At 45.4% G+C, this 144,179-nt stretch overlaps 1 protein-coding gene across 1 annotated transcript; it reads left to right on the top strand.

Moving 5' to 3' along the window:
- The first annotated feature begins 52,631 nt into the window (after positions 1-52,631).
- ZPR1 (ZPR1 zinc finger) lies at positions 52,632-120,124 on the top strand. The gene is made up of 14 exons (XM_078681864.1): positions 52,632-53,229; positions 56,533-56,694; positions 72,759-72,849; positions 74,359-74,429; positions 77,631-77,717; positions 78,526-78,648; positions 79,672-79,737; positions 80,005-80,071; positions 80,944-81,014; positions 103,591-103,680; positions 115,293-115,403; positions 116,211-116,300; positions 117,334-117,399; positions 117,870-120,124. Exons 1-14 carry the CDS (start codon positions 53,125-53,127, stop codon positions 118,005-118,007), a joined length of 1,338 nt encoding a protein of 445 aa, XP_078537990.1. The 5' UTR covers positions 52,632-53,124; the 3' UTR covers positions 118,008-120,124.
- The last annotated feature ends 24,055 nt before the right edge of the window (positions 120,125-144,179 follow it).

The following is a 144,179-nucleotide window of genomic DNA, read 5'->3' as shown; positions in this document are numbered from 1 at the left end:
ATGTTTTCCACCACCTCCAGGGTGCGTCTTTGCGGAATACTGGTATAAAGTGCCTCTATGTCCATAGTGATAAAAAGATCATCTGAGGCATCAATCTCCAGGTCTCTTATTTATTTTATTTTGAAAGTTTTATATAGCGCGAACAAGATCTTAGAATCTTAGAAGGCACAAAACGTCCTTGGTGTCACGGAGATATGATCATGACTTTTGCACGATCGGTTTGAGAAACCAGTCGCAGAATTGCGATAATGGTTCCAAAATAGATCCGATTCCGGAAACTATTGGACGTCCAGGTGGGGGAATTTTCCCTTTATGAATTTTGGGCAGAGTATAGAATCTGGGGATCCTGGGCGATCCATTTACCAAAAACTCTGCTTCGTGTTTTGTAATCCAATCATTACTCAGTGCTTCGTTGACCATGCTCTGTATTTTATTAGTTAGACGTGTTGTCGGATCATTTTGGCATCTCTCATAGCTGATGACATCCGAAAGTAAGCGGTTACATTCCTCCCGGTACATGGCTTTGTTCATTAGAAAAATCGCGCCGCCCTTGTCTGCAGGCTTTATTGTGAGTTCAGAGTTGCTTTTTAGTTTATCCAGGGCTTTTCGTTCAAGGTTTGTCAGATTTTGGAATCCCTTTTCATCCTTGAAGTTGAGCCCTTCAATCTCTGTGAGCACTGCTTGTTCAAATGCTTGTATATGGCACGGAATTGTCTGAGTGGTCGGTGTAAATGTCAATTTCTTCCTGAGTCCTGTATTGATGTGTTCCCTCGAAACATCGTTATCTTCACTGAAATGGTTGCGAAGTTTTATCTTCCTGAAGAATTGTGCCAATTCAGTATATAATAGAAATGGGTCGTTGGCAGGTGTTGGAACAAACCCAAGGCCTTTTGTCAGGACCGATTCTTCATCAGATGAGAGAGTGTAGTCGCTGAGGTTCACAATATTGGTTAATCCCGGCTGGTCGACGGGCCGTCCCCTCTGCCCCGGCTTCTTGTTCCCTTCGCTACTGGTGTTTGATCCTCCCATTGTACCCTTGTGTTTCGTCTTTTTTGCCTTCCTCTTCCCCTGCCACGGCCTCGGAATAAAAAAGTTTGTGGGCCTTGGGGGAAGCCAAATGCTGGTGGGTAGAAGGGTTGCTGCCAGAACCCCATATGGGGCATCGATGGATGCATCATGTATTGGTTATAGTTTTGTTTACGTCCACCTTGGTAGCCGTCGGAGCTCTCATCACTACTACTACTACCACCTCTACTCCTTTCATCGCCAGAGCTAAAAGTCCAGTTTTGTGGTGTTTGTCGGAAGCGCTGTTGTTGTCTCCTCACTTGTTGTGGTTGAGCTGGTTTCTCATAGTATTCATCAGTGGTATACGGGTATGTTTTTTCTCTACTGAATTTTTGTACATCTTTCTTAAGTTTCGTAAGCTTAGATTGGGTGAGGTATTCTTGATATTCAGTATGGTCTTTATTGATTTCCTCCAGTTTCTTTTTAAAAACTGTAATCTGAACCATGGTCTTCAGTTTGCTTTCGCTTTGTTGAATTTCAATCAGTAGTGCATCCGCCAGTTCCCTGGCCGTATTGATAATGAGGACTAGCCAGTCCTTGGTGCACTTCCACGCTGTTCTTGACCAATTTACACGGAACTCATTATTGTTAAGGAATAGTCTTGGCTCATTGGTAACTATGAGGCCTCTTGGGGCACTGTTCTTCCGCAGATACTCTGTCATGAAGGCTCCGTGCAGAGCTGTTCGGATCTGTTCTTTTTTCTTATTGGACAAAGCTTCCCATTCATCGGTGTTCTGGACAGTATGGGCTACTACTGTTTCTGCTAGTAGTGATGGTGTTCTCAGGATCTCAGCATAATTCTCCTCATTAAACGCTAAGTCTGTGTCCATCTTTGCAATGTGACACTTGCCAGACCTTTAAAAATAGGTGTGTATTTCTTCTCTGAAAAAATGTATCAAAATGATACGTCTGGAAAGGACAGTCCAGAGTATTTCAGTGAGTCCTATACCAAGATGAGGTATAACCCCAAAAGTTGTTCCCACTGCAGAAAAGCTGTACTACAATGTATAACAACGGTAACCCAGAATATATCTGGGTATAGGGGAACTGGAGGCACGGGGTTCTAGGAGCTAGCGGCCTCCAACAAAACTGTTGAACCACAAAAGAGCTGCTCCCAGCGGAAGAAAGGGGGGCTAAGTGTAAATGTTTCTTAGTTTTAAAGTGTTGGCATCTTACAAAAAGTGTAAGACTGGTCTCACACACCACCTGGTGTCATGCTTCATCATTGACCAGTCCTCGCCCTCAAAAAACTCGGTTTGATGGAGGGCGGGCATGCACCTGACAACAGGGATGCACTTCTAAGCTAAGTGGGGGCCCAAAGAAAAAGTGAGTTAAAAATCCATTACAGGCGTCATATTATTTTTAATGTTACTGGTGCCTATATGGTATGCTAAAAACGTGGTCGGTGTATTGGGGTATTAATTGTCTCCACACCGATATCAAGAGGTCAACATGTTTCTGCCAAGTGGCCCATGTGGGTCCGCAGCATTCATCAGGACCTATGTGTGACTAAGGGGTGGGCTCCACCTTATCCAAACTGTGGTTGGAGGGTGTCCACTATGTGGGCAGGTGGTGAATGTGCTCCACTGCAAGGTGGCCTTGATTGTTACAGCCTGGAATGAGATAATAATTTACATTGTATAAAGAAACAGTTAGACAAAGCAACAGAAGTTTTGTGACGGTACACAAAGTGCAGCAGAGGATGTGTCTGCACACTCTCAATATTCTATAGTAATAATGCTTACCCTAAATAATGGAACTCTTGGCTCCATAGGAGGGTGAAGGATCTCGGACCCCTTTGATCCAAGGCTGTGTTTAAAATGAGGGAATCACAAAGACAAAAGTGCCTAGGGTTAATTTAAAAAAAGAAGAAGTAGAGGAAAGTCTCAAGTTCTTTTAATGTACAAGCCCCAACACCTAGAATAAATCACATGTTCTCACACATGCACACTCTTACTGTATTAGGGGGTATTCTCTGCTGCTCCACCTGTGCGTCCTCCTCCTCTCCTCGATGAGTGTAGAATGATGTGTGAGGGGAGGGGAGTATATATAGTGTGTCATACTCAATCAGATCGATTACAGCTGTCATTAATTGCTGTAAGATGTCCCAACACGAGTTATGTAAACCAATGCCTGACCAACCCTAAGCGTATAAAGGAAGGGGGGCGTGGCCAAGAGCCGAGCATAGCGGACGCACTTTGAGGTAGCTCCGTCCTCTGCCCGGAATATTAGCTGTTTATCCTAACTTCCCCGTATCCCACGGGACACCCACTCAAGCCCCGTGAATGCCGTGGGTGAGGAAAGCGAAAAACTACAAGCTGCGTGTCCCGGATCTCCCCCGGGAGTGAGCGAGACGGAAGGCGCCGGGAAGGCATAGGTCTGCGAGGCAAGCCGCGGCCTAAAGTGGCGGGGTGAACCGAGCCCGACGGGACCTGCCGGTGCCGAAGTGAGTGAAGACCGGTGGAACCGAGCGGTGTCCTGCTCTGGTGGTACGACTGGCAAAACTACACCTGATACCTCGCCTAGCTGCCCGGGATGCAAAAGTGAGGTGCAGCGCTGATGCGGTATCGAGCCGGCTCTGGGGACAACGCGGAGGCGCGACAACAAGCTACTCGGCGCTCCGGCACCGGGAGATACGGAGACCCTGCGGAACTAGCGGGAGAGCTGCGACAACTTTGTGTGCGGACCCCGGAGCCCCGCTAGGACACTGCCTGGTATGTGCGGGCCCCGAAAGGGAGCTGAAGGACCGGACTGGAGAGGGTGCGCGCCACTGCGACCGGGACTGTGCTGAAGGGCGCCATCTTGGGCATAGTGTGGCGTCCGCCATTACATGATTGGGGCCGGGGCGGCCTCGCTTCGGACGGCCGAGATTGCTGCTGAGACACTAGTGCACGATCGGAACACCGGCGAAGCGACGAGCGCTGCCGTAATGCAGTACGGTCCGTAGCAGAAACAGGTGGGCCCCGTCTTGAACCTCTGGGAGTTTCCCTGTGGCACCTTAACTGAAATTGGCGCCAGCGGTGGAGGACAGATCAATGGCCCCCTGTTTGCATGCGCCGCTGGTCCCTGGAGCGCTGAGCGACACAACCACCAGCTTTCCCGACTACTGTGATATGTCGGACTCCAGTGGGGAAAGCCACCATTGCACACTGCACCCCTAACGACGCACGACTGGGGGCCCCGCGCAACGACCAACAGGCACGGGACAGTGGTATTAACGGGGCCCGGAGGTTGGACCGGACGCGATTCTGGTGCTGAGACGCGCCTATCCCACTACAAGTACTGGTACCATTGGAGAGTGGCTACGGTTGGTGGGTGAGTGACGACTGAGAACACGCACTGCGTGCATTGACATTGGGAGCGCACAAGGCCCCACCACCGGCATTCTGACGACGAGAGCCATGGGGAGGAACAGAGCCAAGATGCCGGACCAGGGCACTAATGTGGACCTCCAGTCCACTGGTTCAGATGACCCACTAGCCTCCTCAAACGTTGAGATGATACCACCGACAGGCAAGTGCACACAGGACGCTAAGCTAGACCTCATACTGGCTGAAATAAGGGCGTCCAGGGAGGCACTAGAGGCACGTATGGACAACATGGCGACCGGCTTGTCGCTCCTGAGAGCAGACCATAACAAAGTAGCCGAAAAGGTCTCGGAGCATAAGATCGCGCTTCACGACCTGATACCTCAGCAGACGGAGCACTCCACAAAAATAGAGCATATGGAGAAACAGCTTAAGCTGCTCTGGGACAAGATGGACGATGCGGAAGGGCGGGCCCGCCACAATAATGTGCGAATTCTAGGAATTCCGGAGCGCAGCGAGGGGAGGAATCCCACGCAGTTCGTCGAGGATTGGCTAAAGAAGGTAGTGGGACCGCAAGATCTAACCCCCTTGTATAGCGTGGAGAGGGCCCACAGAATGCCGGCGAAGCCACCTAAGCCGGGCTCTCCACCGCGACCGCTGATAGCGCGCCTTCTGCACTACAAAGACAGAGACTCAATCCTGAGAGTGGCGAGAGAGAAGGCTCCACTGAGGTATGAGGATAAGACCATCTCGGTGTTCCCCGATTTCACCCCGGCAGTGCAGAAGGCCAGATCGACATTTTTGGGAGTGAAGCGCAAACTACGGGATAGGAACCTGAAATATGCACTACTATTCCCGGCCCGCCTCAAAATAATCCATGGGAAAAAATCTTATTTCTTTGACACACCTGAAGAGGCGGCGGAGTGGAAGGAGGTGGCTCTGTCACCATTACATACGCAGGACCCGTTTGAGGAGGAACAGTGCGGAGAGCCTTCGCACCAGGACAAGCAGCGGACTGACAAGAGTGCAGACCACACGGAGAGGTCCGCGGAGAGCGGGGGTACAACGCCGGATTGAGCTCGGAGGACGTCGAAAATAGCCCGGCTGACTGAAGCTGCACTAGCTGATCACGACGCGAGGGACAAATCAGACGTGGGCAGCAACTCGGACTCACACACGGAGGTGTCGGGCTCTGCCGACAGCCTGCAACTTTTTCCTAAAATCACCGCCCAAGTGGCGAATGACTTCTAATTATAATAGTAGAAGACACCGGCTGGTAATGTATGAGCTTTGAGAAGGGGCGAGAGTGGGCAGACAGGGAATGGGGGCACACTGGCTTAGGGCACACTGCAGTAACACCAACAGGTCCTGAGCGAGTGTACGTAGGTACCACCCCCCCAAAGCATAGACATGTTCTGGTTTACCTGTTGCCCATGTTGGACGACAATGTTTGGACCTCAAGTTTTTTCACTTGGGGACCTAGAAGTTCGGGGATTACAAGTTTTGTTGGCACTTGAGACATTACATAGATTACATACAACCTTCCTGGTACGGGCCTGTTGAAACCATCTGACACAGACTGCAATGGGGACTCTTAACACATACAAAATATGTACCTGGAACGTGAGAGGAATGGGGTCCGTTCATAAGAGACATAGACTTCTGGCACAACTTAATCGGAGGCACGTCATGGTCGCATGCCTGCAGGAAACTCATCTGAATAGTGTAGAAAGCGGGAAGCTACTTAAGAAATGGAAGGGACAATTGTTTGCTACCACTTATTCTGTGTTTTCGAGGGGGGGCGGCTATATGGTTGAGAAACTCTGTTCCCTTTAAACTGGTTGAAAAGAAGCTGGACACGGAGGGTAGATACGTGTTCATCCGTGGGTTGTTGGATGGCTCCCCTGTTGTGATTGGCAGTGTTTATACGCCGAACTCAGGCCAGTCAGACTTCCTAACTACCCTTAATGGAGTGTTGGCAGGCTGGGCAGATCATACTTGGCTAATAGGTGGAGAGTTCAATGCAGTTTTGGATATATCACTAGACAGGTCGCACCCACCACTGCAGGCCCCTGAGAGTAGGAGACAGGCTGACGCACTAGCGCAATGGGCGGAGGGATGGGACTTGGCTGACACGTGGAGGTCCACCCACTTATTGAACACAGAATATACCTTCTATTCCCCGCCCCATAAACTGCACACCAGGATAGATCGTGTCTTCTGTACTAAATCATTGTTGGGGACGGTGACTTTGGCGGAGCATATGGATAAGAATTTTTCTGACCATAACCCGGTGGAAGTCACATTGCAGTGGGGTAGGGTTCCAACGCCTATACCGATGTGGCGCCTCGCCCCGGAATTGTTGGAAGACACTGTTTTCCGAGCGTCAATTGCAGACGCAATAACACGTTATTTTAGCATTAACACTGGTACGGCAAGTACACGACAAGTAGAATGGGACGCCTTTAAGGTGTCCATAAGGGGGGAGGCTATGAGTACAAGGGTGGGCATGAGACATACAGTGCTAGAGAGACTCCGGGAGGTGGAGGGCCGCTTGGCTATGCTGGAGAGTGAGGCTGCAGGTACGAACTTACCCTTCACACCACTGCAGGAAGCGCACATACAACACGCAGAGCTCCTAGAGGAACTGCGTGTGCTGGATTACAGGGAGTACACATGCAGGCAGCACGCACAGGCAGAGCAATCAGGACCTTTACTGGCCTGTATAGTACGGAATGATCCAGTACATTTGCCCATACTAGAGGTCACCAACCAGAGAGGGACGCCAACCACGACACAAATAGACATCAACACTGCCTTTAGGAACTACTATGGGACGCTATATGGCTCACACCGACAGATGTCAGATGAAGCGTTTGAGGAGTTTATGGCGGAACTTGACTTGCCACGGCTGAGGGACAATCAGGTAAAGGCCCTGGCGAGCCCAATCCCGGTCGCGGAGATACGCCAGGCCATACGTGCGCTTCCGTGGACAAAAACCCCAGGGACGGACGGCCTCCCGGCCGAGTTCTATGGGGCCTATATTGATCTACTTGCCCCACGCTTACATGTGGTGTACCAGGAAGCACTGAAATCAGAGGGGCTGCCGCAGTCGTCCCTGCAGGCATTGATAGTATCACTCCCGAAGCCGGGAAGGGACGGCTTGCAACTGGCTAACTATAGGCCTTTGTCCTTACTAAACACAGACTATAAAATACTAAGTAAGGTCCTCGCGACGAGGCTGGCCCAGCACATCCCGCAACTGATACACCCTGACCAATGCGGCTTTGTACCTGGCAGGAGTACGGCCATGAACCTGCGGAGGCTCAGCCAACTCATGCTGCATGAGCGAGCACCTGTAGGGACGGAGGGCTGTGTTTCTCTGGACCTGAAGCAGACATTTGATTCCCTCAGTGGGATTTTATGTTTGCAACGTTCGCAAAGTTTGGGATACCTCCTGAGTATGCCGCCTGGGTCCGATTGTTATATACCCGCCCAACAGCCAGGGTACGCACAAATAGATGCATCTCGACACAACTTGATATAGCGAGGGAACCAGGCAAGGATGCCCGCTCTCCCCGCTATTGTTTATATTGGCGCTAGAGCCATTACTGTGTAAGCTTCGAGTTTCGGCATTCCATAGGGGCATAAGGAGAGCTGAGGCAGTTCTCGTGGTGTCGGCATACGCGGACGATATTATTTTATACTTGCGAGATCTGAGGGGCGGACTGGACCGTATTCCCAGTAACTTTGAGGGCTTCCGAGCATTGTCGGGCCTCACAATTAGTGAGTCTAAATCCTACGGATTCTGCTTCAATGCTTCCGGAGCGACTACCCGGTTGCCTTTCCCGCCGCACACTTTTCAGGTGGCGGAGACGACATTCCGGTACCTGGGGATACAAGTATACAGAGAAGCGCAGGATATGATCGATGGCAACCTGGGTAGGGCGATCACACAACTGAAGTCACAGGTGCACTTCTGGACTCCATTGCCATTATCGGTGTCAGGTCGGATGGCCATCTCTAAGATGGTAGTACTACCACGTCTTATTTATTACTTCACGAGCCTGTCTTTCATGGCCCCTGCTTCTATGTTTAAGATGTTGAACACTATGCTCATGGAACTGGTGTGGGAATCGGGAAGGCGACGCATCGGCCTGACTAAACTACAGCTCCCCACTGCGGCGGGCGGTATGGGGGGCTCAGACTTACAGGCATATAGCTATGCCTGCCAACTGCAGTGGCTGGCCTAATGGCTGGCCGGACGCAATTTGCATGAAATTGGCATAACGGAAGCGGACTGGGCGAGAGGGGCCATCCACACCCTGCTACTGCCAAAAGCGGACATCCCTAGGTTGACACCTCCCCTGCTCAAGCTTGCAATTACCCTCTGGAGGAGGGCGGTGAGGTACACGACCCCCACGTCCTCTTATGCCCCCACGATACCACTCTTGGGACTCCCGATAGGGACGGGCCAGCTGTCAAATCGGATGCTCTCTGCGTGGCAGGATGCAGGAGTGATGCAGGTGGGGGATCTGTTTGCGGATGGCCGCGTTATGTCTTTTGAGGGCTTTCGCGGCGCACACCATGCCCCGGGAGGATTATTCCTCATGCACGCAGGGGTGCGTCGTTATATTACAATGACCTGGGCGCCGAACGGGGACGAACCGCAGACGAACCCGCTGCTCACAATGCAGTACCTCATGGCATCGGGCAGTCACCTGATGAAATGGTTAGCGAGTGGTATAAGAATGGGGAGAGCAACCTCGTTACAACCTTTATATGACAAGTGGGAAGGTGATATAGGGAGAACAGTCAGGGACAAGGAATGGGAACAAATTCTCAAATTCCCGAAGACAGTGTCGAGGAACCCAAAATTTAAATTCATCCAACTTATGGTCCTACACAGGGCGTACCTAACACCCCATCGCTTACACGCAATGTTCCCTAACACGGCTGACACCTGCCCCCGATGCGGCGCGGATGACGCGCGGCTGCTACATTTGTTGTGGAACTGCCCAAAGCTGGGGTACTATTGGAAGAGGGTCCAGGATGTTTTGCTTAAGCTGGCTCCTTCCAAACCGTACGCTTCTTTGGATTATACCTTACTGGACTGGGACCTACTGAACGGAAAAAAAACGTAGCTACACGTTTTACCGACCTAGCCCTACTACTTGCTAAGCGCGCCATAACAATGAGATGGAACTCGGCTAGACCGCCGGACCCAGAGGTGTGGAGGACGGAGGTGGTGCGCTGGGGTAAGGCAGAGGGTCTGACACTACAGCGCGAAGAGCGTAGGGGCCTCAGGAAGACACTAACATCTTTAGATTGGAACGCCATGATAGAAGCCTTTGATGCGGGGGATGACGATGCATCTAGTGTGTCTGCTTCTGATGGTTGAGATGAGAGATGATATGCTCGGAATGTGTGAGACTTCCCCTATTACCAATGCCACCTAATGCTGTGGTGAATATGAGTGGTACCAGGTGCAATGCACACTGAACATATATGTATCATATTGTATATAGTCCTCTCTACGTTGGTGGCAGATAACTGATTGCGACCTAGATATGATTAATTGGGTCCCGTACCATGCATGTCTTACAATGTCTAAACGTAAGTGCCGGGGGTGGGAATGTTTGGGTGGGGGGGATTTGCAAGGGATAGTTGAGATAACACAAAATGAAAATGTAAAACAAATGCTTCGCTATTACTGATGAGTGGGAACTGCAAAATACTGAATTTATACTCACAATGTCGAGATGGTAAATGTTCTTGCTTAATGTGCCAATAAAAAAGATTTTTTTTTAAACGTATAAAGGAAAATCAAGGTGGTCGCCTGACTCGCCAAAAATGGGCCTTCCGGAGTTCGGTTTCCGATTTGAAACACCTGTGTGATTCCTGGCTGTGAACCACGAAGGTAGCGGTTTTCGGCATGCGCGGAGGCGCAGTGTCAGTAGCCGGAGCATGCACTACACTTGCCTGCCAGGACACAAGTCTGACTGCATGAGAGGCGGCTCCTGAAATGCGCATGCGCGCAAAGTCAGTAATCGGAGTACGTCTTAGGAATCACCTGACTGTACACCAGGACCAAAAACTCAAGTGCGCATGCGTGTAAAGCGCAATGGGGCTGGTCTTCGTGAAAAATCTATATTACATCATAAGGTGCATATATAAATAGCGGACGCTATGAGAGAAGTTAAGATAGACCAATTTGGTAATGTTTCACCATGGATAACAATTAAAAGCCAGGCCTACATAGAACAAGTGGCAAAGTAGACATGGGGCAAGACTGTTTAGTCTACTTGGGATGGATAGGACAGGCACAAGTATTACGGCAGCACTGAGGTATCCGGTCTACTTGTGATGGTATCAGAGTGTGAAAATGCATCATCATGTATAGTGTTTTTGATACTATAGATTCAGTTATATGTGGATCGTGATGCAAACAGGAGACATTCAGTTCATGTGGCCAGTTGTAGCCACGGTATATCATCATTAAGGCCATTGATCCATGTTCGCAGGCAGTAGACCCATCTCTGTTCTCTGATGTGTAATGGTTTAGTGAGATCACTCTTATGTTTCTTCATTACTTCTAGAACTACTCATTTGAGATCAATGTCTTTCTGATTATGTGCAACAAAGTGCTTTGTAAGTTTGGTGTTTGTTTTCTTACACCTTATAGTGCTCCGATGTTCATTGATCCTGGTCTTTATTTTGCGTGTGGTCATGCCCACGTATTGTAGATTGCATGGGCATGTCAGAAGGTACACCACATTCTCTGTGTTACAATTGGAGAAGGTGTTCAGTTTCCATGGGCGTGTGTTGCCAATGTTCACTTCTTTCGTGGTTATGGTGAAGGGGCATGCAACACAATTGCCACAGGCATAGTGTCCAGTTGGTCTAGGTGTTTTCCAAAGGGTGATTTGGTCAACCGATCTTGCCATTGGGTCTTTTGCGTGTACCAGTTCATTTCGTAGATTTCTGCTACATTTAAACGCAAACAGAGGCGGGTCCCACCGTTTTCCTGCGCTTTGTAGAATGTGCCAGTTCTTTCTCACAATTTTTTGAATAGTGTTGGATGCCGGGGTGTATGTGGTGACACATACAAGTCTGTTGGATTTTTCTTTTTCAATAGTTTCCAGTAAGGCATCTCGATTGTTATTTTTGGCTCTTTTCTTCGCTTGTTTGATCATTTTTCTCGGGTAATGACGTTCTAGAAGTTTTGTTTCCAGCGCATCAGCTTGTTCTAGGAAGGTTTCTTTCTCGGTACAATTTCTATGAACCAGTAGAAACTGCCCCACCGGGAGGTTGTTCCGTAGGGCTTTAGGATGGAAGCTTTCATAAAGCAATAAGCTGTTTCTGTCTGTTGGTTAATTATGTACTTGTGTACTGATACCCCCTGAGTTCATGTTAATGTCCAAATCTAAAAAGACGGCATGCTCCTTTTCAATAGAATGGGTGAATCTAAGATGTTAATCCTTTGAGTTGACCCATTCGACAAATGCTTTAGCTGTATCCTCAGTCCCATGCCACACGATGAAAACATCATCTATAAACCTTTTCAAGGTTTTTAATTGTGATATGAACGGGTTGCTGTCATGAAAGATATGGTCTTCCTCAAATTGGTACACGTATAGGCATGCTAGGCTTGGGGCAAATGTACTGCCCATTGAAGTACCAGTGATCTGATGGTATAGGATTTCTTCAAATTCAAAAAGGTTTTCTGTTAAAGCTACCTCTGCGCATTCCATAACAAAGTGTTGTGGAGTGAGGTAGTTCCATTCGGTGTTAAGAAGGATGTTTTCCACCACCTCCAGGGTGCGTCTTTGCGGAATACTGGTATAAAGTGCCTCTATGTCCATAGTGATAAAAAGATCATCTGAGGCATCAATCTCCAGGTCTCTTAGGAGGCACAAAACGTCCTTGGTGTCACGGAGATATGATCGTGACTTTTGCACGATCGGTTTGAGAAACCAGTCGCAGAATTGCGATAATGGTTCCAAAATAGATCCGATTCCGGAAACTATTCGACGTCCAGGTGGGGGAATTTTCCCTTTATGAATTTTGGGCAGAGTATAGAATCCGGGGATCCTGGGCGATTCATTTACCAAAAACTCTGCTTCGTGTTTTGTAATCCAATCATTACTCAGTGCTTCGTTGTCCATGCTCTGTATTTTATTAGTTAGACGTGTTGTCGGATCCTTTTGGCATCTCTCATAGCTGATGACATCCGAAAGTAAGCGGTTACATTCCTCCGGGCACATGGCTTTGTTCATTATAACAATCACGCCGCCCTTGTCTGCAGGCTTTATTGTGAGTTCAGAGTTGCTTTTTAGTTTATCCAGGGCTATTCGTTCAAGGTTTGTCAGATTTTGGAATCCCTTTTCTTCCTTGAAGTTGATCCCTTCAATCTCTGTAAGCACTGCTTGTTCAAATGCTTGTAAATGGCACGGAATTATCTGAGTGGGCGGTGTAAATGTCGATTTCTTCCTGAGTCCTGTATTGATGTGTTCCCTCAGAACATCGTTATCTTCACCGAAATGGTTGCGAAGTTTTATCTTCCTGAAGAATTGTGCCAATTCAGTATGTAATAGAAATGGGTCGTTGGCAGGTGTTGGAACAAACCCAAGGCCTTTTGTCAGGACCGATTCTTCATCAGATGAGAGAGTGTAGTCGCTGAGGTTCATAATGGGAAAATTCCCCCACCTGGACGTCCAATAGTTTCCAGAATCGAATCTATTTTGGAACCATTATCGCAATTCTGCGACTGGTTTCTCAAACCGATCGTGCAAAAGTCACGATCATATCTCTGTGACACCAAGGACGTTTTGTGCCTCCTAAGAGACCTGGAGATTGATGCCTCAGATGATCTTTTTATCACTATGGACATAGAGGCACTTTATACCAGTATTCCGCAAAGACGCACCCTGGAGGTGGTGGAAAACATCCTTCTTAACACCGAAAAGAACTACCTCACTCCACAACACTTTGTTATGGAATGCGCAGAGGTAGCTTTAACAGAAAACTTTTTTGAATTTGAAGAAATCCTATACCATCAGATCACTGGTACTTAAATGGGCAGTACATTTGCCCCAAGCCTAGCATGCCTATACGTGTACCAATTTGAGGAAGACTATATCTTTCATGACAGCAAACCGTTCACGTCACAATTAAAAACCAGGAAAAGGTTTATAGATGATGTTTTCATCGTGTGGCATGGGACTGAGGATACAGCTAAAGAATTCGTCGAATGGGTCAACTCAGAGGATCAACATCTTAGAATCACTCATTCTATTGAAAAGGAGCATGCCGTCATTTTAGATTTGGACATTTACATGAACTCAGGGGGTATTAGTACACAAGTACATAATAAACCAACAGACAGGAACAGCTTATTGCTTTATGAAAGCTTCCATCCTAAAGCCCTACGGAACAACCTCCGGGTGGGGCAATTTCTACGGGTTCGTAGAAATTGTACCGAGAAAGAAACCTTCCCAGAACAAGCAGATGCGCTGGAAACAAAACTTCTAGAACGTCATTACCCGAGAAAAATGATCAAACAAGCGAAGAAAAGAGCCAAAAATAACAATCGAGATGCCTTATTGGAAACTATTGAAAAAGAAAAATCCAACAGACTTGTATGTGTCACCACATACACCCCGGCATCCAACACTATTCACAAAATTGTGAGAAAGAACTGGCACATTCTACAAAGCGCAGGAAAACGGTGGGACCCGCCACTGTTTGCGTTTAAACGTAGCAGAAATCTACGAGATGAACTGGTACACGCAAAAGACCCAATGGCAAGATCGGTTGACCAAATCACCCTTTGGAACACACCTAGACCAACTGGACCCTATGCCTGTGGCAATTGTGTCGCATGCCCCTTCACCATAACCACGAAAGAGGTGAACATTGGCAACACACGCCCATGGAAACTGAACACCTTCTCCAATTGTAACACAGAGAATGTGGTGTACCTTCTGACATGCCCATGCAATCTACAATACGTGGGCATGACCACACGCAAAATAAAGACTAGGATCAATGAACATTGGAGCACTATAAGGTGTAAGACAACAAACACCAAACTCACAAAGAACTTTTTTGAACATAATCATAAAGACACTGATCTCAAATGGGTAGTTCTAGAAGTTATGAAGAAACATAGGAGTGATCTCACTGATCAATGGCCTTAATGATGATATACCGTGGCTACAACTGGCCACATGAACTGAATGTCTCCTGTCTGCATCACGATCCACGTATAACTGAATCTATAGTATCAAAAACACTATACATGATGATGCATTTTCACTCTCTGATACCATCACAAGTAGACCGGATACCTCAGTGCTGCCGTAATACTTGTGCCTGTCCTATCCATCCCAAGTAGACTAAACAGACTTGCCCCATGTCTACTTTGCCACTTGCTCTATGTAGGCCTGGCTTTTAATTGTTATCCATATTGAAACATTACCAAATTGGTCTATCTTAACTTCTCTCATAGGGACCGCTATTTATATATGCACCTTAGGATGTAATATAGATTTTTCACGAAGATCAGCCCCATTGCGCTTTACACGCATGTGCAATTGAGTTTTTGGTCCTGGTGTACAGTCAGCTGATTCCTAAGACGTACTCCGATTAATGACTTTGCGCGTATGCGCATTTCAGGAGCCGCCTCTCATGCAGTCAGACTTGTGTCCTGGCAGGCAAGTGTAGCACATGCTCCGGCTACTGACACTGCGCCTCCGCGAATGCCGAAAACCGCTACCTTTGCGGTTCACAGCCAGGAATCACACAGGTGTTTCAAATCGGAAACCGAACTCCGGAAGGGTCATTTTTGGCGAGTCAGGCAACCACCTTGATTTTCCTTTATACGTTTAGGGTTGGTCAGGCATTGGTTTACATAACTCGTGTTGGGACATCTTACGGCAATTAATGATAGCTGTAATCGATCTGATTGAGTATGACACACTATATATACTCCCCTCACACATCATTCTACACTTATCGAGGAGAGGAGGAGGACGCACAGGTGGAGCAGCGGAGAATACCCCCTAATACAATAAGAGTGTGCATGTGTGAGAACATGTGATTTATTCTAGGTATTGGGGCTTGTACATTGAAAGAACTTGAGACTTTCCTCTACTTCTTCTTTTTTTAAATTAACCCTAGGCACTTTTGTCTTTGTGTTTCCCCTCATTTTAAACAAAGCCTTGGATCAAAGGGGTCCGCGATCCTTCACCCTCCTATGGAGCCATGAATTCCATTATTTAGGGTAAGCATTATTACTATAGAATATTGAGAGTGTGCAGACACATCCTCTGCTGCACTTTGTGTACCGTCACAAAACTTCTGTTGCTTTGTGTAACTGTTTCTTTATACAATGTAAATTATTTTCTTCTTCCAGGCTGTAACAATCAAGGCCACCTTGCAGTGGAGCACATTCACCACCTGCCCACATAGTGGATACCCTCCAACCACAGTTTGGATAGGGTGGAGCCCACCCCTTAGTCACACATAGGTTCTGATGAATGTCGCGGACCCACATGGGCCACTTGGCAGAAACATGTTGACCTCTTGATATCGGTGTGGGGACAATTAATACCCCAATACACCGACCACGTTTTTAGCATACCATATAGGCGCCAGTAACATTAAAAATAATATGACGCCTGTAATGGATTTTTAACTCGCTTTTTCTTTGGGCCCCCACTTAGCTTAGAAGTGCATCCCTGTCGTCAGGTGCATGCCCGCCCTCCATCAAACCGAGGTTTAGGAGGGCGAGGACTGGTCAATGATGAAGCATGACACCAGGTGGTGTGTGAGACCAGTCTTACACTTTTTGTAAGATGCCAACACTTTAAAACTAGGAAACATTTACACTTAGCCCCCATTTCTTCCGCTGGGAGCAGCTCTTTTGTGGTTCAACAGTTTTGTTGGAGGCCGCTAGCTCCTAGAACCCCGTGCCGCCAGTTCACCTATACCCAGATATATTCTGGGTTACCGTGGTTATACATGTTTGGTATACTTGTCAGACCCTAGTCTAGTGCACTAAGTGTGCCCAGGGCGTGTAAATCCAAATGCTGCTGGTGGGCCTGCAGCACTGGTTATGCCACGCACAATAGCAGCCTTGTAAAATGTGTCTACGGCCTGCCATTGCAGAGCCTGGTTGCAGTCTAGTACTGTCACACTGACTGGGCAAGTGCACCCACTTGCCAGTCCCTAAACCTTCCCTTTTATTCATATCAGTCACCCCTGTGGTAGGCCCAAGGGCAGGGTGCATTGTAGATATAAGATAGGAAAAGCCCTGATGTGAGTGGCATGTCCTAATAGTGAATTACAGCCATTTTCATTTTTCACTATTGCAAGGCTACCTGTTTTCCATAGGCCAGAATGGGCTGTTAGATTATTACATGTTTTTAATCCTAACTGTCTCAGAGAACATGGTAGAAATTCGAGTTTAGTATGCCTGAACTCAGAATGATAAAATACATCTTTTAGTGAAGTTGGTTTTAGCATTCTGTGTTTGCAAATATCACTTTTAGAAAGTAGGTATTTGCTTGCCTAACCTTTCAAGCCTGCCTCTGCTAGGTTGTGTAGTCCTTTGTCTGGTTTTGTGAGTGACAGGGCTGGGGGATTCCAAGAGACAGGATGAGTCAGCCCAGTGGTGAATAGAGAGATCTGCATCTAGATGGGAGGAAAGAGTTGCAACTGAACCTTGAATAGGGCTGTGCCTGCCTTCCACAATGCTGGCTCCACCTCCTGGGAAGCGGCTGATGTCTCTGCCCTGCACACTGAAAGAAGAGAAGGAGTCCTGTAAACAAAGTGCTCCAGGACTGTACTTGCCTTTCACAATGCTGGCTCCACCTCCTGTGGGGAGTCTGATGGGTCTGCCCTGCACTGTGAAAGGAAAGGAGAAGTCTGGTTAACAGAGTGCTCAGAACTGGTTTGGACTGGGCAAAGGCCCCTTTCCCCTCAGAGGACAAAGGATTTTGGGGTATAAATATGGGGACCCTGATCCCTTGAAATTAGATCACTTTGGACTACAAGAAGAAACCTTTACTGAGGAGAGGAACCTGAAGAAACTGAGGAGAGACGATTCCCAAGCTGAAGTGCTGATTGGGGGATTGGCCTGCAGTGGTTGCCTTACTTGCCAAAGGAAGGCGAAAGGAACTTTGTGTACTTTGCTTTCAACTTGTGAAGGATCTCCAAGGGCTTGGAAAAGAGCTTGCCTCCTGCTGAAGTCTCAGGGACAACAGACCTTAACCCCCAGCTCCCCAGAGTTGTTTGGACGTGCCTGCTGCTGTTTTGGGCCTTCTGAGGAACTGCGTGTCGCAAGCAGCTGGAAGCCTGACTCATCGAGAAGAAGGGTGTCGCCGTTGCTGTGCCTGCCGTCGCAACTCCGAAGGAGGGTGTCGCCGCTGGAACTGTCGCACTACACCGCATCGGAGAGAAGCGTGCTGCAACGAAGAGGAAGCGTGTCGCCGTCGCTGCTGCTGCCGTCGCAACTCTGAAGGAGGGTGTCACCGCTGTAGCTGTCGCATTGCACTGCATCGAGAGAAGAGTCTCGCAATGAGGTCGGAGCGTGTCGCCGTCGCTGTGCCTGACGTCACAACTCCAAGGGAGGGTGTCGCCGCTGGAACTGTCGCACTGCACCGCATTGAAGAAAAAGCGCCTCGCATCCCCGAGAAGTGCGCCAGCGTTGGAGCTGCTGCCGTCGCATCGTGGATGTCGCCGCTGTAGTTGTCACATCGTGCGGAAGCTTCACGCATCGTGGGAGAAGAGTGTCGCAAGTGGATCTGCTGCTGTCGCATTGCAGAACAAGGGTGTCGCTGCTGCAGTCCACGCATCCAACCGAGAACTTCTCGCATTCCCGGAGAAGTGTGCCGCATCTGGAAGATCTTCATGTTATTATTTCTTTATACTTGAACTTTGCCGCATTTCCCTCGCTGCGACATTGATTGTCGTAGAAGCGCAACACAACCTAAGGTACATTGACGCAAAGTGTCGCATCTTAAGAACTGAACTAAACCAAGATAAATCTACCATCTTAAAGTAATAGTATTGTGTATTTTTGTCGTTTATGGTCTTGTGGTAACTCTATAAAAAGTATACTTATTTTTTATATAAAACCTGTGCGGTGTCCATTTGTAGTGTTGTCACTGGGTTACTGTATGTGGTCACAAATGCTTAACACACCGCCTAGGAGATAAGCCTGTCTGCTTGTGCCAAGCTACCAAGGGGGTGATCAGGGGTTATTTTAGGAATGTAATCCCCTTATCCTGACTAGAGGCAAGGGTCCCTATTTGCCACAAGTACTTACCTGTGCCAACTAGAGACCCCCAAATCTAACATTGGTGGTCAGCGATGAGGATTCTGGACTTGCATTTGTGACTCATGTACAGTGATTGGTGAACACTACTTAGTGAGTGCAGACCATAATGCAACCACATACTTTTTGGTAGATTCCTGTTTGGATTTTTGTTTTCTATTTTCGAAAGATGCCTGATTCAGTTATCATGAGAGATACAGAATCCATAGCCTCTATTGATTGTGAATGGGAAGAAGAGAAGCTAGAAGGCTACAAAGTAAAACCGCTGAAGTACTTCTGCAAAAAGTTAACCGCTTCCGTGCGGCGCCGATTCCCCCCCTGTGCTGGACATTCCAGAACAGGGTGCGGTCGTGACGGAACCATTACATCATCAGCACAGCTCAACCGTGACTGATGACGGAATGGTTCCGTCAAAAGCATCGAAGGGGTTAAATGTTTCCACTTCTGGATTCAGAGTGAAGGAAGAATTCTACAAGGCGCTGAGGGCCTGGGTGGAAGCAAGGAAAACTCCTGTGATTGTGGAGGATGACCTGGCAGTTGTGCAACAGGAAGGACCAGTGGGCTCAGGAGGAAGGAGAGTACCTTCCCCCGCAGGTAGCATTGGTTCTGGCAAAAGTCCGTCTCCAGAGGAGTTGGAGGACAGAGAGAGATCAAGAAGGCATGAAATGGAGATGACCAAGTTCAAGGTGAATAGGCAGCTGGAATAAGAAAATAGATTAGATATAGAGGAAAAGAAAATGCAGTTTGAGCATGAAAAAGTTTTGAGGGAGTTGGAGTTTAAAACCAAAAGTTTGGAAGTTACTCCCTCTGGTAGCAGCGTACCGTCATTACATCCAGAAATTAGAGTGCATATTCACAAAGATGTGGTGAAAGAGTTTTACAAAAATGATGATATTGGTCAGTGGTTCAGAGCCTATGAGGTAGCCATGTCTTCCCACCGGGTCCCTGAGAGAGATTGGGGAGCGGGGTTGTGGGGAAGGTTTAGTGAGGGGAGGGACACACTGTTAGACTTGCCTTCTGAAGTCCACAATTCATACAGCCACATGAAAGATGCATTGATGTCTAGATATGGTTTGACACCTGAACTCTATAGCAGAGGTTCAGGAAATGCAATAAGTTAGAAAACAGTACTTGGGTTGAATATGTCACTTTATTTTGCAGAGCATTGGATGGCTGGGTGAAGGGCAGCAAGGTTAATGATTTTCAAGATCTCTTTGATTTGATTGCATGGGAGCACTTGTCTGATAATTGTTTTCCAGAGCTGCGCCAGCATCTGATAGATAGCAAGCTGACTAACCCTAGGAAGCTTGCTGAGGAGGCGGACAGCTGGGTGAGCACCCGGGTCCACAAGGGTCACGTGGAAGACTCAGCCAAAGGTGGGCAGGGTCCCCAGCAGAAGAGTGGGGGGACAAGGGTAAACAGTAGGAGTTCCGCAAAGGGCCTCAAAGTAATTCCCAAGGGAACCAAGGGAAAGGTTCCCAGCCTCCCCCTGAGATGAAGCAAGGGTCCCCGACAGGTACTCCTGTACCCCAGGTACCCCTGAAGTGTTACAGGTGTGGCGACCTGGGTAATAAGGCCAATGATACCAGGTACCAGATACCAGTGATACCTGTTTGGTAAACCAGCACCCACTGGTGCTCCGCCCCGGCAGATGGCTAGTGTAGCCTTGGGGGAGGAGATTGATGTTCAAAGTGGGTGGGGTCCCGCACAGATGACCTTAGTCTATTTAGGAGACTGTGAGATGGTCTCAGAAGCTCAGCTGCCCAGGAACACTAAGAAATATGGGCAGCGAGTGACCATCAATGGCCAAAAGGTGGAGGCTTTTAGAGATACAGGAGCCAGTGTGACAGCTGTCAGGTGTCACCTGTTTTCTCAAGAGCAGATTATCCCGCATGCATTTTGCCGAGTTGTTGCCGCCGACAACACAGAGAGTCATTGGCCAATGGCTCAGTGTTGGAAACGGGATCTCTGGCTGGCCAAGGCTTGCGCCAACGTCAGTCAGAGACCACCACTTCCAAGTCAGGGCAAGGGAGTCACACACCAAGGCAACCCCTGCTCACCCTCTAGGTAACGTGGCGCGAGCAGCAAGGCTAAACTTGGAGGCGGTATGAGTTAAGTATTCGCGCACGCACCCCAGCGACAACACCCTAGGCCCACCATAAAGGAAACTCCACACCAGGTTATATAAAAATAGTCTTTGTATTATAGTAAAAACACATTAGATAACACACAACTTTACAATGTGCCAACAGGCACGGGCAGAATTTACAAGGGATTATGTACAGGACAGGGCCACCTGGACCACTGTCAGGGGTATGCACTTTTTAGAAATAATACTTGTAGGTATAACACTTAGCACATCAACATATAATGAATGTAGCACACAAAATAGTTACATATAGCACACAAAATAGTTACATGTAGCACACAACCAGGACTTCCTGGTAAAGGGTAAATACCTCCTACGCCACCCTAAACACTGTAGGGAAATCACGCAGGGAACTAGGACCTTATCATCAGGACCTATGGAAGGAAAACCTATCACCTAAGCAAGTCACATTTAGCACAGGGAAGGAAACCTAAAATAATCACCTAAGCAAGTCACATTTAGCAAAGGCAATAAAACATCAACATTCCTCTAAGCAGGTCACTTTTAGCAAAGGGGAATAAACCATAAACAATTACCTAAGCAGGTCACTTTTAGCAAAGGTAATATCAAACAATCCTCTAAGCAGGTCACTTTTAGCAAAGGGGATAAAACATAAACAAGTAACTAAGCAGGTCACTTTTAGCAAAGGTAAAAACAAACATTCCTCTAAGCAGGTCACTTTTAGCAAAGGGGAATAAAAACATAAAGAATCACCTAAGCAGGTCACTTTTAGCAAAGGTAATAACAAACAATTGCACATGAAACATTAAAACACATTCAGAGGTGCAGGTAGAACATTTGCGCAGAAATCACATAAGCAGTAAATCAAATTGCGCAGTGTGCACGTAGCACAACACTAGAACTGTCCCTCAGGCCAACTGGCCTCGCAAGGGCTGGAATGCCCTGAGTCTCAATGTTAGGGAAGGCTGCGCAGGCAGCCAGAACACAAAGCCTAAACGTAGCAACTGTCCACTAAGTGCTGGACAGTTGTAAATACAGATGGGCAACGTTGGAGCCACGTGGGCTCAAGAACACTGGTGGGGAGACACAGCGTGGGAGCCTCGGGGCTCTAACCAATTAGCTGGCTGTGTCCCCCTAGAGCCTCTCTGGCTCGCAAAACAAATGAGCGCTCTAAATCAATGAAATGCCCCCACAGCCTCGCTGGGCCCTAAATCAAATAGAACGCCTGAGCCTCGCAAGGCTCGCAAACTCGCTGGGGGCGTGGAGCCTCTCGGGGCTCGAAATGCACAGATTTGCCCGCAGGAACCTCGGGGCTCCTAATCACCGCTATGGGCGTCGTTGGAGTCCCTCACGGGGGACTCAGAATAACTCGTGCACGTAGGAGCGGCCCGCTGCCAACCGGGGCCGCCCTAAATAACAAACAGACCCTGTCTCCGCACTCACCGGGTCTCGCTGGGCCTGCGGGGCGGGGACGCACTCTCTCCCGGGAGAGTCTCGCCGAGGATCCGACGCTGGGCTCCTTCTCTTCTCTGCGGCGGCAGGGCGGGACTTCCGGGGTGCTGGTCTCGGGGCCGCGCTGCAATTGGTCAGCCGGCCCACTGCTTCCGGGTCGCCGTAGGCAGCGCGGCGGCCCGGCAGGGTCTCCCGGGCTGCGGCGGTGAAGTTGCGATTCACAATTCCTCGGGGGCAATGCCGGGTGGGCACCGGCCTCTAAATCAAAATATGAAGCGAGGTGGGCACTCGCTTGGCCTGGCAAAGCGCTCCAAAGCGCTATAATCAAAATAAAGCGCACCGAGCGCTTAGGGGACAAAGAGAAGCGCTCCCAGCGCCAGGGAGGAAAATAAAGCGCTGTTAGCGCTATAAGGCAAATGGAAGCGCTTCCAGGCGCTCTGGCAAAAGTATAGCTCCAGTAAGGTCTGGGGGCAGGCAGGGGGGGCAAGGCTGGGCCAGAGCCAGCACACTGGATCTCCAGGCAGGGAGACAGTCCAAGTGGCGGTCCTCCTGGCCCCAGCAGCAGCAACAGCCCCCTCTGGCAAGGATCCAAAAGTAGAACAACTTCTGTGGGGACACAGCCCCATTTTTATACTAAGAAATCCTTTGTTTGGAGGTGCAGGGTGGGGGGAAAACCAGTTGCAGCTGGCTTGGGAGTACCCTTGATGGCCCAACCACCTCTTTCATTCACTGGGGAGGCTTGGGTCGTTAGACAAACCACAGGGGGGCGGAGCCAGCATTGTGTGGGGAAAAACCCAGCCCATCCAGGACCCAGGTGCACTCCTCCCACACATCACTCATGCTGATCTCACACTCACCACCGGGCAAACCCATCCAGACTTCCTGGAGCCTGGCATGCCAGCCAGCTCCAGCCAATCACCCTCCAGCACCCTCACTGCACACATACATCAATGTCCAGAAGTAGCACTTCCCTTCTAGACACATACAAGCCGCACATACCATCGTGCAGCATTCATTCTCACGAGTTCATACATACCAAACTCGAGCCTGCACTCCCCACGCATCAGGAACTAACATGGACACACACATTCCCCATGCATTCCTATGGGAGGGCAGGCCAGCCATACTACACGCACGCACTTTCACTCTGGGACACAGGGAAAAAGTGCGCAGAGACCCAAAAATCACTACACAGGGTCACAAATAAAAGCAAAAAGATTAGGGGTGAACCTGCCCTAAGGGCCAAGTCCAACACGACCCCCTTCCAGCCAAAACGCAGGGCAGACCAATCACCACCGTGATGGACTTCCCTGCTTGGGGCGATAAAACACGGACGCGGGCCCACAACTGCAGGGACACCCTCCTGTTTTACGCCACGTGAACCCCTAGGGCTCCTTCTAAAACTACTGTAGGGACTAACTGGGGTACCCCACTGATACTCTCCAGCTGCCCTCGGCGAGGACCAGGCCCTAGGCCACCCAGGTACCACTGGTTCCTGCCTACTCACAAAGTGGGGGTAGTAACCCCTGGCACATAATAGCCATGCTCCACTCTTCCTGTCTGCAAGACAGGGCTAGACTGCCACTGGTTCTCCAGCCTAGGGTCTACAACCTTAGGTAGACCAGGAGTCTCAGGGAAGGCTCTCCTCCCCTTACCTCTTCTTCTAGGGTTCTTCCTCCTCCTGCGAGGGGTCCCCTCAAAACACTCTTCTCCCAACCTAGGGTTTAACCCCTCAGGTGGTACCGGGGTCAGAGGTGGGCTCTCCCACCCTCTGCACCCCCTTCCAGAGTCCTGCTCCCTCCCAACCGGGGCGGTACCTCTGGAAAAAGAACTGGTCAGCACACTGATTACAGTAGTCCCACCCTTCAGGTCAGGCGGATCCTGAGCCTGGCCTTCCAACCTCTGGTCTAGAACCTTTGGTGGAACCAATGCCTGGCACTCCAGGACTTCTGGGGACTCACATACTATCCCTCAATCACTCCTTTCGCTGGACTCCTGTACCCTCCCTACTGGAGCGGTACTGCCAGACTCTAGAACCATAGAAGCTCCGCTTACAGATGCTCCAGGTCCTCTACACACTAGGAGATCTCCCTCAAGTGAACTAACAGGCAAGCTTAGGTTCCCATCCTGGTGTTCCCTAAAGAAACCATCCAGGCTCTGTGACAGGGCTTCGGGCCTCTGGGGACTCTCGGTCACACACTCACTCCCGCTCCACTGAGACAGGCAGTCAGCCCCTACACCCTCCTCACTAACCTGGGACCTAGCTGGGCTACTCTCACCCTCCTCCACCACACTGGGCTGGAGGACACCTGACCCACTATTGTTGGAATCACTCACTAGTGACTCTAAAGAACCTCTCGCACTTTCCCATCGGTCGGCTTCCTCTGCCAGCTCATATGGTTCAGACAATCCACACCCTAACAGGTGTTGGCGCAATCCTGGATAAACAACACTGAGCAACTGCTCTTTGGCAATCACATCAAACAAGATGTCCCAATCACATTTTGTGGGACCCCGTAACCAATCACACTGTGCTACACAACAGTCATCCTGAAAATCTTCCCAAGACTGGTGAGGTGGTTTCCTAAGGTTCCTGAATTTCAACCTTAACTCCTCTTCTCGGGAAACAGGTACCAGACTCGGGGAACTGGGAGTGGGACTGTCTACACTAATATTTAAATAGCTGCCACCACTGGATTCAACCCTCCCTGGGGAATCCAGAAAACCACAACTGCACTCAGGGGATAACCTACCCTCTAGGGTTACCTTCTCCCTGAACAAGGCCCTTTCAGCCTCTAGCTTGGCGCGCTCCAACCTGAGCTGTTCCATCGCTAGCTGATGCTCCCGCTCTTCTCTCCTATCCAACCACTCCTCTGGGGACAGGACAAGGGATGGGGCGCTGGTACTGACACTGGACCCAGCAAGGGACTCCCTATCTATGGGGTCCTCACTATCTGCTGATATCCATCCACTGTCATCATCATACAACTCACATTCTTCAGGGCTCTCCACAGACTCACCACCCTCATGGCGTGCGGCCCGGGCCCTATCTCTCTCACTGTGCTCAAGATCCCACTGACCCTTTTGCCATTGGATCAGGCTGTCCCTAAGCTGGGACTGAGTATCCGACTCACTCACCTCCATGCCTCCCTCTTCACAGAATCTGACCAGCTCTGACCTACTGTACCTAAAAAGACAACAGAGATCAAAAACAGGCTCCATTTTGGCGGACGTTCTCAAGAAGAGTTTGACACAGGGAACCTGGGGGTCTGAGCTAAACAGGAGTATACAATTACAAAAATCAGCAAGATTCCTATCTCAGAGAACTTGCACTCCTCTGTCCAGTGTAACACACCACTCATTCACACACACCCTCCCCTCGGACCGGTGAGGCAGTTTATACCACCCCTGATTTTCTCAACCTGACCACAAGTGACACAGGTACCAAACTCTGGAAGCAGGGCGGGGAACAAATGAACTGGACACAAATACAAAATGACACCTTTCAGGAGAAGCAAAACTGAACTTCCCTAAAAAACAATAATCCCCAAAATGCGGTTATCTAAAACTGTAGAGCTTTGTAGTGTGGCCTGTCGCCAGTGTGGTACAGCGCAAACACAAATCCTTATCCTCACCGCTTGCCGCCAATGTTGGAAACGGGATCTCTGGCTGGCCAAGGCTTGCGCCAACGTCAGTCAGAGACCACCACTTCCAAGTCAGGGCAAGGGAGTCACACACCAAGGCAACCCCTGCTCACCCTCTAGGTAACGTGGCGCGAGCAGCAAGGCTAAACTTGGAGGCGGTATGAGTTAAGTATTCGCGCACGCACCCCAGCGACAACACCCTAGGCCCACCACAAAGGAAACTCCACACAAGGTTATATAAAAATAGCCTTTGTATTATAGTAAAAACACATTAGATAACACACAACTTTACAATGTGCCAACAGGCACGGGCAGAATTTACAAGGGATTATGTACAGGACAGGGCCACCTGGACCACTGTCAGGGGTATGCACTTTTTAGAAATAATACTTGTAGGTATAACACTTAGCACATCAACATATAATGAATGTAGCACACAAAATAGTTACATGTAGCACACAAAATAGTTACATGTAGCACACAACCAGGACTTCCTGGTAAAGGGTAAATACCTCCTACGCCACCCTAAACACTGTAGGGAAATCACGCAGGGAACTAGGACCTTATCAGCAGGACCTATGGAAGGAAAACCTATCACCTAAGCAAGTCACATTTAGCACAGGGAAGGAAACCTAAAAAAATCACCTAAGCAAGTCACATTTAGCAAAGGCAATAAAACATCAACATTCCTCTAAGCAGGTCACTTTTAGCAAAGGGGAATAAACCATAAACAATTACCTAAGCAGGTCACTTTTAGCAAAGGTAATATCAAACAATCCTCTAAGCAGGTCACTTTTAGCAAAGGGGATAAAACATAAACAATTACCTAAGCAGGTCACTTTTAGCAAAGGTAAAAACAAACATTCCTCTAAGCAGGTCACTTTTAGCAAAGGGGAATAAAAACATAAAGAATCACCTAAGCAGGTCACTTTTAGCAAAGGTAATAACAAACAATTGCACATGAAACATTAAAACACATTCAGAGGTGCAGGTAGAACATTTGCGCAGAAATCACCTAAGCAGTAAATCAAATTGCGCAGTGTGCACGTAGCACAACACTAGAACTGTCCCTCAGGCCAACTGGCCTCGCAAGGGCTGGAATGCCCTGAGTCTCAATGTCAGGGAAGGCTGCGCAGGCAGCCAGAACACAAAGCCTAAACGTAGCAACTGTCCACTAAGTGCTGGACAGTTGTAAATACAGATGGGCAACGTTGGAGCCACGTGGGCTTAAGAACACTGGTGGGGAGACACAGCGTGGGAGCCTCGGGGCTCTAACCAATTAGCTGGCTGTGTCCCCCTAGAGCCTCTCTGGCTCGCAAAACAAATGAGCGCTCTAAATCAATGAAATGCCCCCACAGCCTCACTGGGCCCTAAATCAAATAGGCCGCCTGAGCCTCGCAAGGCTCGCAAACTCGCTGGGGGCGTGGAGCCTCTCGGGGCTCGAAATGCACAGATTTGCTCGCAGGAACCTCGGGGCTCCTAATCACCGCTATGGGCGTCGTTGGAGTCCCTCACGGGGGACTCAGAATAACTTGTGCACGTAGGAGCGGCCCGCTGCCAACCGGGGCCGCCCTAAATAACAAACAGACCCTGTCTCCGCACTCACCGGGTCTCGCTGGGCCTGCGGGGTGGGGACGCACTCTCTCCCGGAGAGTCTCGCCGAGGATCCGACGCTGGGCTCCTTCTCGCTCTGCGGCGGCAGGGCGGGACTTCCAGGTTGCTGGTCTCGGGGCCGCGCTGCAATTGGTCAGCCGGCCCACTGCTTCCGGGTCGCCGTAGGCAGCGCGGCGGCCCGGCAGGGTCTCCCGGGCTGCGGCGGTGAAGTCGCGATTCACAATTCCTCGGGGGCAATGCCGGGTGGGCACCGGCCTCTAAATCAAAATATGAAGCGAGGTGGGCACTCGCTTGGCCTGGCAAAGCGCTCCAAAGCGCTATAATCAAAATAAAGCGCACCGAGCGCTTAGGGGACAAAGAGAAGCGCTCCCAGCGCCAGGGAGGAAAATAAAGCGCTGTTAGCGCTATAAGGCAAATGGAAGCGCTTCCAGGCGCTCTGGCAAAAGTATAGCTCCAGTAAGGTCTGGAGGCAGGCAGGGGGGGCAAGGCTGGGCCAGAGCCAGCACACTGGGTCTCCAGGCAGGGAGACAGTCCAAGTGGCGGTCCTCCTGGCCCCAGCAGCAGCAACAGCCCCCTCTGGCAAGGATCCAAAAGTAGAACAACTTCTGTGGGGACACAGCCCCATTTTTATACTAAGAAATCCTTTGTTTGGAGGTGCAGGGTGGGGGGAAAACCAGTTGCAGCTGGCTTGGGAGTACCCTTGATGGCCCAACCACCCCTTTCATTCACTGGGGAGGCTTGGGTCGTTAGACAAACCACAGGGGGGCGGAGCCAGCATTGTGTGGGGAAAAACCCAGCCCATCCAGGACCCAGGTGCACTCCTCCCACACATCACTCATGCTGATCTCACACTCACCACCGGGCAAACCCATCCAGACTTCCTGGAGCCTGGCATGCCAGCCAGCTCCAGCCAATCACCCTCCAGCACCCTCACTGCACACATACATCAATGTCCAGAAGTAGCACTTCCCTTCTAGACACATACAAGCCGCACTTACCATCGTGCAGCATTCATTCTCACGAGTTCATACATACCAAACTCGAGCCTGCACTCCCCACGCATCAGGAACTAACATGGACACACACATTCCCCATGCATTCCTATGGGAGGGCAGGCCAGCCATACTACACGCACGCACTTTCACTCTGGGACACAGGGAAAAAGTGCGCAGAGACCCAAAAATCACTACACAGGGTCACAAATAAAAGCAAAAAGATTAGGGGTGAACCTGCCCTAATGGCCAAGTCCAACACGCAGGTTCCCTCCTTTAAGTGGGGGGGGGGGGTATCTGGTACTCTTCAGGTAGCTGTGAGGCCCGCCATGCCTGTTGACTGTTTGTTGGGGAACGATTTGGAGAGCTCCCCTTGGGAAAAGGTGGTTGGACTGCCTGACTGGGCGTGCGTGACCACCAGGTCAATGTCAGCCAGTAGGGGTTCTCAAGAGGACCTGGAGCCTGAGAGGGAAGCCCAGGAACCTGCCTTAGAGAGAAGTGACAGGGCATGCGAAAATGGCCCCTGAAGTTCCCATGGCCCAGGAGGAGGTAGACCTTGTGGGGGATGCCCTGGAGCCTACCGGGGAGCAAGTCGCTGAACTGGGGGACCTGCCTGAACTGACCCATTGGCAGCAAGAAGGAGGCCCCTCCAGGGAAGAATTCTGCAAGGAGCAGAGAGAATTCCCTTCTCTTGAGGGCTTGCAACAACAGGCTGCAAGCTAGGCGGCAGGTGATCAGTCAGGATCACACTTGATTTACTGGGAGAATGGTCTCCTGTATAGTGAGCCTAAGGTTGCTGAACCTGGGTCAGCCCGTGTGCTGGTGGTACCCCAGAAGTTCAGAGCTTTCCTACTGGGGCTGGCTCATGATGTGCCATTAGCAGGACATTTGGGGCAAAACAAGACCTTTGAGAGGCTTGTTACCCACTTTCATTGGCCACAAATGCGCAAGAGTTCAGACACTCATTGCAGGACTTGTCAGACTTGCCAGGCAAGTGGAAAGAGTGGGAGGAAGCACAAGGCTCCTCTCCAGCCATTCTCTGTGGTCAGTACCCCCTTTGAGTTTGTGGGGATTGACATTGTGGGGTCACTGGACCCCAAGACAGCCATGGGCAACAGGTTCATCCTGGTCTTGGTGGACCATGCCACTCGGTACCTGGAAGCCATACCTCTGAGGACAGTGATGGCCCCCGTGGTGGGACGAGCACTGATGGAAATTTTCTCCCGAGTGGGATTCCCTCGAGAGGTAGTGTCTGACCAGGGGACCAACTTCATTTCCAAGTATATGAAGTCCCTGTGGCAGGAGTGCGGTGTAACTTACAAGTTCACCACTCCTTACCACCCCCAAGAAAACAGGTTGGTTGAAAGGTTCAACCGGACCCTAAAGGGCATGATAATGGGGCTTGAGGAACCCATGAGGCATAGGTAGGACGTCCTCTTACCGTGCCTACTCTTTACTTACCGGGAGGTGCCACAGAAATCTCTAGGGTTCAGTCCCTTTGAGCTTCTCTATGGACACCCGGTGAGAGGACCTCTGAGTCTGGTCAAAGAAGGCTGGGAGCAATCTCCCAGGAAACCTCCCCAGGGGGTATATAGCTATATGCTGGCCTTCAGGAACCAGACTAGGCGTATCAGGCAACTCGTTGAGGCGAATCTGGAAGCCAGCCAGGAGAAGATGAAGCGATGGTTTGACCAGAATGCCACTTTGCTAGAGCTTCAACCTGGACAAAAGGTGTGGGTCATGGCCCCAGTGGAGCCCTGTGCACTCCAAGATAAGTGGACCAGACCTTTTGAGGTTGTGGAGCGCAAGAGTCCAGTTACCTACTTGGTAGACTTGCGGTCTCCTAGGAACCCCCTTGAGGGTCCTACATGTCAACCGCCTTAAGCCCCACTTAGAGAGGTCTGAAGTGGGCATGCTCTTGGCAACAGATGCTGGGATGGAGGAGGAGACTGTGCCTCTTCCTGACCTCCTGTCAGCCTCAGAGCAAGATGGGTCAGTGGATGATGTTAACCTCTCTTCCACCCTGACCCATGAGCAACAGAATGACTGCCGCCAGTTGCTTGGACAGTTTTCTGATCTGTTCTCCCTGGTTCCTGGTGTCACAGATTGGTGCGTCCATGATGTGGACACAAGAGACAGCTTACCTGTGAAGCATAAAACTTACAGGGTAACTGACAGGATGAGGGCTTGCATCAAAGAGGAGGTCTCAAAGATGCTTACACTCGGAGTGATTGAATCCTCTAGCAGTCCGTGGACCAGCCCAGGGGTCTTTATCCCAAAGGCTGCAGCGCCGGGTGCCACACCCGAACTCCGGTTCTGTGTGGACTACAGAAGGCTCAATTCAGTCACGAAGTCTGGTGCGGAACCCATCCCCAGAGCTGATGAGCTCATTGATCGGCTAGGGGCTGCACGGTACCTCAGCACGATTGACTTAACGTCTGGGTACTGGCAGATCGCCTTGACTGATGGGGCAAATGAGAGTACAGCATTCTCCACACCAGATGGGCATTTCCAGTTCCGTGTTATGCCTTTTGGGATGAAGAATACCCCTGCCACCTTTCAGAGGTTGGTCAACCAGGTGTTGGTTGGACTGGATGAGTTCAGTGCCGCCTACCTGGACTACATCGCATCATTCAGTGCCAGTTGGGAGGAACATCTGCGCCACCTCTGGGAAGTGTTGATGGCGCTGCGGAAGGCAGGCCTCACGATCAAGGCGAGTAAGTGCCAGATCGAGGAACTGAGTGTCGCAAGGAGCTGGAAGAGCGACTCATCGAGAAGAAGCGTGTTGCTGTGCCTGCCGTCGCAACTCCGAAGGAGGGTGTCGCCGCTGGAACTGTCCCACTGCAACGCATCGGAGAGAAGCATGCTGCAATGAAGAGGAAGCGTGTCGCCATCGCTGCTGCTGCCGTCGCAACTCCGAAGGAGGGTGACGCCGCTGTAGCTGTCGCATTGCACCACCTCGAGAGAAGAGTCTCGCAACAAGGTCGGAGCGTGTCGCCGTCACCGTGCCTGCCGTCGCAATTCCAAGGGAGGGTGTCGCCGCTGGAACTGTCGCACTGCACCGCATCGAAGAAAAGTGCCTCGTTTCCCGAGAAGCACGCCGCCACCGGAACTGCTGCCGTCGCATCGTGGTTGTCGCCGCTGTAGTTGTTGCATCGTGCGGAAACTTCACGCATCGTGGGAGAAGAGTGCCGCAAGTGGATCTGCTGTCGTCGCATCGTGGAACAAGGGTCTCGCCACTGCAGTCCACGCATCAAACCGAGAACTTCTCGCATCCCCGGAGAAGCGTGCCGCATCTGGAAGATCTTCACGTCTTTATTTCTTTGTACTTGAACTTTGCCGCATTTCCCTCGCTGCGACATTGCTTGTCGTGGAAGCGCAACGCAACCTAAGGTACATTGACGCATCTTAAGAACTGAACTAAACCAAGCTAAATCTATCATCTTAAAGTAATAGTATTGTGTATTTTTGTTGTTTATGGTCTTGTGGTAACTCTATATAAAGTATACTTATTTTTGATATAAAACCTGTGTGGTGTCCATTTGTAGTGTTGTCACTGGGTTACTGTATGTGGTCACAAATGCTTAACACACTGCCTAGGAGATAAGTCGGTCTGCTTGTGCCAAGCTACCAAGGGGGTGAGCAGGGGTTATTTTAGGAGAGTAATCCCCTTATCCTGACTAGAGCCAAGGGTCCCTATTTGTCAAAAGTACCTACCTGTGCCAACTAGAGACCCCCAAATCTAACAGCGGGTAAAACAAAAACTATCCCATAGCACTGTTTATAAATGGGCCCAGTAAACTACATTACCTTTAGTCTTCTAATCAGTAACATACGCACCTCCCCCACCCCCACCCATGCCATTGCTTAACCTTACAAAATCAAACAACAAGCCCCAGCACTCCCTTTACCGCCACTATAGCCATACATAGACTTAGGGGCAGATTCCGATTTCGGCAGGAAGGGCTCCGAACCATGTTCGGAGCCCTTCCGACCGAATCGGTCAGTGCCGACCGAATTCATATCCAACCGAGCCATTCCGATGAGCTCGGTCGGAAAGGAATACGATTCGGATTTCCGGACTGTGGACAGGCTTTCGTCCACGAGTATCCCCCGGTCGCCTCTTTACGACCGAGGGAATACGATGGCAGCTTTCAGAAGCTGTCTCTGGGGGCCCCCAGCAGGGCCCCCATGGGTGCGAGGCTGCCGAATGGCAGCCTGGGGGCATCTATGGTGCCCCTCCGATGATCCCTGCACCCGGTGGCAGGAACCTTGGGGTGCCGGCCACAGTGTGCAGGGATGAACTGCACCCCTGCTTTCAGCAATGCCGGTATACATTCCGCTCGGAATGCATACTTGTATTGCAAAGTATACGAAAGTGACCGGCCCCTGTTCGGTCGCATCGTACTAGCAGGCTGTAACCGACGACAGCAGGTCGGTCGGTTGCAGCTCCTGGCCGATGTCGGACGGACTCAGCTCCGTCTGACATCAGAATCGGCCCCCTTATGTCAACAGGTGTCTGCCGGAACGCTCATCAGCAAAAGCTATTAAAACTTACAATTTTGCAACGCACACATACAACATACAATAAGACGGTTTATAAATAATCACAGTACGACTACACCACCTCAACACCCGCCCTTGCGTAACTTTACACAATAAAAGAAAGAGCCCCAGCAAACGTAGAAGCGCCACTATAGCCATACAGAGTCTTAATTTCAACAGATATCTCCCGAAAAGCTCATCAGCAAAACGTATTAAAACATGCAAATTTGCGGGTAAAACATATACCATGCCATAGGGCGCTTTATAAGTGCAACATAACTACCTCCCCCACACCCACCCCCGCCCTTGCTCAACAGTACGAAATCAAACAGAAACCCCCACATTTCTAGTAGAGCCACTATACTACCTATACACAGGCTTAATTTTAACAGGTGTCTGCCAGAACACTTATGAGCAAAAAGTATTCAAACATGCAAATTGGCGGGGAAAGCATAAACCATTCCATCGCACGGTTTATAAATGGGCCCAGTGAAACTATATTACGTTACTAGCTACATATATCCACGTTACAAAGAAACCGGGGAAGAAACCACCTCTCTCCAGTCCTCATCATCCAAAACTAGTCCATCTGCACCCCACTTCTCCCTAATAGTCACTAGAGGATCCCCCATGTGATTGATCAGTTTTTTGTATATCAGCGAGACCGTTTTTGTTGGAAGAAGGCCGTCCAATACCGGGTCCTCCAATGGGGAGGCTTCTGGAAGCTCAGTGTCTCTGGGAATATTTGCAAGTAGGCCGTGCCTGACCTGGAGGTATCGGTAACCTTCGCACTCCTGCATCTGATGTCTTTCCTGTAAGGCAGCAAAGGTAAGTATCCCATCCCTACCCCACATATCCTTAATTTGTGAGATCCCGATGAGGTCCCATCTATCAAAGCCCACACAGGCTTAATTTTAACAGATGTCTACCGGAACACTTATCAGCAAAAACTATTCAAACATGCAAATTGGCGGGTAAAACATAAACCATCCCATAGCACGGTTTATAAATGGGCCCAGTCGACCTACACCACCTTTACTAGCTAGACATCTATATGTTACGAAAGTCGTTTACACACTCTGTACAGTGTATAGCAGGGCATGGGGAGAGTAAACAAAGTTCTAATTCCCAAACGTTTGATATACCAACCCTTTACAGTATATATATTAAAGATATTAAATGGAATGAATAAATTGACGAGTGCCTCAAAAGGGATAGTGAAGCTCACCATCAGTAAAACATGGACCACTTCAACACCTACATATATCCACCACAGCGACACAGCCTGGCAAATAGTATCACTTATAATCACATGTAGTTCTCTAATGTCAACAAAGTCATACAGAAAATATACCGCACATTTAAATTTTTCTTATCTCTCACACATTTATAAAACATCCCTTCTAAACAGGCCCCCAACTACTTCTAGTCCATAAGAACAGACAATAATTAATACGCTTACTACCATATATTTTAGTGTATCTACCTTATTATTATTAACTAGTCGGAAACTACAAAAACTATTAACTATACCCAAATGCAAACCAGAAACCATATTCATATTATATCTCAACTTAAGACCACATGATACAAACTATGTGTACATATAATAGGAACGTATCACTTTTCCTCTCCTCTCCATGTAATCTCCAAACACTGTACACGGCCCCACTGTACAACAACCTACCCTGACTTAGAATCAAACAAACCTCTCAGTGTCAAAAATAAGGCCACAACCTGCCCACATAACATTTCTGCATTTCGTTTTATCGCTTTTAACTTAATAACACGTACGTCTCCTACCACCACCCCCACCCCACTATTTCCACAAAAAGTATCAGTTGCAAACGTGCAACATTTTCTTTATCTCCCCGAATACATTACAAACCCAAATTAACACTGTACCTCATTTTCAAAACCATACAGTCCTATAAAGATGACAAACTACACTTCTTCTGTGTGAAAAATTCCTAAACATATATAAAGTACTTATATAACAACAGCTCAAATTTTATGGATATTTCATAACCAATATCAAACACCACACTTTACTAACACTATATTACTTTGAAACACAAAATACTTTCAAAATTAAGAACATCACCTCAAATACTTAACCACTACTATAAAACACATAACACACCTTGCTCATTTCTTTGTAGTTGTTATCCAGATTTCAAATGACACAAGCATACAATTCTGTCTTTCTCACATAGTACATGTAAAACTCCGACTTCATCAAGAATGAAACCAGGAATGGCACAATTTCTCTGTTGCTCCACACATAAATACATGTAAAGAACAAATCGGAATACTTCATTCCTTCAATGACATTCCAAAACTTACCTCCATTGGTTAATTTTGAATTTTCCTTCCGAAAAGCTACTTAATATTCCGCGCCACATACAGGTCACAAGTTCAACCTTTTTCATCACCACACTTTCTGGAACCTTCTACGACACATGCAGTTTAAAAGTTCATCAATTTTTTTTTTTTACCCTAACGATATACTTATGCAACATTTTATCGAACATTTAACGGCACGTGCAGGTTAAAAGTTCACAATAAGGGTCAGTAGTTCATCAGCTTTATTGTCAAGACCAGCAGCACCTCACCTTACGCCCCCAGCGCCATCAGACCCGTAGGAGTCAGTGCTTTCCACTTTCCAAATACCAAGTTCATTTCATACACACAAATTTACCTTTGCACTCCCTATATAACACCCCCTAAGCACCATACACAAGTTACAATGTTCGAAACAAAAGTTCCTCCAAGTAGTTATAACTATATGCTGACACTACTTGGACAGATGTGGCACAGCGGCCAGAGTGTTGTAAATTAATCTAGGACTCTAGTGTAATTTTTCCCGATTCATGCCCTTATATAGGTATAGATTGTTCGATCCTTATATAGGCATAGAAATCATTACCATATTTAGACTGAGCCTTTGCAGCCCAAATACGGCATGGCTACTTCCACTAAATTCCAAGAATCAACAACGATTTCTTAGAGAAACCCGCCTTCAGCAGCTAGGGACTTCCCCTTGCTTGAATACTAATTTATCTAGGAAATCATGGAGTTTTCGAAGAACTGAGTCTTTGATGACGTTCTTAAGTCCAATCACACGTCAAACTCGGCACCTTCAAAGTATAAATATGCCTAGATTTGCCCAGACAAACACACAGTAGCTTGGAGCAGATCAACGAACTACTTGCCCGACGCCCTGCAGCCGCAAGTGCCGAAGGAAGCCGACCCTCCAGCTGACGCACTGAGAGACACTGTCTTTTCTCTTGCCGAGAAATCCAACTCCAGTGTTTCCAGGCTACCCTTGCGGGTTGCTGAGAAATCGAGTCCTGAGAGAGAGATACAAGACCTCCTTCATTCTAAACCAAGGTACGGAGCTGTTTAGACCCTTAGAGAATTCTTGGATAGATTCTTGGCAGAGAAAGGCTAAACTTAAACTACTACTCACCTACTTCTTCCCTTGTACTAGACTTAGGTTAGGTACACCGGGGTAGTCGTATTTTAGAAGCACCAGTTGAATACTTTTAGCCATTATTTTATCACTGTATGTATTTTATATGTTTTAGGCAATTTATGGCTTAGAAACCATATCATGCTTTTACAGTACTGCTTTATAATACTTTTCGTATTATATGCCCTGTACTTTATAACCGGTATTACGATTGTAGCAGTACATTTCTTATGCTTGAGAAAGAAGACTGCTCAATAAATACTTTTTATTGAAAACGCCCGTCTCTCTACTCTATTTTCTCGGCACCTCTGGTGAAACGAAGCATGTACGATTGACTGAGTAAAATAGTTATCTATTGTTTCTGTGACTCTAGAGATTGATTTCTTATTCTTGGGAAACAAAGTTGTTATGTTTATGCGGTTGTCAGAAACGAATCCCTTCTTGTGAATTCGAGAAAGTTTCTAGTGACCTCTGAGCTAGCTGGCACTCACAATTAAGTTTAATATATTCGGTAGAGACCTAGTCGACATCAGTCCTACGTCTAAACTACAGGATATATTATTCCAATGCGCAGAGCCTATTAGGAATATAGGAACTACACTACAAGAGCACATGACTTCACAGCATATGACACACAGTTTGGGCTCACGCTTTCATCCCCGAGTCCGGCAGCAGCTCATCTTAGCAGCATGAGACTCTACACACGGCCTCACATATTTCCGTACCCCAGAACTTTCAGACCAGTACGGGTCAGTAGTTTGTCCTAGTAGTTATAAACACATGCTGACACTATTTCCACAGCTGTACTGCAGCGGTCACGGCACATGACTTCACAGCTTGACACACAATTTGGGCTCAAGCTATAGTGCCGCACCACCTCACCTTAGCACCATCACACTCTAGGCAATACCTCAATTAATTTTCATAGCCTAGCACTTTCAACCCGGTAGGTATGATTAGTTCACTTCGCACCCCCTCTATAGCACACCCTAAACACCCCACAAAGGTTACAGTGCTCCTACCCACCTCTTTCCCACATTTTTCCCCCTTACTCGCTTCAACTGAATCACAAAATGGCAGCCAACACTTCCTAGTTGCAAACGCTCGCAGCCAATCAGCAGCAAGCTCGTGCTCATAACGCCTCAGCCAATCAGATGGCAGAATTCCCAAATATCGATATCTGTAAATTTCGATATTTTTCAAAAACTATTGAGCAGATTTACACCAAATAAACAAAAGCGTGTTTTCTAGACCAATACCCTTCTCCCAGCCAAATTTGGGGTAATTCCGTTCACCCGTTCAACCTGTTGCCTTGTCTAAAGTTTCCTATGGAAATTAACAATGAAAAAACACGTTTTGGGACCCCCTTTTTTCTCGGCCCCCCCTTGACGAATTACCCCCAAACTTTCAACATAGGAGCTGATCTCAACAAAGAATTTGTTTTGAAAATGTCACGAAGATTCATTAATCGGCACCAAAGTTATTGCGAATAGAATGTTGCCATTTTCCTATGGTAACTAGGTCCTAACTATAACCACCTACTGCGACCGCCAGTAGGATATATATATATATAAGGGTCGCCGAAATGCATCATGCCCTGTGTCCACAATAAAGGCTCCTGACAGGATTTCCCCCGTGTGGCCTCTTTACTTCTCGGTATTGGAGAGGTACTTCTGGGCATATTTTCGTGCTGGCCAGCAGCGTGATTAAGAGGCCACGTCCCGCTTTTGAGGCTGAAGCATTGCTGGCACATTCGCAGACTCTCCAAGGTATTGGTAGCTCCAGGCCCACCTCTGACTGTTGTTACTGGGACAGGGCTGTTGTCAGGAGCAGCTCGACACTGTGCGAGGAGGCGGGAATCACTGTATCCCGACTCGCGGCCCGCCTAGTGTACACAGGAGGGGCTGGGACGTCAGTGGGGGCCCGAGGGAGCCATGGGACACCCAACCTGCACGGGGTCAGATAACATCACAACAGCCATCGTTTCTCCCCGAGGATAATCATTCATTTCGATGCCCCGTGCATTGCCTTCCCATCCGGGTGAATTCTGGGATATGTAGTCATGATGTCAGACTACAGAAGGTGTGAACTTAATCAGCAGTGGGCCGAGCTCTGCGACCAATCAGAGAACTGGAGGAGACTTTTTTAACTGGAGATGGAGTACTGTTCCGTGTGGAGGCATTTGACGAGGCGAAGGGTCGCCGAAATGCATCATGCCCTGTGTCCACAAAAAAGGCTCCTGACAGGATTTCCCCCGTGTGGCCTCTTTAATTCTCGGTATTGGAGAGGTACTTCTGGGTATAAATTATTGAAGAAGGGAGATATGTTATATTCTCTCTCATTAGGTCATAATGGAATGTTGGCATAGTTGTCGGGAGCCTGGCTCCAGCCAAGTTCTGGGACACTGTCATCTTGGCAGTTGGCTGCCTGGTTCCCTCCTGGCCAGACGAATAAAACATATATGTTTGTAACTCACCTGTGGTCTGATCTTTTAACAGGTTGTATTCGGCCTTTCAACTACTAAGCTCTTGATGTTAATAAGGAATTTCCAGACCTGTCATTGAGGAATGGTTGGGACAGTGACATGCCCATAATTTAGCAGCACTAAGAGACACTGGCAGCGGAAACGTTCGCCCATTTCTGCCTTTCTAGCCAGGAACACTTGCATTTTGAGCTCTTTAACGGACACTTCAAAACTATCACATAACATACAAGTGGATAGCTTCTGATATTTACCTTATTACATGACCATACCTACTTCTTTCTACACACGATTACTAGCACTCACTAATATCACAATCAAGGCATTAAAATATCTCACATAAGGGCACCAAAACAACAGATATATCACAAATAGGAAAGATCAAAACTTGGCTACTGTGGAATCTCTTAATATCCTAGCGACAAAATAATACTGTAACTTAGTCGCAGTTTGTTGTAAACCACTGTCATGCCCACGGGCCAAGTTCATGCTATATAAAACTGTTTAAAAATGCAGCACTTTCAAATATTTTTACAAACAGCGAAGCGATGACAATAAGTCTACAGCCATCCAGTCCTAAGTGCTAATATATTAAAATTCTACATTTCCCTTCTAACATATCCTCTGCGATGTTATCCACCCTCCGCTGGCTTCCCATCGAGGCTAGAGCTATCTACAAGACTGCCTGTATAACCCACAAAGCCTTGCACTCCTCCTCTCCTCGCTACCTGGCGAATAAACTGACACTCTCTAGAGGCTCTAGACCTTCACGTAATGTGGAAAATCTACTGCTTGAACCTCTCACTTTCAAGAAGGAAAGATCGATGGCCCAATCCTTTTCAGGCAACGCGGTGAGAATCTGGAACTCACTTCCGCCTCAGCTCCGGACCACCACCTCCTCCCAGGTCTTCAAAACGGACCTCAAAGTTCTCCTCCTCCAAAGACACCTCCAAAAGTAATGCACGCCCTCTCTATTATCTGAAGGAAGACCTCCCATTACTGAAAACTCTATTCTCCATGACGATGGAAATGCCTTCCCAGTGTGTTCGTGTGGTTGGAGTGTATGCCATTTATTGCAGTATTATCCTTGTACCTGTGTTTGGTACTTGTAATGATGGCAACGGTCTAGTTGCCGTACGCACGCACGCATCCCTACATCCGCAGGCCAGGCGTGGCCTGCGGGGAGGAATAAAAGGAGGACGTGCGCACGTACACGTCACTTCCGACTAACACCAAGTGTCGGACTGAATTCCTGCGCTGAGCGCTACCAGCCCCCGCGCTACAGCGTTAGGCCATCCTGCGGCCTAAGGTGCACCACAACCCAGCACACAACATTGGCGACGAGGGGAGGGGGCCCAACCCTCGCCCGTGCACTGGTGGCTGGATCGGAGCTGCCTGCTCCCTACGCGGTGCCTACCGCGCTGTGTGTCTGCTGTGACACTGGCCCTCCCTGAGCCTGCCTGCTCACCCCTGCCTCCCCCACGTGTGGGCCCTGGAGGATCCTGTGGCCGCCGAGGAGACGCGGCGCTGCGGTGCGCTGCATCGGGCCGAAAACGCGACCGCTTGCCATTTCTCACGCATCTCGCGTGAGCCGCGGATCTGCGGAACGCCCTGCTTTTGCTCACGCATTGCGCGTGTGACGCGGGAAAAGGACCTGCCAATGCTCACGCATCTCGCGTGAGTCGTGGAAAACGGCTGAGGGTGCTTTTCTCTGCGTCCTGGAGGGAATGTATGCAGCTGGACAGCTCTAAGAGGGACCCCAACCAGAGCCCCAATGCCCCACACTGACGGAGGACGATAGGGCACCCGGCGGAGCTGAGGTGAGCCGCGCAGTTGCCACGTGGTGCCGCGCAGACCGGCGCAACCGGAAGGGACTGTCAGCCAGAGCGCGCAAAGCCCACTAACTCTGTGAGCAAGGGAGCAGAGAAGGAAAGCCGTCCCTACGAACCGCCACCATGGGGGACGAAGACGCGCCAGCTGCCACCATCAACATTCCATTTCAACATGCTGCCACTGGGGTGTTGCCACCCTTCAGCGAAACAGAAGACCCGTCCACAGCATCACCAAGGTGGAAGATATGGCTTGAACGACTAGAAAACTACTTTGTGGTCACAAGGGAGACAAACAAAGCAGTGAAGAGGTCTCTCTTACTACATTACGCAGGGGACGAGATATTCAGACTATTCAAACACTTGCCCTACACGGGGACGGCAGATAACTACGACGCGGCAGTTGCTGCACTCAATGGCCATTTCGACCCGTAGCTGAACTTAGACTTTGAGGTTTTCAAATTGGGTCAGGCCTGCCAGAGGGAAGGTGAGACGATGGACCAATTCTATGCCCGCGTCAGGGAGCTAGCCAGCTCCTGTACTGACGAGGACCAGCCAAAAGCCATAAGGAGACAAATTATTCAAGGGTGCCGAGACAAGGCATTAGGAGGATCAATTCTTCGTAAACCAGGTATCTCTTTGGAAGACATACTAATCCTGGCCAGATCTCACGACCTCTCAAATGTCAGGGCCACTGCCATGGAACAAGCATTACACAAACCTCAAATCAAGGCAGAAACCGTCAAGACCGAGCGGGCAGATGCGATACGGTCCCAACCACGTGGACCACCACAGAAGGAATCTCGGAGAGACCCACTCCGAGCACGGTGTGGATACTGTGGGCACGAGCCCCACGCAGCAAAAGACTGCCCAGCCCAGGGAAAAACCGGCACAAATTGTGGAATTCCAAACCATTTTGCAACAGTATGCCGCAGAAGGAACACGTCAAAGGCCTTCAAGAAGCCACGGACACCCACCAAAGCGATTCGACAACTATCGCTGGCTGAACCACCACCATCGAAGGGAGAGAGATACCTAACCACGGTGAATGACGACTCGGAGTCGGAGGATGAAGAGGCCTACATTGTCTCGTTCGCACGAGAGCTCAAGCAACGGCGGCGGCCGCAACCGACATGCATCGTACAGATGGCGGGAAACGAAGTTAAGGCCATAATTGACACAGGTGCCACGGTGAACGTGATGGGTCTCCAGCAGTTCAGAAAGCTACGCCCGCGCCCCCAGATATTGCCATCCAAAACGAGGATATTCGCCTACGGGGCAGACACACCATTACCCCTGAAAGGAAAAATCACGATACCCATCCAGGCCGACGAGTCAGAGGTGATGGCAACAATTCACATAATCAACCGGGAGGCTGACACTCTGCTGAGCAGCCACACGGGGGAAGACCTAAAACTAATAGCATTTGCCAATCGCATCAGAGCACACCAAGTGGATGAACTATTGGGACGATTCCCCGAACTATTCCGGGGCCTGGGCTGCATAAAATGTGAACCCATCAAGCTTCACATTGACAGATCGGTTGCTCCCACTGCACTGCGCCACAGTCGGATACCATTTCACCTACGCCCACTGGTGGAGAAAGAACTTGAAAAACTAGAAAACCTGGGTGTCATAGAAAAGATCACGGGGCCCACCCCGTGGGTATCGCCAATGGTCATAGTGGAGAAACCCAAGCAACCAGGCGAGATCCGCCTGTGCATCGACATGCGGCTACCGAATGCCGCGATCCGGAGGGAAAGACACCTGACCCCCACGATGGATGACATCGTTGCTGACCTGAACAAGTCGAAGTGGTTTTCGAAAATAGATTTAAACGCCGGCAACCACCAACTACCATTAGCGGAGGAAAGTTGCTTCATCACCACGTTCAGCACCCATCTTGGTCTCCGACGCTACAAGCGATTAAACTTCGGCATCTCATCAGCGGCGGAGGTGTTCCAGAACACCATCCGGGAACTCCTGTCCGGACTGCCAGGGGTAATAAATGTCAGCTACGACATTCTGATACACTCTGCCACCGCGTCAGAACACCATAAATATCTCCGGGATGTTCTAAAGAGACTGAGTACCTTCGGGGCGACACTCCACAAAGACAAGTGTCAGTTCTTTCAGCCATCTATCGAGTTCTTTGGATACATCTTTAACCAGGAGGGTATTTAGGTAGACCCGAGGAAGTCCAGGGCCATCAAGGATGCCCTAGCGCTGAAATCTCCAACGGAGATAAGAAGTTTTCTCGGCATGGCCACCTACTGTGGCCGATTCATACCGGGCCTAGCCACTCGGAGCGAACCGCTACGAGCACTGACCAAGACGGATGCCACATGGCAGTGGGGCCCGAAGGAGGATGAAGCTTTCCATGGAATCAAAGATGCCATCCTGGAAAAGGCCACTCTCTCATACTTTGACCCTACGAAATGCACAGAGGTGATCGTTGATGCCAGCCCGGTGGGTCTTGGAGCGGTTTTGACCCAGGAACATGAACCCGGCCAGTGGACGGCGCTAGCCTTTGCAAGCAAAGCCCTGACCCCGACTGAAACCAGGTACGCCCAGATCGAGAGGGAGGCTCTCGCTATTAAATGGGCCTGTGGCCATTTCCATCTGTATCTACGAGGACACTCGTTTGTCATGGTCACCGACCATCAACCTTTGGTGTCCCTCTTCAAGGAAACTGCTCCACACCCGCCACCTCGCATTGAACGATGGGTAATTCAATTACAACCGTACAAGAAGGAGGTGATATACCGCCCAGGAGCCAAGAACCCTGACGACTACCTGTCGCGCCACCCTTCCCGACCAGAACCAGAGTCAGGGGACGACAACTGCGAGGAATATGCCCAGTGGGTGGCACTCACGTCATGCCCTCAAAACATGACGGTAGAAGATATCAAAGAAGCAGCCGCTGCTGATAACATCTACATGAGGTCGCTGCAGGCCGTTCGAGAAGGCTCGTGGACCGACTATCTACGCCCACCCAATTCCTGGTCCGTGGAAGACAAGGAATCCCTCACGAAAATGTGGCGAGTCAGGCATGAGCTAAGTGCGACTGAAGAGGGAGTGCTATTGAGAGGGTCACGTCTGGTCATTCCCCAGAGCCTGAGGCATCGGGCAGTGAAACTCGCCCATGGGGGCCACCAAGGCACCACCAAGATGAAGGCGCGCATGAGGGAAAAGGTGTGGTTCCCGGAGCTGCAGAGCATGGTGGAGGAATACGTGAGGAGCTGCATGGCCTGTCAATTGACAAGTGATCCCGAGAGACCTGCACCGGTGATCACTGAGGAAGCTTGCACGTCTCCCTGGACCAAGGTCAGCGTGGATTTTGGGAGCTTCCCGGGAGAAGGACACACATTAGTGGCCATCGACACCTACTCGAAATACCCATTAGTGGAGAGGGTAGTTTCCACGGCATTCACGCACGTGGGGCCAGCATTGGAAAAAATATTCTCCATGTTTGGGTATCCGTCAGAGATAAGGAGTGACAACGGACCACCCTTCCAAGGGGCTGAGTTTGCCACGTTCCTTCGGCAAAGGGGGATCCAGCACCGTCGCATCACACCTCAATGGCCCCAGACCAATGGGGACGCGGAGAGGTTTATGCGGACTCTCAACAAGGTATTCCGAATAGCAATGGTGGAACAGGCTGACCCAGAGCAGAGACTGCATGAGTTCCTGAGGGAATACAGAGGCACCCCACACTGCACCACCCAAAGCAGCCCATGAGCCCTCATGTTCCAAGGACCATGGAGAGACTTCCTCCCCAATGCCCCTGGCTGGACACCCCCTTCGGCTGTCGCCGAAGAAACTCAGGAACGGTGACGACTAGGAAACCAACGGGTCAGCCGATGTAGGAGGGCCACCCCCAGGAGCCTAAGCCCGGGGACCAGAGTAATCATAAGGAATAGACGCCCCGGGGGAAAGTTCCAAACTCGATATGAGCAGGGCACTTGGACCGTAACGGCCACAAAGGGCACCATGGTCACCGCCCAAAAGGGGGAAGAGGAGGTATCAAGAAATGCCTCGTGGTTCAAGGCCATACCACCGGGATCCAGACAGTGTCCGGAGGCAGCGGAGAGAGACAACGAGTTACAGGGGGAGACGACTACTGAAAGAGAGGACACCACATCTCCGGAAGGCCAGGTGGAGGAGCCTGAACCCGCAACGGTGTCTCAGACCCCGCCGGCCACGATCAGAGACACTTACCAAGGTACTGACGGTGGTAGGGCCAACACCCGGCGGTACAACCTGAGACCCAGCCCACCACCGAGTCAGAAGCTAAAAGACTATGCCTGCCTGCTGAGAGCCTGAAGTTGTCATCAAGGGACACGCAAGTACCTGGGCATTTTGTTTGAACTGTTTTTGCAATACAGGACTGCCTTTATTCATTGTTGGAAAAAAATATAGTTGGATAGGGATGTAATGATGGCAACGGTCTAGTTGCCGTACGCACGCACGCATCCCTACATCCGCAGGCCAGGCGTGGCCTGCGGGGAGGAATAAAAGGAGGACGTGCGCACGTACACGTCACTTCCGACTAACACCAAGTGTCGGACTGAATTCCTGCGCTGAGCGCTACCAACCCCCGCGCTACAGCGTTAGGCCATCCTGCGGCCTAAGGTGCATCACAACCCAGCACACAACAGTACTCTTTTGTAACATGCACACACCACTTTTCTCTTGTAACACACTGTTTGCTACCTCTCACATTTTGTTTGCTTTTGATACTTGCACAAGTGCCACCATTGCCTACGTAACGTTTGTTCTTGTGCCTCAGTGTCTACCATATATTGCAGTATATTACCTCTAATTGTACTTTGTTTTCTCTTGTAACCTGCATACTTGTCACTCTTTCCTCCTGTAATGCACTGTTTGCTACCTCATTGTTGAACATGTTAATGTATTTACCAAATAAGTATTGTATGTTTTCTATTTCTACTGTTACGGTCGCACTATGTCATCTCCGAATGTTCGGAGAGTACAAATGTGACGTCACCACTGTCACTGGCCAGATGCCGTGTCTTCTATGACAGCGACACCGTCCCTCCCCCTGGCTCCCTGTGGGCCCTTTATACTTCATTAATTAAAGTAACTATTTGTCACTTACTTTTATCGACTATTCATTTCCTAAGCCCCCACAACAATTTGGCGACGAGGACGGGATGCGAATGGGGCCCACGGGTGATTATCGGTTCGTTACCGAATTGCGGTGCTGATTGAAGAGCCATCGCTGATCATTCGGTAATGGAATGAATACAGGGGATGCAGAGGATTGACATTTAATATTCTAAAGTAAGTGCAGCATGAACGTGTTTGATGAGGTAAAGGCTGTCGGCACAGCGCGCTAAGGAAATCCAGTCAGCTGTGACACATGAAGCATGCGGGAAAGGAAGGTGTCATCTATATAACCATTGGATGATAGCCTCCTACGTCAGCGAGCGTCAAACGCGTGCGGCCATTTTGAAAGAAAATTCACCTCAGAGTAAACACGGTGCATATTTTACTTGCATAGAGCGCTGCTGGAAAAATAAAAACTGCGATTTCAGCGCTACTGGTAAAATAAAAACGGCGATTTCAGCGCTATTGAACTAACCCGCTTGGCTTAATGGCTGAGAAGAATAAAGTGGGAATAATAAATACACCACAACATTGAGCAGAAAAAAAAATATTCATTGAGCAATGAAGCTAATGGAAATTTAAAGGAGTATACCAGAGAATTTTGACAAGTCATTAAACGATCCATTCAACTGGAAATTGTGATTACTTGTTAAATATTATTCAAAGGAATAAAATACATGCAAGGAAAACATATTCTAAAATAAATAAAATAAAGAAGACAAATATGGTACAAAGTAATAATGTATGTGTGCCACCACTCTTCCTGGATGAGCCTGGAAAACCAGCAATGAAATGGAAGAAATGGATTAGAGCATTTGAAAATTACATTGTGTCCATTGATGGTAAAGGATATGATGCCGAAAGAAAATGTTCTTTATTATTTGGTCTTCTAGGTAGAGCTGGGCAGGAAGTTTTCGATAGCTTGCCGGAGTATGAAAGTCCCCCAGGAGTCTTTATACCGTTAAATGAGTACCAGGAAGCTATCAAAAGACTTGAAGTGCAATTTGATGAAGAGAGTAATATAATGGTGGGAAGGCACAAATTTGCACTAAGAAAGCAGCAAGAGGGGGAAACAATTGATGAATATATTGCATGTCTACGTGTCCTCGCAAAAGAATGCGAATTTGAGGACATGACAGATACATATATCAGAGACCAAATTGTATTTTACTGTTACTCCAAAAAGGTGCAGGAAAGGTTGTTAGCATGTAAAAAACCTACGCTGCAAGAGGTTGTAGACATCGCTAAAGGAATAGAAAGATCAATGGTGTCTACAAAAGAGTTGTCAAGTGCATGTGGTAATACTAATGTATTTTATCTACAGGACAAAAGGAAAGGTGAGAACAGAAGTTATGAGAAAAACTGGAGTGAAAGAAAGGTAGGAGGTAAACAATTAAATTGTTTTAGATGCGGGTCAAAGGAGCACTTAGCTGACTGCAAAACGTGTCCTGCATTAGGCAAGAAATGTGTTAAATGTAAAAAATGTGGTCACTATTCTACGTTATGCAAAACAAAAAAAATGTGTGGTAATGTAAATGTAAATACTGTAATTGACTATGATGAAGAAATGTGTGCAAATATAATTTTGTATGTTGAAATGGTTGATGGGAAAATTAAAGGCCCTATAGGTGATGCAAAAATTGGTGAAGTTGAGTTGCAATTCACTGCAGACGCAGGATCACCAATTACAACCATATCTGATAAATTTTTTGAGGAGAAATGGAACAGTGTAATCTTAACGGAGTCTGATGTAAACCCAAAAGCTTTCGGTGAGCATGACATAAATATGATGGGATATTTTTGTGATACTGTTACATTCAGAGGGAGAATGATTAATACCAAAATTTATGTGGCGGAAAAAGGAAGGATTTTAATTGGGTGGAGAGACTTGGCAAAATTGGGAGTTTTGTTAAAACCTGGTGCAAAAGATCCTATAGTATTGAGTGGTGATTGGGTTAACAGTGTAAGTATAAATGATAACCAAAATGATGTGAAAGATGCTATTGAAAAATACAAGGAGGTTTTCAAAAACGAAATAGGGTGTGTAAAAGGTTTCACACACAAAATAAAATTGAAAGATGGTGCTGTACCTAGCAAACATAAAGTGAGAACCATTCCATTGTCAGTAAAAAATGAGTTGAAGGAAGTCCTAGATAAATTGATCAATGAGGGTGTGATCGAAGAAGCTGATGAATCAGAGTGGGTATCAGCTATAGTGGTTTCTAAAAAGAAAAAAAGTGGGGAAATAAGGTTGTGTGTAGACCTCAGAAGTCTAAATAAGAACATCATAGTTAACTGCCATCCGCTTCCAAAGATACAAGACATTTTACTATCTGTTTCAGGTTCGAAATATTTCACTATAATTGACTTGAAAGCTGCGTATCACCAGGTATGTTTGACTGAAAATTCAAAAAAGTTGACAACATTTATCACACCATTCGGTGCGTACAGGTACATACGCCTACCTTTTGGTTTAGCTTCCTCTTCAGGAGTCTTCCAAAAATTAATGGACATCTTGTTTGGTGGAGTAAAGGGTGTTGAAGCATTCCAAGATGACATTCTAATACATTCTGAGACAATGCATGAACACCTGAGAATTCTTGAAAATGTATTGAGCATTTTGAAAAAAAAAGGTATGACTGTTTCTAAAGACAAGTGCAAATTTATGACAAATAAAATAGAGTACTTAGGTCATGTACTATCTTCTGAAGGAATCACTCCAAAAGATGATCTGGTGAAAGCTATAAAAGAAGCACCAAACCCTAATGACAAGGAGAGTTTAAAATCTTTTTTAGGCCTCAGCGAATACTACGCTAAATTCATTCAAAATTATGCTGAGAAAGTAGAACCTTTAAGGAAATTACTAAAAAAGAATGTAACATACAAATGGTCAACTGAACAGGAGCAAGCTTTTGAAACAGTGAAAGAAGAAATAGCGGGTGCTCCTGCACTAAAACCTTACAATCCTGAGTTGGAGAATGTGGTTACGGTTGATGCAAGTGCCAAAGGAATTGGTGCTGTTTTCTGTCAGCTTCAAGGTACCAGAGAAAATACTATTGCGTTCATTTCTAGAAGTTTGAATGATACTGAAAAAAACTATAGTACCATTGAACGCGAAACATTGGCATGTGTCTGGGCCGTGCAGAAGTTAAAAGACTACTTGTGGGGTAAAAAGTTCACGTTGGTCACTGACCATAAACCATTAGTTTACATGATGGATGGTGAAGGGCGTGGTAATGGCAAGGCAAGTTCAAGACTGATAAGACTTCTTTCAAAACTTCAAGAGTATAATTTTGGAATAAGACACATAAAAGGTGGAAAAAATTGTAGAGCTGATTGTCTGTCCCGCCTACCAATAAATGGTCAAACAGAAGAAGCCCTCGATGACATAGAATGCGTAGTGGCATTAGTAGAAGCTACCGTCATGTGCAAAGGATCCATTACAGAAAAAGAGTGGTTGGATAACTTAGAAAAAGATACTGTTTTGTTAAAGGTGATGGGTCATGTGAAATCCAAGTGGCCCCCTGTCAGAAATGTGCACAGTGACTTGAAAAGTTATCTACAGGTAAATGATGAACTGACCATTGAATGTGGCTTCCTGAAAAGAGGAGAGTTGTTTGTACCGCCAGCAGGTCTAAGACAGAAAATAATTACTTTGGCACATAAAGGTCACCCAGGCAGCACTGCCACTAGGAATGTCCTTAGGATGCATTATTGGTGGCCGGGCATAGATAATGAAATTAAGGACTACATTGACAGTTGTGAACAATGCCTGAAATCCGACAAGCACTGGAAGGTTACCAAAAACGAATTACAATTGGTTGAAATACCAAATGGTCCATGGACCAAAGTAGCTATTGACTTTGCTGGACCATTTAACGTGTTGCAGGATGACTGTAAAAACCTAATTGTTCTAACGGATTACTACTCTAAATGGGTATACTATAAATTTGTGAATTCAGTTACTACTGATGTGGTGATAAAATTTTGGGAAAAAATATTTGCAAGCGAAGGGCAGCCTAAGATTTTAGTCTCTGATAATGGGGCTCAATTAATTTCGCATAAAATGACAGAATTTTTATCTAATGCTGGAATCAAACAGGAAAAGACTCCTTTGTATAGCCCTAAAAGTAATGGTCAGGTGGAGAGAGTAAATAAATTCATTAAAGAAGGCATTCAGTCTGCTGTTGCATCAAAAAAGGATGTGAAGGTGTTCATTAGAGAAAAAATAAATGCGTATAATAACACGCCAAATGAGACAACGAAACATACCCCTTTTTATCTTATGAGGGGTAGAAAATGTAACTCTGTACTCACACCAAAATTCAGCAGATGGTACAATGAAGAAGTTGCTTCAGAGGAAATAAATGATAATGACATCAGGGTCAAAGAGCGCATTGTGAACAAACAAGAGAAGACAAAGAGATATTCAGATATGGTGAATAAAGTCAGAGAGAAGAGTGTGAAGCCAGGTGATTGGGTTTTAATAAGGAAACCTACCATGGTATCAAAGGGTGAGACAAAATACAGCAAGCCTATGAAAGTTTATGAAACAACAGGAGGAGCTGTCCTGATTGAAGGAAAAGGATGGTGGAGCAAAGATGACATTGTGACATTGAAAAAAGGGCAAGAAAAGATCATTTTGAGAAATGTGGATGAAGAAGGAAAAGATCTAGACGAGAGTATACTTGAATGGGATAATGTTTCTGGAAATCAAAGTTATTCTGTTACAGATGATAACATTAATGATTCCATGAACATTGGAGCGAATGAAGGGGGTTTTTCGGTAAAGACAAATGCCAATATAACTGACAATGACAGTTCTGCGGCAGGACTGTCCAGTGAGCATGTTAAACCATCTTATGTTGCGAGGTCTGACAATGAGTGCCCTAGTACCTCTGGCGTTCAGTCTAGCAGCCCTGCCAAGTGTCACGCAATGGGCGTGATCCTAACGCATTTTTGAGGGGTGGTCCGCATTACCGCACTAAACCGTAAAGTCACGCATTTGTAGTGCTTCCTTGACACCACCGCCGGTGCAAGGAAGTAACGCCCTGGACAAACACATTCAGCAAGCAGCACCCCGGATGGATCGCATGCTTCTCTGGCAGACTTTGCGATTGCAGTAGTGTGCAAAGTGAGTCTATTGATTAATGGCAGCTCAGGAATATGCGCCGACCTGGTGGCTCATTGCTGCAGCATTCATTATTATCACAGCTGCTGCGTGCCGGTGTACTATCAATAGAGCCACCCCATCTGGCTTTACACCCCCCCCCCGCCCGCGTTTCCACACATGCGCATAAGGTCACGTGATTGCAAATAACAATGTATCATAACTGTCTCTGGGCGCGCAGCAGGGCAAGCAGTAGTTGCGTTTTATTAGTTTGCCAAAGCCCGGCCACGCAATAATTCTTTTTTAGTGCCTCCTCGATCATGGGCGCAAACACCGACTTTCAGTGGACGGACCGCACGCACAGTCTTAGCAGAGGCAGAGATACAGGATCGGAGGATTATTACAAAAGGTCCGGCTAAGCTGAGGTGAGGAGTACCCTGCCGCTCGGACGACCGCAGGCGTGCCTCAGCTTCTGTGAAGCTCACCCGGGCCTACCAGCGTTAGTGGCCTCGCCCGCCGTCCTGACCCAGGAGCTCGCCACTTTCGGCCTGCTAGGAGGTGCTCTATGCATAGTGTTATAATTATGGTCCCGTGGCCTAGGGGTTAACCGACTCGGGCCGGGCTGCTGCCTGTAGCTGTGACAGTGTGTAGCAGCCTGGGGGGAAGGCGCCTGTTGCAGGCGGACCGTCTCCGCTCGTCGCCTGGCTCAAGAAGTAAGTGTAAAATAAAACATAATTTATAACCTCTGACACCGTTAGACAATCGGTACTCTTAATAAAAGTGATGTTGCTTTTTAGATTTACAGCAGCCGAGTATCAAGAAAGATAATGCTTTTTTTTAGGTTTGTCAGAACGGAAGAAATTAAAGCGTTACACTTGCTCAAAATTTGTGACAGGCACACATCGCCGGTTTCTCAACAGATAACCTGACCTTACAACAATAACTGACTTTGTTGAAATCCACAGAAGCATTCTTTTGTTCGCAGTGGCGCGGTGCACACTCTCAATGAGAGTGGTGCAGATCACAGTGAGTCCTCGTTTTGTTTAACAATCAGCTTAGAAGGGCACTCGATGCGTCAGTTTCTGGTGTTCTCCAGCAGTTGTAACATCTTCTTAGAGCGCCTCGTTGCTCAAATTGATACAATTCTTGATATTTATATGTTTTTCTGGTCTTCATTGCTTGATTTTGCGTGCGAGAAAGTGTCACTCATAGTCATTGAAATGTCACTCATAATGACACTGAAATTATGAAAATGTCACACTTTGCAATCTGAAACCTTGGCAGCTATGGTCTAGATCAGGAAGAATTATCAGGATGCCTAAACAATTTGATGGCTATGTTATGGAATGATAATGTTTAGTTCATGCTTATATTTTCTTTTGCTGTTGGAAAAGAAGGGAGATGTTGAACATGTTAATGTATTTACCAAATAAGTATTGTATGTTTTCTATTTCTACTGTTACGGTCACACTATGTCATCTCCGAATGTTCGGAGAGTACAAATGTGACGTGACCACTGTCACTGGCCAGGTGCCGTGTCTTCTCTGACAGCGACACCGTCCCTCCCCCTGGCTCCCTGTGGGCCCTTTATACTTCATTAATTAAAGTAACTATTTGTCACTTACTTTTATCGACTATTCATTTCCTAAGCCCCCACAACACTCATGTATTTTTTGTTTGCTCACAATTGTCACTTTTACCTCATGTATCTTATCGTCTGCTTTTGTAATTTGTTCACTTGTAATGTTCTGTTCCTATTGTGAAGCGCTCTGACGCCTTCGGGTAAAGTCCGCGCTATAAACGCATAAATAGATAAATAAATAAAGCTGAGCGGGGTGGTGGCCATTTTGGATTGGTGCGGGTAGGAGGTCTAGTGGCTACGGCTCAACGAACAGCTGTGCAGCTGCAGCAGCACTTCCGGGTCAGCGTTGACAGCTGTGCATCACTAGTTCCGTGTTGCTGGTAGTCCTCGTGTAGTCTACATTTACATTCCCCGGAAGTGCTCAGTACCGGTGTGCAATATGTCTACCATAGAATCCACCGAGGCCCGTGGGGCGGCGTTTAAGGATATCGGCGAAGAGCAGCCTGACGAGATGGAGAGCCTGTGCATGCGGTGCTACCGTAACGTGAGTGGGGCAGAGCGTGCCTTGGATAGGGAAGAAGGGAGGAAAAGTAACTGGGGTGAGGTGAACGGAACCGAGCAGAGTGAGGCACTGGGGTGACAAGCGACTGGGGAGGCGAACGTTGGGTCTGAACCTGCATATGCGGCGGAAGGAAGAGTGGGGGTTTAGCGACCAATGGTGGAAAGAACAGGAATTAGTTCCCACGGAAGAGCTGGAGTAGACAACATGTGTATGCGGGACTACTCCCAAGATAGATTCAGCAGCTAGCATAGTGAGTGGCTGAGGGCCAAAAATTGCTACTCCGTAAGTGGCTTGGGCGTGAAAGTGAAGGGGCAGCTTGTATAGGTGAGAGAAGTGCAGCTGGGTGGGCTAAGCGGTGGATAATTGGTCCCCCGTTCATACTAGGAACGAGATGGGGGGGGGGGGGGGTGCAATAGTAAGAAGGCTGTGTTGACGTTTTAAATATGCCCCCGTACAATCACACATAAATGTCCTTAACCGTGCTGACAGAATGAGTAGTGAGTAACTTTATTCACAGTGCCACACAACTGAGATTGTAGCTTGAATCCAGTGGCACAGTGAGCCTCTGTCCCATGTCTGGGCATACCCGGCGCACTTAGGGCGAGAAAGCAAAAGACACACAAGTGATTGATGGATTACAGAACAAATCAAACCATTCTCCCCCCCAGTTAAAAGATTGGGTTAAATCCTTTGTTCTTTTGCTTACCATGCCACCCCAGTTTGGACCCGGCCCCGTATGCTTACTGGATTCAAGCTAACCTGACCGATGAGGGTTGATGCCCCGAATCCGGCCCCAGGATACTTATTTCCGGTCCAGGGAGGCCCTGGCTTGGCAGTTCGGGCTGGACTGTTCCCATGATGCACAGGTTCAAGACTGATATGCATATGGCTGGGTCTAAACGGGGGTGGCATGGTGAGCCAAAGAACAATGGATTTAACTCAGATCTTTTGACTGGGGTGATTGTGTGATTAGTTGTGCATTCCGTCCATCATCTGTGTGTCTTTTGCATTTGTTTTACAAGCCACAAACCTTTCCACTTTAAACCAATACTTTTGTAATTGGTGCTGTTTGACCCCTTTATCAGAACCATGTGGCAGTAATCAGACCCTCCAGTTTATCGCGATTTCGCGATTCACGAAAAAATCGCGAAATCGGCAGATTACCGCGATGGCCGCGATAAAAACCATATTGGCCGCGATATTAACAAGTGAGACAGCAAAACAAAGAATGCCTGGCTGTGCGCGCCGCCCCCCCCCACCCGTCGTGTGTGTCAGCAGCTTCCCGGGACACACACAGAGAGTCAGACTAAGCCTCATTAACAAGTGAAAGGTCTTTAAATGACCTGTGAAGTACTCGGGTGCGGCTGGCAGTTCAAAACTGCCAGCCGCACCCGAGTACTTCACAGGTCATTTAAAGACCTTTCACTTGTTAATGAGGCTTAGTTTTTCAGGCCCCCGCCTGTTATCCTCGGCTCTGGCAGGTGTCAGGGGATTGCGGTGGTGCAAGCTTTCATCAGACAGTCGGCTTCCTGCACGGAGGATCACAGACTGGAGGGAGAGAGAAAGAGGGGTTTGGAGGTACGTGTGCGGAGAAGAAAGGGGTGAAAGAAAGGAGGAGTGGCTGGGGGCACATGTGTGAGGAAAGGGGTGAAAGCAAGGGAGAGTGGGGCGTTTAGAAGGAAAGGGAAGGGGTAAAAGAAAATGGGAGGATAAAGGTGAAAGGTGGAGCGCAAAGGTAAAGAGGGGGGCAAGAATGAAAACTGAGGGTATGGGGCAGGTGAGACGAGAAAGAAGGGGTGAAAGAGAGGGGGAGTGAGTAAAAGAGGTCAGAGAGATGGAGAAAGAAGGAAAGGGTAGGGGTGAGAGAAACTGGGAGGATGAAGGTGAAAGGTGGAGCGCTAGGTAAAGAGGGTGAGCCAGAATGAAAACTGAGGGTATGGGGCAGGTGAGAAGAGAAAGAAGGGGTCCAAGGGGGAGTGAGTAAAAGAGGTCACAGAGATGGAGAAAGAAGGAAAGGGTAGGGGTGAGAGAAACTGGGAGGATGAAGGTGAAAGGTGGAGCGCAAAGGTAAAGAGGAGGAGCAAGAATGAAAACTGAGGGTATGGGGCAGGTGAGACGAGAAAGAAGGGGTGAAAGAGAGGGGGGGTGAGCAAAGAAGTCATAGAGGTGGGAAAGAAGGAAAGGGTAGTATGGGGTGAGAGAAACTGGGCGAATGAAACTGAAAGGTGGAGAAAAGTAGAGAGGAGTGAGCAGGAGAGAAAGAGGGAGGGTGAATGCGCGAGAAAGAGGGCGAGAGAGGAAGGGGAAGAAAGACAGTGTCTGGAAGAACGAAATTATGAGAGTTAGAGAGAGAAGAGAGGGCGAGGAAGGGAGAGAGGGAGACAAGAGAGAACTAGAGAGGCAGGGTGCTAGAGAGATCCGAAGATGGAAAGAGAGAGGGACAGGGGATAAGAGACTGGGCTGATGAGAGAGATATCGATAAGGAGAGAAAGATGTGTGTGTGTGAGAGAGGATGAGTGAATGAGGCACAGAAAGGAAGGGGCATGAGAAACAGAAAGCTGAATGGGACAGTGGAAAGAGTGTAACAGGAAGGAAGATAGAGGAGCTAAAAGCGGCAAAACGCAACTAAGAGAGGGAGAAATGGGAGGCAGAAAGAGTGTAAGGAAGGACGGGTGACAAATGGGGTCACTGGAGGCCGCTTTATCAAGGTCCAGGGCCAAATAAAATGCCGCAAAATTGCCGCTAAATTTCCATTTTTGTGCCGCTAAATTTCCATTTTTGTGCCGCTAAATTTGCTAATCCATGCCGCTATATCCTGGGGGGTCTGAGTAATACCATCGCCAAACATGTTTTGGTAGTGACTTTAGGAAACTAGACATTGGAGGTCACAGACCTGGGACCGCACATAACATTAACTAGGAGGGAAATTACAGATGAGTGGTACAAGGCACTATATATAAAACAGGTTATGATTATTTTTAACATCCTAAAATCAGACCTCAAAAGGCCCGTGCATAACGCACACTGCCCGAATTATTAGTTTGGAACTTGTTTTCACAAATTCTTAACTTTTTTTAAGTGGCTCACTTGAAGCTGCCCTGTAGATTTGTCATGCTAAAGTTGTATCTGTCACAGAGGAACTGAAAAAAATGGGTGTATTGCTTTATAAGAGGCATTAAATCATGTTTTGTTCCTGCTTGGGGAGAATGGCATCTTTTGCATCCAGTGTTCTGTTTTTTATTTTCTACCAAACACCTCACTAAAATCTTTGTCCTTTTTTTAAAGGGTATGACTAGGCTGCTCCTGACAAAAATCCCATTTTTTAAGGAAATCATTGTGAGCTCTTTCAAGTGTGATGAGTGCGGCTGGGCCAATACAGAAATACAATCTGCTGGTCGGATTCAAGACCAGGGAGTGCATTATGTCCTCTCCGTTCGTACCAAGCAGGTGACTAATTCATTCTTTAAAGTTATTTTCTAGCTTGTCTAATTGATATAACCACAATGTATATAAATGAGATCCTTGTGTGTACTACCATATTTGTTTCTGATGACCTGTTTTGCCAAGCTTGTGGCTAGTAGGATTCAGATCTCATAAATAAATCGGCCTTATGGATCCTTCTGAACCTCTGATTCAATTGGAATACCGGTCTTTATTTGATATGACACATAGAGGGGATGAATTTCAAAACTAAAAAACAATCCTTCTTATAATGAACTTGCTTTTGATGAAGCTGAACTATCTATTAAAAGCCTGTAAGTCTTTCTGCTGCTACAGGATTAGCTCTGTCCCTCATAGTAGTCATTACCTCATGAGGATCTCTATTTGTCAGACCACCTCGAACATTACCTGGAACCCGTGAAGTCACCTTGCAGAGACGATATGAACCAATTTTGAGGTCCCTTACCTCCCTTTTGCATGCGTGTATAAACTGAACAGGGCAAAAGGCTGGGTGACGGGAGAGGAAGTTCTAGATCTTTTGTAGGGTGTCTCCAAGGCTGTACCTTAAAATATATAGGACATGGTCGGTGTCTATGGAATATTTATGATAATCCTGTATACTCCAAACCACCCCCCTAATTCCTGATATCTACCTGAGGGGGAATGTAGTGTAGGATGACTGTTGGACACAGGTGGAGCGAAGAAGGTAATATATTCTTTGGATTGTCTGTAAAATGACGGATCCTGGCGTAACAAGGCAGTATTGGGGTATGAACAAATGCTATCTGCTGGCCACTCACACACCCATAGCAGGAAAAGAATGCAAGTATATTAAACTTGGCATGATGTAACTTCTCATAGTCCAGGAATACAAGTGAATACTCTGTTCAAAATCACTGAGTGCTTTTCTCGTAAACTGCACTCATCTTGGCTCTTGTAAATCAAATATAGAAAGGACAAATGACTTATATTGTGGTTCTGTAATGATGAACTAGCGCTTTTAGTACTGAGATGCCAAAGAAACGAGAAGTTTTCCAAGTGCGTACTGAAAAATGCCACAACCCGCGCTCCATAATCAGAAAACAACATGAAAACAAAAGCGCTTCCAAGCGCATGCTGAAATGTTACAATAAATGCTCTATGTGCTGCAATTACATATGAAAATAAAGCACTTCCAAGCAGGTGCTTGCCAACATCAGGGTTAAGCTCTCCATGCGTGTGCTTGCCAACATCAGGGTTAAGCTCTCCAAGCGCGTGCTTGCCAACATCGAGGTTAAGCTCTCCAAGTGCGTGCTTGCCAACATCGAGGTTAAGCTCTCCAAGTGTGTGCTTGCCAACATCAGGGATAAGCTCTCCAAGCGTGTGCTTGCTAACATCAGGGTTAAGCTCTGTAAGCGTGTGCTTGCTAACATCAGGGTTAAGCTCTCCAAGCGCAGGCTTGCCAATATCAGGGTTAAACTCTCCAAGCGCAGGCTTGCCAATATCAGGGTTAAGCTCGCCAAGCGCAGGCTTGCCAACATCAGGGATAAGCTCTCCAAGCGCGTGCTTGCCAACATCAGGGATAAGCTCTCCAAGCGCGTGCTTGCTAACATCAGGGTTAATCTCTCCAAGCACGTGCTTGCCAACATCAGGGTTTATCTATCCAAGCGTGGTTTTGCCAACATCCGTGTTAAGCTCTCCAAGCGTGTGCTTTACAACATCAGGGCTAAGCGCTCCAAGCGTGGTCTCGCCAACATCAGGGCTAATCACTCCAAGCGTGGTCTCGCCAACAACAGGGCTAAGCGCTCCAAGCGTGGTCTCGCCAACAACAGGGCTAAGCGCTCCAAGCGTGGTCTTGCCAACATCCGGGCTAAGCGCTCCAGGCATGGTCTTGCCAACATCAGGGCTAAGCGCGGTCTTGCCAACATCAGGGTTAAGCGCTCCAAGCATGTGCTTGCCAATATCAGGGTTAAGTGCCCCAAGCGCGTGCTAGCCAAAAATAATTGTTCAGTGCTTCTATCGCGTATTTTTCATTGTACAAAGTAAGTGCTCCTAGCGCAGTTACTCACTGTGAGCAAGAAATGCAGGGAAGTCTTGAAGATGTGTGCAGTGGCATGCTTGAGTAAAGCTACAGGAAGGCAAGGAATACAGCTTAGCAAGCGGCTGAGGAAATGTTCCAACAATAGTGGAGTAACCTGGATGAGGAGGAGTAATCCTATGCCTTCCTCGTAACTTGGCAAAATGCAAAGCAGCTTTGAGTACTTGGATGCGGGTTATACGCCATGCACCCTGGAAGTCCAACCTCCGCTGCTGACCTCAAAGGATGCGAGAGCTGCGCTGCTGACTTGAAAGCTGCTTTGCCCGTATATATTCTGCACACTGCCATGGAACAGATTGTGTAAATAACACTGGACTAGCCGGCAGAGGAGTCAAAACTGTAAGGTAACGACATTACTGTATCACACGTCATTCACACAAGTGGACTCGGAACCATGACACTATCGACTCTGAAACAGCGAACAAAATAAGAATTTAAGCCTTAATTAACCCACCCACGCTCAACGGGGTGTAATACAAAGCCCAGGATTCCACAACGCTTTTGCTTTGTTGGACAAATACAGAGTTGTGCTGAGCTATGGCTTCCATCACATCCTATGCATCAGAGTTTCCCTCCCTACTGGGCTTGGGAAGAACTGTGGTACCTTCATAGGTGGTACAGGCTAGGGAAGTCTTTGAATGGATTGCAAGTACTTCTTTGGCAAAGATAAGTGGTATTTATATGGACATACTTTATTTGGATCCCAGTGTAACCTGCCTGCGCTTCCGTTGCATATTGGGGGTATTTGATTTTGATTACATACGTCTTAGTGATTTTTGCGCATGGACGTTGAACTGTGTCTTCATAAATTCATGTTCAATGCGCATACTTTTATTTCTGGGCCATGCGTTAGCAGACCCTGCTGCTAAGGCATGCCCTTTTTAAAAAAAATATTTATCTATTTTTATTCTAGTGCTTTCTGAACCTGTTCTGTGTTGTTTTGCTGTGCCATGTGCATAATTTGGCTAATCATTCATGCTAATGGCCAACCAGTGAAAATGAGACTTGTTCTCTCCATTATCTTCCTTTGCTAGATCTTCTTCCCCTCCTCCAAAAAGAAGCAGAATTGTGTGTCGGATTTATCTGTCCCATAATGCTCAGTTGATTCCTGTTCTCCTCCTTGATAAATAAAAAGAATTGACAACCATACAATTATTAGACCCTTAATGTTCTGGATAAGAATATGGTCTATTCCAGAACTGATTGATTATAGGAAAGGTCTTCAGGAGATATTGGGTCTAGATTCTCTACATTCTGTTTTATGGCTCAAACACATTAAAAAATGGTTTTCAATCCTGGGCCTGCCTCAGCTATGGGAGAGTCCAGAAAGTCAACCACATTATGCGAAATCTATGGTGAAATGAGCCTTCTGGTCCTTCATAACTAATCAGTTAGTAAATGGAAATAGAATTGGGTCTCTAACCCAAAAATATTTAGGCTTCTAAGATGAACCCTTTTTTGAGGTATTTCTAGATGAGATAGAGCCTCCCCTTGCGAAGTCTTTATTTTTGAAGTTCAGGTATGGGAATCTTATGATAAACTCTAACCTGGAACGTTGGTCCAAGAGAAAATCGGAAGGGTCCAACGCTACACAGGGGAAGTGTATAATGTGCTCAGGTTTTCACACGGAGGATGAGGTCCATATACTGTTCTTTTGCCAAGCATATACTAAAGCAAGAAAAAGGTGGATCAAACCCTTGTGTAACCTTCTAGGAATAAGATCTTGTATTATGGCATATAGAATTATTAAAACAAACACTTCCCAATCTATTGTATTTAGCATTAGTAGATTTCTTTATTCTGTGTATGTTTCTCGCAGGAAGACTGGTCAATTACTTTGAGCCGTTAAACTTTTGTTGGCTTTTTAACGTTATAGTTGCTTTATATGATGATGGTGTATGATTTTCCCTCCAATTATGGTACATGTCTAGTCCTTAGATGTTAACTGTGATGAAGCTTTTGTGTTTCTAATGCATTTATGTATTTATTATTTTTGAGGATGCTTATAATGAATTCTGTAACCTATGGATAAGTTTTTAACTGTTTTTAGACTTGTATGTGTAAAACGATACGGCCTTGCGTTTTTATGTATGTATCTTTTATGGCTAAAGCAGCCGAAACAAAGATAATAAAAGAAAAAGAATTGAAACACATTTTTGAGGAACTGATGCTTAACCGCGGTGGTACAAAATTAAGGAGAATATGGGATTCTCGGTTGAGGAGGATGCTGGTTCTTCTAAAGATCCTATCTTAATACTGTTTAGGAAATCTCCTAATATTGGACTTCCAATATAAGATTATCTCATGCAGGTGATTCTTAATGAACCGAGAGACCCAGATAATATTAACCTACTCTGGTTAATGGCTAAGTTGTATATTTTGGATGGAATGTACTTAAATTTGCTTGACTCTGTGTTGATTGAGTGATCACCAGCCTTAAGGGAAAATCTTCCATGGCTGCAGATAATAATTGAAAGCATCTAGCTGAAAAGAAAGTTGATGTAGCCCTCAACAAGGTGTACTCTGCATCATTTGGCTTTGCGCACTGGAGTGTATGGAGCCTATACAACGTAATTCCTACTTTATTATTTCAACAGTCTTTTCAAAGCCATTCAGGAGAGAACCGTGTTGCAAGAAATTATTGACCAACAAGTAGATTTCCCCTCTGTTATCTCCTTTTGATACAGTTAGAGGATTCGCTCTAGTATTTGGAGTTTTAGTGACTGCTCATTACAATTTGTTCCACAACGACTTGAATACAGATGCAAGCCAGAGATCTCCTGCTCTTAGGATGCCATTTGAATGAACAAGACTTTTTCTCTCTGGGTTGGAAGATACGTTTCCTAAAATTTCTAAACCTTCATAAAGCATCAACCAAAGTCTTCGTATTCCTCTTTTAAACACACCCATTCTTTCAGACAACCATCTGGAAGACATTTCAAAGTTTCATTTAAAACCTTCCTCCCAAGTTACAAAGAAAGCAGAGGCAAGAAGGCAGTAAGGAGCAGTGACCTGACTATGCCAAATACCAGGAAGCAGACAGATGGTACATGTGGGCTGTAAGGATCCATCTCTTCTTGTAGGTTTAAGAGGAGTCCACCACTGACTTGCATCAGAGAGTACACATATCAGATGGAGTTCACCTCCAGTCCCGTGGACTCTAGGATTATTCCGATGCCATATCTAAGGATTCAGGAGAAAAGATTGGCTTGGAGGAAAGGATTGTTGTCTTAACTCCAAAAGAAAGCTATTGCCCCTGTTCCAGAAGATCTGAAGGGGAAATGAATCTGTTCTATCATGCCCCTAGTCCCCAATCTGTAGGGTTATTGCATGATGGTTATCACTCTGAACAAAAATCACAGGAAGAGCTTGTTTAAGATGGAGACTCTTCAAAGGACCATTCCTTTGATTGAAAAAGATGGCTACTTTGTTACTCTGGACTTAATGGACATATGCCTGCACGTTCCCATTGCGAGGATCATTAAATGTATCTGTGATTTTTGCATCGAGGGGTAACATTGGCAGTTCTGAGTTCTTTCTGTTGGGTGACATTCAGCCCCAAGAGTGTTCATAAAGGTGGTGGCTCCCCTCGTTGCTCAACTGCATTTAGAAGGAATCCTGATCTAACCCGGTCTATACTATTAATTTCCTCATTCTCGATAAAAAAAAAGCTATTGCAATAGCTTCATCTGACAATAACTGCTCGAAATTTCTATGGGTACCTGGTGAACCTCCCAAAGTGCCAACTGGCACCCATGAAACATATCCTCTTCATTGGAGGTAGGTTCAGAACTTAACTAGACATGGTTTTATTACCATCAGAAAGAGCAGTCCGCATCCAGAAATTATTGAACTCTATTCAAGCTTCAAAAAGCAACTGCCTAATGTTGGCGGAAAATCCAGGGTCACATGACCTCGTGTTTTCATGTAACTGGACAAGGCTTCACATTCGTACCCTGTTATGCCATTTAAACATGTATTGGGCGCCAGTGTCTCAAAATATGGTGAAGAGGATCCACGTCATTCCAGAAATCAAACTGCAATTCAGTGGTGGATGCCCATGGCGAACGTACTAGAGGGAGTTCCATTGCATCCAGAACCATAGAAGATTCTAACTACAGATGCCAGCACATGTTTTGGTCTCTCCTACAGACTGCTTTTAGTTTTCTATTTTGGAAAACCTATTGTTGAAATTACAAATACTTAGTAAGTTTGGGGTTTGCCCCTTGCTTACCATTGGTTTGATTTCTTGTCAGTCTGATTTGCATACTTATTATTTGTTGGCTTTCTTTCCTTTGCTTGGTCGTGTCCCTCTCCTTGTTTGAAATCCTTTAATTGCATAACTTCTATCCTTCAATTGCTCACTTTCAAGGAAATGCTTTTTCTTTTGAATGTATTGCTGTGTGGGTGTGCATGTCTGTTCCTGCTCTCTCCCTTCCGTGCTGCCGCCCCCTCTTCGTAACCCTACCCGTTCTTGTTTCTTCCTCTCCTAGTTCGTCTAATGCTTACCCAACCACCCAGTCTGCTTTAAAAAAAAAGTGAGGTATCGCAGGAGGACATGACTCCCAAGATCTGCATTGCTCGACACCTACTCTCTGCTTCAGCGCAGATTACCTCCCACGACTCCACCATTGCTCCTCTATCGCTCATTTTTTTAATTTGTTTTTGAGGACCTTGCACGTGAGACAGACTGCTAAGAAGTTTATTTCTTAAAAAGCTATTTTGTGCATCATAAATTAATTTTTTTTAAATTTACCACCTCAAGAATGGCATATGTCACACTGGGCCACTGTTGCATCATGACACTTACCGACGCATGCTTGATGATGCATGTGTGATATATATGATTTACCAATCCAATCCAAACTGATATAAGGAAGGCACTGACTCCATGAATTTAACTCAAGAAAGAGTGTTTATTCCAACATGCTGCACAGACGCGTTTCGGCGGAAGCCTCCGCCTTGCTCACTTACTCTGCTGTTAGTGACGCCTGTATATATACTCAATTACATTGTGACACCTCTAAGCCAAAGCTGTGACTTGACTGGTTGTTCGTTACCATCGTTACCATGAGTCATAGCATATACTATAGATAGACATAGAAGAGTTTTTTCCAGAACTTTGTGTTCTCCATATTTACAAACTCATTTACCATATTGTTACCACATTTTGTGTCAGTTAATTTGTAAAAATAGTAAACGAAAAGAAAGAAATGCATTAAATAAATGATTCAGCATTACATATGGATTCGGAAAGCATTTCATACTATTACCCATATCTCCTAATTTCTATGGACACAATCTTGTCTCGCAGATCACTACACAATTCAATTCATTGTGCAGGCTGCAGATATGAGTCACCTACCGTTATTTTAATACAACTATACATCGTCTCCCAGTGGAGTAGGTGAACTCATTTTTAGTAACAATCTCATAATTACTTGCTGTTGCTATGTCTATCACATATATTGTCTACATATTCTTGTTGGCTATGTATCAGAAAAAATTCCAAATAACATATATATAGTACAAATGTATATACAATAATTATTGGACAGAGTTATTCATGGAATGGAATTTGTAGAGTGGGAGAGGTTTTAACACTGGACTATAGATATACTGTTAGAGCTTCGTCTGAATTGAGGCCATTGGGAATCTTGGAATCTAACAAGATAATGTATCTCGATTCTAGGCGTCTTAAAGCCAGTCTCCGATTCCCACCTCTTTGATTTTTGGGGACACTATCTATTACATAATAGGAAATGTGTTTAATACTCACATCATGTAATGTATTTACATGCCTGGCCACAGGATATGTGGGGTCATTATTGGTGATAGCACGCAGATGTTGAAGAATCCTAATGTGGGCTTGATGGATTGTACTTCCCACATAGCGCTTTCCACAGCTGCACACCAAAACATATACGGCATACTCGGTCTTACATGAGTAGCCGCCCCTGATGGTATAGGGTTTGTTCCTAAATGGCACTGTGACCTCTTTCATATTAACACCTTGTTTGCAAGCTTTGCACTTTGTGCATTTCTTGAACCCTTTTTGGGCGGTGGCCACGTGGCAGCTTTGACCAATGTCTGAGCATTACATACTAATTGGCTGCGCATTGACTTTGCCTTCCTAAATGTTATGGAAGGTTTGTTGCCATTCAGGTGTCCTATCACCGGGTCATTTCTTATTAGTGGCCAGTGTTTTTGTAAAATTCCCCTCACATGATTATGATAAGTGTTGTATCCCGTTATCATCCTGGGGATGTTAGATGTGGACTTAGATTGTTTGTTTTCATTCTCCTCTGCCTTTGCAAATAGCAGATCCTTCCTGTTCTTAGTTTCACATTTTTGTTCTGCTACTGCTAATGTTCTTGATTTGTAACCCCTCTTATTCAATCTCTCAAACAGGTCAGCTTTGGCTTTTTCTACACCTACTGCAGTACTGCAATTACGGGTCATTCGTAGGCATTCTGCAAAAGGGATGGATTCTTTGAGTTTTACAGGATGAAAACTTTGTGCGTGAAGCACTGCGTTTCCTGCTGTCTCTTTTCTATAGGTCCTGGTCTGTATTTTATTGTGTTCCACATAGAGTTCTATATCTAAGAATTGTATCGTCTCTTTACTAGTGGAGCACGTTAATCTCAGATTTAGAGCATTTTCATTTAGTTCTTCCGCAAAGGCCTGAGCACTCCCTATTGACCCTCTCCATAAGATGAAAATGTCATCTATATAACGTTTATATAGCACGACATTTTTTGACAAAATCTCAGCATGGGTTGTCCCAAGTACTTGCTCCTCCCACCAGCCCATATGCAGGTTCGCATAGCTGGGGGAGAAGCAAGTACCCATGGCTGAACCTCGTAGTTGTTTATAATGCACTCTGTCAAAAAGGAATGTGTTATTATTCAAACACCATTCCACCATTTGTATTATCATCATTGAGTGTTGGTATAAAGCTATAGGTCTTTTATTTAGATAGTGTTCCAATGCTCTAAGGCCATCTTTATGTCGGATGCTCGTATACAGTGCTTGGACATCTAGTGTCATAAATACATACTCATCATCCCAATTAACATCATATATTTGTTTGAGAAAATCCCCACTGTCCTGTATGTGAGAGGGTAGATCTTTTACAAATGGCTGCAGAAAATAATCCACATAAATGCTTGTATTTTCAAACAAACTGCCAATAGCGGATATAATTGGTCTCCCTGGTGGTCTAGTTGAGTTTTTATGTATCTTTGGTATCAGATACAATTGGGGCGTGATGGGATAGTCATTTTTCAAAAAATTAAATTCCAATTTATTGATTAAACCCATATTTCTCCACCTGTATAATTCTGCATGGTACCGTTCTTGTATTCCCACAATCAGATTGGGGCTTATCCTGCAATAACATTCCTGATCATGCAATTGAGACATTGCTTCCTCATTATACATTTTAAGTGGCCACAACACTACATTTCCACCTTTATCAGACCAACGTACCACGATATCAGATCTAGCTTGTATTTTTGCAATCAAAGCATTGTATTCCAGTCTCTGGTTAGAATTGGTAGTGCAAAATTTTCTTGTGCTCACAAGTGACAATTCTTTTAAATCTTTTACCACATTTTCGGAAAAAAGGTCCAAACCGTCTTTCAACATAACTGGCATAAATACAGACTTGGGTTTGAAATGTGTTTGTATAGATTGATACGTGTTCAAATTCGCTTGGTTAGCGATCTCACCCGGTGTCAATTGGCTTAATGATTCCTCGTATTCTAGTGCATTGAGGTCTCCCAAAATAGCCATATCCGCAATACTTAAAATACTCCCAATATCCTGGTCAGATTCCAGAGTATTCGTTTTTTTGTTTGCACAGTTTATGAAATATTTCTGTAGTTTAAGTTTCCGTGTAAATTGAAACAGGTCTATTCTGGTTTGGGCATAGTCAAAATTAGTGGTTGTACAGTACGTTAATCCCAATGATAGTATTTTTGTCTCACTCGGTGTTAGTTCTAAGTCGGTTAGATTTATAACCGTGTTATCCAGATTATTTGTAGAATCGTATTCCATCATCGTTTCCTGTTCTTTCTGTATTTTGGCTTGCCTGCACGTTCCGATTGCGAGGATCATTAAATGTATCTGTGATTTTTGCATCGAGGGGTAACATTGGCAGTTCTGAGTTCTTTCTGTTGGGTGACATTCAGCCCCAAGAGTGTTCATAAAGGTGGTGGCTCCCCTCGTTGCTCAACTGCATTTAGAAGGAATCCTGATCTAACCCGGTCTATACTATTAATTTCCTCATTCTCGATAAAAAAAAAAAGCTATTGCAATAGCTTCATCTGACAATAACTGCTCGAAATTTCTATGGGTACCTGGTGAACCTCCCAAAGTGCCAACTGGCACCCATGAAACATATCCTCTTCATTGGAGGTAGGTTCAGAACTTAACTAGACATGGTTTTATTACCATCAGAAAGAGCAGTCCGCATCCAGAAATTATTGAACTCTATTCAAGCTTCAAAAAGCAACTGCCTAATGTTGGCGGAAAATCCAGGGTCACATGACCTCGTGTTTTCATGTAACTGGACAAGGCTTCACATTCGTACCCTGTTATGCCATTTAAACATGTATTGGGCGCCAGTGTCTCAAAATATGGTGAAGAGGATCCACGTCATTCCAGAAATCAAACTGCAATTCAGTGGTGGATGCCCATGGCGAACGTACTAGAGGGAGTTCCATTGCATCCAGAACCATAGAAGATTCTAACTACAGATGCCAGCACATGTTTTGGTCTCTCCTACAGACTGCTTTTAGTTTTCTATTTTGGAAAACCTATTGTTGAAATTACAAATACTTAGTAAGTTTGGGGTTAGCCCCTTGCTTACCATTGGTTTGATTTCTTGTCAGTCTGATTTGCATACTTATTATTTGTTGGCTTTCTTTCCTTTGCTTGGTCGTGTCCCTCTCCTTGTTTGAAATCCTTTAATTGCATAACTTCTATCCTTCAATTGCTCACTTTCAAGGAAATGCTTTTTCTTTTGAATGTATTGCTGTATGGGTGTGCATGTCTGTTCCTGCTCTCTCCCTTCCGTGCTGCCGCCCCCTCTTCGTAACCCTACCCGTTCTTGTTTCTTCCTCTCCTAGTTCGTCTAATGCTTACCCAACCACCCAGTCTGCTTTAAAAAAAAGTGAGGTATCGCGGGAGGACATGACTCCCAAGATCTGCATTGCTCGACACCTACTCTCTGCTTCAGCGCAGATTACCTCCCACGACTCCACCATTGCTCCTCTATCGCTCATTTTTTTATTTGTTTTTGAGGACCTTGCACGTGAGACAGACTGCTAAGAAGTTTATTTCTTAAAAAGCTATTTTGTGCATCATAAATTAATTTTTTTTAAATTTACCACCTCAAGAATGGCATATGTCACACTGGGCCACTGTTGCATCATGACACTTACCGACGCATGCTTGATGATGCATGTGTGATATATATATATATATATATATATATATTCGAGACACAAGCCAAACTGTAGCCCCAGGACAAACAGAAGACTAAACGACTCCGATATGAGGCAATTTAAGATTTAATGAGCAAACTGATCAGCAGAAGCGAAAACTGACGCGTTTCGGGTGGATGCCCTTGATCACAGTCAATTGTTTACCCATCATGCCTGAACTTTTAAAATGCTAGTGCACACCATGTGATTACAATAGTCATGGAGAAAGTACTACTACTTTTCAATTGCATATCCGAGAATACAGGTGGTTGTGAATTACTTACAATAGTTATGTCTCCCAAAAATCAATTATTAACTGAATAAATTCATGAGTAATAACAAGATTGTTTCTGCATAAATGCTTGAAATACGGTTGAATACAGTAATATACGATTAAAAAGGTATCAAATGACAATAATCAGAGTTTGTAAATATGGAATTTCATGCACATAAACAATTCGGTTAAAAAGTATATAATAAATGCTTAAAAACACTTTATATATCAAAAGGATTATTATTCTAAACACTTATCCTATGTAAATGTGCAATCCTATGCAATGTAAACAATATATCGTGTATAAAAGATGCCAAAAAAATACTGTATAGTAAAAACCATATATGTTATTTACATCTTGTGGGGACATCTAAAATAGATGGCAAACCCTACTGGTGATGATGCTAAGGGGACATCTAAAAATTATGGCAACCCCTCTGATCTCAGATATATAGCCTACGTCTGGTAATTGATCTCCATTCTTCTATATGTTCCCCCAACATCTATATTGATCAGTGAGAAGAGAATCTTTTTATATATTTGATGTAGACTAGTGATAAACTTTCTATCTACATTCACTTTAAGTCCAAAAATGAAAAATAATCAGGGTGAATGACAAAAAATATAAAGAATTAAACAGCAAAGGAAATAACCTCTGGACGAGGAAAACAGATGTAATGCACAAGGAGCGGTCTATATTCGAAGGTGTTGAAACGATTCATTTGGTCAGGGTAGGGTACAGAAAGTAATCATATACATTGGATAAGACAACCCTAAAGAAAATGATACAGGTCTTCTGTGGTGTTAAGACCATTTGGTACCTTGGTATCAAGTTCAAGTATCATTTTGGACTCGAGTTGACGCAGCATTTTGTCTCTATCCCCTCCCCTGCGGGGTTGGGGTACAGAAGTCAACACAAAGTAGCTGAGACACTCCAAATTGTTGTTATGCACACTTTTGAAGTGTCTCGCCACTGGGTAGGAGTTGTCATTATTTACAATTGCTCGAAGATGCTGCAATATCCTGGCGTGCACCGCAAGCCGAGTACTCCCAACGTACCTCAGGCCGCAAGTGCACGCCAGGACGTAAACAGCATATTCTGTCCTGCAACTGTAGTTACCCTTGATCTGTAGTGGCACTGGACTGAATGGGGTCATATAGGTGCTGGTGTTAACACCAAATTTGCACGCTCGGCAACTCGAGCATTTGAAAAATCCTCGACGTTGCGGGAACCAGGATTTTTGCTTGAGTAATTCAGGGAATGAATTGGTTACATGGTTGCGTGAAGAAGGTCCTCTCCTGAAAGTGATCTTAGGATTATCAGGGAGTTCAGCTGATAAAACGCCATCAGTTTGAAGAATTGGCCAACTTTTCGTAAGAATCGATCTTATCTTTCTATTTTGGCAACTGTATGGTGTTATAAATCTAATAGCTGAATTTTCAGGGTTTTCACTGGTTGTAGTGGTTACTCTTTTCTGCTCAAGGAGGCAGTCTCTAGATTTTTGTTTCATTTTATTAACTGCTCTTTTAAGAGTATCATCATGGTACCCTCTTGTTTTAAACCTACTAAGGGCTTCCATAGTACATTTTTCCAATTCATCCTCACTGCTGCAAATTCTTTTGAGGCGGAGCAGTTCCCCGTAAGGGATATTCTCAATTGTATGGTGCGGGTGAGCACTGCTAGCGTGCAGGGTGGAATTACCCGCAGTAGCCTTTCTGTGGAGGGTGGTTGCCAGATTTAGGAAATACCTTAACGTCTAGAAAATCAACTGATTTCCTACTAATGTGATGAGTAAACTTCAAGTTAAACTCATTGGTGTTAAGTCTTTCAATAAAAGCAAGTGCACTCCCCTCTCCAAATTAAAACACATCATCTATGAATCTTGCCCACATTTGCACATTTTCTGAAAAGATGTCATGATGTGTACCCATGAGGACCTGCTTTTTCCAATAGCCCACATGCAAGCACGCATAGCATGGGGAAAAGCAGGCCTCCATCGCCACTCCTCTCTTTTGTAAGTAAATGTCTTTGCCAAACATGAAGTAATTGTGATGCATGCTCCATGCCACCAACTCAACCAGCATTTTACTGTGGTTATAACAGTCTGCTGGTCTGGTACTCAGGAAATGTTCAAGAGCCCTAAGTCCAGTTGGGTGTTCTATGCTCGTATACAGAGCCTCGATGAAAATCGTTATCAAGAGAGAGTCTTCAGTCCAAGCAATATTTTTGATTTGATCCAAGAAATGTCCCGTATCTTTGATATAGGTGGGCAGGTTAATAACCAGGGGTTGCAGGAAATAGTCTATGTATTTAGCAAGATGTTCCCCCATACTATTGATGGCCGATATTATGGGCCGTCCTGGAACAGGAATTACTTCTTTATGGACTTTTGGTATAAGGTAAAAGCGTGCCATGACTGGTAATTCAACATGAAGAAATTTAAATTCCTGAATGGAAATCAAACCCTCCCTCTTATATTGAAAGAGCAGTTTCCTTAATTTCTCCCTGGCTAAGTCATATTGCTTCACACATGTTTTCATGTAGCATGTAGTTTCTGAAAGTTGTCTGGTAGCCTCAGCAATATACTGTTCTTGAGGCCAGATCACGATATTACCTCCCTTATCAGAACTGCACACCACATTCTGATGTTCATTTTTCAGTTTAGTTACCAAAGCCCAGTATTGTAATTCTTGATCTTGCTTAATTCTTCCTCGATGTTTCACCTGGTGATATAATTTCTTGAGGTCTGAAGTCACCACATCATGAAATGAGTCTATTGCATCTCTTGGCATAGTGGGCATGAAGCTGGTTGATGGTTTGAAAGGACTAGATCCTGCTCCAATTTGCTGAATTTCAGCATTCCTTAGTTCCTCTTGCGTGGACAAATCACTGTTCCTATCATTAGTGCCCTCACCCAGCTGACATAAGGTGAGTAAGCCTCTGATGTCACAAGCCTGGAGAGTTGTAGTGGTGGGTTCCACTAAGTTAGATTCCGCGATGTTGGAACTTTTTTTGATTTTGAAAAATTTGCACAGCCTCAGTTTCCGGATGTAGCGGAACACCTCTATTCTTGTAGCTGTGTAGTTGAAATCTGTACGAGGACAGTAGGTAAGGCCAAGCAATTGTTTTTCTGCTGCTGTTAAAGTTGCAAATGAAAGATTGACTATTGTTTTTTCATTAATTTCTTGTTCTTGTGCCAAACAAAATTCTTTTTGTTGTTGTTTTTTGTACTTGTTTTTTCGGCGACGTTCTTTTCTGCGACGGTTGATTCTGGCCCTTGTTTCTGCTGTTTTTGTTGTTGCTTCCGTGGGCGCAGAGTCTGCAATCGTGCGTGGACTAAAAAATCAACCTCTTCGCCCAAATCCAGTACCATTGGCGGCTCTTCGTCTTCGTCTCCTACTGTCGAACTATCATTCGAATATGTGCTGCAGTTGCTGCTCAGATTTGAATTGGAGTCGCTGGTGCTGGGTGCTTGTTCGTTCATGACTCCGCGTGGGTCTCTTTCCATTGCGATTGCCCCTGCGCCTGTTTGGACTGGACTGGTTAATTTTTAAACGTTTCGCATTATCAAATTTGCGCGCGAACGTGTCGATTTTACCATGTTCATAATTGTCCTTATCGCGCGCAAACATATATATATATATATATATATATATATATATATATATATATATATATATATATATATATATATATATATATATATATATATATATATATATATATATATTATTATTATTTTTGTTTTTTTCTTTTTTAGCCAAGGCTGGTCAGCATGCAAACAAATGTTTTTCCCAGTGCACCGCATCGGCAAAATGTTTTCGCAAAGCCAAGAATTCTGCATTGGAAAAGTCAAAATTCTGCATATTGGCTCTAACAGTGCTTGTTGTACAGTGGAATTGTACTTTAACAGTATCTTGAATTAAATTTTTTTCCCTTAAGTTTTAAATATTTTATACCTAGGTTCGAACTTAAATTTCAGTGCAGTGAGTTTCTGTGAGGACGCAATGAACTGTATGTACAAGATATTCTGTGAAATGTATTAATGTGATATCTTATGATATAATCAGGCCTATGCTCACAGGTGGGGCCTCAAATTCTCTCTTGCAGACGTCAGTGATTGAAGCAGCAAGGGCACGTGTAAATAAGTTGTTCAGGTCAAACGACTGGTCTGGTCAACATTTGGATTTTTACCATAGAATGCTTTTTTTGTTTACTTGTTTTTAGGATCTGGACAGGGAGGTGGTGAAAATGGATAGTGCAACAACTAGAATACCAGACCTTGACTTCGAAATTCCACCCTATACACAGAAAGGAGGTGAGTGTTCTAAGGTCGTCAGTTCAATCAGTGAGAGGAATATACAGATCCCACTCTAAGTGAGTAATGCTTTTTGTATCCTACAGCTCACGGCTAGCAAGGGATTGTGATTTAATATTTTTTCAATCAAACAAAATTAAATGAATGGATTATTATTGTTTTTGGTGCAGGGTAGAGTAACTAATGCATCAAATCGGTGTTTTTGCACTTATGTTTTTGCTTGACTCCAGTTTTCTCATAGCGAACATAATGTGTTTTTGTTGGTTAATTAAAATAGCCGGGTTTGCATACTCCTGTGTGCTTTTTCTGATTTATAGTGCAGATATGATTTGCTAAATGCTGTCAAGGTATTGATTTGTTCTGTCACTGGAAGCGTATATTTGTAGCCTCTGTGTTTGTATAAAGCATGCATTATTGCACAAAACGTATGGCTAATTGTGACATGATTTTCACAGTCTGATAACTGAGGCACTGTAAAATTGATAATTTAACATAAAACAATCGTGATTTTTGTTGGAGTTGAAATGTTAATATGAAATCCAAATCTGAAGCATGGGGTTTGTGTGATTTTATTTGCCAAATGGCCGTAAAATTAAAACAAAATCCAGATTCGGAAATTGAATTAGTGCATGTTGCTAAAGGACAATACAGAAAGTTGAAGTTATGAATTTGCGCCCACAAGCCTCAATATAAGCCAGCTCCAGGTCGCTTGTGAAGAAGGTTTTCCATCGCCATTCATGACGATATGCTGTAATCAATTTCTTGATTCTCTTATGGAGCACCTTGTTCCTAAATTTCTTTCTTTTAATCTTTTGTTTTCAAAACTGATTTTGCTCTTATATGTGGTGCTTTACAAACATGAGTCCATTTCAATAATTGTCTTGTGTATTTGCTATCTTGTCTGCATTGCAGTCCGTGCTTTTTTTGATGCATGATGGATTGTTGCTAAGGTCTATTTCTCTCGTTAATATTTTCGAAATGCTAGATGAGGTTTAGTTTAGAGGTGAGCGAATTTTTTTTATTTCACTGGCTGAATGGAAAAAGTTTGCAGATATTACCTTTTTGTTGACTTACACTTCTTACAAACTTTTTCCTAGACAAGATGCAAAGGCATATGAGTAGCAACCTGTTTTTGAATTTTATTTTTCAATAAAAGCGAAGCATTTTTGTTGGCTTACGATCGAAGTAGTGTTTTTTTGTTTAATTGCTGATTTGTGCAGGTTCTAAAACAAAAACGCAAGGAAAGTCCATTCTGAGGTCTTGTACTAAAACCGTTCAAAATACTTTAGATCTTCCACCTAGCCTATCGTAGACACATGTTTGAGTCCTCCTTGTCCATCCTCTCTCCACAAGACCAATAGTAGTGGATTCATCATGCAATAGTAACTGTACTGTGGTCTAAGTGCACACTGTTTGTTGTATGCAGAGTGAATTCTGTAAAATGTTGAAATACTGATAAGCTTTTAGTGAGTGATGTGCTCATATCATCTTATTTTAATTTCCTTCTAGCTCTGACTACAATCGAAGGTCTCATCATGAGAGCCATAGCTGGACTGGAGCAGGACCAGGCAGCCCGACGGGTAACAGTGAATTTGTTTTTTTGGGGTGCAGTACAGGAACGGTTTTCATTTTGTGGTTTCGAAACTCCACAGTATGCATGGTATAGTATCAAGGGCTTAAACTTTAATCTGCCTCCAACACCCCCTGCCCAATGAGTGCTGTTTTATAGTGGCTGGCTGTGCAATAGCAGATGGCTTTTAGCACCCCACCCAGCATTGTTAAGGGGCTTGACCTCCATCTAAGTAGAGTGCTGTGTTAATAGGCTCGCTCTGTGTTCTTAGCAGGGTCCTCTACAGTGCTTTCACTCAGCTCTGTATTTATATAAGTGGCATTATATGAGTGGCTGAGCTTCTAGATTGGATTAAGAAATGCGGTAGTAAATCGCTTGGAAATCCATCAATCAGCCCTGACCTACAACAAGGCATAACTTGAATTGGCAAAGAGCAGCCTGCCATTAGAAACTATCCGTAATAGCTTTGGGCAGCAGTGAGTGGGTAGGTGATTTGGTAGGTTAACTCAATATAACACACAGCTGAATTTTGTTGTCTCTGGTGCTTGATAGGTGATTACATTTCTTAGGAACAACCATCAGTGTGATTGCTGTCTGTTACACTTAGCTTGGTGAAGCTTTGTGTTCTTGGCACAAACGGCTTATTGGCTATTCGAATGCTGATTGGAACTTTATTGGCCATCTGTGACACCCACTGGGGCTTAGTTTGCACCTTATGTGAAGGGTAGACTTGCTCTGCAACATCAAAGCATTGTTATATTGCATTTCTCTGTTTCACTAGAAGCATGTGGCCCGGGATACTACCATTTAGATTTGTACTGAACAGATTTGCACCTTTTTGTTGGCTGTGTATTTGGCTGAAGCTTTGGTTGGAGGTACCCACTGTGGTGCCGAGTGAGCATGTGGCACTTGCATGTGATCTGTGGTATATTTTATAGTTAATTATAGTGCACCTGCACCACAGGATATGTTGGTGTGCTTTACATAGAACCTATTCTGAACTTGAATAGGGAATTGCTTATCATCATGCATCAGAAACTTCAGCAATGGACCTGCAGTATGGGCTAGAAACAGTCTACAAAAGGGTCCTTGTCGGTCAGTTGTCATAGCAAAAAAAAGGGTGGGGGGGGGTTAGATTGGTATTAGTGCAGAAAAAGGTGAAACCGGTTGTTAGATGTTTCCTGAGTGTTGGTAGAGAGAGTGCAGTTCTTATCTTGGTGAGCGGTGAGTACCAGAGGTAGCAGGTCCTGAAAAGGAGTGTTTCTATGCTTGGGCAGCTTTGAAACAAGGAATTCCAGCTGTAACGTGATACAACACTCATATCCCTTTGACCCCCTGAGGGTAATAAGGAGCTTTGAGAAGTATTTGTTTTTTTCCAGACTTTAAAAATAGCCATACACATTTCAAACTGATCCTTACAAGACAAGGTAATCAAAGTAAAATCTCATAAAATTGGTGTCATATTGACCTTTTCACACCTGTGACAGTTGGACTGTTGAGGGTAGAATGGCCTTAAACAGTGGCAAAGTAAGATTAAGGGCCACAAGCTAATATGGCATTGCCAAAGTCTAGCCTTGTGCTGACCAAGGCTTTGACAGTAGGCTAGTTTATCTGAAAAGAGAAGATGCTTGACTTTTTAGAGTGATCGGAGAAATACGTTTTTGGACTTTTCTTCTTGATAAGTATAAGGGTGAAGCTATAGTCTTTAGTGAAACCCAAGGAATTCCTTCTTTGAAGGGACAATAGATGGCGACACGTCTACATTCCATAATATTCAACATTGTGGCATCAAATTTGTTTCTACATTTGAGTGACATGAGGAGTTCAACATTTTGTACATTAAGCTTTACAAAGTTAACTGCCATCCAATTTTTGAGTTTTTCAAAGCATGAGCTGAGAGGGAATGGGTCCCAGAGAGGAGAGGGTTTTAATTAAAACTGTGTGTCTTCTACGTATTGTTGTACTGGGATTTCTCAGTTTTCAGAAATCAAGCTTACTGGCTCCATGTACACGTTGAATAGCCATGGGGCTAGAATTAAACGCAGAGGAACACGACAAGATGTAGAAATGCTTCCGGGGATGACATTAACCATCTTTACCACTTGATTTTGGTTTGTGAAAAAGAGGAAAAAATGCTCAGAACATTACCATGAAAGACACTGCAATCTTCTAAAGTATTGTTCAGTGTACTGTGATCTTATTATATCCAAGGCACAGATGGTACCAGAAAATTGAGTAAGCAGAAGCCAGTCTTCGAGTATGCAGTGGACCGCTTCCCGGATCTGTAGAGTGATTATTTCAGTGCTACATTGTGGACAGAATCCAGATTGATAGTTGGTAATTAGCTGTTCTTAGGCTATGATGGTTTTCATGTGAATAACCACACGTCTTACTATCACTGTAGTTAGAAAGCAAGCTGTCCCAGGTATAGAGTTTTTGTGATTTTTTTGGGATTTTTTTTTTTTTTTTTGATGGGGTGATCCAGATGGTTTTGAATGTGTCTCAAAACTCCTTGGGTTACAGATTGTCACCAGTTCAAGTTGAAGATATGGGAGTGGGTTCTAATGATTCTGGCTAGAAGAAACTAAGTTGTAGGATTGATATGTTTGATGGGAGTAAGATAATGTGTGTTAATGAAGAGTAAGGCATCCCAGTGAATAGAAGTTTTTCATGGTAGAGAAACATTACCCTTAGTGTCGGAATTGATATTTTCTCAAATGGATGTTATCTTGTCAGTAAAGTAGTTGAGGATTTTTAGCTGAAGGAGGGCGAGTCAATACTTTTTTTGGATAACATTGTTTTAGTACAAGATTGTAGTTATGCCTGCAGAAAACTTGAATTATTTTAGTTTCAGACAACTAAGGTCATAAATAGGTCAGGAGATACTTTTATTAGCATACAGATCCTGCTTTTCACACATTGGGAAACCACTGTGATGGTGTAGAGACCAAAATGTGGGAGGGGATGGGGAAGTGATCGGACCAGTTGATGACATTGGGTGGAAGCATGTGACATTAGAAGGACTTTTGCCTTTGTTGTGTCATTGGGGTAAAAGGTTAACTGAGTTTGCATACGAGTGCAGTGCTTATTATTGTAATATGATTTATATTTTTGTAAGGTTGTTGAGGCTTACTGTCAATTACACCAATGAATGGTGTTCCAGGAATATAGGATGGTATGTCATCAAAGTGTATTACTTTATTATTCATAGGAGAAGGAGCAAGACGTTGCAGCCAAAATTGATGAGTTTATTGGAAAATTGGAAAAACTGAAAGAAGTAGATTCGCCATTCACTTTGGTAAGTAGAGCATGAAGGGATGTTTGGTGTGCCCAGTTAAAATCATGTGCAACACTCCTAAGAGGTTATTGACATATTAATAAAATCAGATTTTATACCTCAAAGTAAATTCATTTAAGAAGGAAAACACAAAGGCAGTGATTCCTAGCGGGGCAGAATAGGGTGTGGTAATTATTGCACTCATTAAAAACCAGTACCCCATGTAGTTACTGGGTGTGGAAAATTGCTCCTATTCTGAGTTTCCCTCTTTGGAATGTGGCATGACATGCCACTTTTACAACAATCGCACATAAACAGTTGACCACTAAATTGAGTACCTGAAAAGGAAGCAATCAGAAATGATCAATATGTACTTCACCTTACCAAAAAACAGGTCTGTGCATGCATTGAAACATTTCTTGACATAGAATCAACAAGCCTGAACGTACCAATGATACTTGGAAGTCCATGATAACATGCTCACTGAATAAATGTGTCCCCTAACAAATTGTCGAAACTATTGTATTTTCTTTTATTTCTGATACATTGTTTAATGTTAATTTTCTGATGCAGTTTCTTTAGGAATTTTGAGCTCTCGTTTATTATTACAAAAGAAAAAGAAATCCGTATAACTAGTTTGAAAAACTGATACAGATTAATTTTAAGTGATAAAAGTTAAAGGCCCAATAAGGCTAGCAGAAGGTACAAGTATTCATACAGTTCCAAAATAAATTATTTTGTAACCAAGTGGTGGTATTCTGGCATGGTGACACTATTCTCTAGACTGCAGTCTGGAGATTGACGACTTTTGTTTTTTTATCTCACCCAGATAATAGACGATCCTTCAGGAAATAGCTTTGTGGAAAATCCGTCCTTTCCTCAGAAGGACGAGGCCATGACTGTGACTCACTATAAACGAAGCACAGAGCAGGACACCATGCTAGGCCTCGGGGTAAGCAGAGCTCTCTAAAGGTGACTCTTCCCACATGTATGGCAGTGCATGGCCTCAATAGCCATTGGTTGAATTTGAACACAGAGGCTGATCTCAGGTTTGCAACTACTGCTGTAAACTCAGCTGCTGATAACCTGTATTGTTGCGAGAAATGCTGCTGTTCTGTTTTAGTTGTGGTCAAGGTGAGCCATTGTGTTTTTCTAAATGTTGATCTTGGAGACCTTTGGTGTGACCACCCCCACCCCCGATCTTGTGCCTTTTTGTGTCCAGTAGACCATTCTCTAGTAGCTTGTTTGAATACTGGTAAGGTGCTGTAAGTCCACCATACAGAAGTGATGAGAGGCGGTCCTTTTGATTGTTACTGGATAAAGATCTACCACTACCTGAAGGTTTTTTTAAGTGCCTGAGCTGTGGTTATGTATGAATGTGTTCTTTCATACCACAATGCTTGCATCTAATTGTTAAAACGTGTATTGTTCACGGGGTAATAAATTAAGGCTTCAGACTGTGCAGTTTAGAAGCTATAGTGGGCAGTACTGTGGAAATTAAGGCTTCCTGCTGGGTGATGCAAGAGGTGCATTAGACAGCACTTAAGAAAAGCTGTGCAGAAAATAGAGTGCACTTTGAATGCGACTTTGGCTGGATTTATTCTATTTTTTTAGACTTTTTCTGAGGTTTTGGGGAATTATCAATCCGGCTATTGCATGAAGAAAGGGGTACGAGGTGGATGGGCCCGATATCTCAAATCCCTTTGTTTTCCCAGCCTCTTCTCTACATTAAGCAACCTTTTGCGCTCAAATCTGATGGGCTTGGTGGAATCTTTTTAAGGGCGAGAGGTTGTTGCTGCGCTTGTTCTGATGTTAGAAGAAGTAATTACAAAACACATGCTGTTTGTGTTACTACAACCTGTCATCATTTTTACCATAGACTAAACATTCAAAGTTGTAGGATGCTTAACTTTCTGATTAGATTTTAGGTGCAACGTAGAATTTACTGAGTCCACTCCAAATGTTTTGTTTTTAGCCAGAGGACCATGAAGCAGAACCAGAAGAAACTCCACCAGCCACTTTGGATGAATTGAGAAATGAGGTACTGATCACTTCCCACAATGTTTGACTTGAGTTGGTCAGCTCTGCTAGTCGTCCTTTCTGGGCATTCAAGTGATGCCCACGTGTGTAGGGGACTGGACAAAGGATATTTGCAATGGGTGAGGATGGGGAATAGTACCCGGGAGCCTGGACAGCTCTGCCTCTAGTTCTGACAACACAGTGGCAATCTGTAGCATACATTATTTCTCACTGCAATCTAAAGCATGCATTGATGGGATTGCTGACTGTTTTCTATCTCTTTGTTTAGGTGTTGCAGTTTGGAACTAATTGCCCTGAATGCAATTCCCCAGCTAATACCAATATGAAGTTAGTACGTATCCTTTGTGGTAATAGGATTAGAAATATGCACATAATGGCTTATGCCATGCTAAGTGACTAATACAAAGGATGAAATCTGCGTTGAAATGAAGACTACAGCTACAGGTCTGTGTTCTACAGCTGAAATGCCATTTAGATGTGAAGCTCCAGCCAAGGTTTTGGGCCCTGAATTTCTATTGAATATTTCTCTGCGGGAAGGAGTAGTTTAGGCAATGCCATTGCAGTACTGTGGGATTAATAGTAAATTGTGGCATATGCTCAGGATAGACTGAAAGTGACTTCGAGTGAATAGTAAGTAGGGCTATAAACGGGCATGCTACGATACGTGAAGAGATTTCAGCAAATGTGCTTCTGGTAGGCAGTGAACACAATTAGGACCCAGCTCTTTTTCATTTTGACCAACCTAGAAGTTGCATCTCATTAAAATGGGGAGGATCAGAGTAATTCTGGCACAAGAACTGTTTGATAGAAATTCCTTGTCTGTCTTTTCTGATGTTTTTTAAACCACTGAGTTATTGTGAAACTGTGGGACTTGCAGTGCCCAAGAGATTAATTTCTGAAGCTGCCCTTAATGTGTTATTTATGAAAACCATTGTCCTTTGTTTGATGTTAAACACCTCCCTTGCCATGTCTAGAGATACCTTCTGTTTGAGTCCGTGCTTGTGTCTAAGATATCTTGATATCACTTTTTCAAATCCTTTCAAAACAAGTATAACTTTGATAGTGTCGTACAGCTGCCCTCTTTAGATTGACCAAAGTCCACAATACAAGAGTGGCCCCCAAGTTTGAATACCTTTTACAGCCTTGTTCTTCAATTAGTTGTGCTGTTGAGATTCAGGAGCTGTTTCCTTAACTCTCCTTGCTGCAGAAATCCCACACTTCAAGGAGGTGATCATTATGGCAACAAACTGTGATACCTGTGGACATCGGACCAATGAGGTGAGCTGGGGATTCAGACCTTTAGGTCATTTAGTGTGCTTGGTTTGTCGTGGTGTTAGCATGGAATTTGGCCATAACTGGCACACTACGCATTATCACAATAGTGGGGCGTCCTGGAACTACCAACATATAGATCATGAATTTGATGTCCTAGGTCCAAGTGCATTATCCTCTTGCATTGCTCCATCAGATCAGGTGAATGTTTAGATTTCTGGGCTGAGTGTGTAGACCTGCCTGCTGTAACCAGGGAAGCCAGTATCACCATGGCTCTTCTGAGATGAGGTCCCCATTCCAATTGTGAGTTTGAATGTAAATGTTTTTATTTTTCTGTCATTGACCTTCAGTGTGACCTCATGCAATACCTCATCTTGTGTGCCCTATCATCCTTTACACTGCCTGCTGGATCTGTTTCCAGGGTTTTGTTCTTCTGCAGCATGCCAGGCTCCTCTTGTTGCTGTGCTGCATGTCTGATTCACATTGTAGGCTTCTATTGTTTGCACACTCCTCAAAAGTGGTGGTGGTAAAGTAGCTCTGTGTTACTAGTTGTTAGACCAAGTGTGATGTGGTTGTGCTAAATAGAGGATGTTCACCACTGCATGATGGACTGTTTGTCCTCGGTGCTTTGATTTTTACGAATAATTCTTTTGAGACAAATGTGGCACTCCTACTGTTTCGAAATGCTTCTAGACACTAGGAGCAGCCTATTTTGCTGTTTCAAGTTAATGTCCAGCCTTCCCCTCTCATTGAAAAAGTCTAATAGAATCATGAGCTTTAGTGTTCTGAAGCCTAACTAAGACTGTGGTCTAAATCATAGAAAACCTAAGGGATCATTTCAGAGTTATTTGACAAATGAAAGATATTTGTACTGTGTGGACACATTGGATTTGGGATGCGGAACGCTTCACGTGCAACGAGAAATGGCCAAATGCAAGTGTAGTTACTAACTAGTACCAATAGGATTCATTTCTTTGGAAGGTTTTCAAAGTGGGTTTTGAGTTTTTGCCAAAAGGAGAGGAGGTTGATCTTGAGTTGGAGATCCTCTGGGACGTTATAATTTTTTTTGTATAATTCATAACTTTTACTGTTAACATTCACTAGAAAATGAGAGATGATAGAGGTCTGAATAGCATGAAAGCAACTCATGAGCTATTGCAAAAATGTAGCTGTATCTTCTGATGGATACTTCTACCTGCACATTCCTCACCTGTAGAATAATCCCAAATGTCAGACTGGATCACGAAGCTTAAAAGCTCTAAAACTTCCGGTGGGAGGGCGGAAGGTGGGTGGGGGGAGGCACTGTCTTCTTATTGATGCTATAACTGATGTCGGGTGAAAAAACGAAACTATTTCCTGAGTTTTAATTTTTCGTCACAGAAATGTAACAAATTATTGCAGTATAATCTCTCTTTTAGAAGCTCTTGGCATCAAGCCATGTAGGGACTGTGAGACAGATGTTGATTACTGACCCACAGTTCAGTTGTCTTTGGTGCGTACTTTTAGACCATGACTCCCGATCTCCGCACCCGAAGGCCATCGAAGAGCGTGAGGCCAAATTGTTCAAGGTCCAGGACCATCATGCCTGGCACACCTGTCCATTGGCAAGGCCACTCTCCGGATTACCATCCTCGCATTCTGTGGGCAGACGGAGAAGCACAAAAACTTACGTCCACAAAAGGTAAGTCTCCAAAACCCCTCCATCATCCACAAAATCTTCATATTCAGAGCTGGAGATGCTCGTTGTGGAGCCGGCAGATCCTCCTCAGAGCAGCCCAGTGCCAGTGTCTCCAAAGAACAGGAACAATATTGATCACATCATGCAATGCCTTTGGTGCTCTGGCTCTATCATTCCTAGATTTGCTGGCACTAAGGCCCTCTTAAACGGAGTTCCCAACAACAGGCTTCAACCTGGTGGTGTTCCCGAATGCCATGTATGCTATTTTTGCCCACACCACAATGCCATCCGCCACACCCCTGGGTCCATGACACTTTATGGCCTGCCAAACTTTATGCCTTTTGCCCCGATTCAAATGCCGTTATGTTTGTCTTGCACTAGCTTCTCCATCTTTTTGTGCGGCACTCGGCTATGCAATACCTTAGCTATTATGGCCTGCCAAACATTATACCTTTTGCCCCGATTCAAATGGCGTTATGTTTGTCTTGCACTAGCTTCTCCATCTTTTTGTGCGGCACTCGGCTATGCAATGCCTCAGATATTCAAGCCACAAAATCCACTGATGCTGCTAACTCTGACACCGAACACAGACCCATTGGTGCCGCCACCTTCTTTTCCTGAGACTATACATTGAAACGTGTCCAGATGGGAGACCCAGAAACTCTTAAAGCAAGAGGAGTCAGGCTCTGGATCACCACCTTTTTGAATCGAACTCTGATCCTTTGAGTGATGGTGGGAGAAATCAAATCTATGAGCTACCATGCCTTTCATGAGCCAGTAGACTGAACACCTCCTTCAGAGATGTAGTTGGAGCTCCCTACAGAGCCTCTCACCCCAGAAGTGATGTCCTTCCACTTAGAGGTTAGGAAATCTTCTGAGGTGCTGGAGATGCAGCTCCGGATGGTAGATGTCAAAACGAATATCCTCCAGGTTCTCCTTCCATCTGCATCATTGTCAGAACCCCTGTTTCTCTTTAAACAAGGCCTTGCTGCACCTGGTCATGGCAGCCTAGGACAAGCCCACCTCCCCATTCGGCATTGGGTTTGGTGGCACCGTACTACCTTTTCTCTTTGCACATCCACTAACTGAAAGTTTGGTTACTGAAGCATCCTGCTCTTCTGGACAGTCAACCTGCACCTTCCCTTTGTGCTGATATGTAATCAAAACACCTGGAAACGTAGAGAAAGAAAACATTTTCAAGCAGGCAGCATGGCTCTCAAATCCCTCAATGCCACTGGTCATGCCTTATGGGAACTAGCCCACCTGGTTAACCATCCCCACCAACGACTTGGATGGCATGAGGACCCACTTCCAGGTTGTTGTGGGAGATGAATAATGCATCTTGTTGCATTATAAAATCCAGCCTGGACGCTGTAAACTCCATGGCACATGCCATGGGTAACTCCGTCTCTTGAGATGAAATGCCTGGCTCCAAATATCCTCCTACTACTTGGATGTGCAGGCTAACTTGATAACTCTCTCATTCAATGGAGCTAATCTGTTTCGGGAGAGAGCTGTCTTCGCTTTGGAACAGTGAGAGGATGTAGCCTAACTACTAGAGCGGTCGACCTCGAAGCTGGGGAACCGGGTTCGCATCTCAGCAGGGAAGCTCAACATCCTGTGATTCTGGGCAAATCACTTAATCTACCAGGGCCTAACAAAATGAATGTGTCCGTCTGTAACGAACTGGTTCTCATGTGAAGTGCTCTGATACCTTCGGGTCGAGTTTGCGCTATATAAAACTCCCCCCAATAAAGTAAGGCCAGGCCCATCCTTGGGATTCCCTACAGCCTCAGCCAACTGGGCACTATCTCCAGTTAGAGCATTTTTGGGGGTTTGCAAGAGGATTCACCTTCCACCAGGGTTAATTCTTGCAGCCCCTGAAAATGCTGGTCGGGCAATACCGGGGCAGATCCAGAGGTAAGGGCTGCAAATCCCTCCAGCTAGGCACCTAATCCTCTTCCTCCCTTGCAGGAAAGCAGGTCTAGTTTGCTTCTCCGAACCCTTGTGGAGCATGTGGGGGGTGGGGTTGTTTCAAGCTAAGTCCTCCTTTCTGCCAGCCTGGATAGCCATTACTTCGGACTATAGAAAGGGGTTACACCCTACTCTCATCAGAAGCCCCATCTGATCCTGCCTTATCCTCTGCCAGACCATCTTTCCATCCTGCTGCTAGAAGTGGGAGCACACCTCCTGAAGGGAGCTATGGAGTTTGTGCTACAGCCGGATATGGGACATGGATGTCCATATTTCCTAAGAGAGACAGTGGTCCACTTCCGGTGGACCTCACAGACTTGAATTACTTTCTATGGAAGAAGTTCCAGATGAGGACTCTAGCTCAGGTGGACATTGGAAGCTGGAAACGTAATGGTGTCACTCGACATACAGGACCCCCCATTTCCACATTTAGGTGCTATTGTCCCATCGGAAGTACTTGCGCTCTGTAGAGCATTCTAAGCCCTACCAGTTTGTGGTACTCCCATTTGGTTAGTCATCACCACCATGAGTCTTCACTAAGGTTACGGTTGGGTTTGGGCCTATTGGACATGGCCCTTTAAGCAGGGTCACCACAGATTGTTTTGCCTTCCTTTGCTGAACCTGTTTTTGTTGGAGTTTAGAACTCCGTGCACATTTCCCCTGCTAACCAGCGATCGTGTTCGTGCTCACCCTTGAAAGCATGGTAAAATTGGCCTAAACCTTCTTGGCACGTTTAATTTACTTGTAAGTCCATTGTATATGGTAATACATGTACATTGGGCATGTAAATTATGTGCTACTAGTAGGCAGCCGATTCATTGGGCCACCCACTAAAGTAGCCTTTTAAACACGTTTCAGACCTGCCACCAGCGGTGGCTCCTCCGCTAATTTGGAGCAGTGTAAAAAGGAAACCTAAAATGATAGTAGCGTTATTGTTTTAGTTTTCCTCCTGCTCGGGTGCGGGCGGGTTGGCCGGGCTGGCCAGTGCAGGGGAAGTATTTAAAGCATCCTCTAAAGTGCACATGACGATTCGACCTGCCCAAGAGAGCCGGTCAAACAGTCATGTGCACTTTGCATGTTCCACACCAGGCTGTGTAATGCAGCTTGGTGGAGAAGATGCAAAGTCGCCAAACTCTTGTCTGAGCGTCGATCCAATCACAACGCTGCTCACGACAGCGTTGTAATTGGACAGGTGATTCTGGGAGCTTCCTGTTGCGGCGCAGAGGGGACTGAGCAGAGGCAGCAGCACCCAGATACGTTGGTGTATGTTTGTTTTATTCCCCCCCCACGCCTAGCCACCCATGCTTAGTAGCGGCCGCTACTGAATGCCACTGCAGCCTGTACTTAAGTTTTAAACTGACATATAGACCTGGAAAAATAAAATTTTTTGCCGGGCCTAAAAATTCCTTTTTAATACTTATATGTCACTCTTGAGTTTGGCTCAAAAAGCTCCTAGGGCAGGGTGCATTGTATTAAAAAAGTAGGACATATGGGTATAATGTCCTGGCAGTGAAAAGTTGCTAAACTTGTTGTTCGGTGTTGTAGGGCTATCCTAAGTATCCCATAGACTAACACGGTGGTACCCTATTACACTTTATAAATGCTAACTTCAGTTTGAGACCTGATGGAGAGATGCTGTTTATACTGTAATGAATTGTAATTTAAAATCCTCTTTAATGGTAAAGTCAGATTTCAAGTTACTATTCTGAAAATGCCACCTTTTTAAATTTGGCAATTTTCTACCCTAATCAAATGTGCCTTTCTGCCAGTGTCCAGAGTCACAAGACTAAAAATGTTTCTCTTGTTGTGTTTGGTGCATTGCTTTCTGACATTGAATCAAAAGAAACCTAGGGGTGAGGAGAGTGAGTTCTCCTGACAGGATGACTGGGGAGGCGCTTCACCCTGCACTGATTACACTTCAAAGGGGTCTGACTGCTACAGACACAAAGGAACCTGATACCAGGCCTGCCCTTGCCTTTGTCCCCTTAACAGTTTGGAGCAAAAGCAAGAGTAAGGGCATGAACTGACAAGAACCTGTTTTGGGGGAGTATCGGGGAATGCCCACCACACAAAGGCAGCTGCTTGATATAAAAGTAGGACCTTCACATCCTCTCATCAGAATACTCCTGGACTTGTGGAAGATTCAGAAGGACTGCCCTGCAGTCTGAGGAAGAGTGACTACACTGCTGATTGTAGAAATATTGGATCTGCTTGCCTTGAACCCATACTGTCCAGAGTGACAGTCAGTCAAAATACTTTTATTCGATTATTTAAAATCATAAAAAGACACAAGTACAAACAATTTATATCATATAAACAGTCAACAGTAAGCGTCACAATTTAAAATCCTATAAATTCAGCTAATACAGAATTGCCAGTTGCCCATGTGAACCCTCAAAGCAGTATTTTTGGTGGCCATCTCCTTGGGAGATGATTCAGTGAGTTACAAGCCGCTATTCACCTTATTTTTCCCTAAAAAGTGGGTGTTGAGAATGAGACTACTTTTCTGTCTAAAGTAGTGACTATCTTTCATTCATGCCAGACAATGACCCTCCCAACCTTCTTTTCCACACCCCACCCTTCGAAGGAGCTTCATAGGCTGAATCCTAGGCACGCGTCTGCTTTTACCTACCCATACTAAACACATGGGACTGTGTGACCAGCACTACTTTGAGTACTGTGGTTTCCAGAAATGCAAAGCGGACACTGTCAAGATGGACCATTCTCTGCATCAAGACACATTGTGCAAGAAAAAACTCCCAGAAGGAGTCGGGGCTCATTCCACCAAGGCAAAATCATCAACTTCTACCCTTGCCAGAGGAGATCCAGTTGCAAAATCTGCAAGGCAGCCACGTGGGCATCCCTATACACTTTCGCCAAGCTGGATTCCGCAGTACATGGGGATGGCCATTTGCCAGTTCTGTTCTGCAGGACTTTCTTATTTAACCATCCTTCAACGGTGTACTGCTGGTGAGGAATATGCAGGTGGCAGTATGCATCAGAAGAAAGTTACTTATCTGCCATGATGCTACTCTTATCTACCTGCAAATTCCTTGTTGATCCCATCTGCCTCCCCTTTTGATAGAATCAGAATAATCTTTATTCGTAAAAAATGCTCAATATAAAAACATTGCAGTGTTTGGTCCTGTAAAAATGAGCAGCACGCAATGCACAATATAAAATCATCATCACAATACATCGCGGTATTGAGTCATTAAAATAATATATCCACATAAAATCTCAATCGTAGTAAGCACCATCTTTAACAAATGACGCATTAAAATGGCCAACTCCATCCGCTAGTAGTGAATGTCTTTAGACCCAACTATTCCACCCATAGTCAGGTTAAAAAGTGCATTGTGCAAAAATGACTGAAAGAATGAGGAAAGAGCTCATCTTATCATAATCTTCGCCAGGCCATTCCATCACAATAAATCTTGTGCAGATATATACATTTAAAATATATAGATAGGCCAATGATCAAATTGAAGAAGTACATTGTGCAAAAGTTAGTGAAGGGATAAAAGAGCTAAAAAATACTATTTCCCCACTCGGGTCCTCAATCTCATGGCAGCATAAAAATTGTATAGATCATCAGACATATATTCAGTTTGTAAAAGCTGTTGGTAAATCAGGGCAGATCTGCGTCTCCTAATATTAGTAAATCTTAACAACCGGATTAGAATTTTATTCCCAGGCAAATTATAAAGTTTACAAAAAAACTAAAAAAGTGCAGCATAGACTGCTCTGAACACGAATCACAGGGGCACAATTCAAGGGCAGAGTCCGAGTGGGCATCCGTTTGATGGATATGTTATAGGGAATGTTCAATAAGGTTCCATTAGGTTTGGAACTTTACTACTTACGGTTTAGAACAGTCCATCCTTACCCCTTGAAGGCTAAGAAAAATGTATGGAAACTGATGTTGGGCACTATATGGTTTTGGTGACCTCACCTGACGTCATTTCTGGCATTGATGCCAAGCCTGCAGCCCCCAACTAGTTATCCCACAGTCCTGGAGATCTCCGATGAGGAAAGCGTCTAAAGGAAATGTTCAAAGCTTTAACACCAGGGTTTTGTACCTCAAATCTTTACCACACCTGGCAAAGTATATGACAACCCCCTTTAATTCATTTGGTTGGGCCTTTGGAATCACTACCTTGTTAGAGGAACGGGTAGAACCTTTAGTCATAAGACTGGTAAACACCTAGAGGAATGTTCAGGCTATCATTCAATAGTTTTAGTCAATGTGGATACTAATATCTTTATTAAGATTCTGACAAATAGATTGGTTAAGCTGTGGCCTTACGTGATTGAAGCCAACAATGTGGGTTTTCTAAAAAGGCAGACAGTGTGATGACGAGGGGCACACTTCATTCTAAAGGTATCCTGTAAAAAAAATTCCCAACTATTCTACTGCGCTTTGATGCTAAAAAGAAGAATGATGGTGAGTTTGCAATATCTGACAGAGGTTTGAAGAGAGATGGTTTAGCATGAAGATGAGTGGGGGGATCCTGGCAAATTACAGTGCTCCAGAAGCCTGTATTCACCATAGTAGCCTAACACTGTGCTCCTTTAATCTCCTGAGGGAACAATGCAATGATGTCCATTCTTCCATCTTCTCTTTGATGTAGCTGTAGAATTACTAGTGATTGCAATCTGTAAGCTGGAGACAATTCGTGGATTCACATTTGGTCGGGAACAATATAAAGTCTGCACTTTCGCAGAGTATATCTTATTGATTTTGAAAAATCCAGAGATCTCCCTCCCCACGGTAGTTGAGGCCTTGAGGGATTTGACACTATCAAGTTTTAAAGGTATCCATTAAAAGTTGGAGATGCTCAACCTACCCCTCACAATTATTGTGACATATCAAATTAGCTCCTTATTCCCATTTGGTTAGGCTATAACATCAGTTTAATTTGTATGCCTACATGTAACCAATAATCTACGGCGATTGAGTACAGCAATTTGATCAGAGCTAAAGAAACAACTGAAATAGATTTGGCTAAGTGAAAATCGCTATATATTTCATGGCTGGGACAGTACCATCATTGAAATTAAAGTTTAACCCCACCCCCTATACCCTTTTCACTCTCTCCGTAGATATCCCTAAAAGGGAAGTAAAGGATCTGCAGGTGGACTTGGTGACGTTTGTTAGGGCAGGTAAAAGACTTAAGAGAAGTGTATCTTAGAAAATCTGCAAGAGGCGAGGGTGGGTCAGTTTGCCAATATGTCTTGCACACTACAGAGCTACACTTGTGATGGGACTGCCCATCATAAGGGGTGTAAAGATTCGAGATACCCGTTGATCCTGGTTTTACACTTTTTGGTATACAAGCAGTCAATCTTTAGTTGGCGGCATCAACCATAAAAGTTACAAACAATACATCGATAATCCTTAAACACAGGTTAGAATACAGTAAAAATGTTCAAACAGTAATGGATTAAAAATTCCTCATCGTAAACACATTTAGGAATGATGAGCACACCCACAGTACTAAGTCAGCTAATCAAGGCCCGGGTGAACTGACTATTACTGCTGACAAATATACACCAACAAAGTGATTAAAGGCCTTTCATGGATTTTCAACACTTAACCACTGATTTAGAAAAGGAGCAAACTCCTAAAACAAACATGTAAGCTATTGAGTTGCTAAAATACAATCAGTCTTCGTTACACTTCCTAAAACCTAAACATTTTAAAATCTGTTTGAGAAAGAGAATACAATATAGCCTATAAAATGTATGAACAAAGTGCAGCAGCAATAGTGCAGAGGCCCCATTACAAGGGCAGGAGGGTGTACTAATTCCCCGAAGATGAGCATCTCCTTGAAAACACAACAATCTCCATGCGGTACCTTCCCTGAAATGAAACAGAAGAGATCTTTCCCAACTATTGTGTTTCAGGGCAAGATGAGACACTTGCTCCGAAGATGCTGTGGTCACAAGGTAGTCCTTCACAGAACATTCAAGAAATTCTTGATCCCATCGTTGGTTTAAGCAGAGTTCTCTGAATTTGCCTTTAACCAATAGTTTATCCGAACTATGTTGAGCAATTCAGAAAATAAATCCGGCAGACCGATTTCATTGAAAGTCCTGTAAACATAGTTCAACAAGGGGAATAAAGAGGTCCCTATCAAGTTGAAAGCAATCTAGAATAACCTTCCCGTTAAAACTAGTGTCAGCTTTGGCCCAAACACCAACCTATAACAGATTATGTTTTGGACAGTATTAGGTTGGCACCTTTACTAAGTTCAGCTCTGAGTGTAGAATAAAATGGGATCTAGACAGTGGGAGACCAAGAAGACAACTACAAATACGATTTGCATCGATCTGAAGATCAGATGTATTATGGTATCCCCAAAGAGACTCAGAAGCCCTACTAAGTTTCATACATGAAATATTCATCTGGAGCTGCCACGACTCTCCTGAGCTATGTGACCCTAAGGTAGCAAAAGTTATTCACACAATTCTGGGCCTGACCCCCAACTGTCATAAATGCCATAGCTCTCTTCCCTGGGCCGCACACCATTATGTGCAACTTTCCAAAATGTGTAGCCAAATCGAGCCTGCTCATATATGAGACACATGATTCGATTAAACTACATAATGCTCAGAGTCCTAGCCAGTAGAACATTATTGTCAGTGTAAAGTAGCGCCAGTACCGGAGTGTTAGCAATTTTTGGCAGGTCATTTGTAACTGTATTCAAATGTGGGCATAGGTTATTGATCTATAAAATAAACATGTGTGGTGCCAGAAATACACTCTTGGTGCATTCCTCGAGCCAATGAAAAGGTATTAGTGGTTTCACCCGCAGGACCATACCACACAAGGGTGATAAATTCTCATGCAAAACCTGTAGGAAGTTTACAATGTAGTTTTCAACACCCATATCCAACAACTTCAAACAAAGCTTAGGCCTATTAACGGAATCAAAAGCTGCGGACAATTGCACCGCAGGGATCTACCTTGAGCCCTCTGCTGTTTAATATTTACGTCACCCCGTTGATGCATCTTGCAGAGGAACTGGGAGCGAAGATCATTGCTTAAGCGAATGACACCCAGCTCCTCTTCACTTGGAGGGAGGCAGATGTATCCCCTGTCCAGGCCAAAGCCTGTCTAACGGCAGTTTTTGAATGGCTGGCTCTGGCCCAGCTGAAGTGCAACAAAGAGAAGTCAGAGGTTCTCTTGTGTGGGTCTTTTCCCCTGCAGTTTAGCGAAGCCCTCTGGCCGACGCACTGCCCTCTACCTAGCTCTGTGGGTAAGCCTGTCAAAAACCTACGTGTTTGGTTTGACGAGGAACTTAGGTTCTCCACACAAATAAAGAAACTGTCCGGACAGTGTTTTGGTACATTGAAGATTCTCAGGAAGTTTCTGCCCCTGCTACCCAGGGCAGCCAAAGAAATGGTCACGCGTGCACTGATTCTTTCGAGCCTAAACTATGCCAACGCACCGTCTGTAGGTCTGCCAGACTTCCAGCTGAGGAAGCTGCAAGTTGTACAAAATGTGGCAGCCAGAGTTCTGCTAAACTTCGCCGGAAGAACTAGTGTGAAGCAATATTTGCTGGACCTACATTGGCTTCCCGTGGCCCAACGGGTCAAATTCAAGGCTCTCACCCTGGCCCATGCAGCCCTCCATGGTTCGGGTCCCCTGTATTTGAGGAATCGCTTCAGTTTCTATGTGCCACAAAGACTGTTGTGTTCAGCCTCTCAGCGGTTGGCAGTGATCCCTCGGTTTCGTTTGGTAAGAGTGGGGGGCAGCTCTCTTTCAAGGCGGCTCAAGCCCGGAACGCTCTGCCTTACACACTACGGAACACTACTAACCCAAGGTTGTTCAGGAAATTGCTAAAAACTTGGCTGTTTGCATAAACGTGTCGCTCTGTCCAGCTCCTTCTCTCCATCATTTGGCTTTCAGGCCGGGACACTCTTGAGTAGCCGCGCACGTTATAAATGATATTAACATAACCTGAATGCCAATTACAGAGGGCAGTGCTTGGCAGAAATATATTTGCCCAAGATCAACTGTAAATGTAAACATTGTTCCACTTTATCTTTTCCTGGACAAAAAACATATTGAAAAAGAGACAGGATATTATTTTGGCAGGTCCAGTCTCTATAGGTCATAGGCAGGGTAATTTTCTAGCGAATTAATGTGCTGTCTCTGAGAGAAATCGAACAATAGCATTTATGCAAGTTCCTATCCCCTTTTTAAAGATAGGGACAATGGTCAAAAGTGTCCATGGTAGGGGGGCGTGGCTAGCAGCCGAAGATGGCGGCAGCATAAAGGAAAGGCTCCGCGGCTGAGGCGGCCTCTCCTAAGATCCGACGAATAATCCGCAACAATTTTTCATCCCCGCAGGAGGGACCCGAAGCCCAGGACCGGGCGGTGCAAGCGGCTGGAGGCGGCGTGACAATCCGACGCCTGGAAGCCGACTTCTGGCAGGGCTACGGAACGGCCCGCAAGGCGCGAGCAAGCCGGGGACTGCCCTAGTAGTCCAGCCCAACAGGAAGTGAAGTGGCCCCGGGGAACCCGCGCCGGAAGTTCCCGCCGATCACCCGTCCAGCTGGTGGTGCTTAGAGACTCGGTGAGTGTACCGGCAGGACCGGACCCAGCCCACGACCGGGAGTGCGGAGACGAAGACCGGCTATCGCTCCCCTGCTCCTCAATGTGCAGATCATGCATGATGGACAATTTCGAAGAATGGCGATATTGAGGTGAGCCGCCATTTTGTGGGGAGCGAGGGACATTACTACCGGGGCCCAGCCTGCTTCCAGACTACCGACACCGCGCCCGGACTTATGAGCGGCAGCGGACGTGGCGACGGATGCTGAAGGCGCCGCATTACCGGCGATATGCACCCAGGGTGAAAAAAAAAGACCACACCTAGCCTAATTGACTGGGGGAAAACATCGGAGGACTGTAACCATCGCCCACACTACATTGCAACCCCCCCCCCCCGGCAGCGCTGGCATCACGGGGCGAGTGGCACTCGGGGAGCAACTGGGCATTCTCTAGTGGCCTGACGGGGTGTGAATCAACTCCACAATAACAACGGGCGGCTGCCTCTAAAACGACTAGGAACGAGGAGAAGAAAGGCCACAGGTCATAAAGCTACGCCTCGCAAGTGAGCCCGACCGGCAGTATCCGGGACACTCCCTGATCGATACAAATGATGGGGGAGGCCTAATACCACTACACAGAGCAGAGATACGGCGCTCAAGGACACTCGGTCTCTGGGTTGAACGGACTAGGGGCATCTCCCATAGACACAAAGAACGGGACACATCCAACATTACTCCTCCTGCAGTCCCCACCAGGCATAACGGGGCGAATACGCGATTTTCTCATCACAAGCGATTCAAGACCGATACTCCGCCTCCTGCCCGGCCACAGACGCAGGTTGCAACGTCGGCGACCAAAATCAACCGCAAAAGGGGAAAACGCGGTCCTCCGTCGCAGGAGTGCCCGGGGACCGCGGGAACAGCAGACATGGCGGGGAAGAACCTAAAGAGTGGCACTACACAGACTCGGATAGACCGATATGCCTGCGACAGGCCCGCTGTGTCCCCGACGACCGGAAAAGAGATGGCTAGTAAATCCGTGGAAGTGCCGGGGAGCAAAAAAGCGACACTGGATGATGTGATGCAGGCCCTGGCGCATCTGCAAACGACGGTGGGATCGATTTCGACCGACATTACATTGATCAGAGCTGATTTCCACAAAATGACGGAAAAAGTAAACGCCATGGAAGTGGTAACAAAATCGCTAGTGGAAGATGTGTCTGAACTTCAATTGACGGTGGAGAAGTTGGCAACAGACAATAAGGTACTACGTGAGAAGCTCGACGACCAGGAAGGGCGCTCCAGACGGAATAACCTCCGCATAATTGGTGTGCCGGAGTCGGAAGGCTTGAGAGCCATGGACTTATACGTGGAGAACTTGATCACAAATGAACTGCGACCAAAGGGACTGTCCACATTCTTTTCGGTGGAGAGGGCACACCGCGTGCCGGGAGGCCAACCGAAGCCAGGAGCGGCCCCACGACCCATTGTTGCTAGACTATTCAATTTCAGGGATAGGGATGTCACTCTACAGGCTGCCCGGACATCCCCCTCCTGTTAAGATCCAAAACTCCACAGTGGCATTCTTCCCTGACTACACGGCTGAGGTGGCACGCAGGCGACGGACGTTATTCGAGGTGAAGAAAGAACTCGGAGCGAGAGAGATCCCGTATTCCATGCTCTTCCCGGCCAGGTTGCGGGTAGTTGCCGAAAATAAAACATGGTTCTTTGATAACCCAGAGTCTGCGCGGGATTGGCTGGAGGGATGGAGAACAAACGCCCGCCCTCGGCGAACTCACCGGCAGCAGAAGGATCGTACAGCTGGACTTCATCCGGAATCCCAAGCATCGGGTGGTGAGGGAATGGACGAGGGCTTAGCATTGAGAACCGACGCGGGCGAAGAGGATAACGAAGAGCAATGACTTCCAGATTTACATTCTATTGAATTTACTGTGCTGCACGCCTAAAGCTCGCCACTGGACACTGGGCGATGGGCCTCCGGGGAGAAGACTGAGGGGCCGCTGACCTCGGAGACTCCTTCGCCCCGGCGCGCAAGTACTATGGTTGGGGAATGGGAAGTGTACTCTGCTAAGTTGGGGAGGCGGGCAGGTTTGAGTCCGTGTAGCAGGGAAGCAGGGAGGGGGGCAGTTGTAGGTAAGGGGATGTTCATTTTTTTAGACCACTTGGTCCTAACAGTTAGTGGTTTGACTCAACACAATGCAACATGTTAGGAACACTGCGCAGCGTTGCAGGTCACACTACAGTTCATGCGACGGTACATTTCCTGTCGTTCCATATGTCTCGCCTTTGGTCGGAAGCACTGCCCCGCATAAGAGGCGGTGGGCCCGCCCCCGGGAGACTCTCCCATACGGGGAGCGATGTGGCTCGAGGCCGATGATCTTGGGCTGGCCCCACCATAAGCCACTGCCATGGCCGGACTAGACCAAATCACCCCGATGGCCCCGCTACAAATAATGTCCTGGAACGTCAGAGGGCTGGGCGATAAGATTAAACGAGGTTTGGTTTTTCAGGGAATTAAGAGAGTGGGTCCCGCCCTGGTCCTTTTACAGGAAACACATCTGATGGGAGCTACTACACGGGCGATGGATAGGCGAGGCTACCACATGGTTGCGCATGCGGAGTTCACATCAGGGTCGCGTGGCACAGGCATACTAATGCGAAACTCTTCCCATTACATCGTCGAATCCACCAAGATAGATGATCAAGGCCGCTTCGCAGCGGTTCATGGCCAGTGGGGAGGGCAGGCCGTTATCGGTGGTCTCGGTGTACATCCCACCAGCACTACATGCCGTGGCACTGCCAGACCTCGGCAAATTCCTCCTAGAACTCCCAGAAGGTGATTTAATCATTGGGGGAGACTTTAATGCAGTACTACACAGCACTCGTGACAGATTTCCCGTGCGAGCACATGTAGATGGCCCTAACAAACTCAGTGGGTTCCTGGAGGCACAGGGACTGGTGGATGTGTGGCGCTTACTGCACCCAGAGCAACTACAATACACCTACTTCTCAGCTACACATAATAGCCTGTCCAGGATTGATTACTTCCTCACATTAGGGAACGGTCGCCTCACCATAGATGAAGCACAAATAAAGCCAAGGGGTATTTCAGACCATTCGCCAATCACCTTAACACTGTCCAGTCGTGAAATGACCCGTAGGAGAATCTACCCGATCTATCCGGGATATCTCAAAGTCCCATCCATTCGTAAGGACCTGCAGAAAGCTACCCAACACTATTTCGAGGAAAATCGAGCCTCGGTGGGATCACCGTCAGTGCTTTGGGAAGCGTATAAAGCTGTATTCAGGGGACGAGCTATAGCAGCGATCGCACACCACAAGAAAACACAGGGGAAGGAAGCCTCAGGGTTGGAACTGAAACTCGACAAAGCTAACACCGCCCATATGGCGGATCCGTCAAGTGCTACTTTGCACTCCCTTCAGATAAGTCAACGCCTTCTTGCAGACCATATGAAACGACTGACCATGGCGGACATTGCAGCCACCAAGCACAGGGTGTATGACATTGGAGACAAGGCCAGTAAACTCCTGGCTTGGCTGGACAGGAAGCAAGCGGGCAACAGGAACATACTACAAATCACAGACACACATGGGAAGGTACACACGCGGCCGGAAGACATAGTGAATGTACTGGCTGATCACTTCAGTGCGGTATACACCCCGGCAGTGACTGTGACGGAGGAGGAGGCTCAGGCCGCCCTGGGTCATGTGGCACTGCCAACGTTGACGGAAGAGGCGACACGGGATCTTGATTCCGACTTAACAATTGACGAAATTCAATTGGCTATTGCTGCAATCCACCCAGGCAAGGCTCTGGGCCCAAACGGGGTGCCCATTGAATGGTTCAAAACAATGTCGTAGTCCCTGAGTGTACCCCTTCTACAGATGTATGTGGATAGTAGGGAGCACGGCACACTGCCCCCGGACCAACGGATGGCGACTATAGTGGCCATTCCGAAACCGGGCAAACCACCTAATAAGTGTACGTCCTATAGACCTATCTCGTTGTTGAACCCTGAAGCAAAAATCCTGGCGAAACTATTAGCAAACCGGCTCATGCCACACTTGGCTCAGTTGATCCACCCAGATCAGTCTGGCTTTATGCCGCATAGGAGTACGGCCTTGAACCTTCGTAGAGTGCAGGGAGTCCTGGCGAGAACCCCACTGTTGACGGAACCGGCGGCGATACTATCGTTGGATGCCAAAATGGCATTCGACATGATGGAGTGGAGCTACCTTTTTGCGGTCCTCACCTCCATGGGGTTCGGACCCAAATTTATCACTTGGATCCGGTTACTGTACAAAGACCCGGTAGCGCGAGTGGTGGCAAACGGTCACATGTCGCGAGACATACACTTGTCACGGGGAACCAGGCAGGGATGCCCGCTCTCGCCTATCCTTTTCGCATTGGTTTTAGAACCTCTTGCGATCACTATTCGGAACACGCCACTACTGAAGGGGATTAGATGGGATCTTAGCTGGGAGGACAGAGTGTCCTTGTACGCTGATATGTTGATCTATCTCACGGATCTAGACAACAGCGTCCCAAACCTTCTATCCATCTGTAACTCACATGGGCGGGTGTCAGGATACACCATTAATTGGTCGAAATCGACCATTTATGAGCTCAAGGGCCCACTCCCGACCCTGCCGGACTCATGTGCACTGGAAGTGGCCACCACGTCCTTTAAATACCTGGGAATATATGTCACCCGAGATGCGGCAGAGTTCTCTAGTCGTAATCTACAACCCCCCCTCATTAGACTACGTAATGACGTACAGCACTGGCAAAGACTTCCACTGACGCTGCTGGGCAGAGCAGCGCTGTTCAAAATGATGGCACTGCCGCGTTTTCTGTACGTTCTCGAAAACACACCGACACTGGTACCGCCCAGTTACTTTCAGAAGGTGACTGCACTGATATCAGGTCTACTGTGGGGGAATCGGCCAGCGAGGATTGCTCACGTGAAACTCAACAGGAGCTGGTACGACGGTGGTATTGCATTACCCAATATGCAGTTGTACTACTGGGCGACACAGCTCAAGATTCTCAACAAATGGATCCACGGCCCACAGGACGACCCAGCGTTTAAGGCTGATAGGGCCCAACTGGGCACTGACAGCATGCTAGTGCCTCTGTATCACAAAGGTATTGCGGCGAAACTGATAGGACCCACCAAACACACAGTACAGTTATGGTATAAGGCACAATCGAAACTACATTGGGACGGAACCATCACAAAACTCACTCCGCTGTGGGACACTAAGGCTCTTGGTCACTTGAGGCGTACTAAGAGCTTCAACCAGTGGGACACCATTGGGATATCAACTGTGGGTGACATGTGGTCCAGGGAGGGAGTGATCTCATTCGCCTCCCTTCAACAACAATACGAATTGGGGAATACAGAACAGTATAGATACATACAAATCAGACATGCCCTTCTGGCAGTGCTCCCACCGGGCAACACACCCCCGGAGTCCTCCCCGCTGGAAGACCGTCTGCTTACGGACTGTGTGCAGAAGGGTGCGACTTCCCTAACATACCGTAAACTACTCAATACTCTACCTGATCCACTGGGAAAGCTAAAAGATAAGTGGGAGGAGGAACTCGGGGATTTGGATGAATCTGACTGGAACGCAGCTATTGCATCCCCACGTGAAGCTGGCATATCAGCAAGGTTCCGCCTGGTACAACTGAAAATCCTACACAGGATTTACTACACAAGAGTTGCTCTACATAAATTGCAGAGAGCGGATCATCCTTATTGTCTTAGGGGGTGCGGTGAGGAGGGCACCTTCTTACATACACTTTGGAGCTGCGCGCGCCTCGTGGGGTATTGGCAGCGGGTGCTCCGTACCATCGCACAGACACTAAACACCACTGTAGCCTTGGCCCCACGTGTATGCCTGTTACATATCTGGGGGCCTACGGATTTGACACACTATGGTAAGCTTTGGGTCACGATAGGCTGCATGGTGGCCAAACGAGACATTGCGCAAAAATGGGGGACGGCGGAACTCCCCACACTGGCGCAATGGAGCAGAAACATGGACACACTCATGGTAACGGAGAGGGCAGTATACAAGATGAGAGACAACCCGCGCAAGTGGAATGGGGTCTGGCTACAATGGAACTCCTACAGAGGGGACATATGCGAGCCATTGCCAGAAGACGATAGCGATAGTTCTGACGATGAGGCAGACAATGTTTAATCGTAAGGGGATATGGAGTGGCATGCATGAGGGCCTTGTACAGTATGTATAGTACGAGCAACAGGAAATACAACGGGAAGGGGTGGGACACAAGGGGAGGAGGGTTCGAGTGAAGCCTACAGAGGCGATGCCCAATGGAAAGGAACAGGTACGGGAACGCAAGAATACAATTGTGGCTGTTGATATTGAGTCATGTTTTTAGTTCTTCTCTTTATTGTTTACATATAATCTAAAATGCAAGCGGCTGTACTGTCGGTATACTAAAGGTTTTGGAGGAACAACATGTGTAATGATTCGTAGAAAGCCTGCATCCAGGGGGGATAGGCGCAATTGTTTACATATCATACGTATGACGCCCTTTCAGCCGGCCTCAGGGATGTAGGCGCTTGGATGTAATGTTGTTGGATTCATCAAAGTCTTGCTTTTCAAAAAAAAAAAAAAAAGTGTCCATGGTATCGGTATCTTATGGCAAAAGGAGTTGTTGAATAAAGTTACAAACAAGGTGCCCCATGGATCAATCTTGCATTTAATCAGGTCCATTAGAACCCTGTCTGGCCTTGGCGCTTTACTACCAGGGCTTTGGTGGATGCAATCCTCAACTTCTTGGAATGTAATTTGCAAGGATGGTGCTTCATGCAGCCTGTCACTCAGTAAGCTAGTTAATGATGTTTCTTCAGCTATTTGGTATATAGAGGTGAAATGTACTACCCAAGTGAAACCAGTTATGTTACATGTCAACAGAGGGTTAACCTGTATATCTCTCATTTGGATATTGTTTACTGTTTCCCAGAAAGCTTTACTACAGCTACCCAAGGTTGACTGCTCAAGTTGTTCACAATATTTAAGCGAGAAATTCCTCCTAAACCTTAGGGAAAGTTTGTAGGGTTTCCTCACCCCTCGATTTTCCTCAGGGTCCCTGGGATTCGAGGCAGAACCCTTCTCAAATGGCAGTTTGCCACTGTACATAAAGCATCAAACCATCTTGGACATTTAGGCGTTGGTGTGATTGGTTTCATCATGTGCCTCATAATACTAACACATAAGGATCTATAATGATCTGAGTAAACTTCTTCACTGCCCTCAGCCAAACACCCCAAGAAAAGTGACTGATGATTTTTCACCAAAAGGTAAAGTGTTGTACTAGGCTCCTTGAGACACCAAATCAGTCTCAAACCATTACTAGAATGCTTAGAGATCTCGATTATAGCTGCCGGGGATATTGTCTTCCTAACCGGAAAATAGCCGATGGCCTAAAGGGCATTATGACCCACAACCCAATCCCCCTCCCAATCGGATCTTCACTCCTGTGGACTGGCTTACCCATGGAAGAACATTTCTTGTCACAAAAATATAGTCTATGGTGGTAGCCCGTCCATTCCCTCTGTAAGTGGGTATAGATGGGCTGCCCTATTCAAAATTGCTGAAGTCCAACAGATCAAATTCCACTACGTAAAGACTCCGCTCTACTCCTCTGCTTTTGTATACTGAGTCTAATATATCCTTACCCTTGGTACCCAACTCTTCAGAATTGATAAGTTTAGTATTAAAATCTGCACAAATGATTACTTTTAGCTGTACTGCAGATGTTGATCGAAGTCTGCTTTAAAATGTGAATAACTTTAAAATAACATACAAGTATTCTTGATGAAATTGATATAAAAATTAATAAAAAATGGAAAAGGCACTAATTATCCTTGATACAACAAAACTTGAAACGCCAAACAGCTAGAGTCAGTCATGGTCCCCTTTACATTAAGGTTCGATTGGAACCAGTCCAAGAGACATCCCCTAGCTCTGTCCCGAGTAGCTGATAAAGCTGGACTAGAGTAAAATTTGAATCCAAAGTAGGAATGTGGAGAGGTGGCCCATGTCTTGTGAAAGGCAATAATATTGTAGGTAACAATAAAGTTGAATCAGTCAGGGTCTGTTCCCTTTAAGCCTGCTACATTCAAGCTCAGAAAGAAAAAAGGGCCCCTGTTGCCGTTCATTTCCACAAAGCTGGACCTGTATAAAGTAGCTGACCCGTTGAGCGCTGTTAAAAGCTGAGAGAGTGGATTCACTGATGGTCAGTCAGCATCAGGTAGAGCCTCAAATCAATTAGCAACCGGTACCAAGAACAGATCCTTGGATGGTCCAAATGGGAACTTGGTAGCTCCTGCAGTGCAGCCAAATCATCAGGACGGTGGTTGCGAAAACTTTTGAGGCCACCCTCACTGGACTTGGACGCTAGAAGGATTGAATTTGGAGCGAAGACCTGGTGAGGCATGTAAAACTAGCCAAGAGGTGTCAGCTAGATGACGCTTGTCGCATGGCAAGGGTTTGATCTGTCAACAAAAGCCTTTGGACCAGTTGCGGAAATCTGAAGTCAATAATACTGCAATCACACGTGGCTTCCACAGGCCCAGGACCAATCCTACCCGCCTTTCTCGTTAGCAAAATGCTAGCCCTGGGGTACGTTTAGTACCATCTCCATTCCTATTGGCCCGTACTCGCTGATCTGTTGTTGACCCACTTGATTATGTTGACCTTGTGTACACCTCCCAACACCCACAACTTTTGGGACCTATTTGGCTATAAATTACAGTTAGTATGTGTGGAAATACAGCTTGGCCCCTGTGATGGCACTGCCATCTGAGATCTGGATTCAGAAGCACCCCCCTGACCCCCCCCCCCCATCACTCCCCCTTGACTTTGGCAGATCATGGACGTCCTGCGTACCATCATATGGTGAACATCCGTAAGGACTCCCACATCTTTACCCACTGTTCTGAGCCCCACCAGTCCGCAGAAGTGCAAGCTAGGTTTAAATAGTTTACAGACAGTGTACTATGGGAGCTAGCTCGGTCTGCAGCAAATCTTTAAGACTAGAACTAAAAGATTCCATAAGGAGCTCGCTCTGAGGCGCACAAGTCCCAGCACCGGCCTCATTCAGACTTCACAGCCAACTTGGGGTGCTGCACTTTTTTTATGGGGCCTTCCTCCAGAGGGTTCTCTCAGGAACAGGGGGCTACAACACCAAAAGTGAGGGAACTAAATTCACAACAGCAGATAAGTCGGGTACAGCACCCGAGTTCAGTGAGAGCCTTCTCTCAGTAAGCGCTATTTCCGTGCTGAACACCCACATTCTTGGTGGGACGGACAGGTGGGCCAATAGCAGCTTTCTTTTACCCCATCCTAGTCGGCAACAATGCCTCGATTGTAGTACCCTGAATGTGAAAACTAAGCACCTCACGTTCTTCGTTTTGATATGGATTCCGGAGTAGCATGACACTCGCTGAAAAAGCGCTTTGACGCCTCGTCGGGGGTAGTAAGCGCTATATAAATGCAATTACAATATAAAAATGTTCAGGTATCTTTTGTGAGTACAAGTCTGATCAAGGGGGGGTTCGGCCCAGCCTCCTCCAGGCTCTGACCGGTGCCCAAAGTCCATTCTTTGCACAGTCTTCGCCCTGACGTGACCCACGCAGCAGGGTAGCATTGGCGCTTTTGTAGCACATGAGGCGGTCCAGCACAGTCTAAAAGCCCTATACTGCAGGATGGCACTGTGCTGATAAATCACACTGAACAGAGCTTTCATGTGAAAGATGTTGCTGCGGCTAGATCGTAAGTGTTGTATTGGAAGTACAAAGTGCCCCTGGAGATAGCCTAGTGGTTTGGGAAGCTTTGGTAACTTATCGTCTGTGAAAAACTACTGCATAACAATACAGAGAATACATTCTCCAAACTTGCAGCTAGTCAACTTCTAGAAGACCGTTGCAAGGGCATAAACAACAGTGTAGGCAGAGGGTGATAGGGCCCACTTACACCATGAATGCTGTGAATGGTAGGGTTGCATTGAAGGTCTAAAAGGTGACTAAGGAAGGGGGAATTCAATAATTTGTGATACTGTGTTTTCCTTCTATTATTGTTTTCTCTCCTATTTTATGTAAAACACGAAAAAGTTTAATTAACGGATTTGAGGAAAAACCTTGGTTGTTATTAATTTGAGACACATGGTTCAGTCTGAAAAAGCTGTTCTTGGCGTGGCGTGATCGCTTTCCAGTACCTGACTATCGAACTTTTTACTGTTCTGACCTAGTATATTTCTTGGCTATGATCTTTTCTGTCTAGGTGAAGTCAGGAGGTGCCATTGAGGCGCGTGCCACCAGAATAACCTTGCGTATTACGGACTCTTCGGATATGACTCGAGATTTGTTAAAGGTAAAAGCTGAAAAGCCAGAATTTGGGAGAGAATACCATGTAAATGTTTTATTTTTATCTTGATTGGGAGATGTGTGGTTGAGTCATGGTTATGTTATTATTTGTGGGTATTGAGGTCCTGTATACTTTGTGGAAAAAAGCTAATAAAAAGTTTTATTAAAAGAGCTGGGTAGTCCAGTCTGTCTCATGGGATCCACCATGTGTTTGTCTTGCAGTGCCCCACAAGGCGCCTGCCACCTTCCCCTTGGAACCTTTTGTTCAAACCTGAGCAAAGGGAAGAGGAGGCTGCTCTGATGTGCTGCCTGCTCTCATTATATTGTATGGCTGACATTCTTACACTACTGTTAAATATTTCCCTGTTCATGCAAAGCCTCAATTTGTCTAACTGTTAACCACACATTCTGGTCATTTTAATCTCTGCTGAATCCATGACAGGGGCCAGAAGAAAGAATAATCCTCACAAACATAAACCATACACTATTCTCACTTAACTGTCCACTGTTCTTTCACTGCAGTGCTCCACCTCACTTACTTCCCTGGATAAATGTGATATATCCTCTCAAGTTGCCCCACCCCATGTATGAGCTCATTAAGTCTGAAGTAACTCCAAGAACCGCTCTCCTTTGGTATCCGTACTTTATTCAAGAGCCAGGTAAATGTGTGAAGCTCCCTCACCTGCTCTCCATCAACTGTCACAACTCCCCAGATAAACCCCAGCATTCTCTGATGGCTATCACTGTGACAACATGGTTACATTAACCACGAAAGCTGTGGCTTACATAGTCCCCTGTATTATAACATATTCCCTTTCTTCACACAACAAAAAAATACACTACATAACTTTTTTTCTACTTGACACAAACACCAAGTGTACATTATAAATGCACACCTTTTTCCCTCTTCTATCCCTCCACTATCCTTCTCAACCCAAATAATTGACTAACACCCATCCCTCAAATAACTTTCATATTTCAGTATACTAATTCACCACTAATCCTTTGAGTTCCCGAGTAGGGTGCTACTCACCGAAAAGGACTTTTACAATTATAGTATGCAATGTAATCATAAATGCATTTAACGAATGAAATCATAACATGCTATTCGTATATAACCTATGATAGTAAACATGAATATGATTACTAGCTTAAGTTTTTAAGCTAACACAACTTAAGTATTTACACCAACACAACTTAAATATATTCACTAATGAAACATCAACAGTACACTCCTTCCCTTTCACATTTACCCATCATTCCCTTCCCCTTTGGTAAGGAACACATCAATTCATTATACAGTCATAGAACTTGGCAGGAACACATAGTCTGCATTCCACTCTCCTCATATTGGCATCTTCGCCACTCACTCCATTCAGAATTTTTCTCAGGTCATTCACCTTTACTCCTTCCTTTACATACGTACTGCACCTCGCCTTTACTATTTTCACCCATCAACATGAAACCCGTACATTGCTGTTTTCCTCCTTTCCAACCTTCCTGTTTTTCCAGTGTCACGTTGTTAATTTTACAGTACAATGCCACCCTCCTCGTGTTCCATTTTTGTCCATTATGCAACACCAAATGCAACTCATAGACCACTTGTACCTCCATGACATCCGAAAACTTGCTAATCTTGTTACTTCTCTTTAACTTCATTTTCACACAGTCCCCTTTCTCAATCCTACCTCCCTCCAGATTGATGTCCTCCTTTCCAACCTTCCTGTTTTTCCAGTGTCACGTTGTTCATTTTACAGTACAATGCCACCCTCCTATTCCATTTTTGTCCATTATGCAACACCAAATGCAACTCATAGACCACTTGTACCTCCATGGCATCCGAAAAACTTGCTGATCTTATGACTTCTCTTTAACTTGATTTTCACACAGTCCCCTTTCTCAATCCTGCCTCCCTCCAGATTGATGTCACATGCTGTTCTTGCACTTTGTTCCCTCATCCATTGAGGCAAAAACCCCTTTCTAGCTTCAATCCCTCTCATTCTCACAAACTGAGTTTCGCCCATCACGCAATTCTTTGTGGTATTGTACACCCACACCATTCTCTCCACCGCATCACTTCCTCCCTTTCACCACCATCTTTATTGTGGCCTTAATCATGCGGTTGGATTATATAATGATGCAAGGATATGTCTAATACAATGCTCTTTCAAGGAGTCTTTCATAACAGTAGATGTGAGTTGTGTTCCCTTGTGTGCCACTAGGATTCCCGGACTCCCTTCCCTCCTGAACACCTTCTCCAATACTTTAACAACATTTTCCGTAGTTATATTTCTTAGAAATTCTACCATCATCTACCTTGAAAACACGTCCACCATCACCACTGCAAAACGTTCCGTCTCATTTAAATAGCCAATAGTACCAATTCTATCCAAACACTCCTTCATCCAACGTCTTTCGCCCTCACTGAGAACCCATTCCCTCATTTTTTATCAACAACCGCTTCTTGCTCTCCCTGTACAAAACGCGCCTTTCCGCCCACTCATTCACCTCCCTGTCCACCAAAATTTCTCCTTTATTGTATTTTTGTAAGTGACCCTCCCAAGTGACCTTTATTCGCCAACATCATTAATCGCCTCACCCCTTCGGAGGTACGTAACCCTCCTCTCATAATTATTGCACCTTAAGTGAAGTTACAACATGAATTAACTAAACCACGCAAAGATAACTTATCATCCCCCTCTCGCTTCCACCCTTCACAAATACTCTTTGCCAGCTCCTGGAAAACACAATAGCTACTTCCCATTCCCCAGCCTCACTTGCGCCTTTAATCCAAATCGTTTTCTTTCTTTGGGAAAAAGACGACCATCCCGGGACAGCTAATTTTGATTGAATACTCCAGCTGAAGATTCATTAATCGAGTCTCCTGTGCTGTGAAAAGCCTTCGTGTCAGGGTTTTAGCTTGCTTGAATGAAATTCGAAAGTGCACTATTTGTTAATCTTCAAGTGCTAAGGGTGCTTGGAAGCCGGTTCTGGCTTTAATTGATAGTATCACTCCAAGCTTTGTGATGACAAAGATTGTTTTTTTGGAGAGATAGTGCAAAGAGTTAACAACTGGGCTGTGAAGTGTGTGCTTTTAATCGTAATTGTATTTATACAGCCCTTAGTACCCCTAAGGAGGTGTTGAAGTGACAGTTATGTAAAAGAAATTGTATAATATACACCCTGGTATTAATAAAATCTACATTTTGGGAGCCCCATTTTATTGTAAAACTATTTGCACCTTTTTTATCAGTCTATCTTCTACTGTGTGTAATGCAAGTATAAAATAATGACTTGCATATTCACAGTGCTTTCTGTCAAAGGGTGTGACCTCATTGCCCTATAAATACACAAGTCACTTTCTACACTGCACTAACCAACATTTTATTCTGTGGCTCTCTGGTTACACACAGACCTCTGTAGTGCGAACTATTAAAGGTTTCCCACTGGGTGAAAACTTTTTTAAAAAGTATTTATCATTTAAGCTGCCATTATTTTACATATAGCTACCTGATGGTAAAAGGCCTAAAAAACATATAGCATATTTTGGGGCTTATTTATGATAGGCTTGCACCGCCAGAGCATCACTTTTTTTTTACCCTCCGGCGCAAGCGTCTCAATCTTACCCATGAGGCGGCGCAAAGTCACCCTGTATGGCTTTGCATGACCTTGTAGATATGGAGTAATACAATGCAGCGCAAGTCGCTGCGTTTACTTATTCTGCGTCAAGGAGGCGCTCAATGGGCGTTGCGTGGGGATTCCCACGCAACACACATGGATTTTATTGCTGCCCCAGAGTTACAAATTCACGTAAACCCCAGGCAGCAGCAACACCTTGCGCCTCACCAGCGGAGGCGTAACGAGTGGGAATGTTTTAATTTCTCCCTCTTTTTTTTCCTCTTTCCATGTGTGCTGCATTACGCATTGGAAAACGCATCTTTGGATTGTTTTTGTGAAGGAAAGTGCCCCTTCCTGCACCAAACAATCCTGCCTATGTTGGTGCTAGGCAGCAATTTGTGTGCCAACGCAAGTGAAGAGGACAGGAATACACTGTAGTTCGTAAATACAGTGCATTCCTGCCCTTTCACATTGGCATAGGGCTGCACGGCAAGAACACTTGCGGTGCAGTCCTATGTCAATTTGCATAAATGAGGCCCTTTGTTTTCAGCTACAGCTTTGACCACGCCCCCACTCACCTTTAGTTTGTTAAACACTGTTTAATATTATTTCCCCACCGTAAATATTATTTGCTGTGGAAATCGGGGGGAGGTTACGGTTGTAGACCGTTGTCGATGATGAGTACCTGGTTCTAGAAATTTTTGTCAGCAGGGGTGTCCTGGCCTAAACAATGTTGACAAGGGGGTCCTGGCATCGAAATGTTTGAAGACCTCTGCACTGCACTAGAAGCTGCTACTAACCCAAAAGGAGGCCTTGTAAATTGGAACATTCCTGTCATTGTGAGAAAGGCTGTTGAGTTTTTAGATCTTGCATGCAACTTAATTTGGTGTTACACAGATTTAAATCCAATCTAGTTAAGTATTTAGCACCACATAACAGTAAAACCATCTTTGATCTGCTTGGAAGGGAAAACTGTCCATCATTATGCATTGGTTCAATAATGATCTTGGGTCCACACAGAAACTTAGATGCCCATCCATTTGTTTTATAATCAGCGGTGAAAGCCATTCCGATGTTTCCACCTGTTGGACAAGTCCCTCCTTCTGCAGGTCATTCAGTATTTCCTTCACTTAACCTCTCGCCACTATTTAAACCTTTCACAACCCATGCTTAATTGGCATGGCACCTTCTTTTAACTTTATTACATGCACATATCTCTTCATGGTCTCAATTAGATTCTTGAACACTTCCTCAAGTTTCTTCAGTGTGATTTCTAGCCCCTCCTCATCTACACTTGTTTTTTAGATCTAGGGTCCAATTTAACATGTAAATATCGCTGTTGTATACAACTCAAAATTGCCAGACCCTCCTGGGACAAATATATTTTCCTATCGGATTTTCTTCCTTCAAATTCAAACTTGGTGTGCATAAAACCCACTATATGAATGTTGTCACCACCATATCCCTTGAGCTGTATGTCACTTGGCTACATTGACTTCCCAAGCCACACCCTATCAAATACCTTTTGGGATAATAGTGTACATTGACCTGGGTCAACCATTTATTGAATTTGCTTATTGTTCACCTTAAATATAGCTGAGGCCTGTTTATGCTTTCCCATTCCTTGATTTCAATACACCGAACCGTTTGCGGTATGTTTTTTTGCTCATCTATGTACGCCACACGACCGTTAGACATCTCTTCGCATACTTTCGCCAAGTGGCCCCCCTTCCTTCACTTTTGACACACCTTGTCACGAGCAAAGCAGCACTTGTAATCAGCCGCATGCAATATGCTGCCACATCTTTAACAGTCCTTAAACCCTGACTTAATGTTTGATTTCTCCATCCCTTTATCTCCGTCGGCTCTTTCTTTACTATTCATATCCTTGGTTTATTTTGCATGCCCTGCTTTCTTGCTCACTACATTGACTCCGTCTGTATATCTTGTTTCCATCTGTTGCATTTCCCCCACGATCTTGACTATTCCAATTGCCTCCTGTATGGTTGAGTTTCCTGCTGCCCATAGTGTCTCCTGCATCTTTTTTTTGTTGCATTGTACTATCAGCCTCGGGGTCACACTAAACAGTGACTTATCTATGAAGTCCCAGATCGGAACAGTAGTCTCTACTGGATACTTCAGTTAAGGAGGATCGGGAAAATCTCTAGATTCCTTACGAGAGATGCACTGGTGCAGGTTGTCCTATCCCTGGCCATCTCCCATCTAGACTACGCAAACTTTTTATATCTTGGGCCGCCTATGTGTCTAGTCACGAAACGGCAGCTGGTGCAGAACCAGGCTGCTAGACTGATCTTCCATCAACCAAGATGGCAACACACAACCCCCGCTTATGCAGCAGCTGCACTGGCTCCCAATACCACAACGTTGCTCTTTTAAAATTGGGTGCCTCATCTTTAAATCCCTACAGGATGTGGGACCAAAATTCATCTCTAATCTAATCAAGAGACATGTACCCACGCTTAACCTGAGATCTGCCCACCTGAATTTACTGATCATTCTGTCTTTAAACGGAAGAGACTAGGGGACAGTAGGTTCGCAGTGTTGGCCCTACACTTCTGGAACGCTCTTCCCTATGAAATCAGATCCGGCACAGACTTAACTGTGTTCAGGAACTTCTTAAGACATGGCTCTTTGTCCAGGCCTATGTATAGCTCTACGGGGGCGCAACTACTCCTATACTAGCGCCAAGAAACCAATTGGTGTACGTGCGCTTAAAAAATAATTTTAACATAACATCAGTTGGTCTCTGATTATTTTATAATTCATATTTCCAAAATAGCATTTCAGTGCTAGTTCTCTCAATCTTGTTATGAACTGATCAATTGATTCATGAGCCTTTTTTGGTTGCGTGTAAAACTTATGACTGTGCATGACAATGTTCACTTGCTTTCCAAAGTAAATTTCTAACTCTTTCCTAGCTTCAAGATATGGATTTTCTATTTCCTTGTTATCCGCCCCTATTGCTGCTAGTAAAAATTTGAATACGTGCTGACCATCCTTTCCCAAAGCATTTTTTAATAATGCTCTCTTCCTTAATGGTCAAAGGTTCAAGCCGTCTATAGCCTCCAAATACTTTTCATAGTAACTGATCCATTCCTCTCACTCAGTAGTTATAGAACCTGCTTGATCCAGGAACATTAGATCCTTGCACTGAACGAACATCCATTTTTAGAGTCTGTTCCCTGCCTCTTATTCTAATTTGGTTGCTCAAACACTTCTATAAATTGCTATAATGTTATAATGTACGGTTTTATAAACATGCCATTTCTGTGTTACTGTCTTTTCTATATATATCAAATGTGGTCCTGTTCCTTTGTTTGTGACTGACTGACCAGCATATACTGTATTCAGCTATAATATAAGCCCTTCAAGAGGCAAGAAGGAATTTAACTTGTTGATACAGTATCCCAGCTTAAAATGATCTCCTTCAAAATCCCCTTGTTCTACCAATTGGGTGACAGGAAGAAAGTCTTAACAAATCATTAAGTTAGTTTTCTTTTTGACCAATGATCGTGGTCAAAGAATTCAAAAAGGAGCTGTGGCAATCAGCAGACTGTACTAAACACTTTGGAAATTGGCGTCCGGATTGAAATATTGCTGTGGCAAGAATCAACTGCCATGCAGTGTGGATGCGCTGGAACAGTACCAGGTTCACACGTCTTTGATGCATGGCTTTATACATGGTATCAAAGAGAGAGGGTCCTAGTGGCTGATGCGGTGCAGGTCTGCAAGGTGCACACGGTGTATGCACGCTGCATGGGGCTGTACAGTCTCGTGCCGAATGTTAATGAACGACGCCATGTTTGTTGGCTGCAGCCTCCCACTCCCTTTAACTAAATCGAGTTTACAGTCCCATTTCCCATGACGCGCTGGCAGCTCTGCTCCCTGCTCTTGATCGCCAGTTCCCTCAGGCAGATCACTCACCAATTGCTGGTCGCTGCACAAATACCTTTACTTACAGCAGTTTATCCTTCAGAGGCTGGGTCAAATTTCTCATTTGGGTTCACCTTCACTTTAACTGTAACTGGTCGGAGGACAGTCGCATGTCACCAAATCGATGCAACTCCAAGAACCGCTCTCTTTTGGTATCATTACTTTAATTCAAGAGCCAGCTACATGTTTGAAGCTCCCTCGCCTGCTTTCCACCAACTGTCAACTCCCCAGACCACACCCCAGCATTCTGTGATGGCTATCACTGTTACATCGCTGTTACAGTAATCTAGCAAGCTGCGGTTGACATATTCCACCATATTGTAACAGTCCTGTTAATTTTCTTACGTTCTGATACATGTAGACCTTCATTTCTAATTGTGAGATCAGCGCAATACTACAAGTGCCCTAATGCAAAGACGGACTGGGACTGGATGGCGTTATGCAATATATAAAAACAAGTTGTTAATGTAGGATCAGTGCTATCTCAATCCCACCGTTTCAAACACTCCCTTCCCCCCCCCCCCCAATCCCACCCTAATGAATTGAACCAGTCTTATTAAAAAATGTAATACTGCAAAGAATTCCCTTGATCCACAGACACTCTCTTCCCCGAGTACTCTTCTCATTAGTCAAGGTGTGCAATCCTAGACCAGCGTCTTATGTTATTTGAACTTTGTTCATGTCTCCTGTCTATCGAGGTTTTAAATGTACAGTCCCAAGTGGCCTAGTTAGAGAGCCAACATTTGATGATGTTTTCCCACATCGCCGAACTCCAAAAGCACAACGGCCTCGGTTTTTTTTAAGTTTCATTCTCCTGCAGCTTGAGCACTGTGTGCTAAATATGATTAGGGCTCCCGGTTTTATGGTATTTATATTGTCATTTCCGCCTGTATTCATCCATATTTATTTTTGCTAATTGTACCTGTATTTATTCATATTTATTTTAGGTTTTGTGGAAAAAAAGAACCTGAAATGTGTATATTTCTGCATCTATTTAATCAGTTAATATACACTTGTGCCTTAACGCCTGACAGGTTTCAAAGATATATACACACTCAGATGATAAAATACTCACTTATAGGAAAACTGCACATTTTAGTATCAATGTTGTGAAAATCTACTGCTGTTTACGGCGCTCTACTAAAGTTTCTTCATTTTTTAATTCCCTTGCCTGTCAATCTGCACAGTTTTTGCCCTGGCGGTCATTATTGACAGCATTCAGAATCACTCAAAAACAACCCACTTTCCGTTTTTATCCACACTTAAATACAGACGGGAAAATAAATGATTTTCTATCTGTATTTATCTGTAAATATCTGTAAAAACGGAAAACAGGGAGCCTTAAATATGATGCATATATTCATTCCAAACACCCCTGCATCCGGGGATAAAGCGAGCCCACCAGCCGGTAACTAGCATAAAAACCTCTTTTTCATTTGCAGAGAGTCTGTGCCTCACGCATTTCGACCCTCCCGGGTCTTAATCATACACATCATGTGATGTGGTCAGTTGTATTTTTGGAATATACCAACTGAGTCTCTTTACTAATGACCATGGTACCCAAAATTACATGCTACTACAGCGTGACAAGACTGAGAATGTGATAAAATCATCTGTAGTCTACTTTCAATGTCTAAGGTTTTGGATTTAAATGGGGAGAACAACTGATCACATCACATGATGCATATGATTAAGACCAAGGAGGGTCGAAACGCGTGATGTACAACACTCTCTGCTAATGAGAGAATTTTTGATGCTACTTACTGTTTGGTGGGCTTCCTTTATCCAGGGGTGTTTTCTGTTTGGAATATGTTTGGAATATATCGGTGAGACACCTGCTTATGAGCCTTGATCCGCCAGGAAGGGCGTTCTTTTTAGCATCTGGTTTGTGTCTGATTTTTTTTATATATATATATATATATATATCGCAGAAAAAAAAATTGATCTAGCATATTACTCAATTCATTGTTAATTTTTCCTTCATTGAAAACAAATCAGTTCATTTATATTGCAAAGTAATTTTTGCATAGAAAAGAACATTAACATTTAGGTTAAATGCATATCTAACCTCTAAAGGTGAAATGCGTGAGAGCGCTGCCACCAATGAATGTCCCTCAGTGAACATGACCTCAAAAGCAGATTTTTTACAAAAGAAGAAAGAGCATCAAACAAAGTGCCAGTTTACACTTTCATAAATGTATGGCCCATTGTTCTATATTTAACTGCAAGGCCTTCCTGTATATGGGCCTAAAGCATGCATAAGGAAAGGCTTGCTAAATAAGAATGGTAAAAGGGTGCTGAGGCATAAATGTACTATTCGTGTGCATAGGTTCCGCCTTAGCAGGCGCAAGGCAAGACTTGAGAAAGGAAAATTGTGTGCGCCTTTCAGTGTATCTTGTGAATACTATCAAGAAAATGTCTACTGTCACTGCTTTTTCTATAGTTTGTGCTGAAGGAATTGCCTGCATGTAAAGTCATTCTGGCTGGGAACGTCTCCAGCTGCATGTGAACGTATAGTGCAAACAAGTTGAATGAAAGGGCAACTGATGCTGTATGAAAATACATTAGCACCAGGTTGAAGGGCAAGGCTGTCGGCATATCAGTAGGAAATGTCTTCTAATCTTCAATTCGTTGAGTAGGAGGCACACAAAAATGCCTGGCATCGGATGTTCTTGAAAAGAATTGCTTTTCCTGTGCCGTAAGATTTAAACTTAGCAAGCGGTTCCATTTATTCGTAAGGGTTGCAAGAAGTTATCTTTATTCAGCTGCCAACCATCTTCCTCAAAACAAAAGTATTTCAGTCAAAAGTCTGCATGAATTCTGTTGGTTAATTACTGTTATTGATTTGTTGAGGTGAACATGGACAAGAGCAAATCACGAGCATGCCTTTCTCTGTTACTATTCTGCGTCACAGCAGAGACCTTGCTATCTGTCTGCGGTGGTATGTCTTTATTGAACTACCAGCAGACACTGGCTTTGGACCCAGGATGCTGAGGTTTTAGCTCTACAGACTGGAAAAAGACCCCATTACATTAATTTCTTTAGGGTTAGGAATCACGTTCTTTACTTTAGGAGCTTGATACAGCTGTGGATTTACTTTGCATCTAAAATGTGTAATGTTTCGTACCAAGATATTGCATACCTGGGCTGAATTCTTCTTGACTTTGCCCTACAAAAAGATGTTATTTACAACCTTATATTTTTTGCATATCCATTTTCTGAGTGGTTAGCACTAGCTTTTTCCCTACAGTATAGATTTGAGTTGTTTTCTCCCAAATTCACTAAAATAGCCATTCAAGATACCACTCATTTTATATTTTTCTGTGGCCATTATTTTGATATTAGGGAAAAGTTCATAATTCCACTTTTAAGAGGCAAAGGGTTCTTACAGGTTAAACCTGCCTTAATGTACTTGCAATTATTGGATTCCCCATGGAATATTTTTAATATTGCGAGTTATTTTGTAGCAGCTGTAAGGTCAAGAAAGTTAAGATGCCCAACTATGATAGTGTCATGAAATTTTCTTTGTATCAAATTGCATGGTATTTCTTTTTTAAGGGGTATGAATTTGAATTACATTAGTCTTATTGTGATTTTAATGTTGTCTACTGTGCTAAATGTATTTTATGCTGTGTGATTTATGTGTACTTTTATGATTTTAATTAATCGAATACAGTGGTTTGACTTGACACTAAAATATTGTGCTTTAAAATAAGATATTGAAAGACTGCTCCAAAGAAAATAGTGTTTCCGGTGTGGACTTGAGAGTAAAAATATGGGTTTGTCTGTGGCCTTATAGATTCTCATGTTTTGTTCCTCCTATATTTAAAAGCCCACGTACATTCGCTTTGCTACAAACCACAGCTGTAAGACTGATGTTTCCTCTTAGTCAATATGTGTTGGCTCAAAGTGCTTTTTGTTGTCTTCAACGGATCAAACATGCGTTGGTTATTTCATCTTTGTGCTATACGGCCCAACTCTAGATCCTACTATGAGTCACTGCTGCTTTAAAAATGTCTCTGATGTTTGTACTTTTGCTCCTAACAGTCGGAGACATGCAACATCTACATTCCAGAGCTGGAGTTCGAGCTGGGCATGGGTGCTCTTGGCGGGAAGTTCACCACTGTGGAAGGGCTACTGAAAGATATCCGAGACCTGGTAAGGGAGCATCTGTTTATACTTTCTAGTGCCTGAAACATGCATATTGTGCAATGATTCTCTGAACCAGGAACAATATTTTCTCACTTCTACTTGTGTGGCTGAGCAGAGGAGCTTCAGAGTGTTCGCAGTAGCCCTCCTTTCCATAGCTGAAATAGTATGCAGCCTTGCACATTTCTACCCATTGATTGTAAGTGATTGTAAGCATAAGATTGAATATATCCCCAAATTGTAAGGGCAACTAGCTATTCTCCACTGTGGAGTCATTTCGGCACTTTGTGAAATCTTTCGATCATAAAACTGCACTTATTTACAGCTTGAGAGCCATCCTGCCACTTCTTATTCATTCAATTGTCTTGTAAAGCGCAACTATCTCCGTAAGGGTCTCAAGGCGAGTGGGGGTAGTGGGGGGGACACTTAATTTCTAGCACACCCATTTATCTTTTAGTGTTTTTTTGCCCATGCTTTACCCATTCTATTCGCCACAGAATTTCTCTGTACTGCGTGTTTAGAAATACTGTTTGAAACTATGCACCATGCCACACTTTGAACTAACCCCGTTTCACTGAAAATCTCTATGCTAACTAGATGACAGCAAGAGTCTTTATTCGTTCTTTGAACTGCCGACCTTAGCTGCCACTAAGCTTGTTTCAGACCTTGACGCCCTTGGGCTTAGTTCGCGCTTTAGAAGTTCAATACCTTAATTGTTGAACCAATTTTTTCTGAATAAATATACTTTTTTGTAACACCATGTTAACGATGTAGAAATCATCCACATAACTGATCATTTCTCTTCCTGTTTTATAGATTGTGGTGAAAAACCCCTTCACAGTGGGAGACAGCTCCATCCCAGGCAGAGCAGAAAAAATACAAGAATTTGGAAGGAAGCTTGACCAGGTTTGCATCGTATTTTACTGTATTTTTTTAAGGAAACATCTTGTGTCCATTGGTGGTCTCTCCCTGGTTTTGTCCGCTATTATTTCAAAGATGTGTTCATGTATATAAAAAAAAGGGTAGTGGGTACCACTCCTTGTGCGTCGGTCATCAAAGCATTGAAAGACGTCCCTGATGCTACAACACTGCAGGTGCCACAGTTAGACAAATTCCTAATGCGTTTAGAAAGACTTGGATGGCTTATCAATACAATTAAGCATACAACTATGTATAGTATTAAGATATCAGAAATACTTAGATTGCACTATAATACATACAGAATGTCAACTATCTTAATTTTGTGATTTCTTTTTCTATTTAGTGTTTTTTTGGTTTTTGTGCACAGGTTATATGTGGTTTCTGAAAGGCTTGGGTGGGAGGTATTTGGAATGTGTGGCGGTTGGGTGTTTTTCATGTAGGGTGAGTTTGTGATTCTTTTCAAGAGTAGCTCCGGGTAATCCAAACGCCAACCCTCCCACTGTTCCACCTAATAGTAGGTCTTGCCTCTGACAGGTGCACCACAACAGTTATCTGGTATTTTATACCCTGGCAGTCCTGTTCGCAAACGTTTGCAGTTATTTATGAAATGCAAGCAATGTAGTTATGTCTCCTCTGGTTGACACGTGGTAATGTGGGCATCCACTGATGGTCTTGCTTCCGCTGTTCACAGTGCCCTTTAGCATCTTCGTGTGACTCGTCAAGAGCCCTTGGTTTCGTACTGTTGCATATTATTGCAAACGGGTAGAATTTATAACTACTGACCTTGCATAGTGCTTTTTCTGTAGGTGATTATTTTAAACCTTTCTCATAGTCTAGTGTGTTGTATGGGATGTCCTCCTTTCATGATGGACTATAGAAGGGTGAGTGTAAAAGCATGGCTGGCAGTGTTGTCAGGGGGCATTCACTGTGCACCAGTCTGCACTGCACTTAGAAGCACCAGCCTGCAACGTTCGTAAACCCAAGCGTGACCTGCTCTCTTTGTTTTTTCCAATTGCAGATCATAGAGGGGAAGATGGAAGTTCACTTGGTGCTTGATGACCTGGCGGGGAACAGTTACCTTCAGGTAAGTCTAATCAAAAAGCAATCTCTGTGTCTGTTTCACCCAAGTAGCCAGGTTTTTCAGATATTATGGAACACTGTACAAGGTGCTGCAGCTGCACAAAGCAGGCTGGGTGCTGAGGAAATGCTAGTGTTCGTTAAACCAACACGTTAAAAGTGCCAAGGAAAGCCTTTTCCCATTTGCATTCATTGCACAAGATTTGAGGTGATTGGGCTCTAATGTGCATAGCGCAAGCTGGTTCATGCTTACCAGTTATTTCAAATTTGTTAGACATCGCCATCTTCCAGACACAAACTCACACCCACTCCATGCAACAAGTAAGCCCACTTTAGAACGGAGTTATAGGTTTTCAGCAGTTCATTGTTTTAATAAACATTTTCGGGGAGCACTCGTCTTCTTCTTCAAGTTGCATCTTCAAGATTATAATGCTGTTTTTTGAAAATTTTTGCTAACTTCATATGTTGTGGTTGCAGAATGTTTATGCCCCTGAGGAGGACCCAGAAATGAAGGTGGAGCATTATGAGCGCTCGTTCGAGCAGAATGAGGAGCTAGGCTTGAACGACATGAAGACCGAGGGGTATGAAGTCGAAGCAGAGTCCAGCAGCCGGTAGCAGTGGCTCGTTCATCACTTAATAATCTTAAGCATTTTACTTGGGTGAAAGATATTGACCTTTTCGTTTTGGATGTTAGAAAAGCCCATGTCATAGGCCGCCTTTCTAACTCGGCTGGACATCTCGAGGAGCAAAGTTTCTTCAGTTGGGAGACTATTCTGTCTCTGTTCACTTGAAACATTGAAAAGGTGTTTCTGGACGAAAAGAACCATGTACTGGCATTAAAAAGAAGGCGAATAATCCAAGGGATACCAAGAATGTAATGCAAATATAAATTCTAGTCAAAATTCCAGGATCTTATTCTCTTACCAACCTTGCTTTCTGTAATGGCTTCTCGTGGAGTCATGGAAAGTTCTATTGGGCTTGTTACATAATTTGCTCCAATACAAGGATCAAGCACTAAGGATTTTGAGTGAGAATTCTAATGTGGATGCAGTTTATATGATTTTAAAGAGTTTCTAGACAGTCCTAGAGAAGATGCAAATGCTCTCCCATCAGAGGTGGGCAATAGAAAAAAATTGGAGATAATGGCATGTTTCATGTCAGCCAGCCGCTATTGATCGCTAGAAGGTTCAGAACCTAAAGTTTTGCTTTTGTTATTTTCACCACTGCTCTGAAAAGTTATATTTGTGTGCCATATTTTTATCAGCGTTTTCTTTTCCTTAACTGTATTTCTAATGTATAAATACATCTGTTGTGCCGAATACAATACAGGAGAGGTCCAGTAAGCCTCTTGCAGCTAAGCTATATCTGAAATTGGAAGGGTCGTTTTGATGTGCTTTTGATTCAGCACCTGGGTTTGTGAATCTGTGTCTGCAACTTTTAGTTCAGCCTTTTCACTTGCCTTTTCTGCAACTTTCAGTTCAGCCTTTTTACTTGCCTTTTCGGCTATTTTCTCCACAATATTGTTGGTTATCTAAAATAGACAACATTGCCGTGGTTTGCTGAAGTGCCTCTGGGGTCAGCAGAACAGCACAAGCAATAGCAAAATGGCAGTTGGTTTTTAATTTACTTCAAAATAATGAGGAACTTTGCAGAAAATGAGTGAGTTTAAGTGGTGACGCTTCTATGCTCTTGAGACCTTCCTTCCACTACGTGTTTCACGATTCCCTGCATTTCTCTTGTTCTAACTAAAACCAAGGCATGATTTTTAACGACACTTAAGCTGAACACATGCTGTTGAGTAGGTATCTGGAAAACCTACGGTCTGCTGTTCAAAAAGCCTTTGTGATCTGATGTGCCGTCAATCTGTATTCGCTTGGATGACGAAAAAGAAAAAAGTGAAATTCTCACAAAACCACATCAAATAGAATCTTGAAGACCGGCCCTACTTCTCAAAGCACTTATAATTAAATGTCTGTATTTGCCCACCAGGAATGACGTCTCTTACTTAGTTGTAGATGGTTTTCAAGTTTAATCTATGCAAAATCCATGCTGACGGACTTTACTGTCTCTACACTTGTCCAGGTGTTTGGGGGATAGTTACCATATTACATTTAAATTGCAACAGAAATATTCACACTAAAGTTTTGGCTTTTGTTAGAAGGAAGCACAATGATTAATGTGTTATCATACAGTAAATGCAATGCATTTTTTGCTTCAATTGAAAAGAATAGGCTGTTTAATTCCTCCTAGTTTCTCCTGGATTCTCCAACACAGGAAGTGAGATATTGTAGAGTAATTCTCTCTTCCACCTCCGCTCGCCCATTGCTCTCGGACTGTATTTTGGGACTACCAATACATGTGGGCGTTTAGACAAGTGGAATACTTTTAAGAATTAGCCCAACTCTATTAAAAAGGATCCTCCGTCCTCTCTTATTTCCCAAAAAACATGATTTAGAAAAATGCAAATGAGACAAAACCAGTAGACATATACTGTCCAAAGAGTTTACTTTGCTAGAGCGAGCAGAAACAGATAAATTGAGAGAGGCATCATTGAATTTTCTTTACTTTGAATGCTTAAATTGGCCAAAGCAGTTATCAAAGTAGTGTCGAAATATTGGAAGATGGTGAGAACCGGCAAGTGTTTTAACATCCATCTCCAAGACATCTTTTACTTTTGTTTAACACAACTGTTTGAGTTAGGTTGAATTAAATAAAATATTTTAAGTTCAGGATGATACGTGTTGTGGATTTTATATTTCTTCTCACAGGGGTGCGGGCGTGAGAGTGATGGTTTGGTAGAGAGTAAAGATGCATGGATGTGGGACGGAATGGCCATAACACAGTATTTGGTTAAAAAAAATCAATAGCCTTTTTTTTATGTTCTATTTTCCTCAGCTTTAGAAGCAATATGTTATTGTATTAACTATGTATGTCAGACTAAAAAGGCAAATGAGGCGAGAGTGTTTTGACACAATGCTGGGAACAGGGCAACTGTGGCTTCCTTTCACTTATAACTCTTCCTGATTCTTTTAATTGCTAAATGTTAGGGGTACTGTAGATCTTGAGTTGAACAGAGCTCCAGGTCTGTTGCCTATCCCCGATTAAGTTTAAAATATTCTATACATATTTAACCCTGACCACAGCAGACTAGAAGTTCCATACTAGCCTGCAGACACCAATTGACCAAGAGTTCCCAGGAACTATGAAGCCCATTATACAAAGAGGTTACTTAAAGAAACTGCACAAGGCAAAACAAGGAACCTGACAACACATATCCCTTCTTTCTAACCTTTCTAAACCTGAAATGTAAGCTGAGTAAGTCGGGGTGTAATGGGGTATAAGAAGGGGGAACACAACATAAACCAAAGGAACCATATGTGTGTAACAAACAGTGGCATGAAAAAAACAAAATATGGAAACTTTCCAATGAACAAAGTTATTGGCTGTTGTTACCAAACATTGTCATACTGCCTAATAGGTGCCCTTCTTGTCCTAGGTCGAATCTCATCCTGAGCAGCGTTCCTTTGTCTACCACACTTTTTTTGTGTCTTGGATTGTATTGGAATGGGTCAAAACAGAAAAACACGGCTGCAACCTAAATATATCATATGTAAAGTGTAGCTGTCCTTCATCCCCGTGTACAATGGTATATCCATGCAATGCCGTTCCCTCCTCTAACCAGCACCATGTAGATAGTAATGGCAGGCATAAAAGGAAATAACCATCTCATTGAGGCAATAGTCCAGGTAGCAGGCTGCTGTTTAACTGTTGTCTATTATGGCAAAGGGTACTTGCGCTCAGATGCGTCTCAATTTAATATCAGAAGACTCCCCGGAGGCAGGTTGTACATTCTAAACGGGATCAGTTCACCTCCACTGAAGATAGTTGTGAATGGGGTGCCAGATATCCCTGGGTCTCGAGGGGATAGGTAGGAGTTCAGCATAACATGTTAACTGTTTGTTACAGTATATTAGATCTGTGATCCAGTCCTTGATCTTAGGTGCCTATCCTCGTCCCCAGCAACAGGCGACCCGTCTTTTGTGAAGCAGCAGTGCCAGTGTAACACATCACCTATAGGAGGCAGACAAGTTTTTAACATGCCGTAGGAGACCCATTAGAGGAGTCCGCAGCACCCCTTCTATTATGATGGAGAGGGCAGCTTGCATCTCTAGCCAGTAAGAATGCACCAGCCCACAGGACCATGCCAAGTGTAAAAAAGAAATCTGCCCACCCATGGCACATCGATCATCCGATCTAAGATCGAACCTGAGCCGTTTGACAGGGGTACTGTATGTCTTCTGAAGGAACTTGCAGTGGATGATCCTGAGTCTCCTACTGGAAGATATCTGACCTGTCTGAATGCCGTTTTTCATCAGAGGGCAGCTAACAATTCTTCTTTCCAGCTCTGAGGAGCCATACCCTGGGGCCTGGGTAATTAGCCTTCTTAGAGCGACAGAGAAAGGAAACTGCTCCAGCGTGGCTCCACAAATCATTTCTAATCCATACTCCCCATTTCCCTGAAACCTAAAAACACGCAATTCATGCATCAGTGGGGCCCATAACACTGCGCATTTACCCTGTTCACTTACACTTGGCTTCAAGGCAATGGTGAATCACACTGGAGAAATGCTGTTGCATTTGGTGGAGTGTCTAAACCTATTAAACTATTTATTATTTACACCTGCAGATTATTTACACTTTACCATGGTTTTATTCAGACATTTAATTATTCAGACACACCACCATAGTGGCAATGGATCTGCTAGAATGAAAATTAGGCGTAGGAAGAATTCAAAGACCAGCTCTGGGTTCTTCATTTATTTAATTTTTATTAATTTGCATAAAAGAAAATAAGCATTTATTCTATCATTGTTAATTCTCACTGAGCATTGCTATTTATTCAGGCAATAAATCAAGTAAAACTGTTTAATCATAAAGAGAAAATTCAAGTTCACATTAATTTCATTATTCTCTAAAATAAAACATCAAACCTTGGTCAATGCAACTGAAAGTGAAATTCTGCATGAAAAGATCAGAGAATCCATAGTTAAAACATGCATTTCATTCTAAAGATTTTTACACTAAAACCTGCCTACCCAGCACTAAACCCCAAAGCTATACTCACTAACCCAAGTCTCTTCGGACGCAGTCTCTCACCCAGGCTTGGTATCCCGCAACGTAATCTCCAACCTACAGGGGTTATCAGCAAGCAGTCTGGCACAGTTTCAGGCTCCCAGCATCTCTGCAAACAGCTGCAGTGCAAAAAGCATCTCTCTCTCTGCATTCAGCTCCAATGACAATAAACCCCAATTTTGCTCTAATATTTATACTGAATTTTCTGGGCCACTACTCTCAAATGTTTCAACACTTTCCGGTTTCGATTCTCTGATTGGTCATGACATTGCAATTATTAGCGTCCAGGAAGTTCGTTAATCCACAATGTATTTGTTCATTTTCAGGATGTCCATGAATAACTTGCTGATTAAAAACTGACCGATACGAATTCGACTATTCATACATTTCTCAAACTTCCAGGATGTACGTGAATAACTTTGTTTGCAAACTGATAAATAAACGTGACAGTTCCTGTTCGACATTAGGCCTTTTTGTTTAAATGTTCTTTATCAGTGATTCAGCTGTTTCCATGTGGTCATTTTTGAAAAGGCGTTATACTTTTGTCCATGGCAGACATTCAACTGTTCTCGTAGTTATCACATTGGCCCGCAGCCACTTCACCAACGTTCATATCAAGTGTCCTCGAATCATAGTTAGCTGAAGCGTCAAAATGTTTTTCAGTGAAGACAGAGAATAAACGAGTTTTCTCTCAGCAAAATGATGTAAGCCTTTCTACAGCACAGAACCGGGAAAAGCGAAGCCATTTTGGAATTGGCAACCCCCAACCACTAATGCTAATATTTACCCTTTAAAACTGTTACCTAGCAGAAAAGCATCACACTGCAAGCCATTAAAATAAAGCAGAAAGCAACATGCAAATACACAATGCACATTATGACACAGACATGCATTTTACACCACCTAAATGCACAAAATAGATTAAACATGCGTTTTACATCACCAATTAATGTTATTTAAACCTGTTAGTGCAAAGCATTTCCCACATGTAATGTTTGTGTTTTGGTTAATACACAGCAATCAAAATTAATATATTACTTTATTATGGAGGTGATTGATCTGAATGAGGTACACACAAAATCTTCTGTATCTCGCTTAATCAATTCCTTTCTTTGATGATTACAAATCCTAAATACCTTGAACGATTTGTAAATCATCACCAAAAATCCAAAACCACCCATATTTTCCACTAAATTTTATTCGATCAGACACTTCTCAATAATTTTTGTTAATTCAGCAAATTCTTTCTCATTTCCCTTGTTCTCGACAAAAATGTTATCTCTAGTTCTAAATCAAAAATTTACTTATCCTTATGAAGTGCAATTCAATCTACTGGTGGCAACTATTGGTACATTGTTAACAGTCTCGTTAGAGAAAAAAAATGATACAACATAAACACATCTTATACCTAAAGCAAAACATATTATATTTACTATGGTATCTAAGTTATCCTATAAATCTAATCTACTAAATATGTACTGTCTGTCCTAAGAGTGTTTCCACACTTGAATGACTTTCAATACTTTGCCCCTTCTTTTATTTTAACTACTTGGAAATTGTTAATCAAAAATCGTTTTCATCATGTATGCCAAAACCCAGTTATTTTCTATAACACTGTTATGGTCACCTCAAGTAATCCCTGAATTCATGTGTAAATCATCCCTATCTATAGGTTCACACTCTTTGTTTGGATTTTCCTGATCATCCTTGCCTCCTCTAGTGTCAGATAAGATAACTCTCAGTATTTCTGAATTTTCTTCTTCCTTGACCACCTCTCGTACAGTCACTCCCAGGCTATCCGCTTCCTCTTGTATATCAGGAAGTGCCATATATGTCCATTTCAGTGACTTGTACTTCAGATTTGGTCTCTGTGTCTGTTGTCTTAGTCCTGTAGTACTTTCTAAATCTTTGTCAGGTGAAAAATCATTAAGTCTTGCACCATTTTGTACACTGTCACAGTCTGTTGGTCTTAAATCACCAGTTTTACAGTCCGTTTCTCTTGTGTTACCAGCTTCTGGTTGCTTAGCACCTGATTCTGAACATGTATCCAAAATCTCCACTCTATTTCTCAGTGACCTGTCTTGCTGATCAGGTATATGTGCTTTTCTCATTCCCTGTCCCATTAGTACCTTGTACAGATTTAAATGTGTCCTTCTATCATTTGTATTTCTCATGGTCACTAGAACTAGGGGCAAAACATCTAGCCAATTCAAGACAGTGGAATCACACATTTTTGCTAATTTTATTTTCATTGTGTCAATCACCTGTTCAACAATTCCAGAAGCTTCTGGATAATAGGCACAATACAGTTCCTCTTTAGTGCTCAGTAATTCACAAATCGGACTGATAACGTTGTTGTCAAGATCAGTTTCCCTATCTATGTGTGCCTGTCCATGATACATGTGTGCAAAATGGGCAAACATACTGTTGGGCATAACAGCTCTTTCATCTTGGTAGGCCCAAAAATAATTTTCTTCTTTTTGTGTACAACCATCTCTTACCCATGTTATGACTTGCCTGATCCTGCACTTTCCTCACTTCTTCCCATGTTTCTGCTGTGTTAGTAAGCATGTGATATTGGAAAAAAGTGTCTTTCTTCACCCATGTCTGATTCAAAGAACAATCTTGTTTTGTGCAATATTTTGCAAATTCATCTGCAAACCAATTCCCTCTGATAATGCAGTCAGTTTCACATTTGTGAGCAGCAGGAACTGCTAATGATCCCGATCAGCTATTTTTTCTTTTATTCTTTCTCCACCTGCTTCTCCATTTTTCAACTTTTTCTTTTTCTCAGCAATTCTTTAATTTTAGCTTTTCTTCCTGCTTTTACATTTTCTATGCCCTTCTCTGTAAAATTTGATCTACATGGTTTTTGCAAATCTCTACATTTGGAAATTTCTACTCCTGTCTTGCTGCCAACTTCTTCCAGTTTTTCCTGCAAATCCTTACTTTTCAAGGCATTGCTTTTACTCATAAGGAGTATCTCTTTATCCTGGTGACATTTTAATCTGTTCATACTTACCTTTACAGAATGTGATTCCTCCATGTCTACCTTTAATTCTGCAATATCTATCTGTTGGCATTCTGCATCTTTTCTATAGCCACTTTGTACCCACTCTCTCAACTCCTCATTTGTCAGACCCAAAGAGACTTCATTTACTCTTTCTCTAGGTTTCGCTCCCTGCAACCATCCAGTCTGTTTTTCAGCTAGTATCTCCGTTCCATTCGCGTAAGTCAGAGCTTTTGTCAGACCTGTCATTTTATCTAATTCATACACACTAGGCAGTTTATTCCTGACACTTTCAGATAATAACTCTCTTTTAAGATCTTGTTTTACCTCATTGAACGCTATGATCAGTGAATGTTCTTTCTCTACCTCACTTTTGCAAACAAATTTCAGAATCTATATTCATTGGGACTGTTAAAGCTTTGATATTCATAGGCATTTCTTTTAATCTTCCAGACAATTCTCGTGTTTTGACTGCTAATTCATTTTCTTCTTCTTTATTATTTGACCTATTTATCACTTGTCTTTCTTGCCAACTACTCATTGGAAGTAGTTCTTGCTTTTGTTACTGTATTATTAATTTGTACAGGTTCCTGTCTATTTATTGCATTAATCCCTATGGGAACTGGAACAGTTTGGAAAACTTTTGTAATTTCTGCTCGCGGTACCTTTGGCACCACTGTTACAGACTCCCCTTGATATGGAGGTGATCTGTTATCCAGAATATCATCTAACAATTAATCTTTTGTGTCTCTGTATCTACAGTCTAAAATTTGAACATGCTTCTCTTCCTTTATCTCCTGTAAATCCTCCCATACTCCTGACAGAAAACAAATCTTTTGGTACATCTACCTGTTCCCATCTACATATGTTATCCTCGATATTCTTATTCTGATATTTAATCAAACTAAAATCATAACCTTTTTCTGATCTGTGTTTTGCTTTCTCATATGCCTCATCTTCCCAATCCATTAATGCTTCAAATTGCATAAATCTAGGTGTAGGCCTAAGTTTGATCATTGTTTCTCTCAAATTTCGCAAAACCTCTGTTAAAGGAACCTTCTTGAGGAAATGCAAGCTCACCATCACCTTTCGTATATTGCTCCCAATTCTCGATCGACACACAAGTGTGAAGGCCATACTTTCCTAGCATGTAAGATACAGGCGTTCCCAGGGAAAACTCAAATCTAAATTGCGGTTTTTCTACAGGCTTGTCTTTCACAAACAATCTTTTTACCTTTCCAAACAGTGAAACTTTCCTCTCTTTACCAATATAATACATTTTTGCGTTAATTTCCTGTCTTTCAAAAGATCGCGCACTCTTCGGTTTGCTGTTCCGTACACCAACCTATAGCAGCGCGGTTCACACTATCGTACCAATTAGAACGCGATACGTTTTTCTAAGTGCTTAACCAATCGCTTTGCTGCTTTTTCGTGATGAACCTATCAGCTCCTACTCTGACTTGGTCACGAGGACCAATCCCTTCGCGACACTTTTGACGTCACCAGCGCTCCGGCTTCTGCAGCGCCGATTAACCCTTCCCTTACAAGGATTTTTCAAGAAGCCGTATTTACAAGATATTTTACAAAATCAGTTAGTAACTTACACAAAACAAATCCACTGATCTGTTTCGCTAATAAAGTGATAGAATTGTCAATCGCACAAGTATTCTGTAACCGGAGTAGACGACGCTTATCTCCTCAGAATTTTTAGACTTGCCGATAAAGCAACACTACTGGCTTTACCCTTCTATCCGGCAATAACGATCTTGCTTCTCTAGGAAAGCCCATACAGAGATTTTTCAGCCCCTCAGAGACAGTTCCAGAGTTTCGCTTGAACGTGTATTGCAATATCATTTACACACGTTCATACGGAAAACCCTATTCACATATGCATAAACCCTGTGTTACCAGTAGGCAGCATGTCCACTAACCCACCACAGAATTCCTCTATTGTTAGTACAAGTGAGAAGCCACTCCCTTTACCCTTCAATCAAGCTCGGGTTAAGACCTATTACTCTCCCAGCAGTAAGTTTTAGTCGGGAAGCACGGAATGACCCCTATACTTGAAGGCTGAAATTTCATAGACTGTCCTCACTATACATTTATCCTTTCACGCCTAAGGTCCCTAAACAGTGATATACGCCGATACCACCGCGGTATTTGACAATACCCCTTTTTTGAAACAGACTAATTCACTGTGCGACTACCTTGCCACACTTCCTCCACCTGCAGACGGAGGCACTGGCTTCACCCTACTCTATGAAGCCTTTCCAGGACTACATCTAACGTAATACAAACTTAATAGATGTTAGTCATAATTCTGTACATCAGATTCTATATAGTACTTTACCATAACCCTAGCTAATTTCCTTAGTAACCATCCTCTGCTACCAAGTAATATACTGCTCCAGAAATCATTTCTAATCCATACTCACCATTTCCCTGAAACTTAAAAACACGCAATTCATGCATCAGTGGGGCCCATAACACTGCGCATTTACCCTGTTCACTTACACTTGGCTTCAAGGCTCTGGTGAATCAGACTAGAGAAACGCTGTTGCATTTGGTGGAGCGTCTAAACCTATTAAACTACTTATTTACACCTGCAGATTATTTACACTTTACCATGGTTTTATTCAGACATTTAATTATTCAGACACACCACCATAGTGGCAATGGATCTGCTAGAATGAAAATTAGGCGTAGGAAGAATTCAAAGACCATCTCTGGCTTCTTCATTTATTTAATTTTTATTCAAAAGTTTTTATGTAATTAATTTGCATAAAAGAAAATAAGCATTTATTCTATCATTGTTAATTCTCACTGAGCATTGCTATTTTTTCAGGCAATAAATCAAGTAAAACTGTTTAATCATAAAGAGAAAATTCAAGTTCACATTAATTTCATTATTCTCTAAAATAAAACATCAAACCTTGGTCAATGCAGCTGAAAGTGAAATTCTGCATGAAAAGATCAGAGAAACCATAGTTAAAACATGCATTTCATTCTAAAGATTTTTACACTAAAACCTGCCTACCCAGCACTAAACCCCAAAGCTATACTCGTTAACCCAAGTCTCCTCGGACGCAGTCTCTCACCCAGGCTTGGTATCCCGCAACGAAATCTCCAACCTACAGGGGTTATCAGCAGGCAGTCTGGCATAGTTTCAGGCTCCCAGCATCTCTGCAAACAGCTGCAGTGCAAAAAGCATCTCTCTCTCTCTGCATTCAGCTCCAATTACAATAAACCCCAATTTTGCTCTAATATTTATACTGAATTTTCTGGCCCACTACTCTCAAATGTTTCAACACTTTCCGGTTTCGATTCTCTGATTGGTCATGACATTGCAATTATTAGCTTCCAGGATGTTCGTTAATCCACAATGTATTTGTTAATTTTCAGGATGTCCATGAATAACTTGCTGATTAAAAACGGACAGATACGAATTAGACTATTCATACATTTCTCAAACTTCCCGGATGTACGTGAATAACTTTGTTTGCAAACTGATAAATAAACGTGACCGTTCCTGTTCGACATTAGGCCTTTTTGTTTAAATGTTCTTTTTCAGTGATTCAGCTGTTTCCATGTGGTCATTTTTGAAAAGGCGTTATACTTTTGTCCTTGGCAGACATTCAACTGTTCTCGTAGTTATCACATTGGCCTGCAGCCACTTCACCAACGTTCATATCAAGTGTCCTCGAATCATAGTTAGCTAAAGCTTCAAAATGTTTTTCAGTGACGGCAGAGACTAAACGAGCTTTCTCTCAGCAAAATGATGTAAGCCTTTCTACTGCGCAGAACCGGGAAAAGCGAAGCAATTTTGGAATTGGCAACCCACCAAAACTACGATAAACAGAAAAAGAAAATGTGAATACATAAAATGTGTTTTCTGTCCCCCCAACGCTAATATTTACCCTTTAAAACTGTTACCTAGCAGAAAAGCATCACACTGCAAGCCATTAAAGCAACATGCAAATACACAATGCACATTATGACACAGACATGCATTTTACACCACCTAAATGCACAAAATAGATTAAACATGCGTTTTACATCACCAATTAATGTTATTTAAACCTGTTAGTGCAAAGCATTTCCCACATGTAATATTTGTGTTAATACACAGCAATCAAAATTAATATATTACTTTATTATGGAGTAGATTGATCTGAATGAGGTACACACAAAATCTTCTGTGTCTCGCTTCATCAAAACCATGTGCTTGGTGCTCATGGCCTGCAACACGTTGAGCAGTGTTAGGAGGTAGAGCTGTGAAAACTAGGATGGCTGCTTTAGAATTACATTTCAGCCTGAAGTACATCAATACATACAGTGGAAAGCCTGTTCAGCTCCTATATACAGTCTGCTTGCGTACGGAGTAGATAGTCACACTTCGAATCACCCAAATGAGTTAGTCCTCTTTTTTTGAGTTGATAGTCTGCTTGAGGATTCATGTGTGACCCGCAACAGGGGGAGATATTCCAAAGGGGGTAGAGATTAATAAACAATGCCCTTTCCCACTTTATGGCATAGTCTGTCAGGCTGCAGTTGTGCATGCAGCCCTGGATAAAGTAGTTGAGGGGCTAGCCAAAAGGATGCCAGTGAAGGACTCTAGGGGATGGGTACCATATAGCCTTGTTCAATAGCCAGATGGGGGAGAAAAGGGGTGGAGCCATATTAGTGAATAGCATGGTGAGGTTGAGCACATAGATAATAAAGACCCATGTCCGGTGCATCGACCCCCTGCCCCCTCTTCCTGGAATGGTAATGTGAGGATATCCGAGTTAATGCAGGGCTGTTTCTCCACCCAGGCTAGTCATGTCATCTGAGACTTCAGTGTTCGGAAGAATGATAGGGCTGGAGATGTTCAGAAAGAGGTACAGTAGCTCAGGTAGGAGTACCATCTTTATTAATGCTATGGGTCCTGCAAATGACAATGGAAGTGAGATCCATCATGTGATTTGGTCAATGATTGTATCGAGTGCATCTCCAAAATTGGAGCAGATCACCTCCTCTCCATCTCTAAATCCCTTTATACCCAGCTTTTTAAGCCCACTGCGCACCACTGCAATGGGAGGCTGGGATAAAGGGCGTGTTGACCTGTGGAAGAGAAAAGAGATGTGATTTTTTCAGGTCAATGTGAATTCCCGACAACCTTCCAAATTTAACGGACTCCCACAATACATCATTCAGGCTCAACTGGGGGTCCCAAAGATGCATTGTAATATTGTCTGCATATAGAGAAATTAGTAGATGCCAGCTGGGGTATCACAATGCAAAATCCCAATAATGCTGTTGCAACTTGGCGGTCAGGGTTTCAACCGCCAGGGCAAAAATTTGTGGCTAAAGCTGGCAACCCTGTCTGGTACTCTCATTGCGAAAGGAAGGAGACTGCTCCTTTAATGCTCACCTTAACTATGAGTTTGGAATAGAGTAACTTGTTCCAGGACAGAAATGTACACAGGAATCCGATCCTGCAGATAATAGCCTGCACCTAGTCCCATTCAAGGAAATCGAAGGCTTCGGTAGCGTCTAAAAAAGCCACCATTGCAGCCAACTCTGGGACAATGTCCTGCAGGACTGCATATAGAGTACTCCAGTTGTATGAAGTGGAGTGCCTGGGTATGAATCCAGACTGGTCGGGCGCATCAGATGAGTCATGAGGAAAGTAAGCCTGTTGGTAAGTTGTTTAGCCAATATTTTGACGTTTCAGGTAATTAAGGAGAGTGGTCTATAGAATTTGCACCGGTCATGGGGTTTTCCAGGTTTTAGCAACGTTATGATTAAGGCCTCACGCATAGCCCTGGGGAACCGCACTACGTGTCTCACCAACTTAAACTGCAAGTAAAATGAGGTCCAGGATGTCAGCGTATGTCTTGTAGAATTAGTCCAAAGGCCCAGCAGGCCCCTGGGCTCTGCCCGCTTGCAGTTGTATTGTCTCACGGATTTCATCATTGGTGCAATGTTGATCCAGAAAGGTATACTGAGCATTGTTCTGCTAACCCAGAGCCACATCCTCCAGATATAAGCACACATTCACAGAATCCTTCCTCCTGGAGGTAAAGCGAGAGGTAGAAGGCCAAGAAGTTCTTCGCTAGCAATGTCGATGTGTATCTGCTTTTGCCCTCCCCATCACCAGACTAAGCACTTCACTAATAGCCCACAGATGTTTTATCATAGTGGCTAGTGCCTTCCCCAGTCTTTCACCCTCTCCATTGATGCGTGCAACTGCGTGTATGCCACACACGCGGCTTTCCCTGGTCGCCAATTAATGGTCTTCCGTCAGCATGGACTTAATCTACTGTACTGTCACAGGATCTTCAGTAATGGATTGCTGGGCTTTTAACCATTTAAGTTCCCCTTCCAACCTAAGGAGAGATCACGAAAGAAGAGCAATACTCCTGCACTCTTGGGCAAGCAAAGTCCATTAATGGTAACTTTACATGCCTCCCAGACTGTGCAGACCACCGGTATGGTCCCTTAATTTCTTTTAAAATAAGCAGACTTTCCTGTCTAAGTTTCTTAGCAAACTGATGATCTAGTAGTATGAGTTGAAAGAGACACCAGTTAGAGTCCAGAGAGGATTGTGTAGGGATATTCAGTGAAATCAGAATGGGGAAGTTATCAGAAAAGGTACAGTCTAAGTGTGGGAACTCCTGTAACCAGGTTCCCACCCCATGGAAACTAGCCAGTCGTCCAACCAGGACCAACTCTTATGCACCGCTGAATGAAAAGTACCCTCTCTTTTGTGAGGCTGGTGAATATGCCAGATATCCTAGAGGTAACAGTCCCTTAAAAAGTGGCGCAGGTGATGTGGTGCAGCGCCATGGCCAGGCGGGACATGTGATCTGTCGAAGCCCTCATTGAGAGTACAATTGGAGTTCCACCCCAGAGTAATAGGGAGGGTCCAGTGGAGGCAATCTGACCCCGCAACTCATCAAAGAAATCTGGGTGATCTGTATTTGGCCAATAGCAGTTGACCATGGTAATGGTGTGCGACAGCAGTCTTTCCCATGTAAATATATATGCCTACCCTAGGTATCGGGCAAGGACCCCCTGCTGTGTATACAGCACTCCTCTTCACACATGGGGTGCTAAGCCTTGGTGCAAGATGAATAGGAGGAAAGTGGCCTGTAAGATGCCCATGAATCAGCAAACGGTCGGGAGTTGTGTAGCAAAGTGTGTTTCCTGTAGGGGGGGGCGCCAGTAAGCCCTGCTGCAAGATTGCCATCACTTTGTGAGGCTCTTCAGGCAGGACGCCCAATCCAACATTAATCCGGCAGTCGGTGCAGACATCGTACCCTAAGTACTTAGAGTGACTGCTATATGGAGACCGGGGCACTGGCTGGCTGTGTCTTGGACGCGACAGGACCCTTCTCCCGTTAAGCAAGAGGAGGCGAGCTGCGGTGAGGCTGGTGGCAAAATGGCAGTCCTGTAAGGCACCGCAAGAGTACCGCTGAGTTGAGGCCGAAAGCAATGGACGGAGCCTCGGGTAGAGAGTTGTCAGTAGCTCCCCCCTCAACCCCCCCCCCCTCCCCCTCCGGGGAGCGTGGCGGGGGAACCTGTCAGCGGACACTGCCTGTGCCCTCACCCCTCCCGAGCAGATCAGTGGGTGTCTGTGAGATACAAGCCCAGGAGGACATTGCGGCTGATCCCTGAGTATGAGCATAGCGACTGGAATGGGGTCGGTCACATTAGGGCACTACAGGGATGGTAAACACGTTGCCCCCATCTGGACTAACTTGAAGGACACTGGGCCAGAGCTCGAACGGGCCCAGAGAGAGGCCGGGCATAGCGGGCCCAGGCTGCAGTGGTGTGGAGTAGGAGGGCAGATCCACTGCCCCTTGCAGGATCAAATTGAAGGCGGCATGGCCTGAGCTCTGTAGGACCCTGAGGGAGAACAGAATCGTGGTGCACACACAGGAACCTCTAGGCCAGGAGCGCGGCGGGGGGAACGCTATCCTGAGACTACCTGTGCGTGACCCGTTAAGGGGCTGTCCATCTGAGTGGACCCGATTGGCGGCAGCTGGACCAGTGAACCCGGAGGCACCCCACATGGCACGCACAGGTGCAGGGGGCGTTAAACTGGCCTAGGGCTGCCCCACGACAACTGAATATCAAGTGAAATGCTGCCTCAGTGCCAGACCCGGGAGTTGAAGTCTCCTGACCAGGGGGGCCCCAGGTGGGCCAGTCTCTTCCCCCCCCCATCCCCTATTTAGGGTAGCACCGGGTCCGGTGGTCCCCCCGCCCCTGGACAGTTATCATCCTGAACAAATGAGGACAGTAGGCCGCGGCATGGGAGATCCAGAATAGCTGCCTCTGAAGGTACTGGCACTTACTGGGGGAAAACAGACAATTACAATAACTACTGGACTAGTACAGAGGGCCCCTGAGACACTTAGGAGAGATGGGTGATCATGGAGAAAATGGATACCCGGAGCTGCAACCCCTTGGACGGTGAGCAGATGGAAGCAAATTAGGGCGCAATGCCCACAAAAGAGCCGAATATTTGGAAATGTTTTAAGACCTTAAACAATCATTAACGGCCATTGATCAAAAAATTGAGTTTTTTCTGACAGATTGGACAGGCTAAAGGATAAGGTATCCAGCCATGATTAACAGATTGGACAGGTCTAACAACTCTCGTCCACTCTGGAGTATGAGGGCGCAGCAAGGTGGGAAAAACTGTTCTGTATGGAAAAAGGTCCTGGAAGTGAACAGACACAAGAATGAGGACTTAGAAGCTAGATCTAGATGTAACAACTTGCGTTGTGGGAATACCGGAATCCACAACCATTAACTGTTTCGAAGAATATGTGGAGGACATGTTGCGCTCCCTGTACGGTGATTCCCTCTCAGTGATTTGCATTGTAGAGCGGGCTCACAGAGCCCTTGGCCCAAGACCTCCCCCGGAAGCCCCAGCTAGGCCGATAATAGCCCATTTATTAAACTATAGGGACCGGGATGCTGCACAACGTCTTAGATCAGCATGAAACAATATACCAGGGAAATGCTGTCTCATTCTATCTGGATTTTACTCTGGCTGTACACGCTGCCAGAAGGAAGTTTGTGCGAGTAAAGAGTATGCTCCAGAAACAGGACATTAAAAACTCTGTTCTACACCACAAAACTACATGTTTTCCATTCAGGCAAAACTTTGTATTTCACCGACCCCAAGTTAGCAGCAAAATTTGCCTGGGATCTTTGACCAGCCAAGCCACCTTCGGGATCGAGAGAACATGGCGGAGGGAGACCCCCTCAGTGAAAACAACTGAGTGCAGGTCCTTTGCTGGCCTATTGAACAATACGCTGCGGGTTGGCTTGGCTGGGCCTCCTCTCTCATCTTATCTTCATGTCGAACTTACCCTTTCAGGTCACCATTTAAATATTTGTATTGTCTGCTTTGTTGACAGCGGGGACTCCCCTGCTGAGCTAACCTCGTCCAGGCACCCAGCATCCACCAGCTGGGCTACGCTGGTCCTCCCTCCGGGATGAATCTTACTCTGGTTTTGCTGGTTGGCCACTCTTGGCCGTATTGGGAAATTGCCTTCAACTAAGTTGGGCAGCTGTGTTGGGAGGTGGGTGGTGTTATTGGGGATCGGGGGGTTTACTGTTTTACTGTTGTCCTCACCCCCACACACACTCCCCTGATCCCCTCTCTGGCCTCCTCCTGTCACACAATTGAAGCTGAGCTGGTAATCATGCTGAAGACTGCTGCTGAGTGTATGGGTGTACCCACTGACAATGTGACAACTCTGAAAGCAATAATGTGGAAAATCCCCAGCCTGAATGGTAGCAGAAAAGTGAGGCTGGTCACTGCATCTTATCTGTCATGGGGTGGATATATGTTTTTGTGCAAGAATTGCATCTGACGGGGGCTAACTACGTGCACCTGCGGGCGTAGTGGATGGGGATGAAATATGCTGCAAGTTACTCAAATTACGAAAGAGTGACTGCGATTAGCCTTAGAAATGGAATACCCTGGTGTACACGCACTGTGATATGTGACCTACAAGGAAAATATGTATTATTAGCAGGTATGCTGGGGGGGGGTGTGCGGGGGGGAGTAGTTAGGTTTATTTTGGTATACAGGCCCAGCGTGGATGATCAAGACTTCTTTGGGGAAGTGTGGTGACTGGTAGAGACTCCGGGTCCGGTGTGGGGAGGACATTAATGTAATATTGGACCCAGACAGAGACAAGTCAAGAGACTCCCAACGCCTCCGCTGCAGACTATCATGACAGATTACGACCTGGCAGATGTATGGCAGCACCTCAACATGCACTAAGAGGAAGGAACAAACCTGTTCCTGGCTGGACCTACCTGGTCCAGCATAGATTTCTGTCTGACCTCGAAGGACATAGTGACATGGGTCTTCAGGGTTTTCCACCTCACTCGCACTCTATCTCATCATTCTCTGGTGCTGCTTGAGCTTGCCCTACCAGGCGTTCCCAGTAGAGCATTTAGCTGGAGACTCCCACGGGGGCTCTGCGTGACCAGGTATTTCGCGACTCAATACAATCACAATTTTAGAGTACTTTGCACTGTATGAGGGCACGGTAGAATCGCCCTCCATATTGTGGGAGGCATTTAGGTCTGTGATAAGAGGTGATTGTATTGCTAACCAGATGGGTGTACTCCCCTCGCTATGGGGGGCCTTGGGCGCCTTGAGGGAGAAATACTGCACCTCGAAAATGAATACTTAAAACACTAGCTGGTCTCCTTAAAAATCCCTTGGGCCAACAACTACATTAGCGAGCCACGCACAACAGGGAATGCGATCAGCCAGGAGGCCGTCCAGGCCAAAATGTGGCCCTTCTATTCTTTACTTCATGCGTTGCGACAGTCTCTCCCCCCCCCCCCCCAACCCCCCCCCCCTCTCCCGACTTGACTGCCTTTTTTGATTCCATCCAGCTGCTCTTGTTGGGGACGGCACTGTAAATACCTGGATGAGCCGTTTTTGGAGAAGTAGGTGATTGGAGTGATTAGTGCTTTGCACGGATAAAAGGTCCCGGGTTTGGACAGCCTGATGGATACTTTTTACGAAGAATTTGCCCCGCTGCTGGCGCCACACCTCATCAATATGTATGAGGAATTGCTGGAGCAAGGAACGCTTCCTCCATCCCTCTGGGAAGCACTCATCACATTTTTTTTTTATTTTATATTATTCTTTTTATTGAACAGGTTCAACAAGCATCACATCGAACAATTATGAGCAAACGACTTCACATTTTCCACGTTTCCGATCATTACCATCACAAATCAGGACTCATTTACTAACTAAGTCAGGGGGTTTTAAGGGTTTCAGTATTGGTCTGGGGAGAAGGTGGAATACATATATCGCCTCTGTACTGGTTCCATGCCCCCCACACCCTGCCCCACTTCCCTGGGGACCCTCTTGCCACGTAGACTGACTTTTCCCTAAACATGCACTAGTCTAGGTCTTCTTCCCACTTTCTCAATTGGAACAGGTGGCTTGCTCACCACTGCTGTGCTATGTTCCTTTTCACAATCATGTTCACCAGGGTTGCCCATTGTGTAGTATATGTGTTGAGATCTGTAGGCTCCCAAACATTTAGGAGACATCTTCGAGCCTCAGGCTGTATGTCGACATTCAGGACTTTACGCAGTGTATGTCTTGCCAGTATGGTTGAATGTGTAGGCAGTTTCACAAAATATGGATGAAAGTCCCTATTTCCCCACCCCCCTTCTACACTCTCAACTCTCTACTTTCCTCATCCTAACCAAGCACGGCCCAGTGATGTAAATCCTATGCAATATTTTGAGCTGCACCAACCTCAGCCTGGCCTGGATAGCAACCTCACGCGGGTAGGACACCGCCCCTTGCCAGTCCTCAAGTTCTAAACCATCACTGACCCATTTCACTTTCAGGGCTTGTAGTGGATCTGCCATGTTATTAATCAACTTTCTATAAATAAGTGAAATGTCTTCCAGGGGGGACGCTTCCGGGAGTGTGGTATTACTGGACAGCTGGGTGAGCAGCGCATGTCGGACTTGGAGATACTGATAATACTCTGTGTCTGCCAAGCTGTACTGCTATTTGAGAGAGGTGAAGGGGAGAACTGTCCCCTCACCCCAAACATCTTTAATCTGCGAAACTCCAATGAGGTCCCATTTCTCGTATCCCTTGGATTTCCAACGACTCCCCAGCCACTTGGAGTTCCATAATCGAGTAGCCAGAGTGAGCCTATCGTCCCATTTCAGGTATTTATTGGCCGCATGCCATACATGGACTGAGTGTGTCGTAGGTCCAGTGAGAGGGAATCTACGGGGTTAGGCATACAATACTCTCCTGTATTCTCCCCCTGGGAGCAGCCATCTGTCCATGGCGTACCCAGGATCGTCTGGGCGGCCATAAATCCCGTGATTAATGGTCGCGAGGTGGGATGCCCAGTAATATTTCTTAATATCGGGAAGGCTAATGCCTCCATCATACCAATTTAGAGTTAACTTAGATAGCGCAATTCGGGGCCTGCTGTCCCAGAGAAGTTCCCTTTGCTGATTTTCTATTTCTTTAAAATAGGACGCTGGGACTGGGTCCATTGCATTCTGGAGAGCAGACAAAAAATGAGGCAGGGCCATCATTTTGAAAATGACTGCTCTGCCTAACAAGGAGAGGGGGAGGGATTTCCAACGTTTAACATCGCTTTTCAGCCTCCGTATAGACTGTTCTAAATTATGTGCAAATCGAAGCTTCGAGTTCAGCGTCACGTAGATGCCGAGTTATCGGAAGCCGTCATTCGCTATCTGAACCGGGCAGTTCCGCGGTAGGGTGGGTGGATCTCTCTGAAGGACATAAACTACAGACTTGGATCAGTTCACGGCGAATCCGGAATACTTCCCAAATATAGCAAGAATGTTGAAGAGATCAAACAGCGAGGTTCTTGGAGAAGTCATATAAAGAAGAATGTCGTCCGCGTACAACGATATATTGTCCTCCCAATCTAGGGACCACCGCATTCTGCAGATTACCCGGTTTTGTCTGATCCAGGCCACCAGGGGCTCCAGTGCCAATGCAAAAGGAAGCAGAGACAGGGGGCAGCCCTGGCGCGTGCCCCGGCTCAGCTGAAAATCTGGGGACTTACTGTTGTTCACCACAACTTGGGCCATAGGGACAGAGTACAAAAGACGGATCCAGACCAGGAATTCAGGGCCAAACCCCAGTTTGTTCAACACCGCGAAGAGGTACGGCCACTCAACCATGTCAAATGCCATGGTGGCGTCCAGCGATACCAATATAGCAGGTTCAAGTATGGTTGATACTCTACCCAGTACCCCATGCAGACGGCGCAGGTTAAGGGTAGCATTGTGGTGTGGCATGAAGCCCGACTGGTCAGGGTGGACCAGAGTATTGATAACTTTAATCAGGCGTGTTGCAAGCAATTTCGCGAGGACTTTAGGCTCTGCGTTTACTAGCGATATTGGCCTGTAGGACACACAGCTAGTTTTGGGTTTGCCTTCTTTGTGTATGACAACTAAGTTAGCGACTCGTTGATCATATGGTAGTACTCCTCTATTTCTACTTTCCGCCTTCATAGAACGGATATAGCGGGTGATCCTATCCTGCCTCAGCTTATACAACTCAATGGGAATGCCATTAGGATCTGACGCCTTCCCTGAATTTACTCCCCTGATTGCCTGCGCTACCTCATCATCTGTTAGCGGGGATTTAAGATATGCCCTGTTATCTTCTGAGAGGGTGGGAAGCCTGATGTCTCTGAGCAATTCACTGTTCTCATCCCCTGAGATTCTACCGGTAGTGCAATACACCATTCGGTAATAGTCTGCGAATGTATCCGCTATTGCCTACGGGTCTGTTATGGGGCTGGAGTCACTTCTCTGTAGCTCCGGCACCAGGCGAGTCGCCCACTCTCTCCTATCCAGCCATGCTATCAGCCTACCTGCCTTATCCCCATGTTCATAGATTTTGTTCTGGACCTCTCTGCTCTGCGCCCTGGCTCTATCTTCCGCTATGCTCTTAAATTCATCCTGCCTCAACTTCAGGAGGTGAAGTCTTTCGGGGGTTACTGCTTGGGCTATTGCCTCTTCCACTTTCAATACTTCTTCCTCCGCCAGCACTAGTTCTGCCTGCCTTTCCTTCTTCTTCCCCGTAATCAGGGAGAGGGTTTCTCCCTGAATAACTGTCTTGTAAGCTTCACATAGCATCTGAGCGGAGTCAACCGTACCCTCATTTTCCTGAAAGTAATTGTCCGTGGCACAGGCAATTTTCTTCCGGGTGCCCGGGTCCTTCAAATACCATGGGTTAATGGGGGCCACCCTACCGATGCTAATTTACCTAGCACTAGTTTCACCCAGACTGGGGAGTGATCCGAAATGCCTTGTCCCAGGTGACAAATCTTCCGGATAGCGTGTGCCTGCGCCGCTGGGACCAGAATGTAATCAATGCGTGATAGACTACGGTGAGCTCCTGATACATTGGTGTATTGGTGTATTGGGCCCTTTCTGGGTTATGTGCCCTCCAACCATCCACTAGCTCCATGGACTCAAGAAAGTCCGGCAACCACATCTGAGCGGGTCCAATATCCTGTGGCGGATACCGGTCAAGCGCACCAGATATCACAGCATTAAAGTCCCCTCCCATCACTAGAAGGCCTATCGGGAACAATAGGAGTATCGCACCCAGGTCTTTGAACGTGTCTGTCTGGAGGCCAGGTGGGACATATATTGAGACAAATGTAGCTGTTTTCCCTTCCCCCTGACCCCAATATATCTACCTTGTGTGTCTGCCCAAGTGGCCCGCACCGTAAAAGGGAATGAGTTCTTCACTAGTATGCCCACTCCTCGTGACCCAGAGGTGAAGCCCGCATGTGCCACCAGCTTATATCCTCCCTTATGCAAGGCCATACATTTGTTCCCTATTAGGTGTGTTTCCTGCAGGAAGATTACATCTGGGGCTTGCTGCCTAAAAAACTGTCTGACCATCCCTTGTTTGATCTGATCTCCCAGACCATTTACATTCCAACTGAGAACCCTAACCCCTATCTCCTGTTAGGTACTCATCATTAATAACCCTTGGAAGTCGCTCCGGCTCTGTGCCTCTCTTTGATGGTGTCAAAGGAACAGATTCTAAGAACATTTCGATTCTAGTAAACAGTAACTTTCCCTCCCAACTCCCCCCTCCCTGCATCCCTGATTTCTGGGCTTTGAACTACCCATACTCCAACTTGCAAGAGTGCCTGTTGCCCTATATGGTACTAAAAGTAGAAAAGTGGAGCCCACAATGTCCCCCCCCGATCCCCACCCACGTCAGTTTTATTGTGCCTTGCAATCTTACTAGTCTACCTTACTGGCCTTTGCAGCCGGGACATTCAATGGTTTCCTTTTCCCTTAACCTCGGATAGTCCTGTTAGAGTCACGACTCCCTGTTAGAGGTCCAGCAACCTTTCAGACCCACCTATCCCAAACTTCTCCCCACCCCTCCTCCCCCCACACTGTCTCAATAGGTTGTTTTTATCAATTCTCCAGCCAGTCTGCCGCTATCTCGGGGTTGTAAAAAAACGAGGCCTTTCCGTCTGCTACCACTCGAAGCCTGGCTGGGAACACCATGACGTATTTATAGCACTTGTCCAGTAGTGTCTTCTTGTTTCCTAGGAAGGAGCGTTGTTGTCGCTGCACCATCTGGGTAAAGTCCGGAAAGAATGTAATGTCTGAATTCTCGTATTTCAGGGGAGGCCCCGTCCGAGCATGTTGGAATATCACATCGCGATCACTGAAATGAAGGACCCTGGCAAGGATCGGGGGAGGGGGTGCACCGGGCTTCGGCCGGCCCCCAGGGACTCTGTGGCCCTTTCAAAGATAAAGAACTTTCTGAGTCCCCTGCGTTGCAGGTGGTTAAGGATGAGGTCCTCCACGAAGAGGTCTGTGGCCTGTCCCTCCGCCTGCTCCGGAACCCCCAAAATGTGCATGTTATTGCTTCGAAGACGCCCTTCATAATCGTCCAGTTTAGCTTCAGTGAACTTCCGGAATTTCTGCAGTTCCTCAACCTTCGTCTGTAGCTCCACTTGTTTTATACGCTTGTAGTTTTTGTTCATGTCTGCTCGTAGCAGGTTGACCTCTACCGTGATGGTGTCCATTTTCTGTGCCAATGAGGACTTGATTCCAGCGATGGCCTCCAGGACGTCCTTGAGTGTAGGTTCAGGGTCTGCTCCACCCACACCTCCTCCACTCCTGCACGCTGGGGAAGGATCGGGCATACTTGTTTTAGGGAGCGTATACTTGTCCAATTTGGTCTGCTGTCCTGGCTTACAGCCCCTATTCGACGACATTGCCCTTCCTGCGTTGTATGGGAGGTGATCCCCCCCCCCCGGCGATCTAGACACTGGGCTGTCAAATAGAGCCGCTCCGTCTGTACCAGACCTTTTCGACCGCAGCTGGCCTCCACTTGCAGATGGGGCCCCCCCACGTCCGCTCTCAAACTCTGCTACAGGTGGGCCACCTGGGGCGAGCCCAGTCCACGTAGCCAGAGGCTACGTTCACTTTGTGCTATGGAGCTCGGAAGACCTGGCCCCCTCCTATTACTCAGACGGTGCAAGGGCCGACCTACCCAGCAGTGGGGAGGGTCCCTTGTATCTGTATTGCTCTGCACTGGCTCTAACGCTTTGGCAAAGTTACGCGTTGCAGAAGCCTCTGGAAGCGAAATTATATGGGCCGTGTCACTTCATGCACTGAGCAGCCCTACGTCTCCTCCGACCTGCAGGGAATAGTGTCCCGTGATTCCGATGGGCGGCCTCTATTATTGCCCTTGGCCCCTAATCAGGCATTCTTCTGCGCTCGTTTCCTTTAGCAGCGCTCTGCTGGTGAGTCTGCTGTTGATGAGAGCTTCCACGGTGGGCCGCGCCTCTGCTCCTTAGCGGTCTCACCGAATCCCCCTTGTTCACCCCCCCTGGTGGTAGCACCTCCGCCTAGTCTCACTGGATACCAAGTCAGCCACTCTGATCACGGCCTAAGTATAGATGGGCCAGAGGGGGAAAGAGTACTCTCTCTGGGCAACTCCCTGGATGTGTCCCAACTGGGGGGTGTAGTGGCAGAACCAGGGTGCCAAAGTTTAAAGCCCGGGGCTGCGACTTCTCCCCGCAACCTCTGCTGTCACTGATGTTTCGTGCGGCGCCCCGTCCCACGCCTCACCGCACACACCGCGGAGTCCAATGCGTTTGCCGTGGATCCACCGGAGCCCGACCTCCTCCGCTGCCACGCCGGCCTAGGATCTGCTTTTCTATCAGACCAATGCGGGAGCCTTCTTGTCTCGGTAATGCCAACTTGCGGCCCCAGTCTCAGCGGGCGAGACAGGCACTGTCCTCCAGCTTCACGTTCGCCCCCCCCCGTTCACGACTCAGATGCCAAGGGGGCCGGGGTGGGGGTGAGAGCGAGGAGGATCCTCCCCGGGCAAACCCTGGGCGATGTGTTTACTGCCGTGGCGGAGGCAGGGCCGGGCGTCCACCTCCAATTCCCAGGGCGGCTCCTTCACTCTGCCGCCCCTGTTGTCTTCGAAGCCGCAAGAGCCGCCTCAGCCCCTGCCCCGCCGCAACCGCCTCAAAGTTCACAGTCTCGGCCGCTGAGCGATCGGGTCGGACCCCCCACCCGTCGCACCGCTGGCCCAGTCTCCACCGGCGTCTCCGCCCACTGCAGGCACCCTCACGATGCCTCACTCCGTACTCAAGGCCCCTGGCTCCATCTTCAGTGAAGGCCTCATGCAGGTAACCTCAATCTTTGTGTCTCCGGATGGCGCTGGAGACTCGTCGCAGCTGCACTGTGTCCGCCGACCATTCCGGCCTGCGGAACTCACACAATTAATGGATTATGCGCCGGATTTATAAGGGGGAAGGGTTAGGGTCGGCGGAGCTCCACTAAGACACGGCCATCTTCCTTTGCGGCTTAGCCACGCCCCGATCATCACGATTCTTAAACCTGATAAGGATCTGCTGTTGTGTGATTCTTACAGACCATTATCAATGATTAACCTAGACAACAAAATTCTCCCCAATTTGATTGCGGCCAGACTACTCCCGCTGCAGTCCATTTTGCTGCGCCCGACCAGTGCAGCTGTGTCCCCAGCAGTGGTACAGTCCACAAACTTCGCACCTTTTTCACGACTATGCAAGAAATAGGTCCCTCCCTCCCGGCAGCTGAGATATTCCTGGACGCCACCAAGGCTTTTGATACCTTGGAATGGCCATATATTTTTGCACTTCTATCCCGCCTGAGCATGAGCCTACATTTTTTAAAGATGATTACCCTGCTGTACTCCTCACAGACGGCGAGGCTTCGGATTAATGGGATCATTTCCCCTCCCTTTTCGGGGGCTTGTGGCACGAGACAGGGATGCCCGTTGTCCCCCTTCTTTTTGCTATGGCCATGGAGCCTCTGGCGGCGAGGCTGAGGCAGCATCATGCACACAGTGGACTGGCATTTACCCCTAGAGTGGTCCTGGTGTCACTATATGCAGACGATGTGACAATATGTCAAGCAACTGGCCGAGATTCTAGACTCCCTGATCAGGGAAATCATAGGATTTGGCGGTCTATCCAGTATCACTATTAATTGGGGGAAATAGGTCATCTTCCTGCTGACAACAGTCACCGAACGTCTCCAGTCGGAATACC

The sequence above is a fragment of the Lissotriton helveticus genome, chromosome 3_1 (assembly GCF_964261635.1).
Source record: "Lissotriton helveticus chromosome 3_1, aLisHel1.1, whole genome shotgun sequence".
Taxonomy (NCBI): domain Eukaryota; kingdom Metazoa; phylum Chordata; class Amphibia; order Caudata; family Salamandridae; genus Lissotriton; species Lissotriton helveticus.
Note: the sequence above shows the minus strand (reverse complement) of the source record. Positions and strands in the feature narration are given on the sequence as shown.

Bases quoted from the DNA above. Each gene is read 5' to 3' on its own strand.
- ZPR1 (XM_078681864.1), top strand. From the start codon at position 53,125: ATGTCTACCATAGAATCCACCGAGGCCCGTGGGGCGGCGTTTAAGGAT. The intron at 56,695-72,758 runs GTGACTAATTCA...ACTTGTTTTTAG, and splicing joins TCTCCGTTCGTACCAAGCAG to GATCTGGACAGGGAGGTGGT. The intron at 72,850-74,358 runs GTGAGTGTTCTA...ATTTCCTTCTAG, and splicing joins ACCCTATACACAGAAAGGAG to CTCTGACTACAATCGAAGGT.